The 121,896-nt window shown below is 43.1% G+C and overlaps 1 protein-coding gene across 2 annotated transcripts; it reads left to right on the forward strand.

The window, feature by feature from the left end:
• Nucleotides 1–25,682: 25,682 nt before the first annotated feature.
• On the forward strand, nucleotides 25,683–119,265 carry LATS2 (large tumor suppressor kinase 2). 2 transcript variants are annotated; one of them, XM_004467534.5, is made up of 8 exons: nucleotides 25,683–25,936; nucleotides 39,256–39,801; nucleotides 104,093–104,225; nucleotides 106,466–107,970; nucleotides 109,285–109,867; nucleotides 111,376–111,558; nucleotides 114,720–114,826; nucleotides 116,895–119,265. In XM_004467534.5, the coding sequence occupies exons 2-8, from the start codon at nucleotides 39,463–39,465 to the stop codon at nucleotides 117,387–117,389; spliced, it is 3,345 nt and encodes a 1,114-aa protein (XP_004467591.1). In that variant the 5' UTR covers nucleotides 25,683–25,936; nucleotides 39,256–39,462; the 3' UTR covers nucleotides 117,390–119,265. The 2 variants fall into 2 exon arrangements, with proteins under 2 accessions (XP_004467591.1, XP_071064287.1); XM_071208186.1 differs by lacking the exon at nucleotides 25,683–25,936 and adding an exon at nucleotides 26,493–26,887.
• The last annotated feature ends 2,631 nt before the right edge of the window (nucleotides 119,266–121,896 follow it).

The raw sequence follows: 121,896 nt of genomic DNA on the forward strand, positions 1-121,896 counted from the left end.
ATCTGCAAATCCTTTTTCCTCTCTGTGCCTGATAGTGTTAAAGAACAACTGAGATTATTCCTGAACCAGGACCCCACTTTTCAGAGATCCTGCTTAGCACATTGCTCTACTCTCACCAGCTGAAATCCTTGTTGGGCCTTAAATGGCTTAGAATTAATTTCACAGCTGTAGCTGGGATGTTCGACTTGTGGTATTCTTTCCTAAGGTTAGGGAAATTCCATTCAAAGTCCCCAAATTCTTTTCATTTTTTCAGCATGTATAAATAATTTTATAAAAAACAATTCAATTTCTACAAGATGTTGGTTGAAACTATGCCTAACTTTTTTAGATTTTCTGTTCACAATTTCTAAGAAGGTAGAGCAATGGGCTGTGATTGGCAGCATATGGTGCTATTACCTTCTGCAGAAATTCATTGTTCTCCCCAAACTTGACATTAATAAGTTGAATCATTAGCCTAAGAACTCAAGGAAAGATGATTGGCTTTATTGTCTCTCCTAGGATGTTCTTTTCACTCTGTTGATAATTGGTAAATTCCAGCTTTTGCAATGTTTTTCATGGATGAATTATTTGTTTGTTCAACAAACAGCTACCTCAGTGCCAGAGACCTCATATACATCATTTCATTTGATTCTCAGAACACTGTGAGGTAGCTGTGAATCCCTGCTTTACAAATGAGGAAACACTAGTGGGCTCTGAAAAGTTTTAAGAAAGTTGGTCAGGATAGCACAACTAGTCAGATATGTTGGCTCCAAAGCCAGGGGCTTTCCCAGATCCTGGGCTGCCTCTCAGACCACAGGCCAGAGGCCTGCAGGAAAGACTTTCTGGAGGAGGTGGCAGAGCAAGAATGATTTGGACAGATAGAGATGAAGAAAAAGGAAGGCGTTTTAAGATCAGAGCAAAGAACTACTTCAGGGGAGGAAAGGGACATGCGTGGGGAAAGGTATTAAAAACAAAAACTCTGGAAATCCACAGCACCCTGCCTCAGTGCCTGGTACTCAGTAGGTGCTCAGTAAATACTTCTTGCATGGATGAATGTTGAATGAAGTGTGAGATCAGTTCTCTCTCTCTCTCTCTCTCTCTCTCTCTCTCTCTCTCTCTCTCTCTCACACACACACACACACATTTCAGATGAGGACATGGTGCTTCCAAGAGGTCCATTCCACCAGTTGCCTGAGTCCTGTGGTGCTCAAGCAGTGGGGCAAAGTTTTTAATTCGGGTTTCCCATGGATCATGAATGCCTTTACCCCAACAGAGAAACCTGAGTCGACAAGCACACAGACACAGCTTTTCAGAGAGTGGAACATACACAAAGTGAGATGGAGTCCTTCATTCATTGAAGATGCCAACTATGGTTGAGCAGGTTGTGTACCACTGCACCAAGATGTCTGACTGAAAAAAAATACACACACACACATATGGAAAAGAAACAGACACATACCACATATAAGCATCCCTTGGCCCCTAAAATCATACAACTAGAAAGTTATATTGAATTGCTGTGTTCACATTTACCAAGCACCTACTATGTTCCTGTGCTGAGGATGGAACTAAGATTAAAATAACACTTGCCCTGGAGCAATTTACATTAGTGGGGTCAGACCTCTTCTCCCTTCCCATCTTCACTGATTAATCCGTCCACACTTTCTGTCTTAGATCTGCCAAAGCAATGTACAAGAAATGGGTTGACTTTTATAAAGGGCATTTAGTTGGAGTAAAAGCTTACAGCTTTGAGACGACCAAATCAAAGCACCATCAGAGATGCTTTCTCACCAAATCAAGGCACCATCAGAGATGCTTTCTCACCAAAGGACTCCTGGAGTCCTGCCACAGGGCGAGGCAAGATGGCAGGTCTCCTGGTCTCTCGCTCCTTTCTCCTGGAGCTCAGCTGTGGGCAATCAGGCAACTGTCCCTGGGCCTCATTTCCTTGAGCTTCTCAGGACTTCTCTTTGTGCAACTGTAGGCAAATCTGGAGTCTTTCTCACATGGCAGAGTCAAAATAGGAGAGTTATCTTTTTTTTTTTTTTTTTTAACATCTTTCTCTGTGTCTCTTCTTTGTGTTTTCAGTTTATGTAAGATCCAACCTGGGCCATGACTTACCGATGTAGTCCAATCAGAAGCCCTAGAGCAACCTAACTGAGCGATCTAATCAAAGGCCCCATCTGCACTGCACTTACAGTCACAGAAATGGGATAGCTTAAGAATATAATTTTCTGGGGTCCACAAAAGACAAACCAGGGTACTTTCCTTCTCCAGGAACCTCAGAAGAACCATCCACCAGGTGAGACCCTGAGACAAGCCTGCGTTCTTTCATACTTAAAATCTGATTGGCCTCCACCTAAAATCTTTATGAGTTGTGACTAGGGGTGATAAATGGGCAAGGTAGTCTGACTGTTTTTCAGATATCTTGTTTCACTATTATTATGGTTTTATTTTTTCACGTATTAAAAAAAAATGTATTGTAGTATCATATATAGAAAACATGAAAGCTGCCATTTTAAGAGTACAATTCAGTGGTATTAATTAATTTACATTGTTGTGCTTTCTTTACCACCTCCATTACCCAAAATTTTCCATCATCCAAAAGAAACACCTTATACCCATTAAGCAATAACTCCCCACCCTTGCACCCCCCAGTCCCTGGTAACCTCTGATCTACTTTCTGTCTCTATAAACTTGCCTATTCTAGGTAGCTCATATAAATGGAATCACACAATATTTGCTCTTTTGTGTCTGGCTTATTTCACTTAGCATAATGTCTTCAAGGTTCACCAATATTGCATCATGTATCAAACTTAATCCCTTTTATAGCTGAATAATATTCCATTGTATGGATAGACCACATTCTGTTTATTCATTCATCTGTCCATGAACACTGAGGTTGCTTCCACAGCATAATGTTCATAAAGAAATTGACTTTGCAAACTTTTAGGCAAGGCATGGGTCACTCCTCAGGCCCCGGCACTCTCTATTCCTGGGTCTAAATGCAGGTTCATGCTACTTGTCTGGTTTGGCCTTTTAGGCATTCACACACCCTGGCTAGATGGTAATGTTTGGGGGAGTTCCAGAAAAGCAGGCATCTTGGATATCTCCCTTTTTGTCACCCCATCCCAGTCTAGAGCTGAGTCGTGCTAATCTAGCCTCCTAAATTGATCTCCCATCCACCCAGTTTTCCATGCCAACTGCCATGGCGCCTGACCAGGGGCTGCAAACTTTCCCTGCAAAGGGCAGATAGCAAATACCTTTGGCTTGGCAGCCTGTAGAGTCATGTCCCAACTCCACAACTCTATTGTGGCCAGAAAGCAGCACAGTCAATAAACAAACGGGTGCGGCCGCGTTCCAATAAAACTTTATTTGCGGACAGTGAAGTTCATTTCTTTCACTAGTGACAAGGTATTCTTCCATTTCTTCCAGACTTTTAAAGTGTAACTATCCCTCTTAGCTAGGGTATAAGCATAAATACAGGCAGCGGGCTGATGTGGCCCATGGGCTGCCGTTCGCTGACCCTCCTCTGACCAAGCACTCCTCACCTTGCTTCTCTCCCTGCCCCAGCTCCTGACCTACCAGTCCCCCCCTTCCCCCCACAGCAGCCAGAGTGGTCTTTCTAAAATCATGTCACGCCCCAGCTGACAATTTTCAGTAGAATCCTTTGCTCTTCAATTGATAAAGATGCATACCCCAAACCCTGCCCGCAAGGCTGCACCATGCCGTCTGCAGCCTCACATCTTGCCCCACAGCCCAAGGTCGGGGGTCCTCCACTGGCCCCACCGGCCACGTGCCCATTGCAGGGCTTGGGTGGGCCCTTCCTCCACAACAATTGAAATGATGTTTTGTGTCCAACTTAATCCAGGATGGGTTCATCATTATATATTCATTATTGCCAGATTCACTTTTTTTCTTTCTGATTTTAAAAGAAAGTAAATCCATGCACTTACGCGGGTGACGGATGGTGGGCCCTGGTGGCTCTCTCTGCTCGGTGGGGAGGGCTGAGGGCGAGATGAGGAATTTGGTCTCCAGCGTCTCCTCCAGCCCTTCTGAGGAAACATAATCTCGGTTAAAACTTTGTTGACTGGGGAAGGGGGGGCAAGGGAAGGGTGCTGGGAGGTGAATAATGAGGGAACTCCGTACTCTATGCCTAATTTTTCTGAAAACCTACAGCTGCTCTAAAAGATAAAAATGTAAAAGGATGGAAAAAACAAAACAAAAACCACATAGTATGGGGACAGGCCTCCCCCTCCTCTTCTAACCCAACTGTGGCCCCTAAGTCACCTCATCACCATTCCCAAGAGTGGATGTGCTCGGTGAAACAAAATTGGGGGAGCCTCCAGCAGGAGTAGACTGGCTGAAAGGCGTTACATGGCATGGCCAAGGGGCCCAGGCTCCCCTGGATGGCAGCCTCCCCACACCTGCCTCCCTTCTTCCGTAGAAGTTCTGAATTCCCTGCCTGGAACGTGCCACCCCCGCCCCGTTCCAGATCCTTCCCTGGTTAACCTGCACTTATCCTTCCGCTCTTAAATGTCATTCCCTCAGCCGTCCTGGGCGGCAAGGTCAGGTTAGAAGAATTCGATTCCGAGGCACTTAATGTTGTGTCTAATTACACGTTGATTTTTACAGTTATTTGATTTCCATTTGTCTCCTTCTCTAAACAGTAAGTTCTAGGAGGACAGGGGCTGTGTCTGAGTTTGCTTACCGGTATAAATCTCATTGCCTAGCGCTGTGCCTAGAATTCAATAAATATTTAGGGAACGAATGAGTGAATACTTCTGGTGCCTGAAATTCCACCTAGAGATTTGGTCCTTTTTGCTCTGAAAGGTTTTACATCTCCTGGGGTGCCTTTAAAAATTTTTTTATTTACTTGTGGTAACACATATACTGCAGATCATTTCCCATTTTAACCACTTTCAAGCCTACAATTCAGGGGTATTAATTACATTCCTAATGTTGCGCTACCGTCCATGATGGGGGCACTGGTTATTGCTTGGCATGGGGCAGAGAGAGTGGAGGAAGGAGCGTGTCATATCAGGCTTTCTGATGACAGCCCCACGCTCAGGGCGACGTGGTAACAGAATGCTACCTTCCCAGAGACTTGTGCCCAGGACTGCGATGATTACTTTCAAGGTCCTTCCTGCCTTACTTTTGACCTTCTCTTAGAATGCACTAACAAAAAGGAACTGGGCTTCAAGCCTAAGTGGACCTATACTTCCTTTTTTTTTTTTAAAGATTATTATGGTAACATGCATACAAATAAAATTTCCCATTTTAACCATTTATAAGTGAACACTTCAATGGTTTTAATCACATTCCCAATATTATACCACCATCACTAGTCTCCATTACCCAGACTTCCATCACCCACGCAATCTCTGTACTGTTAGGCACTAACTCCCCCACCCACCTCCCCCACTCCACCCCTACCCCTAGTAACCTGTAATCCACTTTCTTTCTCTATGAATTTGCTTATTCTAGTTAGTGTATACAACCCACACTATTTTTAATTGTTCTCAAGTTATTAAAAAATTAACTTAGAGAAGGAAATTGGGAAACGTATTGCCAAGAACAATTCTGCCTTGACAGGGTGGGCACCACAACCCAACAGAGCTCCTCCGATACAGGCCTCCAATGTTCTTTAATTTTTTCCCCCACCCCCTTCCGCTGTGACGCGTCCCTCTTGTCCCTCACAGACTGTTCCGACTCCTGACGAGTTCTTTCTCTGAGCTTCTGCTCCGATCTCACTTCTTGGCTTCTCCTTTTGTTTTCCTGCCACTTCTTCCCTTCCTAGCCAGATTTTTAGCTAAAATTTCCCTGGCCTTCTATATCTAAATGGTATTCAATATTTGAATAGTTGCATGTTCATTAGAGAGATCCTTAATTTATAAGATTTTGAAAAAAAAAAAAATGCCTAACTGAAAGGCATCCTGAGAACGTAACATGGAAGGTAACTTCCACTAGGTGAGAGTCTAGTAAACAAAATCTGTCGTCTCATCTCTCAGTATAAAATTAGCTCATTAGTTTAACTCTGAGTTGTAACTTTCAGGGCACTATCAACTCTAAAAAATAGTTTCCTTTTGTCTTGACTTCTTACGTTTTTAATTCTGGTATCTATGAAATCATGCCTCCGTTGTTAAGAGCCCAATCATGCCTAAATGAACCTGGCTTTATGCTTTCATATTCATTATTTGGTCATCATAGCTTCTTATCTATGGATTTTTAGTACTGTATGATCGTACTGTCTATCTTAGTAGCAGCGTCATAGTATTTATTGGGTACATTTGGACATGAGCATAAAGAAGACAAACCCTTGAATTAGAAGGGTGTGATTTTAACTAATTTCTCTCTTTCTAAATCTAAAGGCAACTTATATTCACCATCATATTTTTAATCAGAATTTTGCCCTGGAAGAGAAATATTAGAATGTAGAGTTAGTCATTCAAAAGTAAGTCAAGAGAAGCGGACTTGGCCCAATGGATAGGGCATCAGCCTACCACATGGGAGGTCCATGGTTCAGACCCCGGGCCTCCTTGACCCGTGTGGAGCTGGCCCACATACAGTGCTGATGCGCGCAAGGAGTGCCATGCCAATGCAGGGGTGTCCCCCGTGTAGGGGAGCCCCACACACAAGGAGTGCGCCCGTGAGGAGAGCCACCCGGCACAAAAGAAAGTGCAGCCTGCCCAAGAATGGCGCCGCACACACGGAGAGCTGACACAAGATGACGCAACAAAAAGAAACACTGATTCCCAGTGCCTCTGATATGGATAGAAGTGGTCACAGAAGAACATAGTGAATGAACACAGAGAGCAGACAACTGGGGGGTAGGGGAAGGGGAGAGAAATAAATAAAAAATAAATCTTAAAAAAAAAAAGTAAGTTAAGTCCTCTTTGGTTTGAATGTAGTTTTTATTATAAGCAGTAGTCATAAAAATAATACCTGGGCCGTCAGCAGCCATTTACAGGTAAAACTGTCTGTTTACACATTGTTATTTCTTATTAATTCCCTAAAGTTCTAAGATAGTCTTCTGAGAAGAACATTTACAACTGCTTAAAATTAAAATGTGACACAAAAAAAATTCCTGTTAACAGTAAACATTCCTGGCCACAGACAATATTAAAGGCCTTAAATTTCAGTCAGTTAAGAGAATATCTAATCTGAGGATAAAGAGGAGGGAAAGGGTGTACTTACTACGGGTATTTGCTTCTGCCATCTTTATGGGGACTTCCATTTGTTCATTCATTATGTGAAAAAGGTATCTGTTGAGTGGCTTGTATTGTAGCAGGCAAGGAGAGAATACCCCGACAGCTTCCGCATCTGCCAACATCCTAACCCCCAAGGAGCCAAAAGTCTAACAGGAGAATTAGGACAAGTCTGCAGATAACCACCATGGCAGACAACGTTTCACCAGGCCAGAAGTCCCACAATACTGCTGGAAGTTCACACAAGGAAAGCGCCAGCTTCTGACTGAAGTGTTGAATTAGAATCGGCTCTCGAAAGATGGTGTGTTCGTTTTCTATTGCTGCCATAACAAATTACCACAAGATGGGAGGCTCAAAGCAACACAAGTTTACTGTATTCACAGTTGCCTAGGTCCAGTACAGATCACGCCAAACTGAATTCGGGATGTCGCAGGCTGTGTTCCTTTCTGGAGGCTCTAAGGGAGAATCCGTTTCCTAATCGTTCCTGTCACTGGTGGAATTCAGTTCTTTGCAATTATAGGACCGAGAGCCTCCTTTTCCTGCTGACAGTAAGGTGGGGGCCATATTCAGCTTCCTCAACCCTAGAGCTACACCACCTGATCTGCTCAACGTTTCTATTTACTTCAGGTCCCTCTTACTCTAGCATCCTCCCTACTTTCTCTGAAGTCCATTCTCTGCATGCCTTAAATACCAAGCTCTTCCTTGTGACTTTGTTTCTGCCCTTCTCTCCTACCAAATATCTTTACCTCAAACATCAGCACTTCCTCCCACCTCTTTCTTTCTGAAGCGGTCTTAGCTCTGGGGACGTTTTCTCAGTTCTAACTCCCAACCCAGAAACTCTACTCCGCCAGGATTTATCAGTTATCAAATACAATCTGCAGCGACTGCTTCCTGACTTTTGTAAATTTCCCTTTGCTCTCTGAAATTTGGCAGGCTTTTGTCACTGGCCTCCTACCTCTGCATGTGAAACCACCTTATCATAATCTCATCCCTTTTGTGATCAAAACCCATTTATGGCGCATCCGGGAGGTAACAGATAACTGGCTCCGGTTTTTCTCTTCTGATCTGGTTGATAAAGTAAAATACCTGGTCTTAAAAAGCAATTGTTAAATAATGACCAAAACAACATTTAGTAGTTAATTTTAAATTCAAAGCTAAAAAGAGAATGTTTCTTTTGCAACTACGCAATTAAATATTTATTGCCAGATTTCAATTAGTTCAGCTGTTTCTCCAGTGACTTTAAAATGTTATTTTGATATAGAATGTTTTTTGAGACAAGGGTTTGGCTTACACTTTTTGTTCTCCCTAAAACAAGTTTTGTCAACGCTTATTGCATGGGATTCAATTAAATTTCTGAATGGAACGTTTTGAAGAATATAGATAAAGTAAAACTTCACCTTTTCAGTGGGATTTTTCTTTCAGTCACAGACACAACAGTATTTTCTCATGTCTGCAAAGAAACAGAAGTTGCAGCTGACTATAAATGAAAGGAGAAATAAATAGCTGGTGCTGCTGTTGTACTTTGTTCAACATAGAAAGTGAGATAACTGAACTAACTGGGGAGGTGGAAAGAAAAGAAAATTTGTTCCAGCAATTCTTCTCTTAGTAACGTAAAGTGTCAACATAAGAATTCTTTAAATGCAGAATGTGATTTCTATCTTGACAGTGTTTCTTTGAGCTGTTCTGGGAATGAAACTTCTCAAATTATTGAGCAATTCTAACTTACGCAATCACATTCTTGATTACTCATTTGAGAAGCAGAGTGACTATTCAGAGAATGAAGTTGTGCTCAGTGTCACTGGAGGCAGCTGGAAAGGCAAGTTTTAGAGAATGGCAAGGTAGCTGCTGTATAAAACTTTCTGGACCCTTGGACTTCCCCTATACCTCAGTAGGGGTTTTCATCACATTTTCCCAGAGTTTCTGATTTCCAAAATAGCTAAAAGTTAAGCAGTTAGAAATAAATTAAAACCAGAGAAAAGTGTATTCTATCATAATTTTAATATTGGGAAACACATATAAGAATTGAAATTTAACACTGGGTTCCGCCACCCCCCAGGTTCCCCTTCCCACCCTCAACTGGTGTTCAAATCATTTTTATTATGTAAAAAAAAAAAGAGTTCGTCATTGAAAAGAAGCCCCCAACAAATAGGGATATATTGTTAACTCTCTAAGTTCCCACAGGTAGGCAGAACCCAAAACTCCAAAGAACATATAGGAGCAGGATGTCTCCCTGGCTTTCCCAGAGTGGTTGTTGGTTCAGTGAAAATGGTGGCATTTTAAACTTTGCTGTTTGAGATATTAAACCATCCTTTTAAAATGTATTCAATACATTGAATTTAGCTGTTAAGAGTTTCTTTATATACAGCTTGAACGGGAGAATTTATAATCTAGGTAAGGAGACAAAATACATGGGTATAAAATCACCTTCAAACAAATTGGCACATTTTCTTCCTGGCTTTCTAGCAAATCTTTCATAATCTGACACTACTCTACTTTTTCACTATTCCCCATAGAAAATATTTTTTTCTGAAGTTCGGCAGATTTGCTACGTTTTCTTCACACTGGTTATAAACAAGGAGGATTTTCTTTTCTTTTTTTTTAAAGATATATTTTTTATTTATTTCTCTCCCCTTCCCCCTGCCCCAGTTGTCTGCTCTCTGTATCCATTTGCTGTGTTCTTCTGTGACTGCTTCAATCTTTATCAGTGGCACCAGGAATCTGTGTTTCTTTTTGTTGTGTCATCTTGTTGTGTCAGCTTCTCCGTGTGTGTGGCACCATTCTTGGGCAGGCTGCACTGCCTTTTGCGCTGGGCGGCTCTCCTTACGGGGCGCACTCCTTGCGCGTGGGGCTCCCCTACGCGGGGGGCACCCCTGTGTGGCAGGGCACTCCTTGCACACATCAGCACTGCACATGGGCCAGATCCACACGGGTCAAGGAGGCCCGGGGTTTGAACCGCGGACCTCCCATGTGATAGGCTGATGTCCTATCCATTGGGCCAAATCTGCATCCATTATTTTATTTTCAGAGCCTGTTTTCTAGGCACTAAGGTATACAGAGGCTGGGCTGGTAATGGGGTTTCTTGCATTCAGAGCCAAGGGTAGTCTTAGAGGCCCCTGAAACAACTCCTAAACATTTCTGGGGCTTCAGGGGCCTTCCTTCTGAGGGCATTTCTTATATCTCTCTGTGATTGTTGATGTCGGAGACACACCTTGGAGCTCCATTTCTCCTCCCTCAGACAAGGTGTAAGGGAGTAAATTTGGTTTCAGTTTCCTTAGTTATAGGCATGTGGTAATCACGTCTTCTTGAGATTACCTTAAGAGTGCTCTTATAACGTAGGGATTCCCAGCTCTGGTGTTAAACTACCAAGTTGGAAGCCCAGCTCTTTGATCTCAGGCTCTCTGAGTTTCAGGGTCCTCTTCTATAATACAGGGTTAATAATCACATGGCTGTTTTGCAGATTAAATGAGGGAATGCACAGGTTTAGCTCAGGCAGTATACAGTAAGGATACATACATAGTCCATATTTATCCACGAGGCAGGTTAGTATAGGAAACAGAGAAGGCGGCTGAGGCCCAGGAGACAACATGGCCCCAGACCTCATGACCATGTGACATGGCCCAGAAGCCTCCTAAGGGGAAGGCTGCCAGAAAGATGCCGAGAGACCCTGGCCATGAGATCCCATTTGGAACTCTTTCTGAGGTCAAGGTGAAGTCCCGGATAACCCCAAACAGGTCTCTTCATTGGGCCCCTGGGCCAATCAGAACAGCAAACAGCTGGGGCCCCCCCATCATTATGAAGGGGGAGGAACAAAGGGTTTAAAAGGCCTAACCCGGGGCCCCCATGTGAGCGACTTAGCCTGCAGCCTACCTACAGTCCATGTCTGGGACTGAGTCATCTTTTCTTGTTTCTTAATAAACTCTTTACTCCCTTGCCTACTCTATGGCATGTGCTTAAATTATTTTATGTGGCATAAACCAAGAAACTAGAAGTCCAGGACCCAGAGCCTTCCACTAGCATATTTAGTGAGCCGAGTCAGGAGACAAAGAGGGCAAGTAATGCTGCCTTGACCCCCACTGAAGACTGGGTGAGGTTTTCCTTTCAAGATTTATTTACTTATGTCCCCCTTCCCCATTGTTTGCGCTCACTGCCTGCTCTCTGTTGTGTGCTCGTATTTTTAGGAGGCATTAGAAACTGAACCCGGGTCCTCCCGTCTGGTAGGTAGGCACCCAATAGTTTGAGCCACCTCCGCTGCCTGTTGTATCTCTCTTTGTGTTTCCTTGTTGTGTCTCTTCATTGTGTCATCTCGTTGCATCATCTTGTTGTGTCAGCCCATCGTGTCAGCTTGCTGTCTTGCTCATCTTCCTTAGGAGGCACTGGGAACTGAACCCGGGACCTCCCATTTGGTAGGTGGGCACCCACTGCTTGAACCACATTCTCTTCCTGATTGGGTAAGTTTTAATAAAAGCCTGTGTGTGCCCTCTTTGTTCCTTATCAGCCCCCAGAAGGCCCTGAAGTTCCTCTTAACCCATTACCACCAGGGCCATGGAGGCTGTTTGCTTGTAAACCGCAGTTCAGACTTTGGCTTGGGGGGGCGGGAAGGAGGGGAACAGGTGTGGGTGGGTGTGCTGAAGAATTCACAATTCACCCAGAATCTTCCTCCCCTTCATTAATCTAATCAATGACCCCAAATGACCCCTCCCTGTCCCAAATAAAATCTGCAGAGCAATTGAAAAAAGAAGTTTGGGTGAACCTCCGTTTTCTCATCAGCTCCTTTCCCCTTGAATTTTCTATACCCCACCCCCACCCCTACCCCTGCAATCTTGGCCCAGAACAATCTATGCAATCAGTGGCTTAATGACTTCCCAGCTGAAGTGAACTCTAGCTCTTCCTTCTCTCCGACCTTGGCCATTCACAGAACAGGTTTCCTTCCCCAGGCTCTCTACTGTCCATTCTGGTGACCACCATCTTGCCCCTGTGCTGAGATTAGCCTTTGTTGTTTTTTTTTTTTTAATTGAAGTATGTGGTTCTTACATGAACATACATAAACAATAAGTGTATAGTAAAAGTTATGAACTTACAAAATAAACTTGTATAACATCATACAGGGGTCCTATATTAGTCAGCCAAAGGGGTGCTGATGCAAAATACCAGAAACTGGTTGCTTTTTATGAAGAGTATTTATTTGGGGTAGGAGCTTACAGATACCAGGCCATAAAGCACAAGTTACTTCCCTCACCAAAGTCTATTTTCATGTGTTGGAGCAAGATGGCTGCTGACATCTGCGAGGATTCAGGCTTCCTGGGTTCCTCTTTTCCAGGATCTTGCTTTCTCTTTGGGTTCAGGATTCCTCTCTTCCAGGGCTTGCTCCTTCTTGGGCTCAGGATTCCTCTCTTCCTGGGGCTTGCTTCTGTTTCCTCTGTGAGTTTACTTCCCAGGACATAAGCTTAAGGCTTCAGCATCAAACCCCAACATCAAAAACCCTCAACTTTGTCCTTTGCCATGTCTTTTATCTGTGAGTCCCCACCCACCAAAGGGTGGAAACTCAAAGCCTTAACGACATGGCCCAATCAAAGCCCTAATCATAACTTAATCACACCTAGGTTCAGACCAGATTACAAACATAATCCAATATCTATTTTTGGAATTCATAACCATATCAAACTACTACAGGTCCCATACATCAACCCCCCACCAACACCTTGCGTTATTGTGAGACATTTGTTACAAATTATGAAAGAATATCATCAAAATCTTACTACTTAATTAAAATAAGGAAAACAAAACAAAACAAAAGTCTTACTATTAACCACAGTCCATATCTTACATTTGGTGTATTTCCCCCCCAACCCACCCTATTATTATTTTTTAAAATATATTTTTATTACAGAAGTTGTGGACTTAGAAAACAGTCATGTACATGTGTAGAATTCCCATACAACGCCCCTTCATGAACTACCACACCATGGTGGAACATTTCTTACACATTATGAGATAATATCATCAGACCATTACCACCAGTCATGGTCAACAGCACAAATTTGGTACACTTTTTCCATACTCCCCCATTATCAACACAGAACATCTTTGGTGTAGATACACAAATATTATAGTATTGATGTTAACCATGGTCCATAGGTCATACCAGTTGTATTTTTCCCATGCTTCACATTCCTACCACCCTGCAATAATGATGTACATCTGCTCTAGCACACAGAAGGACACTCTTGCATTTGTACCATGAAACACAGCTATCATCCCCCTCGGGATTCATTGTGTTATTCAGTCCCTAGATTGTTCTCTAGCTTTCTTTCAGCTGACATTTACACCCCTAGACTATCCTTTCCAGTCATATTTCCATTTATAAACCAGCTGCTACTCACTATAAAGTGTCACCATCAATTCTATACATTTCCACATTTTTACAGTCAAGTTAACTAAAACTTCTACATACATTAAGCATCAGTAGTCCTTCTCAGCCCTCCTCTTATTGCCGTTAATAATCCCAGCCTTTGGCTTTTGTTTTCTTTTTTCTTTTCCTTTTGGTTTTTTAACATGCCTCTTAATGTCTGGTTTAACTACAAACTCGGTTCCTGGCAGTGCATTTTCTCATGGCTAACCTTTCTAAGACATCTGCAATAGTAGGCTAAAAGAAAGATTTCAAGCCAGCCCTTTTTCTAGGAAGAGCTACACAATTTGTTACCTTTGGTCTGGAACCTGGGTCCAGACATCTCCTAAAACCTAGTTTGCCATGGGAATACCCAACAACACAACTCTGAATCATCAGGATGCTGAGAACAAGAGCAGCAGCTCAGAACATCTCACAATGTCTGAGCAACTTCAGCACTTTGGTTTGGATCCTAGCTCCAAACACCCCCTAAGACTTAAGTGGTTCAGGCACTTTGCTTTGGAGGCTGAAAGTTCAGTCAGGCTGGGATCTGGGAAACCAGATCAGGTTACAGACTGCCCCCCCCACCCCCCACCCCCTGCCCATTTCTCCCTAGAACAATGGGTGACTTTTCTAACATTCCAACAGACTTCCATTGGGGTGTCTTCTCAGGAATTGGGACAACTTACCTACTGATGGTCTAAAAAGGAAGAGGCTAATCTTTTCCTGCCACACCACTTGGCCACAGTATAGCAGAGAGTGGCCTCTGCATGGAATCCTGAATTCCAGTTAAACCTGTGTAAGAGAAAAAGAGAGGGCAGACAGATCTGAGGGTCAGCAACCATGTGATCATGTCTCCTTAAAGAAGGGGTTCTTAACCAGAGGTCCATGGACCGTAGGGGTTTATGGAACGGTTTCAGGGGGTCCATGAGGTTGAACTGAAAATTCAAAACAACGTTATTCTTGCGGGAATGTGTTGTTTTGGGTGTGATATATTTATTTAATACACAATATAGTGTGGACTTAATAAGTGGTCCACGGTTTTCTTCTGGCTGGCAAAGGGGCATGTGGAACAAAAAAGGTCAAGAACCCCTGCCTTAAAGGGATGATGAAATGTACTACCAAACTGGTTGTGGCAGTTTGAGATTATTTATGAACCCCCAAAAAGATAAGGATTGTTTGTAAATTGGTTTGTTCCTCTGGGCATGATACCCTTTGATTGTATTAAACTCAAAGGTTTTATGTTTACTTGATTAAATCAATATTAGGGATTTGATTCAACCATCATTAGGGCGACTCAGGGTTGAGTCCCCTCCCCCTTCGTGGGCTATATAAACACACACTCACACAGAAGAAGGAACATGGGAATAGAGAGAGCTCTATAGACACGGAGGAGGAGAGGACTTTGATCCTGGGCCCTCAACGAGAGCTGAGCCATTCGCCTGATAGTTTGCAGCTGAAGAGAACAGAGCAGCTGAGCCCTATGCCAGCCTGCAGCTGAGATCCGAAGAAACTGGGCACTCACAGCCTTAAGAGAAAAGAGGAAGACTGAGCCCTCGCAGATGTTGCCGCTATCTTTCTTCAACACATGGCAACAGACTTTGGTGAAGAAGTAACCTTGAATTGGACTCCTTAGGGCCTTGTAACTGTAAGCTTTTACTCCCAACTAAATGCCATTTATAAAAGTCAGCAGATATCTGCTACTTTGCATCAGCATGCCTTTGACTGACAAATACACTGGTCGATTAAAAGCTCAGGGAAATTTACTCAGAGGCAGGACAAAAACCCAGCCTTATTTCAAGGAAATCTGGCAGAGGCAATAAAAATACTCTCTTGTAGATCCTGACTCTAGAGAAGGACAAATCCTCCTAGGAACTCTGGTCTGCCTCAAATATCCATAGAAAGCTGCAGAAGCTTTCCTTGGGCCCTCAGACTTCAATTAACTCCCTTTTAAAACCAGTCTTCTCAGTTTTCAACAATCAAGACCATGCCAGGTGAAGAAGATAAGGAGGGGTGGGGGTAGGGACAGGCTCATCTTTTACATGTGAACCAATTACTTGGTCCTAGCCTGCACTCCTGAGCTCTGTTGCCTAAGTTGTGTCTAATAAGGGGAGTGAACGGGGAATCAAAATCTAGGCCAGTTACTAAACCTCTACCCTGTAAAATAAGGAACCTCCTCATAACCCATCAATTAAGATTAAAAAGTTCCTGGAAAATGGCTTCTTCTGTCAGGTCTAACCTCACCCTTGCTTTTGCTTGCTATTGTGATGAAAGTTCTAAACTGAGTTTGCCTTTGTTTCTGGTGATTTCAGGGCTGGCCTCACCTTCATAACAGTAACTACTACTCTTCCATTTGTTAAATAGCAGCTGCTGCCCCTATATAGCTCAAGAAAGGCAAATTTGAGATACCCTCTGTCTCCTGTCCTTCTACTGGTATTGACGGCCCTGCTTTCTCTCATGACTCCATGTGTGGACTCCAATTTACTTACTCTGGGCAAGAGCCTAGAGGTACTCCACAACCTTTGAAGAAATAGTTGCATAGTGGGAATACTTGGCCCTTGGATTGAACATCCATTCTGCCAGTACAGTGGCCTCTGGAGTCCTGTTATGTCCAAGGACTGGGGAATGGGAGGACCTCCCACCTGAGCATCAAGAATTCTGAAAGCAGGCGGCGGACTTGGCCCAGTGGTTAGGGCGTCCTTCTACCGCATGGGAGGTCCACGGTTCAAACTCCAGGCCTCCCTGACCCGTGTGGAGCTGGTCCATGCGCAGTGCTGATGCGCGCAAGGAGTGCCCTGCCACGCAGGGGTGTCCCCGCGTAGGGGAGCCCCACGTGCAAGGAGTGCGCCCCATAAGGAGAGGCGCCCAGCGTGAAAGAAAGTGCAGCCTGCTCAGGAATGGTGCCTCCCACACCGAGAGCTGACACAACAAGATGACGCAACAAAAAGAAACACAGATTCCTGTGCCGCTGACAACAACAGAAGCAGACAAAGAAGACGCAGCAAAGAGACACAGAGAACAGACAACTGGGGTGGGGGGGGGAGAAGGGGAGAGAAATAAATAAATAAACCTTTAAAAAAAATAAAAGAAGAATTCTGAAAGCAGCAAGTCATGAGAGAAATGAGTTTCCCTGAGACTTCAATGATCTCAGTTAGCATATACTGGAATCGGTGTTGTTCATCCAAGGTCTATCAAAGTCAAAATGGGAAAAAAGCAAAGCTCTAAAGTAAAGGAAAATATTGTAGACTGTATGTTAAAACATTGGAAAAAACTGGGTTATAAGCCAAGGACTAAAAAAAGAACAAAATTTCCTGTGCAAAACGCATGCTCACAGTGCAGATTAATTAGAAATAGCCTTCAAAGAGATATTTTGAATATAATGTTATTTTACAGTTATTTTGTGAGAGAAAGAAAATTATAAGTAACATTAGTGAGTTGTGTGTTTTTGTTAAAATCTCTGTGTCTGCCTATTTGCTTAGTGTATATGTTAATACATTGGGATGGTAATATGAGATTAACAAATGAAAGTCTTGGAAGAGCTCTATTCCAATTGTTAAAAATTAAATATGTGCTTATATATGTGAATGCATATTCCTGGAACCCAAATTAGGCTAAGCAGGATGGAATGGTTACATAGAAATATGAATATAGAAACTATCAGAAAAGAGAAAAAAGTTTTTCCTAAGGTCTTTGACCTTCCCAACCCTCAGGGCCTTCTCTTGGCAAGAGCTATGAGGGAGGGGCTAGGTGTGGCAGATAAAAACTCTATCTTCTAGGTGGGGAATTAAGAATCATATTTTGTCCTATATTCCCCCAATTCAGACCTTTTAACAGCCCTAAAATAAGGGTGGTTAATAATCCTATTGCCAAATTTCAGTAAATAAAGGAAAAGTCCTTGAAAGCTGTAGAAAGATCTTTTCTACATTATGATTAAATCAGATTAAGCAATTAAAATTATTCCAGAACCTAGCAGTCAGTATGCTTTTAAGGTTATGCTCAGTTTGAGAATTTTCTTAAAGAAAAAGGAGGTTTTAGTCTCCTGTGAAGGAAGGAAAAAGAATATTTCTGCCATAAAATATGATGGTTTCAATTATATTTAGTTTGTGTGTTATCTCCCTAGGTTTATAGACTACCAAGAAAAAGGTTAACATTATAGGTATGTGAGTAGAGTGACTCAGTTTTAGTCCCAGCCCCTTTGTGGGGTATATGAATGGACATGCAATCAAGGAGACACAGAGAAACAGATAAGAGAAAAAGAGAGAGCTCAATAGACATAGAAGAGGACTTTGATCCTGCGGCCTGGGGAGAGATAAGCCTTTCACCTGATAGTTTGCAGCTGCAGAGAGGAGAGCCCTGAGGAGCCTAGCAGTTCCAGAAAGAAACTAGCCCTCCAGCCTACAGCTGAGATCAGAAGAAGCTGAGCCCATGGAGCCTTAAGAGGAAACAGGAAGCTGAACCTCACAGATGTTGCCTGCCATCTTGCTTCAACACGTGGCAACAATCTTGGGTGAGGAACTAACCTTGAGTTGGATTCTTTAGGATCTTGAACTGTAAGCTTTTACCCCAAATTAACGTCCTTTATAAAAGCCAGCAGATTTCTGATACTTTGCATCAGGACCACTTTTGGCTAACTAATACAATGTATTAATTCTTTTTAATTTTTCTTTGTGTTAAATCTTTAAGATGAAAATTTTAAGTTCATGTTTAAAGAAATTAAATTACAGAAGGAAATGCAGGTCTGTCCTAAAGTGAAATTACTAGTTTTCACAAAACAGAATGAGGGGGAGGTGGATGTAGTTCAAGTGACTGAGCTCCTGCCTATCACATGGGAGGTCCTGGGTTTGGTTTCCAGTATCTCCTAAAGAAGATGAGCAAGAGAGCAGGCTAGTGTGATGGGCTGGTAAGGTGAGCTGACACAAGAGACATAAGAAGGAAAACATAATGAGAGACACAACAAAGCAGGGAGAAGAGGTGGCTCAAATGATTAGGTGCCTCCCTCCCACATGAGAGTCCTAGCTTTGGTTTGTGGTGTCTCCTAAAAAGGAAGATGAGCACACAACGAATTGACACAATGAGTGCAACCATGGGGTTGGGGGTGGGGAAATAAATCTTTAAAAAAAATGAGGTAAGACAAAACTTTTAAATGGATAAAGGTAAACTTCATTGGTTATAATGTGTAATTTAATAGGATTATTTAAATGTAAAGTAACTAGTTTATGTGATTATGGTTCATTATAAGAAATTTGTAAAATCATCTTCTAAACTGAAGCTCTTATATGGCTAATTGCATGAAGCTATTATTCAGTAGAAATGTAAATTGATATTGATAACAAAAATAACTTCATAACAGGGAAACTTGTCAGAGGCCACCTCAATCTGCATATTAAAGTGATGGTAAGAAAAGATAATCTTGATTCCATTGGGAATCTTAGGTTTTCATAAAACAATGGTGAAAGTTTTTACTGTTCTGCTAAAGTAAAATATCTGTTAATTAATGTAATCATAGTAAAAGTATAGAATTAAAAAGTAAAGCACTAAAATAGTTAGCTCATTTGACATGTTATGAACTTGCATTGGAAGTATTTTTAAAGTGTATAGAAAATTAAAAGGGACCAGTATGTCAAACACTCTTGTGCATTTAAACCAGGCCTCAGTACACTGCATGGTTCCTCTCCATCTGAGTTATTGGTCAGGTAATAAAGGTATCTACCATATCTCTGGTTATGCTTCTGAAGTGGATGCAGGGTACATTGCAGTTTCAGACTCCTGCAGCAGCCAGTGATGGCTCGATATGGTCAGATTTACAATGAATATTGCCTCCAGACTGACTCTGTTTCATAGTGCCACAGTGAAACATTGGAGCCTCTCTCTAAGAATGGTACTGTAACAAGCTGGCTGTATGAAGGGCATGCCAAGTAGAGCAATAATTACCAGAGTCGGGAAACGGACTTGGCCCAGTGGTTAGGGCGTCTGTCTACCACATGGGAGGTCCGCGGTTCAAACCCCGGGCCTCCTTGACCCGTGTGGAGCTGGCCCACGCGCAGTGCTGATGTGTGCAAGGAGTGCCCTGCCATACAGGGTTGTCTCCTGCGTAGGGGAGCCCCATGCGCAAGGAGCGTGCCCCATAAGGAGAGCCGCCCAGCGCGAAAGAAAGTGCAGCCTGCCTAAGAATGGCGCCGCCCACACGGAGAGCTGACACAACAAGATGATGCAACAAAAAGAAATACAAGAGTCCCGTGCCACTAACAACAACAGGAGCGGACAAAGAAACAAGATGTAGCAAAATAGACACAGAGAACAGACAACCGGAGTGTGGGGGAGAGGGGAGAGAAATAAATAAATAAATACATCTTTAAAAAATAATAATAATAATTACCAGAGTGATGCGAGTAGAACTTAAGGAAACACAACTGGCATTATAGTCTGCTCCCATGGAGAGAAATGTATGGTATTGCATACCTGGAACTTAGATCTATGAACTGCAACTCAAAGAGAAATTTGTGTGTTGATTTACACATTGATTAGCGTTAAGTACTGTACCTATATGCCTGATGAATATGATAATATGCAGAGGGATACTGAAGTGTTAAAAGCTGTGGTAAACTATTTTCTAAGAAGTTAATGGATGTGACTTTAAAAGAATAGCTCTCTTAAGTATAGTCTTTATTCTGCTTGCCATATGCTAGTCTTGTTGCTTATACTGTCTTGTGAGTTTATGTCTAGGGTAGTGTCTCTTCTCATACTTCTCCTAACTGTCCTGGGCATAATCACTGCAGTGGGAACTGGGGTTGTCAGTTTATATCAAACCCAGCAGGTCTACCCCAATTTCTTCCTGGAGTTAGCCAACTGCATAAAACAACTCAAGAAAGAATGCCTTTTCCCATCAGCTTTGGGAGTACGCAGCCTCTGCAGGCACCTGGCCTTTCTCACTCTCATGGTCCAGTATGTTATGGCTAGCCACCTTTTGGGCCTGCTTAGCCACCATCTTCTTTATTCATTTAGTAGGACCATGTGTCTTAAGTTCTAACTATGTTAATTTCTTCCAGAATCAATGCCTTCCAGAACAAGGTATTAGTCATGTGGGGATTTCATCCAGTTCCAACCACAGTGCTGGACAGTCTTTCCTCAACCTCTATAGAATAGCCAGAGGATTTTACACTCTGTCAGGCAGGGCCTACTGTCCCTAACCAGCAGGAAGCAGCTACGGAAGAATGACCATCACCCTTAACAATAAGGGCGTAAAGTCTCTGAGGGGGGGTTTGAGTCAGTTTAGTATAGGAAACGGAGGTGGCTGAGACCCTGCAGACCCCATCTGGAAAACTCCTGAGGGGAAAGTGCTGCCTGAAAGATCTGATGAGGTCCTGGCCACAAGGTCCCATTTGGAACTCTTCCCAGGGTCAAAGAGAAGCCTGGTGTAATCCCAAACACATCTCCTCTTTGGGCCCTAAGAGCTAACAGGTGGGATCATAAGGCAACTAATCAGAATACCAAACACCTGGGGACCCTCCCAAATTAGGAAGGTAGAGGAGTAAAGGTTTTTATTGCCCTCACCTGGGGCCCCCATGTGAGCGACTCATCCTGTAGCATACAGGCAGTCCATATCTAGGAATGTGTACTCTTTTCTTGTTTCTTAATAAATTTTTTACTCCCTTGCCTACCCTGTGGTATGTCCTTAAATTCTTTTATGCGACATAAGCCAAGAACCTAGAAGCCCAGGACCCAGAGCCTTTGCTAGCACATACACGTACACATACATATTGCCATTGTTTTTTTTTTTTAAAAGATTTATTTATTTATTTAATTTCCCCCCTCCCCCGGTTGTCTGTTCTCTGTGTCTATTTGCTGCGTCTTGTTTCTTTGTCCGCTTCTGTTGTAGTTAGCAGCTCGGGAAGTGTGGGTGGCGCCATTTCTGGGCAGGCTGTACTTTCTTTCACGCTGGGCGGTTCTCCTTACGGGGCACACTCCTTGCGCGTGGGGCTCCCCTACGCGGGGGACACCCCTGCGTGGCAGGGCACTCCTTGCGTGCATCAGCACTGCTCATGGGCCAGCTCCACACGGGTCAAGGAGGCCCGGGGTTTGAACCGCGGACCTCCCATGTGGTAGACAGATGCCCTAACCACTGGGCCAAGTCCATTTCCCCATATTGCCATTGTTGATCCAAATTTGCAACTACTGTAGGCTTTGGGCTCAGCTGGCCTTGTGGTTGTAGAATTAAATCATGAGATTTTCTCTCTCCTTTTCAGCTGGATAAATGACATGGATGTACTGATTCAGCTGATTATTTTTAAATATTTTTTCTTGTTAACTATCCCATTCTAGAAGGCTCAGAAATTATAAGACAAAAATCATCCAGAATCACTACAACTAAAGTATATCACTTTCAACATTTTGCTGTATACTTTTTAAAAATAAATAAAATACTTCTATTGTTTCACAAAATTAGAAACTATTGTGCCACTGGCTTTTTTCTTTTTTTTTTATTTTTTTATTGACTTTGTAATAATATTACATTAAAAATATATATGTGAGGTCCCATTCAACCCCACCCCCCCACCCCCCCTCTCCCCCCCCCAACAACACTCATTCCCATCATCATGACACATCCATTGGATTTGGTAAGTACATCTTTGGGCACCTCTGCACCTCATAGACAATGGTTCACATCATGGCCCATACCCTCCTCCATTCCATCCAGTGGGCCCTGTGAGGATTTACAATGTCCGGTGATTACCTCTGAAGCACCATCCAGGGCAGCTCCATGTCCCAAAGACGCCTCCACCTCTCATCTCTTCCTGCCTTTCCCCATACCCATCGTCCACCATGTCCACTTTTCCCAATCCAATGCCACCTCTTCTATGTGGACATTGGATTGGTTGTGTCCATTGCACCTCTATGTCAAGAGGAGGCTCAGATTCCACATGGATGCTGGATGCAATCCTCCCATTTTCGGTTGTAATCACTCTAGGCTCCATGGTGTGGTGGTTGTCCTTCTTCAACTCCATCTTAGCTGAGTGTGGTAAGTCCAATAGATCAGATTGTAGGTGCTGGAGTTTGGCTTTTTTCTTGAGCACATCTACCAGACTGTAAGGTCCATCAGGGGATAAGTCATGTCATTTTGCTCACCATGGTACCCCAGTGCTGATAGCAGAGAAAGAAAGAAAGAGAATGAGAGGGTGAGAGGGAGAGAGGGAGAGAGGGAGAGAGGAGGCGAGGGGGTGAGGGAGAGAGGGGGCGAGGAAGAGAGGGAGAAAGAAAGGAGAAAGAAACAAATGAATGACTCCATATTAATAAACACATATCCATAGTCATTAATCAGAATATTCTTCCATATGGATATTTACTTGTTTCTAATTTGTCTTATTTAAATGTAAAAAACCCACAAAGAATAATATAGCACACATTATTGAACCTACCACCCAGAATTTTAAGAGTTAAACTCTTAAAATTTTAAGAGTTTTGCAAGTTTTGATTCATTTTTTAATTTAATTTTTTTATTTATCCCTCTGTCCCATTGTCTGCTCTCTGTGCCCATTTGCTGTATGTTATGTGTCTGCTTGTTTTCTCTTTAGGCAGCACTGGAAACCTACCCTGGGACCTTCCAGAGTGGGAGAGAGGTGCTCAATCTCTTGTGCACCTCAGCATCCTGGTCTGCTGTCTCTCTTATTGTCTATCCCCTGTCTCTCTATATTTTTTTTGTTGCATCATCTTGTTGCACCAGCTATCTGTTCAGGCCAGCTTGCCATGTGGGCCAGCACTGCTGCATGGGCCAGCACTGCTGCACGGGCCAGCACTCCTGCGCAGGCCAGCATTCCATTCAGGCCAGCTTGCCATGCAGGCCATCTCTCAGCTTGGGCTAGCTTGCCTTCACTAGGAGCCCCCTAGGAATTGAACCCTGGACCTCCTATGTGGTAGCTGGGAGCCCAATTGCTTGAGCCACATCCAATTCCCATGAGTCATTTTTTAAATAAAAAAAACTGCAGATAAAATAGAAGTCCTTATTTTTCACTCCCCAGTGCCCTTTCTGTTTCCTTTTGCATAGGCAACAGTTGTCATGGATTTGGTGTGTCCATGCCTATACTTATATAAAGTATGTGTACTATATAGTTTCTGTGGGAATTTTTAATTAGAAATATGGTATCAAAGTGTATATATAGTTTTTCAACTTGCTTTCTTCCACTCAGCATTGGTTTTTTTTTTTAAAGATTTTTTATTTCTCTCCCCTTCCCTGCCCCCACCCCCCCAGTTGTCTGCTCTCTGTGTCCATTTGCTGCGTGTTCTTCTGTGTCCACTTGTATTCTTGGTAGTGGCACTGGGAATCTGTATCTACTTTTGTTGCATCATCTTGCTGCATCAGCTCTCCGTGTTTGCGGTGCCACTCCTGGGCAGGCTGCACTTTTTTCGCATGGGGCGGCTCTCCTTATGGGGTGCACTCCTTGAGCGTGGGCCTCCCCTATGCGGGGGACACCCCTGCGTGGCACAGCACTCCTTGCACGCATCAGCACTGCGCATGGACCAGCTCCACTCGGGTCAAGGAGGCCTGGGGTTTGAACTGCGGACCTCCCATGTGGTAGATGGACGCCCTAACCACTGGGTCAAGTATGCCGCCTTAAATTCAATTCTTGGTCACATTTCCTTTGAGAAACACAGAACTAATTCACTCATTTAGCTAGTGTATAAATTCCATTATTTGTTTGTCCACCTTTTTGTTTCCCTACTCCCCTATTGCTCTTGATTTCTCACTATTGCAAACCATTCTTTTATGGTCATTGCAAAATTTTATTAGGTATTTTACATAAAAATTTCTGTCTATTAAATTCCTTTCACTATACAATATTTCATTTGAAAAAAGCTTTTTCAAAAAATATTTTCCCACCTTTGAAGAGAGCAGGGAGGGGCAGGGCGTTTAAACACACACAGAGGAGGACTGATAGCTGGTCATGTACCTTGGGATAGGAGTGAAGAAAGCACGATCACTGTATATGAGGGAAAAGACACAAAAATAATATCGCAAGGGAATATGAGAGGAGCTAAATTATAGATTATCAGTGGGAGATTTATTTAGTTTCCAAACTGTGCAAGATGCCTGGCTAGAGCACAGTGTAAAGTTTTAAAAAATGAAATTGAATTTTAAATGGAAAGATGATGGCTTAACAAACCGTTCAGAGAAGAGAGAAATCAGGAAGCTGCTCTGAGATTTCCTGGATGTCCTAAGAAGGGGTAGGGCCTGAAGCCGGGGTGAGATTTAGTGAGAGGAAGTAGGGTAGGAAGGGTGGACCACACTTGAAGGCTGGCTAAGATGTTAAAATAGGAGGGTGGGGGGTATATGGGAACCTCTTACATTTTCTGAACGTAACATTTAAAAATAATAATAAAGAGATCATGGGGGGAAAAAGATGATAAAATAGCCCAGAGGTAACGGCCTTCATTACAGTTTCTTTTGAGATTAAAATTAAAAATGTTCACAAAGGTTTAATTAAATAAGAAATTGGATTGGCTTTTAAAACAGTTTATTAAATCCACCAGCATCCCTGCACAATCCCTGTATACGTCCTTGTACCAAATGGAAAGAGAGTTACCGGTTTGAAATACAAAAGCCACAATCTCATTTGTTGGTCTGCATTCCTGGAATGCTCTGTACAACATAAAACACTCTCATAAACAAAACATACACAGCAAGCAGGCTTGAGTAAATTAAATCTGATGAAATTTTGAAGGTACATTATTATTATTTAGCTGATTCTGCGACCCTAACAGCTGTCCTTTGCTGCCCGTATTTTTAGCCGCTGGCACCAATTGGTGAGTTGGTGGCTCCTTCCGGCCTGTTAACTGTACTTTCCTCAGCAAGACCAAGACCCGTGCGAGACACTTTAGAAAGTAGTGGCTCTAGTGACAGAATTCTAGCGACAGAGTTGCCTCTGTCACTTGTCACACCAGTGCAGTCGACGGAGAGCCGTTCTGGAGTTGAGAGCCTGAGGGCAGGCCGGGCAGGTGGCGGCCTGGAGGCAGAAAGCCCGGCGGGCGTGCCGGGCGGCCGAGCAGCCGCGCCGCGGAGCAGCAGGGCCTCGCGGCCGACGGGGGCCCCGCCCGGGCTGGTATGCGGCCGGGAGTGACGCGGGAGGCGGGGTCACGTGACGCCCGTGGAATGCCAACAATGTAGCGAATGTCCCACTTGGGTTTGCGCGTTGGAACCGCGGCGTGAGCGCCCGGGGAAGATGGAGCAGCCGCCACTCGCGCCACCGCCGTTGCCCGGGGCTTCCCCTTCCCTGCGGGGCCAGCGGCAGCTCCTGCCCCCGCTGAGGGCTCTCCCGGCGCGAGAGGCCACGGGGTCGCGCGCGAGGAGCCCCCCGAGCGTGTAGACGCCCCGGAGGTGAGGAGGCGCTGGGGACGCGGGGCGCGCGGGGCCGGGGTGGCGGCCGGGGGGGGACGGCCCAATTGTCGAAAGTTCGCGGCGGGCCGGCGGAGCCCGGTGCTTCCTGTCCCCCTGCTGTCGGCGGCCGCCGAGGCTCGGGGAGGGGCGCCCCGCACAGCCGGGCCGCTCCGGCCGGGGGGCGGAGAGGGCGCGGGGACCCTCTGGGCTGAGGGCTTGTGGGGGGGCACCTCCGCCCTGTCCGCACCGGCCCCCCCCCCCCGTCGGCGGGGGTGAGGGGCGCCGGGCTGGCGGGGAACCCCCCACCCCCCTCAGCCTACTCCACCCCGGCGGCGGGTCGTCGGGGCCTCCCGGAGCCGCGGAAGTTTGCGGCGGGGCGGGGGCCGGGCGGGGAGCGGATACGGGGGCTGCGCCGCTTTGTTGTACGCCCGCGGCCGCGTCCCTCCGGGGTCGAGCGGGGGGCCGCGGCGCGCGCGGTGTCCCCCCGAGAGGCGGTCCGCGCCGGGGCGCGCCGCTCGCCCTCGCTGTCCCGCGGGGAGCCGGGCGCTCGCACCCCGGGGCGCGCAGGCCCGACGGGCGGCGCGCACAGCCGCGCCGGTCCCCCGCGCTCCCAGCCCCGCGCCGCTGGCCGGCCGCCCGGGGTGGGGGCGACGGGGAAGCCCGGCTCGCCCTCGGGTGCTCGGGCCAGCTCTGGGCTCCCGGCCTCTCGGCGTTGGCCTCGCGTCTTCGCAGGACCCAGTCCGAGTTGCAGGCGCGCTTTTGCGGCCGCGAGAGTGGTGGCAGTTGCATAACACGCCTTTCCTGCGCCCTACTTTAGCTGGACTTTTCTCGGACTCGTCTTGCTTTTCTGAGGCAGCTTCCTAGGCGGTTAGTTCTCCAGCCAGGCTCCGGAGATGCGGCTTCCGAGACCGTCAGGATTTTTGCAAATCCCTGTTCGTCGCGCCTGACTTTGTGAGCTTCTGGAACCGCATCTCCCCGGGGGTGGGCGGGAGGGCCGAAGTGGAGCAGATCGCCGAGTGTTGACCGCAGGTCCCCAGGGTGCTCGGGGGTGGGGGGTGGGGGTGAGGGCCGGGCGGAGACCCCGGAAGAGGCAGAACACACCTTAGCGGCCCCGGGGCGCGGGCAGCGGCTGCTGGACCCAGGGGAGTGGGGCTGGGAGCGCCTCAGTCCCCCAAAAATCACGGCCAGGAGAAAGTAAGGCTGCTACGGCGTTTTGAGGCCCTTTTGCAATCAGAGGCAAAAGTACACTCAATTTGGAGATTTCGTTGTATGTTAAAAAAAAATTTTTTTTAACCGGAACTTTTCTATTTTCACATTTATATAGGATACGTGAGAGTGTTCTTTGTATAGCAGTAGGCTAGGCGTTTTAAGTTATGTACCCTTACCCATTAAACCGGAGAGGATACATTTGGCAGGTAAAAATTCAGGCTAATAGCCGAGCAGCTGCTCACTTCACAAGGTATTGAACAAATAGGTACATACTTTAGGAAAGTTTGTACACATTTTACCAAGAAATTTGAATATACTAAAATTTGAATGGAAAGTCACGAAATACATGGGATCCTAGTACAGATGTTTGGGTTAAAATTTTAACTTAGTATCATGTGAGGGGCCTTCCCTTAGTAACGGAGAAGGTGACTTGTGGCTTATTAGGAAGTTTGTACTAATTAGATCTTGCTCTATACTTTCAGTTTAATCTCAGTTTAAATCCCTGCGTGATGGATCACCATTTTTTGAGAGCTAAATCAGGAGGCGATCTGCTTTGGATCTTTTAAAATTTTTATTTTGGCGACTGTTGTAATAAGGTAGTAGCAGACAAATCCTCCAAAATAAGAATGCTGAGGTGGTTAATAAAGCCTATTTAAAATTAACTATAGTTAACAAGGCACCAAGGTATTCAGCCTCTCAATAACATTTTCTCAGGTATTCAGTGTTTAATGAACACACCGGCATTCCATTGAAATTAAAATGCTGAACATTGAATAAATCTCACAATGCTAAACAATTTAGAAATGGTTTCTGAGTGGCAGTGGTCATGCGAAATGAAAGGTGAATTAATTACTAGATCTGTAGAGTTTTAGAACTGGAAAGGATGTTTTAGTTTTTCCATTTAGTTTGAGGTAGTTTTGGCTTAAGTGTAAATTGGAGCTGTACATATTTCTCAGCAAATCACAAAGTTGGTGGGAGGGACTTTCCTTTGGTGGAAGAGGAATGGTTTTACAAGAAGATGCCTTGGTATTTTAAATGCTGTGTTGTAAATACCCAGCCCCGGGCTCCTAAATCTCATCCAGGGGGAAGAAAACTGATAAATTCACCATAAATACACCGGAAGTTGAAAAGGATTTTGGGACACTTTGGTGAGGCAGTGGGTGTTCTCTACTGTATTAGGAAAACCGTCCCAACTCAGTTTTTGAAAAACTGCTCTTATATTTTATTTCACCGTTATACTAGTGTCAAATTTCTGAACATTCCTAAACGACTTCTTTTTTTTAAATAGTGTGCTTGAACAGTTTGGAAAATAAATTTTAGAGCATTTATTTTGTCTTGACTGAAGAAAGGGGCTTGGTAATTCCTGAAGTGACTGACTTCCAGCTTGAAAAATTCTCTGGATCTCCTTCCTTTTTAAAAAGCCTATTGTTTTATTTTAAATGTCTGGATGAAACTGGGCCTCCAAATTGCACACCTCCAGGGGGCACCATTCCCATTCATGTACTTTTAAATGTGTTCTCTGTAATGGCCTCATTTACATAGAGTACTCGGTGAATGGTATCTGGGAGGTTGTGGAGGTAGGCTACTAGTTCCATTAAGTGGCAGTTGTTCTTTCATTGTTTTTTAGGTTAGTTATTTGATTTATAGTTTCATTTTGAAAATATTAACTTAAAAAGATAATGTTGAAAATAAAGATGCTGGTTATGATGATACAATTAGGATGGAAATCTGACATTGCCTCATGTTTGCTATTCACGGTATGAAGGCTGTATATTGGTTATCATCTAGAACATGCCAATTAAATCGTGACAGATGTTTATATTTTTATTGAACGAATACTGTCTACTTTTTGTTTATATGCCAATATTTGACATATGTAAGGAATTTTTCTGGAGGAAAAATGCAAAATCTCGTATTTTGTATAAGTGGTTTGTTTTTATTCACACTAATTGTTATATTGTGGCATAATGCACAATCCTTAGCCCCTAAATAAGGTAGGATGTAAGGATTTTCTTTAGAATATAATTTGGATTTTAAAATTTATTTATTATTTTTACAGCAGTTTTAGGTTTATAGAAAACTTGTGCAAAAATTATAGAGTTCCCATATACTAGCCCCATCCGGTTTCTACCCCATTGATAATATCTTGCATTAATGTGGTGCAGTGTTACAATTGATGAACCAATATTAATACATTATTATTAAGTAATGTCCGTCATTTCCATTAGGGATCACTCTTTGTTGTACAGTCCTATGGGTTTTGACAGGTATGTAATGTCCTGTGTCCACTTTGAGAATACTTGCACTGCCCTAAAAATGCCCTGTACTCCGCCATTCATCCCTCTGCAACACTCCCTACGTCCCTGGCAACTACTTGATCATTTTTACTGTCTTTGTAGTTTTGCTTTCTCCAGTTGTCCTATAGTTGGAGTCAGACAGGATGCAGCTTTTTCGAACTGACTCCTTTAAGTTTGTAAATTGAATGGCTTGGGCCTCTGTTTGGAAGATTGGGCCTCACTGCCTCCAGGCAGTTATCTTGAGCTGGAATGCTAAGGACTGGCACTTGCATTACTAATTAACTTTATCCTACCTCATCAGTCTCATTCTGGTTTTTTCAGGATATTTATCCAGACTGCACCTGCCCCCTCCCCAACACTGCCCGCCTGGTCTTCTCTCTCTCCTAAGTTTAAGCCTTTTCACAGGAAGTCCCAAACTCCAAGAATAGCTTCACACTTCCTCTGTCAAATCATAGCCCTTCAGCCTTTCCAATTTTGGTGAAATTTTCCTTTCTCTAGTTGGCTTTTTCCAAACATTCCGGACACCTCCCTGAAGAATTACGCTCCTCCATAGAGGCAGACACGTGCATTGGGGTTCTTGACAGAATCGTAGTGTTTCTTCTGTTTCTAATAGTGAATCTCACTTGGGCTGGGGGCTTCATACAAGAGAGCTAACTGCATCTTGGAACAGGAGGGGGTCCAGAGGAGGCAGGGCTTTCTTAAGCTTGATAACTCCTGCTGGGATGTAGGATTGAATATAAGGAGATCCATCCTGTCCAATTGTCAGCAGTTTTTTGTTTGTTTTTTTAACTAGACAAGCTGGAGGAATTGAGAATAAATCGATCTACAAACTTCTATGAGTCTTTTTTTTTTTACCCCAGTATTCATAATTGCATACTGTATAGCAAACCAATTTCATATACAGAGCTAACTAATAGAGAATGTGTTGTTTTGCTTTCCATTAGACTGTACACTTAGACCCTCTTCTACCTGGGCAAAATCTCATGTCCCACACCATATTGGGCAGACATGGGACACTTCTAGGCACGCTGAAATCTTGTGATGACACCATTTATTAGAGAGTGAGGTTTCTTATAAATGTGCTTTCCTGGGACTCTAGAGGAATGTAATACTTGATTTCTTTAAAACCCCTCATGATGAAGAGGTAGCCCTGGCCTGTACGGTACTAGAATGTTACATTAGTGTGGCCGTTTGCTTCTGACATTCAGCATCTGGCTGGAGGCCTGGCCCACCTGCCTAATTTTGTTTCAACTTACTAGTTAATTACAGTAGAGAATATGTTTTAAATAATAACTGGAATTTTTGGTCATGAAATACTGGTTTAAAAAAATGCCGACCGTGTGTCCTTAGACACCAGTTTGGTTGGTTCCTTGCTCGGTGGTTTGATGTGTGTTTGGCAGCCAGCATGGGTTTGTGAGGGCACTTGGAGAAATTAGAATAAAAATTCTTGAACATCTGATGACATTTTCCGGGATTGAAGTGAGGATTGGAATTGGGTTTGTTAGGACCAAATTAAAGGGATGCTTTTAAAATAATGCTCTCACGTTCATTTTTTACATGAGCATGGGAAGTAGTGGTAGCCTCAGTTCCAGATTTGAAAGTGCGATGTTTTTGTTTTGTGAATTGTGTATAGTTTTAGAATTCTAGTGTCTTGTAGTTTCCTTTAAAGTACATTTAAACTGATTGGTGATGCCAGTGAAATTTCCAGAAATATTTACATTGCTCGATATCCACGTATTTTAAAAGACCATACCTATAAGGCCTTTGGGCCATATTTATAAAATTGATGAAAGAAAATTTCCCTATGTTCAGTGTTATTCAAATGATATAGTAGTATGTCAAAGTAGCTTATTTCTAGCTGTAATCTGAATTTATATAATGAGTATCCCATGATAAATTCTTTCAGAAGTTCATAAATTGGCCATGAAATCAACAGTCTTCAAAGTAAAGTTTAAAATACAAGGTTTAAATCTGAGAAGATACTTACATTCTTTGATGAAACTGTAAGGATCATCCCTTCCAAATTATTTAGTTAAGAACACAGTTTACCCATAGGTGCTGTTTTAAATATTTCCGTAAAGAGACGCAGATAATACCTGGGGATTCCTAGGACCAGTGCTTCCCACAAAACCATGGTGAAAGGAGGAAAGAAAGTCTGAACAGTGTGTGCTATTCTGTTCCTGCCACACTGAAGGAAACTTTCATAAGTAAGCCAGGTGGGAGTTTTTGGAGTGTTGCTGAAAAATTATTTTAACTTTATGATATATTTAAAATTTATGTCATAAAACATTAAGGAAAAAACCCCAACGAATCCAGGAATTCTGATCCAAAATCTGTTTATGGGCACACCCACTTGGCATTTCTTAGCTCCTGCATCAATACTGCCAACACAAAAATGTGTGGTCTCTCCAGGCGCTGGGTGACTTTATCTTCAGAATATCTGTGGGACAACACTGGTGCTTAAACATTCTGTTACGAAACCCCACATAGTTCCAGGAACACGTTTCTGTGGACATTGCCGCATTGTGCCCTTCTCTTGCCGTGGAGGTTGTCCGTGGGGCTGGCGGGTGTGTTGAGAAGTCTCTTTTTGATGTGGGGACTTTGCCCCTCTGTCACAACCCACAGATCTTCTGTCCAGGCTTTTCATTTGTGCAGCTACGTTTAGAAGAAGAACCATGGTCCAGACACTGGTTAGCTTGATGTGCATACTTCCGTGACTTTTTTTTTTTTAAAGATTTATTTATTTATTTAATTCCCCCCCTCCCCCGGTTGTCTGTTCTCTGTGTCTATTTGCTGCGTCTTGTTTCTTTGTCCGCTTCTGTTGTCGGTCGGCAGCACGGGAAGTGTGGGCAGCGCCATTCCTGGGCAGGCTGCGCTTTCTTTCGCGCTGGGCGGCTCTCCTTATGGGGCGCACTCCTTGCGCGTGGGGCCCCCCTACACGGGGGACACCCCTGCAGTGGCAGGGCACTCCTTGCGCACGTCAGCACTGCGCATGGGCCAGGGCCAGCTCCACACGGGTCAAGGAGGCCCGGGGTTTGAACCGTGGACCTCCCATGTGGTAGACGGACGCCCTAACCACTGGGCCAAGTCCGTTTTCCCACTTCTGTGACTTTTTAAAACAGTTACGTGTGAGCTTCACTTGGAAGGTTTTTGTTACGGATTGAATTGTGTCTTCTGGAAAGACGTGTTCAAGTCCTAACCCCTCTCCCCCCCTCCCCCCAAGTCCCATGAGTATAGCCCTTTTGGGGAGTAGGATGGGATTAGTTAACAAGAGGTGGGAACTGGAATAGGGTGGGCCCTAATCCAATAAGACGGGTGTCTATAAGAAGAGGAGCGGGTGTCTATAAGAAGGGGAGCGATGACGGAGACTCTGGCAGCCCAGGTCTGGCCACTGGCCAGCAAACCACCAGAAGCCAGGAAGAGGTGTTCTCCCGTTGCACTTGACCGAGTGGGCTGCATTAGAGCGTCTACGAGTGGACATCCGGGCAGCTTCGTGGGGCTTTACTTGTTGCTGTGAGACAGTAATGGGTGGTACACAGATAGTTCAGGCAGTAAGTCTCAGAATGCCTCAAGCAAGCTTTTTTCTGTCTGTGTTTTTTTTCCTTTCAAGTACAAAAAAAAGATACATTAATTTTGGAAACATTGTTCACAGCACTGATTGAAAGAAGAGTCACTTGGAGTGAGCTTTTCAAGATGACAATACCTACCTTTTTGTTCTGAGTTGGGTAGCTTTTCCACTAAGCCCATCTGAACTTTTCCTGGTATCTCCTCCTGACTAAAACTCCACTGTCCCGCTTATTTCGAGTCCTTAACTAATAATTATAACAGTTGACTGGAGTGCTGTCCTACGCAGCCTGGCCCTCCATCCTCAGAACAGCCCTGCCGTCGCTCGTCACGGAGGAGACTGGACCTGAAGTGGAGTAGCAGGCCCAGGTCGCGCTGAGCTTCCTGCCTGGCTAGAGGTGGACTCGGCCTTTCCACCTCCAGCTCTTCTTCCTTAGCCCTGAAACACTCCCCACCCCCACCCGAGTCCTCTCCTCCAGTGCGCGCCCTCAGCTGGCCGGGGTTTTTGGGCTCCGAGAACGCACCACCATGGACTGGTTTCCCAGCCTGACAACGTGGAAAGCCTTTCTCTACGAGCATCCCCAAATCCTGTGGGTTCTGCCCCTCCAGTCCTCTTGCGTCCACCAGTTTCTCTCTGTCCTCCAACTTTTCACCCTTCAGACCTCCATCGTTGCGGGTCTGAACCACACGTCTGCCTGCCCGCCGGGTCCCGCTTGGTCCTGGGGCCTGAAGTCCCCCAGTCCCCACCTGCCCAACACACTGCAGCCTGCCATCCTCCTGAAATTCGTCTTGCTGGCTTGAGACCCCAGCCCTCCCCAGTGCCCTGCAGCTGGCATCCCGTGGCTTCCTGACTTCCTGGCCTGTGCCACCTGGATTGTGCCTCCTCCCGCCTCTTCTCCTGACACCACCAGGAATTTTCTCCTGGAGCCTCCCTGACCTCCTCCCGCCCCACCTGCCACATCCCCTGGTCCCATCACCACCGCATCGGGTGTGCAGCGGCTGTACTGTTTGCCTGTATCCCGCCCAGATAGAATGTTCTAGCTCCTTCACTGTGGCATACGCCATGTTCAGCGTATAGCTGGTTGAAGTATATATTTGTGAGTGTAGGAATGTGAACCCTGGCAGGTCCCCATTGCCTTCGGGATCTGTTCTTGGGTGCATAAGGCCTTTCTTGTGCAGGTTTGCTCCTCGGTGTGCGGCAAGCACACGGCTCTGGGGCTCACGCTGCCCAGCCCCTCACTGGTAGCTCAGGCACCCTCTGTGCCTGAGCTTTTCATCTGAAGGTGGAGAACGTAAGTGCGTCTCCTGCAGAGTTGTTATAAAAATCAGATGAGATAACTAAAAGGCTCAGAACAGGGCATGTAGCACAGCCGCTGGGACGATAGCCTCCTCCAGGTTCTTTACTCACCGCTCTTGAGCCAACCAGACAGACCTTCCTGTCATTTTCCAGGGTGCTGTCCTCCCTCCTACCCCCGGTTCCGTGGCCTTTGCCATTTCCTTTGCCTGAAATTCCCTACCTCCTTTTCCCTTGGATGTTTCTGACTCATCCCTCTAATTGCTTTCCCTTCCCTAGCTTACCTAGGCTGGGTTCTTTTTAGGGGACTGTATTCCCATAATTCTCTCTTTTTTAAAAGATTTATTTATTTATTTAATTTAATTAATGTATTTATTTGTCTGTGGTCTCTGCTCTCTGTCTCCATTTGCTGTGTCCTTTCTGTGTCTGCTTGTCTTCTCTTTAGGAGGCATCAGGAACCGAACCTGGGACCTCACATGTGGAAGAGAGATACTGAATCACCTGAGCTACCTCAGCTCCCTGGTTTGTTATGTCTCTCATGGTCTTTCCTCTTTGTGTCTCTTTTGTTGTGTCATATTGTTGCGTCAGCTTGGCATGCCTGTCCACTGCACCAGCTTGCCTTTTCCAGGAGGCACCAGGAACCAAACCCACAAACCCATATCCTCCCATGTGGTAGGCGGAAGCCCAGTCACTTGAGCCACATCCATGTCTCCCCATAATTCTTTACACATTATAATTTATTGAAAGCTTGGATTTTCTTGTCTGCCTCTCTATCCTGAACTGGGAGCTGCTTGAAGTCAGAGGCTGGTCATTCTTCTTGGCATTCCCAGGACCTAGTCACAGAGCTGCCCTTGTATGGGTATTCAGGTTGTGTACTGCTCAAGGACCCTCTGACATGCCTCAACTCATGCATAGGCTCACTTGTATGAGGGCACACCCAGCCTTCTTGGAGACTCTGAGCCACTCAGAAGACCTGAGCAGCAGTGGACATAATCCCTCCTGGTTAAGCCATTTGGTTTCATGTGGTCAAGCAAATATTTTGGAGAACTCATGTGACTGCACTGCACTGAGGCTGTTCCCATCTCCCCTGTGCCTCAGGGGTCCATTTCCCACCCTCCACTTGATTCCAGACCTGTGTGTGTGTGTGTGTTAATGGATGTGGCGTGCTCTGGCGTCAGGGTGTTCTTTGAGTGGGTTAGGGTGCTGCCCTTGGGGCTCTGGACAACTCCCCCTGGATAAGAGTTGTTTGTGTTGTCCAGTGACATAGCAAAATTTACTTGAGGAAGGTGTGCTTTTTATAATTCTCACAAAGACACACAGGAGCCCCTGTGACCATATAGGCCCTGTCTGCGGTTTGTGGAAGCCGGGTCTTGGGGGAGACCCTCCTCAATTCTTACCTGTTCTGGGATTGGAGGTCACCTGAGCATCCCAAGTCATCTTGGCACCACCACTGGTGCCAAGCCCCAAGCTGGGACCAACCCAAATGCCCACTGGAAACCTTCATCTGGTGGGATACTGCACAGCAGTAAAAAAAGCAACCCCTTGCTACACACCCCAAGATGGACAGACAGCCAAGCCATACTGAACAAATAAAGTAAACACAAAGGCACAGACAGTAATTCCATGCATATAAAGTTCAAAAACGAGTCATACTAATCCTTGGTGTTGGAAGTCCTGTGGGTGGTTCCTTGGAGGCATTGGCCCAAGGGGAGGAGGGAGCGGGAGGGGTGGGGTTGTTTCTGGGTATGGTAATGCTGTGCTCCTTGGTCAGGAAGCTGGCTGCAAGCTGTGTTCTCTCCGCAAATATTTATCCATCTCTTATAATTTGTGCATTTAAAAGAACGTATGTTAAGCTTAAGTAAAACCATTACCCACCCCTATCCCCCACAAAAAAACTTTACTGCTCCTTCCAGCTTTCCGCTAACCCAGCCCTCCTGGTGTCTCCTGGAGGAGTCCTCTAGCCTCTAGCTGTGTCAACGTCCCTTACACCCCCTCCGCGGCTCCGCTGTGCGTAAGCCCCGGCTTCTGGCCAAGGTGTGGCTGGCTGAGACCCCATTCCCTCCCTCTTGGGGTTGCTGCTGCTCATCTAGTCTGTCATCCTTTCTGTCGGGAGTGCTGCAGTTGTCCCTTCCAACCCATCTTCCAGGTGACCTACAGCCCCTACTTTCTAAAAGACAGTTCTGGCCACGGGACTCCTTGGCTTCAAGTTGGACAGCAGTTCCCCGTCTTCTGCCTTGAATCTGGACTCTTAACATGGCCTCGAAGGCCCTTCCAGATGGAGCCTCTGTCCGCTTCCCCTCATTTTAAACATGGTGGGTGGGACCTGCAGGGTCTCACATTCTTTATTCCCTTGCAGATACTGTTCCCTTTGACTCAATGGCATTCTTCCTAATACTCAGATTTAGCAGTTATGGCCTTTGAAGCTTTTCCCAACTTTTTCTTTTATCCTCCCAACTCTTACACAATTTATTTTCCTCTGCTCTTGGGCATCTCTCTTTCTTTGCCTGTCTTACCCTCACCTCCCCCTTGACTATAAACTTGCCGGAGGCAGGATCTTATTTTTATCCTGGTAGCAAATTTAGTGGGCCTTTGATCAGTGTTTGCAGGTAGACAGGTAGATAGACAGCTGGGGTGGGGAGTCCCTGGGTGGATGATGGGTAGTGGTTGGGGGGATGTGTGCGTGGGTGAATGGGTGGCAGATGAGGGATGAGTGCATTTTGACCTATCTGCAGGCTTCACCCTGCATGGATTTGTTGTAATAGTAGCATGCCTATTTTACAGTTTTCAAGGAGAGGGGAGAAAACCAAAGATTGGAAGCTAAGTGATTTGTGTGAATTCCGATGGGAAAAGAAATACCTTCTCTGCCTGTTCCCAGACACACCGAGTTGCTTCTAGGATTGTCCATACGTGCTTGGCAGCTTCTTGAGAATCTCCATTTTTGTTGGAATGTGAACTTCTGGTTTTACAAAGTTAGGTATTTCAAAACAGATGCTTAGACCACGATGTCACTGAAAACGAGTGTGGCTGCAATATGCTCCATTTTACACCAATTAAACAGAGCCCCTGGGCTTCTGGTCCACTGCCAAGACTGGCCGACGGAATCTCAGCTGTCCCTGGATTTAATAGTTACATTATCTGCATAGTCTTAAAAAACTAGCATTTCACTGACTTTAATATAATGAGATATGTGTGTTAAAGTATGAATTTCATGTTGAAAAGTTAAATCTGGTTCTCCTTAGTAGGATTTTTTCTCTTAGTTGCCTTGAGAAAAGGGATAATGAAAACTCCGTAAGACCTCCTCCCAACCTCACTAAGAAAGGAATGGTAATTTTAATGTCATATCTTAGTGTTTACTATTTTCTGTCGTTATATAATACACTATGAGTTAATTCATGTAAAAGGTTTAGAACCATGCCTGGTACATAGTAAGTACTCAATAAATATTAACTATACCATTCTCCCCGCCCCCCACATGTAAAAGGGCTATGAAGCAGAGTTCCAATTTACAATTTTAAAACACCTTTTTTAAGTCTGAAATGGCAGATCCCCTTTTAAAAGATGCTCTGTTTTGGGTCACTTTTTCTTTGTTCTTTAAATCTCAGAGTTATCTTTAAAAAGATGCTTGTTGAGGTCAGTGGAGTAAAGAAAACAGGTGAGGAGGGGGAAAGGGAAAGGAACAGCTAGAGTTTTAGGTCAGGAGCTCAGAGCAAGCTTGGAACTTTGTCTTAACCAGCATTGAGTATCAATGCTTAGGCTATGACAACTAATTATATAAGTAATTATTATAAGAGTATTACAAAAGTAATAAGAGCAAGCACAATTTGCTGAGGATCTACCTGTGTCCCAAGGAGTGCTCAGCCCTGTACATGTGTGGTCTTACTCAGTGGTCACCACCACCTATTACCAAATGTCATCTCCATTTTACAGACACATGCTGGGGTGAGGGAGGTTATGTTACTTCTCTGAGGTTACACAATCAGTGACTTTAACTGGACGTGGCCACCAGTAAAATGGTTGCTAACAGAAGTATCAGAGCTTGGGTTCGATTTTGTTTTTTTGAATGAACGAACAACAGAGTATTCAGTGGATTAGGGAGTGGGGTAGGTATGCTCCACTATTGAAAAATGCCTTTGTGACATCTGGTTCTATATAATGAGGTCATTTCCTCATTACAGTAGTAGGTGGTCTACGCTAATAACATTTATTGTTGGAGCCATTTGCTGTTAGTGTGGTCTGAGAAAGAAATCACCGACATGCTTTATCAGTCTCCTTCCCGATAGGTATCATTTTCTACAAGAAGTTTTAGCAGTAGGGTGGAAATGCCGACGAGACATTTGCCACCTTGTAAGAAAGTCAAGGAAGTTGTTACAGAGCCTCATAATGCATTTTTTGGAACTGGATGCCTTTAATATAAGTTTTTATGGTATCTTTCAGGAAAATTGGGAGGGCTTTAGAAACAGAAATGTCCAAAGCTATGGAATGACTCTATCGGCTTCCAGTGAGTGAAGAGATTAGCAAAACCCCGGGGATAAGGGACAGTGGTGTGGATTGGGAGCTGAGATTGGTTAGGAGGAACAAGGCAGAAATCCAAGACCCTACATAGAAAATTAAACCCTAAATATCACGTAATGAATGGAATTAATTATAATCAAGCATTGTTAAAGAGCTATCAATTGTTAGTACTGCTCTTCCTGCCTGGAGTTATAAACTGATATCAGTTTGTGGAGATTTACTTTATTGCAAATTACATAAAACAAGAAACATCTCAGAAGCTCCTTTGTCATTTACTCTCAGCAGACTTGAACAGTGTTTTTGTAGTTTCTGAGAGTTGATGTGTATTTTCTAAAATCTTTCCATGTGGAATAGTGTCAAGATCACTGTCCATTTCTGAAAAATGTTGTTAATATTGCATGAAAACAGATGAACATTTTTCTCCCATTTATTTTCTTTCTCAGATGGTGTGATGATCTTCAAAATGAAGACTCTGGAAAATTCTCCCTAGGAACTATGGAAATTGAAAGAAAGAAGATTTCCAAAAGGAAATTGTTTTGAAAGTATGTTTACAACTAACTGATGCTGTTGACAGTTTTTTTTTTTTTTAAAGTTATTACTAAAACACTTTAAGAAGATTATATTTATGGTAAAAGGAAACTGTACTAACAATGAGGCCAAAGACTTTTCCTGCCACAACGTATTCTGGAAATAGCAGGCAGCGATTGCAGGAAATTCGCGAAGGGTTAAAGCAGCCATCCAAGTCTTCAGCCCAGGGGTTACCTGTGGGACCAAACAACGATGCTTCTCTGGACACCAAGGTCTTGGGGGGCAAGGATGCCACCAGGCAGCAGCAGCTGAGAGCTACCCCAAAGTTTGGACCTTATCAGAAAGCTTTGAGAGAGATCAGATATTCTCTGCTGCCTTTTGCTAATGAGTCAGGCACTTCCGCAGCTGCAGAAGTAAACCGGCAGATGCTGCAGGAACTGGTGAATGCAGGATGTGACCAGGTGGGTATAAACCGCTCTCTAGGCTGCCTGTGGGGCTGCTTCTGGAGTACAGTTGAGGCAGCCAAAGGATGCTTTGGCAGCCACTTAAAGGTTTTGAATTGGTTGCCACTCATAGAAGTGTTTCTAGGTTAAAAACCCAAAGCCCTTTTAGTGTTCTGTTAAACAGTTTTCTACCTTCTCTATAGAAGGGCCTTTTTAGCTATTTAGCTACTTCTCCTCTCCAGGCAAGATGCAGGAGTTTCTGAACTCTCCTGAAATGGTACCACATGTGTTTTCTGACTTACTCTTGTGACGAGAAGAAGGGTTTTCGGGTTTATTCTGAGCTGTCATGGGTAAGAGAATGGCTTTCCCATCTTGTTTTTGGTTTATGCTTTTTTTTTCCCCTTCATCAAGGGAAAGTTGATTAGCATGGATAGACTATTCTTGGACTTTGTTTTTCTCCTATTAAAAAAAAAGTAGATGTGCTATTACTGGAGATGTAACTATTAGGGGAATAAGAAGGACTAGAAAAGAAAAAGCTTGAGGAGAAATCATCTTCCATCTCGTGGAGTGTAAGTCTTAACTTCTCAGTGGCTTCAGAAGGAAGGCCACATTAACTGGTTAATGGAATGGGCCTCATTTATACATAAATACAAAACTTACAGCTATACATGTTGTTGATCCCTTAGCAGTACACATACCTGAATAAAATCCAAATTGAGGGGAAGGCCTATATGAAATGGACTAGTGGCCAGCCAGGTAAAAAATGTAATTAGTAAAATTTGTAAGCAGTAAAAATGTAATTGCCTTATAAAATGACTTCTGAAAGCCAGTGTTTTACCACCTGTCATCTTAAAAATCACAGTTGCATGAAAATGGAAATGAGCTAGGTTTTTTTGCTGCCTCTGAAAATTAGTAAGATTTCCTTCTCCCAGCACATCAGGATGACTTGAGCACTTTTCATTTCTTAGAAATAATCTTATTACTTACTCCTAGTGTCACAGTCCTGGTCCAAAGGTTGACAAAAGCAGTCTCAGTCCTTTTGTTGTATTTTCTTTCCATAGAACTCAGCTAAAGCATTTACATCTCTCAGATGATATGTTTGTGAAACTAATCCTGCTATTTTGTAGAGGGCTTCCTTGACACTTTGGGATATACTGGGATTAACTTGTGTATGGCAAGCATTGTTGTGTCGAGAGTTGGTTTTACAAAGCATGGGGATCATGAGTAACGTGGTGCAGAGTGTTTTAGCCTTGGAAGCTGACAGCTAAGGCATGACCTTGCTCATTGTGAAAATATGAAGCTAAACGTGCTGCCAAGAGCTATCCCCTGACAAACAGAACTTGATGGTTTTTGAAGTCGGTAGGGAGCGGTTGTGGGGAAATACTGAAGTGAGATTGAGGAGAGTTGTGCAGCCCAACACAAAAAAGCTTCAAATCTTTGCCTGTAAATCACTTGCAAACAAAAGAGGTAATCAGAACCCAGGCATTCTTTGCAGTTGTTTTAGCAGTGATAAAAAGAAACAACTCAAGCAAGTAATCCAAAATACAGGTGGAATCTCATTATGGTGAAATCCATTAGTGGTAATTACAGTGCAAGAAATAATGAAGCTAGTGCTGTTTCTAATATGGTAAAATACAAATAGAGTAAAATTAAGCATCATGACACCAGTAAAGTTCCCATCAACATTTAATTTATGGTAATTGCCAGCAGAAAGGGCTTCACTTACCATATTTAATGCCCCTGAAGGAATTCATTTTGTTGTATAGTATTACCTTGTAATCTGAAACAGCTGCACCTCCGCCCTTACCGTCCACCATGTCTTGGTCTGGATGGAGAGTATACATATTTATGTTGAGAGTATTCTGATAGGAAAGTCATTACGTGAAACTTTTACCTCTAGGTTGGATAAAGCAGATTATTAGAATTCCAGTAGAATTAAAGAGAATTCCTATTGTTGCAGTTTTTGTTTTTGTCTCCCACATGATGTCTTTTAATTTAGATTCAGTTTGGTTCTCTTGTATTTTAAGTGACATGTTTAACCCCCATACTTATCAGAATGGCAATAAATCGCACGTTTTCCCAAAGTATAAGTACTTGGTGATGGTATTTTATTTATAGCTTGCGCATACAAATGTCCATTTTATTTGAACTAAGACTTAGGGAAAATATTTGTGTGTTTGTAAATGGGTGTTTTCTTTTAAACCCTTTTATTAAAGCATAATTTACATGCAGAAAAGTGCACAATTAGTAAGTGGACACTTCCGTGAATTTTCACATATTAAACATGTCCAGGTAATCAGCACATAATAGTATATTTTTAAAGAAAACTTTAAGAAATGTTTTTTAGAAATAGTTAGACTTATATATATAAAAATACTGAAGGCTTAGGAAAATTTTGTAGGGAAGAAAATCTAGTTCAAAAGATTCTTATTCCTTAAGATAGGCACTGTTTTTTAAATACAAATTTAAGGAATTGGGAAGAAAAGTTTTTTGGTTTTTTGGTTATGACTGTCATTTTATAGCATCAGATACTTGTTTCTGACATAAGTAATAATTTAAAGTTAGCTTTTTATCTTCCTTGTAAATTTTAGTTTCATTATTTCTTTAAATCTTTATGATTTTCAGATTACCATAAAACACAGATTTTTTTTTTTCTGGCTGTTAAAAAAATTACTGTAGTAACATATATACAACATAAAACTTCCCATTTTAACCATTTTCTACTATACAAGCAGTGGTAATACTTAAATATTCACAATGTTTTACTACTGTCAGTACCATCTATTACCAAACTCTTCATCACCCCAAATAGAAACTCTGTACCCATTATACATTAACTCCTCAATTCCCAACCCCTGGTAACCTCTCATCTACTTTCTGTCTCTATGATTTTGCTTATTCTAGATAGTTCATTTAAGTGGAATCTTACAATAGTTTACCCTTCGTGTCTGACTTATTTCACTCAGAATGATGTTTTAAGGCTCACCCATATTTTAACATGTTGGAACCTTGTTCCTTTTAACAGCTAAATAGTATTCCATTGCGTGCTTATGCCACATTTTCTATATTCATTCATCTGTTGATGGACATGGATTGTTTCTGCCTTGTGGCTATTGTGAATAATCTGTGTGCAAATATCTGAGTCCCTGCTTTGAATTCTTTGGGGGTATTTTCCTAGAAGTGGAATTCCTGGGTCATATGGTAATTCTATGTTTAACTTTTTGAGGAACCGTCAGACCGTTTTCCATTTTGAGGAACTGCCAAACTGTTTTCCACAGTGGCTGTACCATTTTACATTCCCATGGACAATGTATGAGAGTTCCTATTTTTTCTGCTTCCTCCACCTGGCAGATTTTTAGCCACCAAATTGCAGCAGTTTAATGTGAGTAACCCTTATCCGTTTCTCAGCACCATGTGACAGTGTTCTCGCACTTCATTGCCAGCACTTCATTGCCATCAGCATCTGCGGGCTCACTGGGGGTGCCGGGAGCGGGTGTGGGCTCACTGCTGGTGTGTGCATCTCACAGTTTACTGCCGTCAGTAGGTGACCCCTGAAGTTCTTTTAAAAATGCAAATTCTGACTGGGTCACCTCAGGTGCTGCCCAAGGCTCCTGAATCCCTTGGAGCTGCAAAGCCCTTTATCACTTTTTGCGTCCTCTAGAGGAAGACTGATGTGAGAAATCTCTTTCAGATGGAAGTTCAAGAAGTGTTCCTGCTTGGCTGGAGAAGTTGGTATATGCACTTTCTCCCTGGACAACCTGCATGTTGTGCCTCCTCTTTGATCTACTCTCTGGGGCTCGGCTTACCAAACTTCTGGGGACTGGCCTAGCCAGTCTGTACTTCCTTGGTCCTGAATTTCTGTATCAGCTGTAATTTTCTCAATCCTGAGTTAACTCAATTTTTCCCATTTTATTGTGTGTTTACGTGCTTTAAATCTTTAATGGAATGATGATGAAGAGAAATGTAGACAGACAAACTGATTTTATTACACCAAATGCAGTGTAAGAAAAAGAGCTGATGGTCAGGATGTGCCTTCAGAGCCAGGCTTCCTGAGCATAAGGTTCACAGCCCCAAATACCTCAGAGCTGGGCGAGGGTGGGAGGAGACATCTATCTGGTTAATAAGAAAAGGGAGTGAATGCTCTGCATTCTCAAGCCCAAAATGTGGGAAGAAAAAAAAAAAAGCTCCCAGATCACCCAGCCTCTTTGCAAATAAGATAACATTGTCCAGGGGAAGGGAAGGTGAATTCCAGGTAATAACAATGAGTGCTTAGGCAGAACTAGGTGCAAGCACTTTTCTAAGCCCTGGACATAGGGAATCTTCTTTTCCACTCTAGTGTAAAATTCAGTGGCATTAATTACATTCACAGTGTTGTTTTACCATCACCACCATCCATGAACAAAACTTTTTCATCAGGCGATAAAGAAACTCCACACCCATTCAGCAGTAACCCCCCTTTTCTCTTCTGCCAGCCCCTGGTAACCTGTCATCTACTTTGTCTCTATGAATTTGCTGTCTCTAGATAATTCATGTTAGTGGAATCATACAGTATTTGTCCTTTTGTGTCTGATTTTTTCACTCAAGGCAATGACTGAGGATCATTCATGCTATAGCAGAGATCAGAACTTCATGCCTTTTGGCAACTGAGTGATAGTCCATTGGATGAATAGATGGCATTTTGCTTACCCATTTTGCTGTCCATGGGCCCTTGGACCTTTTGAGGATTGTGAATAGTGCTGTGCAAGGATCTGCTCAAGTCTCTGTTTTCAGTTCTTTTGGGGATATAAGCAAATTCTTTTTTACCACAGGGTCTTCCCAATTCTTCCTCTTGGGAAGACTCCACCTGCTCAAACTTCCATAGCAATTTATTTTCAGCACTAAGAGGGTCTTGACGCATTAGGTCTAGGGTTGGCAGGTTCGGGGGCTCATGCCTTTTCTACAGACTGTTCACTGTTCCTCTTGAGGCCTGGGTCCTTTGGGTTGGCCTCTGTGGGCCCAAAAGCCTCGCCTGCTGCTTATCTATGGTGTGTGCGCATATCTGTTTGCTGATCCTCTGAGCTATGTGCAGCACAGACTTTGTGCAGGCGACTTCTTCTAACCCTGGCAGAATACCCTAAATGGTTGGACATGGAATAGACCGCAGAACAGAAACACTATTCTTCCTTGCACATGTCTCTTTTTTTCAGCTCTAACAATATGCATCATCAGGAGAACAATAGAGAAAAACCTAGAGAAAAACCTAGAGAAATGTGAAGGCCAAATGGCTGTTCCTTTGTCTTGACAAGATCTTGTCTCAGAATTATTTCACCATAATGAAAGGAATTTAGATAACAGGGACATTTCCTCTTTCTTCCTGCCGTGAACTTTTAATAAGAGAAGAAAAAAAGTAACACTTAAGTTTAGGAATGTCAGTAATGTAACAGGAAATGGTATTACAATGGCTTTTGGGTGTAGCAGTTCCTTGCCTTTTTCCCCTCTTTTTTTTTTTTAAATTTTTTATGGCTTTCAAATTAAATTTGGTCCCAATTGTAAACTGCGTCCTTTTTAAAGCAGGATATAAAATTACAAGAAACAGGCAGATCATTACCTTTCTATGTTAAATACCTCCTCAGGTTTCCCCCTTAATTATTAGTGATATTTGTTTTTGTGTAAGTTTGGAAAATACAGAAAAATATAAAGAAGAAAATGAAGACTACTCGTAACTCTATCAGCCCAGATAGAGCCATTGTTAATAATTTTGGTATAAAACTGGCCAGTGTTTTTTTCAAAATTTTTAATTGTGTGTACCGTATGTGTGTGTGTGTGTAATAAATTTTTGGAACAAATTTGGGATCATATTTTATATATTGGCCTGTGGCCACCTTTTCCCCATGTGTCACCCTTGGCACACCCCTCCCTCTTAACTTTCATATCTCCCCAGTCAGCAAGCCCACCAAGTTCTCTTCCGCAATACCTCCTATATATGTCCATTTCTCTTTTACCTTGAAACCTTTCCATTCGCTCTTGGGAGGAGGCTCTTGACCTGGGAGACTGTGTCCAGCCTTGAGACTCCCATCTGCCCCTGCACCCTCAATCCACACTCCTCGCCCTGCAGTTCTGGCTCTGGCCCAGTCAACTTTCTTGCTGTTTCTCAGACTTTGCAACACCAGCCCTCTCCTTGTCTGGGTGATGCCCACTCGTCCTGGAAAGCTTCTCTTAATGTCATTTATTCAGAAAAGCCTTTTCTGATCCCCAAGTCTAAATTAGGTCCCTTTCTTCCCTCTAATGACATCATAATTATCCTTCATAGTGAAGCGGGGGAAGTGTTGGATTCCTCTAGGTTCTTGGCTGTGTTGCATAAAAAGAGTTTAAGAACATGCCAGTTTAGTTAGACCAGTAAAAAGAATTTATTGGGAAATGGGAGAAAAGAACAGACCTTGCTGAGAAATGGGAGTGAAGGACAGAAATATGCACTGAGATTTGATGTGGGCTCCTTTAGGCAGAGAACGATTTGGCTATGAATTACTTTTTTCCTTGCCATTGCTAAGGGGAGGAGCCCCAGCTGTTATGGCTTGCCCTGACAATGGTGGTAGCCAATGGTAAGGCCTTTTGTGTGGGGTTTTCCAGAACCAGTGGCGAGGCCTGCTTGGAATTAGGCCTACTTGGAATTATCCGGGGCCTCCCCTTGGCGCCAAAAAGAGCCCCAACTGGGACCTCAAGGTCAGGGTCTTGGCGGGGTCTCACAGGTCATGTTGTCTGTTGGCCATTTTGTGGCTCATCTTCTCCTCATTTCCCTGTACTAAACTACCCCAGTTCCCCCCTCAGAGAGTTTATGCCCTTATTCTTAAGGGGGTGCTGAGGGGCAATGATGGTTCTTCTGTGGTTACTTCCCGCTGGTTAGGACACTAGTCCCTGCGTGACAGGGTACAACCTCTCAGGCTGTTCTGTTGGGGTTGAGGAAAAACAGGTCTACACCGTGGTTAGAACTGGATGGACTCCCCACATAACTAATAAGGTGTTGGTTTTGTAAGAAATAAACTTAATTAGAATTTTGAAAATACATGGTCCCACTAAAAGGATAAAGAGGATGATGATAAGCAGGCCCAAAAAAGGGGCCTCTAAGGCACACTGGACCATGAGAGTGAGAAAGGCCTGGTGCCTTCAGCAGCTGCATCCTCCCAAAGTTGATGGGAAACAGCATTCTTCCTTGAGTTCTTTTATGCTGTTGGTTAACTCTGGCGAGAGAATGTGGTAGACCTGCTGGGCTTGGGTATAAACTGCCAACTGCAGTTCTCACACCAGTGGTTATGCTTAGGACAGTTAGGAGAGGTATGAAGAGAAGCACTGCCCTAGACATAAACTCACAGAGACAATATAGGTAACCACACGGCAAGCATTTGGCAAGCAAAATAAAGACTGTACTTGAGAGACATTCCTTTGACTTGTAGGCACATTCATTAACTACTTAGAAAGTGAATTAAATTTAGCAGGACTTTTAACATCCATATCCCTCTGCATATGATCTCGAATAGAAGTCATCAGAATTATCAGGCATAGAGGAACAATACTTAATAATAATCAATGCACAAGTTTCTCTTTGAACTGCAGTTAATAGATCTAAGCTCCAGGTTTGCAATACCATACATGTTATCCCTCCATGGGAACAGGCCATAATGCCAATTGTGTTTGTTTAAGTTCTACTCATAGTACTCTGGTAATTGTTGCTCCACTTGAATGCCCTTCACACAGCCACATGTTGCAGCACTGTTGACCCTAGAGAGAGACTAGGAAGGTCTCTATAGTCTTTCACTGGGCTGGTGCATAGCACCCTGCAGCACTATGAAACGGAGCAATGTCTGCTGTAAATCTGGCCATATCAAGCAATTGCCAGCTGCTGCAGGAGTCTGAAACTGCAGTGTATTCTCCATCTACTTCAGGAGCATGTTCAGAGATGTAGTAAATACCTTTATTGTTTTAGGGGTCAGTGAAAAACCTAGTGAATGACTCAAATGGAGAGGCAACATGCAGTATACTGAAAGCCTGGTTTGAATGTTTAAGAGGGTCTGACAGTATTGAAATCTATCTCTTGATTTCTGTATACTTTCCAATGCGGTGTATAACATATCAAATGAACGTAACCATTTTAGTACTTTACTTTTTACTTCTATACTTTTACCATAATTACATTAATTAACAGGTATTTTACTTTAGCAGTATAGGAAGAACTTTTTCCATTATTTTATGAAAATCTAAGATTCCCTGTGGAATTAATATTATCTTTCCTTACCACCACTTTAATATGCAGATTGAGGTGACCTCTGACAGGTTTCCCTGTTATGATGTTCCTTTTTTTTAAAAATTAATATCAATTTAGGCTTCTAATTAATAACGGCTTCCTGGAATTAGCCATTTAAATGCTTCAGTTTAGAAGATGCTTTTACAAATTCCTTATAATTAACCATAACCACATAGGCTGGTTACTTTACCTTAAAATAAGCTTATTGAATTACAGTTAGCAACCAGTGAAATTTACCTTTATCTGTTTTTGGTATTGTTGTGTCATCGTGCTGGGTCAGCTCTCCATGTGTGTGGCCCCTCTCCTGGGCAGGCTGCACTTTTTTTCACGTGAGGCAGTTCTCCTTGCGGGGCGCACTCCTTGCACTTGGGGCACCCCCACGTGGTGGTGTCCCTGTGTGGCATGGCACTTGCCTGCGGCAGCTCTGCACATGGACCCACTCACCACACGGGTTGGATGCCCTGGGTATCAAACCCTAGACCCTCCCAAATGGTAGGCAGATGCTCTATCAATTGAGCCACATCTGCTTCCTGACCTTTATCTTAATTTCATTAAACATGAACATTTCATCATCCTAAAGATTTAATACATATAATGTTAATTCATTTAATTGGCATTAGTAAATCTGGGGAGATAACATCCACGCTAAATAAAATTGAAATAATTATAGTTTATGGAAGGAATGTTCTTTTTCCTTTCTTTACAGGATGCTAAAACCTCTTCTCTTTAATAAAATTCTAAAAATGGAATAATCTTTGTAGCAGTTTGATGTAGTTATGAATTCCAAAAATAGATATTGGATTATGTTTGTAATCCTAAGCATGATTAAGTTATGATTAGGGCTTTGATTGGGCCATGTCCTTAGGGTGTTGAGACTCCACCCCTTGGTAGGTGAGGACTCACAGATAAAAGTCATGACAAAGGACAGAGTTGAAGCTTTTTTTTTTTTTTTAATTAAAAATTTTTTTTCTCTCCCATTCCCCGCCCCTGCCCCCCAATTGCCTGCTCTCTGTGTCCATTCGCTGTGTGTTGTTCTGTGTCCGCTTGTATTCTTGTCAGCGGCACCCAGAATCTGTGTCTTCTTTTGTTGTGTCTCTTGCTGCATCAGCTCTCCATGTGTGTGGCACCACTCCTGGGCAGGCTGCACTTTTTTCGTGCTGGGTGGCTCTCCTTATGGGGTGCACTCCTTGCGTGTGGGGCTCCCCTATGCGGGGAACACCCCTGTGTTGCACGGCACTCCTTGCGTGCATCAGCACTGTGAGTGGGCCAGCTCATCACACAGGTCAGGAGGCCCTGGGTTTGAACCTTGGACCTCTGTGTAGTAGGTGGATACCCTATCTGTTGGGCCAAATCCGCTTCCCAGAAGATAGACTTTTAATCTGCCACACCTAGCCCCTTCCTCATGGCTCTTGCAAAGAGAACATCCTGAGGGCTGGGTAGGCCAAAGAGCTTTAGGAATAGAGTTTTTCCTTTTACAGTAATTTCTATATTCAGATTTCTATATGACTTTTCCATCCTGCTTAGTCTAATTTGGGTTCCAGGAATATATTCATATATAAAACTGCATATTTTTTATGTTAGAATAAAGCTGTTTTAAGAATTTTCATTTGTTAATTTGATATTACCATCCTGATGTATGAAGATGTACACTGAACAAATAGGCAGACAGAAATACAGAGTTAGACACAAAACACACAACTCATTAATGTTACTTAAATTTTCATTCTCTTACAAAATAAGTTTAACTGTAAAAGAACATTGGAGGCTATTTGTAATTACTCTAACTTGCACTGTGACCATGCAGTTTTGCACTAGAATTTCATTCTTTAATTACTGGCTTATAACCAAATTGTTCCCAGTGCTTTAAAATACAGTTTATATTTTCCTTTACTTTAGAGCTTTGCTTATTTCCCATTTTGACTGTGACAGCCCATGGATGAGCAAGACTAATTCCAGTGTAGTCACTGAGGTCATTGAAGTCTCAGGGAAACTGGTTTTTCTCAGGAACTGCTGCTTTTAGGAACATCAGCACTCGAGGTGAGAGCCCCTCTCTCCCAGTCCTTGGCTGCAGGACTTGAGGAGTGCACGTCCAACTCTGAGGATCAAGAATCCCACCAGACAGCAATCTAGTCCACACCTGGAGTCACAAGAGAAAGCAGGGTCACTAATACCAGTGGAAAGACAGGAGACAGCAGGGGTCTTAAACTTGCCTTCCCTGAGCAGTGGGGGGCAGAATTTGTTATGACATAACCAGAAGCAAAGACAAGGTGTGAGGCTAGACCTGAAGTAACTATAAAAAAGGCAAACTCAGTTTATAGTTATCACAATAGCTGAAGTCTACTCGGTGAGCTGAAGCTGGTACGCTAAAGCAAGGGTGTGGCTAGACCTGAAGTAACTGTAAACAAAGATAAACTCAGTTTATAATTACCATTACTCTAGCAGGTCTGGGCCAAACCTACCTAGTTATAGCAATTTTAGATATTATCCTTCCCCTGTTTTATAATATAAAGCCTTTTTTATAGTGATCTTAACTCCTAGTTACAATTTCTAGTTAAGTTTTCACTCTACAACAAATTGGGCACTTTTATTTCTGAACTAAGCAACTAAAACAATTTTATAGGTAACAACTTCGCTTAATTTTTCTGCTTTCCCAGCAGTTGAACTAATTCCACTTGTGAATTACACATCAATCCAATTGCAAGACAGTATTGACATTTAAAGACTCATTTTTAGGTTTCATCATTATCCAGTTTGTAGCAGGCAAATCCCAAATCTGATTTATGAGTTCCTAGGCATGAGCAGACTAACAAAGTTAAAGCAAGCACAGATTAGAACAGAAGAGAGAATTTTATACTTAGCTTATCTTAGGGAAAGACCTGCCTTTAGAATCATCTAGACACAAAGTTCCCAGAGTCTGTCCATGGAAGAAACCTTGTGTGGGACCCTCCAACTTCATTTCTCCAGGAAAATCCCTGGGCAGCTGCTAAATGTGGAGCTTAGGGGTCCAGAGAAGCCCTGCCCCTGACGAGACTGGAATTGGGCCTGCTCTGGAGGCTGTAGTCCATTAGTTACCTCCCAGCAAGGGATAAAGCCCTGTGAAAGCTTTTTTTTTTTTTCCCTGAAAGGATTGGAGTGTTACAAGGGAATCGGTAGGGAGCTTAGAGATAGCTAGGAACCTTTAATCTTAATGATGGCACATGAGAAGATTCCTTATTCTACAGAGGAGAGGAGAGGTTTAGTAACTGGCCTAGATCATGACTCCTCATTCACTCCCCAAGGTTAGGGGAGGACCAGAGTGCAGGCTAGGACTGAGTAATTGGCTCCCATGTTAATGAAATTAACAAAACAATCTTACCTCCCACATCAGGGGTCACCAGAGGCTTCCTGTTGATGGTTCACATGGGCTTCAGGCCTCTTCTCTTCTCCCCTGGGGCAAAGCCCCAGTGGTCAGTGTGGTGAGGCAGCCTGGGGCCAGGTTTCTCCTGATGTGGAGCCTGGATTAGGATAACCCTGAGGTGACTGGTGCCTTTTAAGAGCAGCATTTAAAAAGTGAGCCTGACCCAGACCCTGTGCCCACCCTCCATACCTTCCTCACCTTGGCAGCTTGGTGTCTCGATTGGAACTTGAGAAGGCTGTTTCTAAAAGGGAGATAATGAAAGTTTGGGGGCCCAGGGAAAGTTTCTGCAGCTTTTTACTGATATCCGATGCGGACTGGAGTTCCTGGAAGGATCTGTCCTCCTCTAGAGTTAAGATCTACCAAGAGGGTATTTTTATTGCCTCTCCCAATTTTCTTTGAAATAAGGCTGGGTTTTTAGGTTCTGCTTCTGAGTAATATCCCTGAGTTTTTTTTAAAAAACTCAGGTTTGGTAGTATATTTCTTCATCCTTTTAAGAAGACATGGCCATATGATCTATGACCCTCAGATTTGTCTGTCCTCTCCTCATTTACATAGGTTTAACTGGAATTCAAAGTCCCATACAGAACCCACTCTCAGCCATACTGTGGCCATGTGGTGTGGAGAAAAAGATTAGCCTATTTGTTTTTAGTAGGCAGGTTGTCCCAGTTAGAAGCTGCCCATTATCCTAGGGGAGGATAGATGCATTTATCAGTCTGCGTGGCATCCCATTGCTAGATCTGACTGAACAGATTGCTCACTGATCCAGTGTCCCAAAGTTGGGAGCCCTGCTCACTGTCTCTGTGTTCCAGGGATCGGAAGCCTCAGGGCTCTGGGTGACCCCAGAGATTTAGACGTCTTGGGGGCATCTGAGTCAGCTCCCAGACCAAACACCCAAGCTGGGCTGACCCTAGGAAAGGGGCTGGTTAAGGACCTTTCCTTTGCTTGCTTTGCAGATAGCTATGAGCGAGCTTGCCTCATGGCGACTCTCAGGGTCCAAGTTCTGTGTTAAACCTGACACATTGAAAATCTAGAAACTAATTGTCCTGTAACTTGCCAGGAAACCACCACAGGGTTCCACCTGGGACAATCTCAGGGCCTTCCCAGGTTGAGAAGGAGCAAAGCCCCAGGATACTACTGACAGTGGGACTCATGCCTCGCTAGCAAATGCATTTTTAGTTTCTAAGGCATTCTAAAATATCTCACAGAACCAAAATGAGGACAGCAGTAGTTGGAGGATCAAAGGCACTTCTAATTAAAAGGAGTTAACTAGTGGCCTAAGGAAATGATACAGTGGGTGATTCTGAGCTCAAAGAATAAGCCTGGTAAACTCCCAGCAGACTCCTACTCATCTTAGGCCACATGCCCAGTCTGGTCTCAAGGACAGTTTCACACACCATCCAGCATTTCCTTGGATCTACACAGGATGGGGCTTGCCTCTACCACCTTCAAAGAGGGAGCCAGAAGTCTGGACAGACCAGGTTTATGTCCTTTGGGAGCCTATCCAGGAAGCCCTTTAAAATGGCAGAACCAGGCGGCGGACTTGGCCCAGTGGTTAGGGCATCCGCCTACCACATGGGAGGTCCGCTGTTCAAACTCCGGACCTCCTTGACCTATGTGGAGCTGGCCCTTGCGCAGTACTGATGCGGGCAAGGAGTGCCCTTGCAGGGGTGTTCCCGCGTAGGGGAGCCCCACGCGTAAGGAGAGCCGCCCAGTGCGAAAGAAAGTGCAGCCTGCCCAGGAATGGTGCAGCTCACACAGAGAGCTGACACAAGGTGACGCAACAAAAAGAAACACAGATTCCCGTGCCGCTGACAACAACAGAAGCGGACAAAGAAGAACAAAACATGCAGCGAATAGACACAGAGAACAGACAACTAGTCTGGTGGGGAAGGGGAGAGGAATAAATAAATAAATAAATCTTAAGGAAAAAAAAAGGCAGAACCAAAAGAGAACACAGACAGGCTATAATTAAAAATTTAGACTCACCACTCCTTGTCGGGTGTTGAGGAGGGTTACCTGTTGAATTCCTCTAGGTTCTTGGCTATGTCACATAAAAGAATTTAAGGACATGCCAGTTTAGTTAGGCTAGTAAAAATTTATTGGGAAATAGCGGAAAAGAACAGAGCTTGCTTAGAAATGGGTGAGAAGGACAGAAATATGCACTGAGATTTGATGTGTGCTCCTTTAGGCAGAGAGAGTGATTTTAGCTTGTGCGATTACATTTTTAAGCTATGAATTACTCCTCCCCTTGCTAATGCTAAAAGGAGGGACCCAGCTGTTACTGATTACCCCACTAATAGTGGGGACCAATGGTGAGGCCTGTTTGGAATATCCAGGGCCTCCACTTGGCCCCAGAAAGAGTCCCAACTGGGACCTCAAGGTCAAGGTCTCAGCGGGATCTCACGCCCATGTTGTCTGTTGGCCATGTTGTAGTTCATCTTCTCATTTCCCTGTACTAACCTGCCTCAATAGCATTTATCAGAATTTGTCATTAAATATTTAACTGTGTACTTATGTTTATTATCCCTCTCCCCTTCAGTTTGTAAGCCCTTGAAAGCAGTGGCTTTGCCCTATTCACCTCTCTTAAGGATCTGAATTTTGTGAGCTCTCAAGAACATTTGATGAGAATGTGAAGGAGCAAACAGTTCATCATAAGCATTTTCATTCCATTATATATTCTTGTAAAACATGATTTTTAATGTCTGCATTGTATTCTATTGTTCAAATTGATGTTTCATAATTTATTATAAATACCTGGTAATAAGCATCCACATAAATCTTTATGGATATTTCCTCAGAATAAATTTCCTCAGAGTAAATTTTGGAAACAGAATTACTAGGGCGGATGAGAAAGACATTTTTTTTAGGAGGTACTGGGGAATGAACCAAGACCTTGTGCATGGGAAACAGGCGCTCAACCACTTGAAGTACATCTGCCCCCAAGAAGGACATTTTTACAGTTTTGACTCATGTTGCCAAATTGCTTTCTAAAAATTATTTAATTGCACTTATACTTCCAATTCTGCCAACAATGGATATTACTGTGACTGCTGTTACTGCTATTATTGACTACAAAACAAAAAACTTTGTCAATTTACTAATTTTCTTGGTATTCTTAATTGTGGGAACAGGTGTGTGTGTATGATCATAAAAAGAAAGTTGTAATGGTTCTCCAGGTTTAAGTAGCAGAAGACTATGCCATATCATGAGAGGGGCTTTCACTAAGTGTCAGACTGGACCCACTTACCTCTTAAAATAGACTGACTTAGTGTGTACAAAAAGCCCAAAATACATCTTCTGAGGAGCGCGTCTCTCCTCTCTGAATAACTTATCTTGGTAAACTGTGCGCATCCTGGCTGGGCATAGATCTCTGCAGTCCTGCTAGATGAGCAGAGGGAGATGGTAAGAAGCAACAAGTGTGCAAGTTCTGCTCTTGGGAAGAAGGAAGGACACAAGAACCCCAGGAGCAGCACTGTCTGGGGGTGCAGCTTGGTTTGTGTTACCAAAGCATTTTGTGCTCAGAGTCAGTGCTTTCCAGCCATTGTTAGGTATGACAGGTGACGGACCAGCTGAGCTTTTAGCCCACTCAGCCCCGGTGGTTGGTCCCTGGCCTCTGGCTGTGGCAGCCTTCTCTCTTTACTCCAGTGTGCCGTACAGATGTTAACATTTCCTACTTGGGCCATAATGTGAAAACCATTGGGCATCCCAAATAAAATTAACATAATGTCTGTTATGGCACAATGAGCACTTCATTCCAAGAATTATTTACTGTCTGTGGCTGAGGGCCATTTGCAGGCTGGTGCATCTGAGTAGGTGATGGATGACTGTTTTGATATAGCCTGTTACAGAGAATGTGCTTTGCCCCTTACTATGTGCTTGCTGTGCAGGCAGCTTTTATAATGGTGCCGTAGAGTGATTTGCTCCTCCTTCTCCCCTCACCCAGTGGTTTTCCAATCCTAACTGCACTTTAGGATTACCTGGGGAGCTTTCTAAACATACTGTTGCTCAAACCCCACCCCTAGCAATTGGATTCAATTGGTGAAGAGTGGGGCCTGGGCATGAGTACTTTTAAAACATGTCCCAGGTTATAGCTAATGTGCCCCTCAGGATTGCGACTCATTCTATTGCGAACTTCAGCCCCGTCCTGGGCTCGATTGTATGTTGGTTCCTGGGAGGGGGCTCTGAAATGCCCACATGGGCTACAAAGACTTATTAGTCTTCTGCTTGCATGCAGTCTATTTGGGGATGCTTTTTTTTTTTTTTTTTAAGATTTATTTTCTTTATTTCTCTCCCCTTCCCTCCCCGTTATCTGTTCTCTGTGTCCATTTGCTGTGTGTTCTTATGTGTCCACTTGCATTATCTGGTGGCACTGGGAAACTGCGTCTCTCTTTTTTTTGTTGCATCATCTTGCTGCATCAGCTCTCCGTGTGTGCGGCACCACTCCTGGGCAGGCTGCACTTTTTTCATGCAGGGCGGCTCTCCTCATGGGGCGCACTCCTTGCATGGGGGCACCCCTGCGTGGCATGGCACTCCTTGCACATGGCAGCACTGCACGTGGGCCAGCTCACCACACAGGTCAGGAGGCCCTGGGGATGCTTTTAAAAATGGTTTTTGTCATTGCCAACCCATTTGTGGATGTAAAAGAGAGGGGAAAACCCAAGATGAAAATTAAAAAAAAAAAACTTATGTAATAGTAATCTCTTTTAGAAGTTTTTTTTTAAAAAAAGATTTATTTATTTATTTCTCTTCCCTCCCCCCACCCCAGTTGTCTGTTCTCTGTATCTCTTTGCTGCGTCTTCTTCTTTGTCCGCTTCTGTTGTTGTCAGTGGCACAGGAATCTGTGTCTCTCTTTGTTGCATCATCTTGCTGTGTCATCTCTCCGTGTGGGCAGCGCCATTCTTAGGCAGGCTGCACTTTCTGTTGCGCTGGGCGGCTCTCCTTATGGGGCACACTCCTTGCGCGTGGGGCTCCCCTACGTCAGGGACACCCCTGCGTGGCACGGCACTCCTTGCGCGCATCAGCATTGTGCATGGGCCAGCCCCCCATGGGTCAAGAAGGCCTGAGGTTTGAACCACAGACCTCCCATGTGGTAGACGGATGCCCTAACCACTGGGCCAAGTCCGCTTCCCTAGAAGTGTTTTTAATAGGGTTATTATGAGTTTCAGACTTAACAAAAGAAGAAAAAAGCCACATTCATTATTATAGTAACTAGCCAGCTTCTCTTTATTTTAGTATTAAAATTCAGTTACTGGAAGTTCATATTTCCTGATTAAAGCAAAATATATTTTTGTGCAGTTTTTAAATGTTTTCTACATTTCCTTATTTTCTTAAGTTGTGTATTTAGAAGATTTTTTCCTAATTATATTTTTCAAATTTGTAATTTCATGTAATTGACTTTTTAAAAAACGGGGCAATTTGTGTATTTATAAGTGTCCTTTGATGTCTTTCCTCTAGTTATGGGGGATTATAATTTCTGATCCTTTTGTACCATTTCCTCCCACTTTGCCATTACCCCCAGCCGCTCTGTATGCTCTATAAACAGCGAGTGTGCTACAGGTATTTCCAGGTGTTAGAGTCCAGCAGGCCTGTGTGTCTGTATTTAAAGTCTGAACAGATCCCCAGCTACAGAGGCTGAAGACACATAGGCTTATTCCCTGAGAAAAAGGCAGACTGGAGGTCGGCCTGGTCTGCTGGTGCGGTGCTTCTGTGGTGCCCTCAGGGACCCGGGCTCCTCCTCCTTCTGCCTCACTGCCCCTAACGAGTGGTTTCCTCCTTCAAGTTTGCCAGATGGCACCGCTCTAGCTAGCATTCTAGGCAGCCCTGCCTCTTCTCAAGGAGCTTTCCACCACTTCTCATGGCCAGAAGCTTAGCAGGGCACATTCCGGCCCAAACTGAAGTGGGTTTCTGTAAATTAGTAAGAAGGAAAGGAAGAATGGAGCTTACTAGAGCTGCTGTTAACAAAGTACCCCAAACTGGGTCCAGGCTTGAAAACAACAGAAGGCTAGAAGTCTGAAATCGAGGTGTCGGTGGAGTCATGCTTCCCCTGAAGTCTGTAGACAAGAATCTGTCCCAGCCTCTCTCTCGGCTTCCCACAGTGGCCCATGGTCCTTGGCTTCCTTGTCTGCTCAGTCCTCCTGGGAGGAGGGGGGGTCTCTTCTCTTTCCTTCTCATAAGGGCTCCAGGCAGATTGGATTGATGGCCCACCCTAACCTACTTGACTTCATCTTAACGAGCCACATCTTCAAAGACCCTACTTCTGAGGCCACATTCCCAGGGCCCAAAGTTAGGACTTGGACGTGTCTTTTTGGGGGACACAGTTCAACCTATAACCCTTGGTTAGAAAACCAGCCATTGCCATATTGGCTGTGTGACCACAGGCAAGTCTCTTCCTTACTGAGCCTTGAGCTCCCCTCTGTAAATGTGGGAAAGTAATTACCACCACCTCATCAGTTTCCCGCAGACGGGAAAGAACGTTTGTAAGTGCCTGGCTCACGGTAGGCTGACCCATGGTGATGCACAGCCCCAGTGCTGCACAACCACAGCGCCTGAATATTTGGGGAGTAGCTGGAGGGCTGGGCCTCAGGGCCCTTGTATTTTACTTGTTGTCGCTGCCTAACTAGCCTTGGTACTGCCGGTCTGCTCTCCCCCCAGTTATTACACGAAGAGTTGCTCTGACTTGGTGGTATATGTGTCCTCGTGGTTTTGATATATATTTGGCTGGTTATGACATTAGAGGCATTGTTAATCATGTGACAGAAATAAAGGTTGTTTTGTACCCAAGTCAATCATGAACCGCGACAAGATTTCCCCAGCCAGCAAGTAAACATTCAGTGTAAATTGAGAGCAACTTCATTGGATGTATAAAGGCTTTTATTCAGCAGAAAGCTATTGTGAGGCTGGCGGCATTTGGCATCCGGGAGACCCAGGAATGTGGCGGAGTGTCCGGGAACAAGTCAGACTCTGTGGCACTCACCAACCAGGGGAACTCAGAGGATGCCTCAGGAATAATAAGCGCGTTGGTGTCTACTTCCCTCCTGTGCCTCCACACCCAGTGGCTTCATTCGCCTCTGCTGTTCGGGTGTTCCCACTATTTTCCTGGTGTTTCAGGCAGCAGATGATAGAGCAGGAGGCTCCAGCCAGTAGCGGGGGATGGATCTGGATGCATTTCCATTCTCCCACGGTTACAGAGATTCCTAGGAGAAAGGGGAACCGGTCAGCAGAGACCTTTCAAAGGCTGGGTGGTGTAATTCCTAGGAAAATGTTTGAGTCCTCTATCTTAGATTTGTCTTTGACTCGAATCTCTACTTCAATAATTAATTATTACTTTTGTTATGCAAATTTTATATTTTTCAGTACTTTCCTCAATACCTGCTATTTCATTTCTTGAAGGAACATTCAAATCTCTTTTCACTGCTAACACCCTGCTCTACACCTGGATTCTGGTCTCTGCTTACTCAGCGTCTGATGATTTCATCAGCACCGTAGCCCTCCGGCTCCAGCTGGGTCTGCTTCTCTCCACACCATCTGCCCCCAGGCTGCCCTGGCGTCGTCTGCTGCTCTCCCCACCTGGAACCTCCCCACCCCCCAGCTGTAGTCCACCCACTCAAGTCCCGCTTGCGTGATTCATCGTTGTGACCTTCTCCAGCAAGTCATTCCAGTGCAGGCTGAGTTCTCCCTTTTCTGAATTCCCTTTTGTGTCAGTGCTGTCCAGGATCTGAGAGATATCCAGCCCTCCCACTCTCCTCACAGTTGAATTCACTGAGGCCCAGAGAGGAGATGTGGTCAGTTCAAGACTGCACAGCAAGCGGGGGGCAGAGCTGAAGCCAGAAGCCTCTCAGTTCGCCTGTGGGACTTTAAAGAGAGGGAAAGAAAGAACTATAACTGCCACCTCCCATTTGTTAAAATAAGAAATTTTCATATGGTAAAACCACCCACCAATCCCCTCTCCAGAGGTGTTACATGTATTTCTTTTTAAATTTTAATTAGAGAAGTTGTAGGTTACAGAAAAATCATGCAAAAAGTACAAGGCTCCCACTTGTGTCTCCCACCCCCACACTTCCACCCCAGTTTTCCCTATTATTTATTAATACTTGGTGCTCTTTTTTGTTTCGAGTAACTTTTTAAAAACTTTTTTCTAAAATTGAAGTTTATAATTCATACATGAACATAAAAGTGTATAGTGTAAGTTGTGAACTTACAAAACAGACATGCATATCATCATACAGGGCTCCGTACATTTCCCACCACCACCACCTTGCAGCACAGTTGTTATAAACTATGAACAACATTGTTGAAACTTAACCAATATCTTACATTTGATATATTTCCCCCCCCAGCCCACCCAGTTCCGTTAACTTTTTACTTTGGAAAATTTCCAAAAGTAGAGAGAAGAGCATAGTGTAAGCCCAGGTATTCCATCGACCAGCTTCAGACAATGATTGATAGTCTTCCTTTCTTGTTTCATGTAAAATATTTTTTTAAATGGGATATAATATCTAGTGTATTTTAAAAACAAACCCAATCATCATATCATTTCACCTGTAAATGCTTTTTTTTTTTTTTTAGGAGACACCGGGGATTGAACCCGGGACCTCATACATGGAAAGCAGGCATTCAACCACTGAGCTACACCTGCTCCCCAAATTCTTAAATATATATCTACAAAAGATAAAACAGAAAAGATTTTAAAAATACAAAAGATAAATTTTAAAATAATTATAATACCCTTATCACATTCAATAAAATAGATTGCTTTATATTTTGTTTTAATATAAATTTGGTTAACTTGTCGTGTAAGTGAAATTAATATTTTTTGAGCAGATACTATGCAGATATCACTTAATCCTCCCAGCAAGCCCATGAGAAAGGACCTTTACATTCACAGTTTTACAGATGAAAATTCTTGATCTTAGATTAACTTGCACAGGGTAAATAATGTAGCTACTAAGTGGTGGTGCTAAGAATCAAATCTAGGTGTGCTTTTTCTCATTTTTGTACCCCGAATTCTTTTCCCTCAATATTTATTTACTGAACCTTTTTTCCATATCATTAAAAATGTCATTCTAAACTGATTTATATAATATCTTAGTAGTTTATCATCTGCCAGAATTTAACAATTTCCCTAATTTTGGACAATGAGATTGTGTCTAGTTTTTTCCTATTATAAATAATGCTACTGTAAACACATTTGTTCATAAATTTTGGAAGATATCTCTTGCTTTCCTTGGGCTAGATTTTTAGAAGTGAAATTACTCCAGGAATCTTGTTTTATAACTCTTTCCTGTAAGTTATTTTGCTTAGAGGCTAAATAATGTGCTTAAGGTCACAGACTAGCAAAAGGCAGAATCAGAATTAGGACTCAAGTCATGTCTTCAGTCATTCTTTCAGCACATGTTTTTTGGTCACTTATTAGGTGTCATGACTGTGCTAAACATTGAGGATTCAGAGATGTCTAACTGCTGATATCCCTCCTCTCAATCCTGTTAGGTTTTGGGCTTTTTCTTATTTCTTATTTAAACTCTATGGGAAATAGTTCCACTAATGGTGGAGGTGAAAAGTGGTGGCAGGAGCCCTCATGCTATAACAATTATAAAGACAGAATTCTAAAAATCAAGTATTTAAAGCACTGGTAAATGTCCAAAAGCAGATAGACGCCTTAGAGGAGGTTTAATCTCAGGAACCTAATGGGATAGGGTAAAAATTGGAAACTTGTGACTTTCTAGCCCAAAGGTCTTGTTCCAACTGCAGAACAGGTGATGAGGAGGAAGAAAAACCTCAACCTTACTGACTAACAAAGCCAGAGGGCAGAGTTCAGAACAGAAAGGCAGCTGGAATTGTAAAGGGGAAATCCAGAAGGTAAGAGAATTGCAAGAGTGAGGTTCAAATTCTGAGTGTAAACCCTCCCAAATCCCTGGCTGACAGCTAAACTAGGTATGTGTGGTAGAAATCCCAGTGAGCCCAAGGAAGAGATGGGCAAAGACGAGAGAGAAATATGCCCTTGAAAGATAGAGCTATGTGGGGACAGACTTCTGAGTTTGCTGCTTTTCTAAACCAAGTGTTTTTCTCAACCATGTGCACCTCAGAAAGCTGAGCCCTTATGGGTTTGATGATTCAGAGTGTAGAACCTGAAACCTGCAAAGCAACTGGAAATCAGAGGGTGTGGGGTGGAAGCAAGGAAGTCACAGCAAGGGTGAAGTCCAGCTCTCCTCATATCCCAGGCTGACCACCAAATTACATAGGCACGGGAGACCCCCACCGGGGTGCCAGGTTAAAAAATGGGAAGCCAAGAACAGAGCAGAATTAATAACTCCTGCTTGTTACAGTTTGAATCCAGTCAAGTTAGTGCCTACTACAACAAGAAAAATCAATAATCTCAGAACCCACAGAATCCACTATTACCACCATATTACCCACAATGTCCAGTTTTTAAGCAGAAATTACTACACATATAAAGAAAAAGGAAAGTGTGATTCTCAGGGGAAAAAGGCAGACAATTTAGAAAATGAATCAGATATTGGCTATAGCAGATGAAGAACGAAAAGAGCTTTTAGAAATATGTTCAGGGAATGAAAGAAAAATATGTTAGAAGAATGAAAAGAAAATATGGTATTAATCAGTGCACAGATAGGAACTTTTTTTTGAGGTACCGGGGCTGGGTATTGAACCTGGGACCTTGTGTGTGGGAAGCCAGTGCTCAACCATGGAGCCGTACAAATTCCTGTAGTTGGATTTTTGTTTGTTTGTTTGCCTGTTATTTGTTTTTAGGAGGCACCAGGGACTAAACCCACATCTGCTCCCCAGATAGGAAATTTTTTTCTTTAAATATTTTTTATTTATCCCCTCCTCGTTGTTTGCACTCACTGTCTGGCTTTCTGTGTCCATTTGCTGTGTGCTTTCTGTGTCTGCTTGTCTTCTCTTTAGGAGGCACCAAGAACCAAACTTGGGACCTCCCATGTGGGGGAGAGGCACTCATTAGCTTGAGCCACCTCAGCTCCCTGCTTTTTGTTGTGTCTCTCATTGTCTTTCCTCTTTATGTCTGCTTTGTTGCATCATTTTGTTGTGTCGGCTTGCCATGCCTGTCCATGGTGCCAGCTCACTGTCTTGCTCATCTTTTCCAGGAGGCACTGGTAACCGAACCGGGGACCTCCCATATGGTAGGCAGTAGTTCAATTGCTTGAGTCGCATCTACTTCCCCCAGATAGGAAATTTATAGGAAATTTGAGCAGAGAAATGGAAACTACAAAAATGGAAAATTTAAGCTGAACAGTACAATAACTGAAATAAAAAAGATTGACTAGATTGACGTAAGTATGATTAAGTTATGGCAATAAAAAGAATCAGTATATTTAAACATAGATCAATAGAAATTACCCAATCCGAAAAGCAGAGAGAAAAAATTGAAGAGAAATAAACAATCTCAGAGGTTGGTGGCACACTATCAAGTTTTCTAGTATATCTGAAGAATAGAGAAATAGAAAAACGTTTGAAACAATAATGACCAAAAGCTTCCCAATTTTTGTGAAAAACAATGTACAGATACAAGATTCTCAGTGAACATAAAGGAGGATGAACACAGAGAAATGAACTTCTAGACCTATCATATTTAAACTGATGAAAGCCAAAGATAAAGACAAAATGTTGAAAGCAGCCAGAGAAAAATAATGTGTTACTTCAGAGGAACATACACAAGATTAGTGGCTGACTGCTCATCAGAAAATGTAAAGTCTTAACATTTAGGAATGACATTCAAAATGGTGAAAGACAAAAAAAAACCTTGCCACCAAAATTCAATATGCAGCAAAACTATCCTTCAAAAATGAAAGTGAAGTAAAGACATTTCCAGAGAAATGAAAATCTGAGGAAATTTGTCACTGTGGGACTTGCACTAAAAGAAATGCAATAAGAGTTTTATATCAGGTCAGAACTCAAATATACAGGAAGGAATGAAGAGATCTAGAAATGATAAATATAGGTAAACACTAAAGCTGTTTTCCTTTTCTTAATTTCTTTAAAGGACAAGTCATTATTTAAAGAAACAAAAATAACACTGTATTGATGGATTTATCATGCATATAGATATAATGTACAATACTATGGTGGGGGCAGTAAATAGAAATATATTATTGCAAGTTTCCTATATTTTGTCCAACAGTTAAAAATTTGAACTTTTGCATAGCTTGTGATGAGATAAAGATGTATATTGCAATCTTTCATGCCACCACTAAAATGTAATTCAAAGAGTTAGAGCTAGAGGGCCAATAGAGGAATTAAAATGGAATATTAACAAAAGTTCGATTAACATGAAAGGAGGCAGGAAAGGAGAAACAAGGAAACAAAAATCAGATAAGACGTAGAAATGGCAGATCTAAATTAAGCCATATCTAGAATTATCTTCACTGTAAAGGGATTAAGATCTCCATTCAGAAGACAGATTGTTAGACTGAATAAAAAAGCAAGACCAACTATCTGCTGTCTGCAAGAGACACTTTAAATACAATGACACAAATAGGCTGAAAGTAATTGGCTGGAAAAAGAAATTGGCTGGAAAAAGATATCCCATTGAAATAGTAAACGTAAAATGGATGTAGTGGCAATATTAATATCAGACAATACCCTCCAAGGTGAGGAGTATAACTCAAGAGAGTTGTATAAGTAAAGGGAAAACACATCAAGTAGATTTAATAAGGAATATATGCTTGATAACAAAGTTTTACAATATATAAAGCAAGAACTAAAATAAAAAATAGGCAAATCCACAAACTTTGGAGATTTTGACTCTCAATAATTGGTAGAATAAGTAGGCAAACTGTCAATAAAGATATAGGAGACTTGATTATCATTAGCAACCACTTTAACTTAATTGACACCCATGAAACTCCATACTCAATAAGAGCAGAGTACACATTCTTTTCAAGTACACTTAGAATATTCACTAAGACAGTGCATCTGTTAAAATACGGAACAAGTCTCAATAGATTTTAAAGATCGAAATCTTACAGAATATGTTCTTTTACCACAATCAAATTAAATTAATAACAATAATAAAAATCTTTAAAAGCCCCAAATATCTGGATATTAACTCACTTCTAAGTAACTCCTGGGTCAAAGAAGAAATCACAAATAAAATTACAAAATATTTTGATCCAAGTAAAAAAACCACAGCATGTCAAAATTTATGAGATTCTGCTAACGCTGTGCTTAGAGGGAAATTTATAACTTTGAGTGTTTATTTTAGGAAAGAAGAAAAGTCTAAAACAATGATCTGGAACAAGAAGGCCAACTCAGGGAAGCCGAGGGGATTCGGTGGTTAAGCGCTGGCTCCCCACATGTGAGGCCCCTGTTCAACCCCTGGCCCTGGTACCTCAAAAAAAAAAAAAAGGTCTTTAAGAGTCTAATCTTTGATCCCTTATGAAACCTCTAAACAAAAATTCTCTGGCTTTAGGAGTTGCTCAACATATGGCTTTGGATTTGCTGACCATATCAAAAGAAAACATTTTTACGAGTTAATTAATATTTCTTGCTATGCTCAAGTAATTGAATCAGGGAAAAATACAGTGAGACCAGCCTCTTTTTGTTGTTGTTGTTGTTTGTTATCAAGAATCATCTTTGGAAATAAAAATTAGAAAAGAAATAGGGAATAAAATCAGTTATCTAAGGGCCCTTTTTGGGAAGCTAGAATAAAGAGTAAGTTAAACCTAAGATTAACTCAAAGGAAGGAAATAATAAATAGAAAAGAAACTAATAAAGAGTAATAGAGAATATTGATGAAACCAAAAGCTGTTCTTTGAAAAGATCAATGAGTGATAAACCACTAGCTAAATTTATAGGGAGGGAAAAAAGACCCATCAGATGAAACTAATCACCATTTTTAGCAATAAGGGATCACTGTTATGGATCCTACGGACATTAAAACAATTGTAAGGGAATGTATGAACAATAAATTTGTTATCCAATGGATTTTACAACCTAGATGAAATAGGCAAAAACTGCTAACACTGGCACGAGAAGAAATAGAAAAATCTAAATAGCTGAATATTTATTTAAGAAATAGAATTCATAATTGAAATCCTGCCGACAAAGAAAACTGTAGGCCCAGACAGCTTCCCTGGTGAATTCTATCAATTAAGGAATAAATAATAGTAATTCTAGCCAAACTCTTTCAGAAAATAAAGGAAGGAATAGTTCCCAAATAATTTAATTCAGTTTTATTTTTTAAAGATTTATTTATTATTTCTCTCCCCTACCCCCCACCCCGGTTGTCTGTCCTGTGTCTATTTGCTGTGTCTTCTTTGTCTGCTTCTGTTGTTGTCAGCGGCACAGGAATCTGTGTTTCTTTTTGCTGCATCATCTTGTTGTGTCATTTCTCCATATGGGCGGTGCCATTCTTAGGCAGGCTGCACTTTCTTTGGCACTGGGCGGCTCTCCTTACGGGGCGCATTCCTTGTGCGTGGGGCTCACCTACGCAGGGGACACCCCTGCGTGGCACGGCACTCCTTGCACACATCAGCACTGCGCATGGGCCAGCTCTACACAAGTCAAGGAGGCCCGGGGTTTGAACTATGGACCTCCCATGCGGTAGACGGACGCCCTAACCACTGGGCCAAGTCCGCCGCCCCAAATAATTTTATGAGACCAGTATTATTACTCTGTTTAAGTATATCTGATACTACTCCGATATCTGATCTACACTGACAAAGCCACTATAAGAAATACAGACCAATATGTCTGTATCTTTTATAAATGCAAGCATTGTTATCAAAATATTAGCAAATGGTATTCAGTAAAAAGATAATAAATCAGGACCAAGTGGTATTTGTCCCAGACATGCAAGGTTGTCTTAACATTAGAAAATCAATGTAATTTACCATATGAACAAGATAACAAACCAGATGATCATCTCAATAGATGCAGAAAAGTATTTGACAAAACCCAACCACCACTCATAGCAAAAACTCCCAGGGACTTAGGAATAAAAGAGAACATCTTCATCTTACTAAAGAGTAGCTGGGTAAAATTCTCCTTTAACACCACATTAATGATGAAAAGCAATACCTTGCCTTTAAGATCAGTAATAACGTAAGGTCCTAGATGGTGCAATAAAGCACAAAAAAGAAATAAAGGAACATAAGTTGGAAAATAAGTAAAACTGTCTTTGTTTGCAATTGACATCCTTTTTGTAGAAAATACTAAGAATTTATTAGAATTCTACTAGAACTAATAGTTTCCTATAATAATTTAGCATAGTCACAAACTACAAGGCTAATGTGCAAAACAGTTTAGTAGTTTTTCTGTATTTTAGCAATTAAACCATTTGCAGTCAGCGTTCCTCTGTGGAGGGTGAACCATCTGTGGACCCAGCTCACCAGCAATGGTTAATACCAGTCTAGATGATGATGTGAACAGTGTCAATTGAAGACTTGAACTCTGTCTTGGTCAAATAATTTTGACCCAGAGCTTATAAAAAGCAGACAGGTTCAGGGTATGTTACTTCACCTGACATGGATAGAGATATACACTTAAATAATCTTTTCTGGAGGAAGAACAAAAGGTAGAGGTTTTGAATAAGATGGTTCCACCTATCTTGGTACCTTTCCTCCCAAGAAACCCTCCAAAGGTCTTCCTGTGAATGGTGTCCATGCCCAGTCCCCCACAGATGCCAACCAGAAACTCCTTCACCAGTGTAAATATCTCATGAAAGTTGTTTAAAAACTCATTGGGAGTAATAGTGAACTAGACTCAAAAAGTAACAATGATTATGTTATAGCCTGTTGAATAAATTAAAACCCATGAGTCTAAAAACAAAAGGTCTGAAGTCCCTGTTCTGCTAGACTGCGCATAAGTGTGAGTGGATTTGGACATAGCTTATACTGTCTAGTTCCGCGTGGTTCGTTATGGGAGTCTTGAGGTACATGTGGCTGCTGAACATTTGAAATATGGCTCATTCAATTTAAGATATGCTGTGAGCATAAAATCAACACCAGCTTTTGAAGATAGTATGAAAATATATCTCAATATTTTGAAATATTGTTTACATATTGGAATAGTAATATTTGGGGATATTGGGTTCAATAATATAAAAGTTATTTTCACTTGCTTCTTTTTAAATACTGCTTTGGGAATATCTAAAATTACCAATTGACTCAGGTTATATTTCTAATGGACAGTAGAGGTGAAGATGTCTTCAACCCCTCCACTTGCTGATGGAAACACTCCCTGAAGTGGTGGTTCTTAAAATTTATACACGCCCTGCCTAGAACTGCTTGCACTAAAATTGTCTTCCCTAAAGTTTCAACCAATATAGGAAAGGTAATTTTTACCATTTTGTTGTAATTTATTAGCATTTGTTATTGTTACTGTTAAAATGGAAATATATGTCCATTGCACAATGTTTTAGGAACTCTAGATGAATAAAATAAAAGCAATGAGAATCTTACCACTCAAAGACAACCACTGCTAATGTTGTTTCTTTTTTTATTAACATTTTTAAAATTTATTTTTTATCAGAGCAGTTGTAGGTTTACAGAAACATCATTCAGGAACATTAACATCTTGACATGTGTTTCATTGCTCTTTTTTTTTTATGAGTATACGTTAATTTTTTGAAAACCCTAAAATCATATTGCTTTGTGAGGTGAACGTGATAACCACTACACTACGGTAACGCCCTAACACATTGCTTTGTAATCTCATCAGCATTTTGATTTGTACTAAAGACCTTAGGTTTATCATTCTTGATGAATTGTTTCCTCTTTCCATATTCCAATTCTATTTCTTCTTGTATATAAACCCATTCTTGTCATTTTTCAGAATGGTGTTTTGTTTTTCACGGTTTCACTGGCTTTTCTCTGCAGAGTTCTGTAAATTCCCTGTGGGGACCCTCCCTCACAGGATGCCAGGATGCCTGTTGTATTGTTTTACCAAGTCTCCTATTTTTCTTTTCTTAGCCAATAGCACAAAAGGTGCCATTAATTGGGCCCCTCCCTCCCCCCATCCTTTTAGAATTCTAAAATCTCAGTTCATTGTGAGAAGACTCTACTCAGGAACTAAATGTTCCCATGAAGAATGTCAGTTCACCACCTAATGTGCATTGACTATGCTGAGCAGATGGTTTTTGAATGAATACAAGTTCAGACGACAGGAAATCCAGGGCCTGTGGAGGGCCATTGGCTTCTTGGGCTGCCTGTCTCCCTCAGGTTCTGCCTGGGTAAAGCAGGGGTTCCACACTGAAACCTGAGGGTGTGTCTCTTTTGCACTTGTGTTTTATTCAACCCATGTAGCACCTTAAATATTTTAAATTTGTTTCCCCTTTTTTTTTAAACCTCCCCCCGCCTTGCGGCTTGTTGCTAGCTGTCTGCTCTGTGTCCATTTGCTGTGTGTTCTTCTATGTCTATATTTTATTTCCCCCCTTGTGGCTTGCTTATTGCCTGCTCTGTGTCCATTTGCTGCAGGTTCTTCTGTGTTGTTTTGTTTTGTTTTGTTTTGTTTTTTGCTTTTCTCCCTTTTTTGTTGCATCGCCTTGCTGAGTCGGCTCTCTGTGGCGCTTGCAGGCCAGCGGCTCTCTCACAAGGAGGCCCCTGGATACGAACCCAGGGCCTCCCATATGGTAGACGGGAGCCCAACTGATTGAGCCACAGCCTCTTCCCTTGTTTCCCATTTTTAAAGATCGGGAACTTTCACATGGAAACTTAGATATTTCATTTCCCTTAACAAATAGCAGTTGTGGCTTGCCCCTTTCGTGTGGAAACTGTTCTATGGCTCTGTGGGTCCCATTTGACCAACACTGTGTTATAGTGTTGGCTTAGGTTGACTCAGTGGGAAAAATGGGTGGATGGAATTGAAATACCATGTCTTTGAGTCACAGGACAGCCTGGCTCAACGTGGCCAAGATGGAATGGCCTTGCCCGCTTGGGCAAGTCCTGCTTAGGAATAGTGTCAATTGCAGTTCCAGGCTTGAGAAACACTGGGGACTTTTCTTCCCTTCTAGAAACTCCCCACTCCTTTCTGTAAGCACCACTGCCTCCTACCTTTGCTAGTGACAGATGCGATCCAATGCCCAGGTGGGGGATATAAGACACCAGCCGTTGGGAAAGCATCCGGCTCAGGAGTGCAAATGGGGAATTTTTATTCCTTTTTCGTTTATATATGATCAAGATAGTAGATGTGTTCCAGAAGAAGTGATTATTTCTTTTAAAGCAGGGCATTGTACTTTTTTTCCCCCAAAGACTTTCTGGAAAATCCCTCTGTGAACATAAGGAGGATCTTTTATTCTCTCTCAGGGTGTGAATAGCTCTGTTTATATCCACTTTAGTGTCTCAAAAACACGTAAATGAAACCCTCCACTTTCTTATCTAAATTGAGTTTGCGTATTGGTTTCCACATTTCCTCCTTCCTTATTTCCCCAAGTTGCTTAAATATTCATTCAGTTTCTCTGACTCTGGTAGGAAACAGGATTCCTGGCTGACAGAGAAGTAAAAAGCTCCCCTCTGACTTTGGCGTAGCTCACTTCATCCCTTCAGATATTTGGAAAGAGGAACAAAATTTGTTTTGCATGGTCAGAACTAGGTTCACTTTGTGCAGGACCACATGGACAGATTTTGGCATGATACAAGGAAGAACTTTTTAACGGAGCCCTCTGAAGATGCAGTGTTATGGATTTGGGGCTTCCAGGGGCAGTGGGAGAGAAAAGGTAAGGGGTTGTGTTCTGGGACGCTGAGAACGTAAAGGTCAAGGTGTGGGCTGGTGCAGTGGCTCTCAAGGCTTTGGACGCACACAACAGGGAGCTTTGAAACTGTACACACACACATGCACACAGTGGGCTGATTTGAAACCAAACGTGCACACCCATGCACACACAATGGAGAGCTTTGAAAATACGCCTGCTTGTGCGCACACATGGCTGGAGCTTCTGATGTCATTGGTCTGGGGTGGGTTCTGGGCAGTAGTGTTGTTTTAAAGCTCCCTGTCAAATTTGAGAAGCGCCTGGATTCTTCCACCTTCTTCCCTCATTGCTTTGGCCCACTACCCTCTACCCCTGTCAGTTTAGTGTTTCAGATGAGACAGCTAAAGGTAGTCCAAGTACAGGTTTTTATCTCTTTCCTGTCAGAATAGAAGGGAAAAGTCTGAGGACTTTCTGATCCCTTTTGCTACCTTGTAACAAAACTGGCTTCTTTGGTCTTGTGGAGGACTCCCTGGAGCTTTGTGGAGGACTCCTTGGAGCTTTGTGGAGGAGGATGAGCTGGTGGAACGTTTTGAAGTGTGTGTGTGGTGAGAAGAGGGGAGCTGCCGAGAGTGCAGATTCCGGAGCAGATGAGTCTTGGGCAGCTCTACCGATGGCAGTAAGAAGACTGGACATATGAACAATGTTAAATTTAAGCATATTGGAGTAAGAACTTTAGAAAAGAGTTTTGTTTTCTCTGGAAGCTTAAATGTGCCCATTAAAAATGCCTTAAAAAAAACTTTTAATTATGGAAAATTTAAACGCATTCCAAAGTAGACAGGGAAGTGGATGTGGCTCAAGCAATTGGGCTTCCGTCCGCCATATGGTAGAATCTAGGTTCTATCCTCCGGGCTTCCTGGTGAAGGTGCACCCACGCGGTGAGCCAGGCCCACGTGGCGAGCGATGCAGCAAGATGATGATGCAACAAAAGAGAGATGAATGGGGATAGAGGCGAGACGCAACAGAAACCAGGAACTGAGGTGGCACAAGTGACAGGGAACCTCTCTCCCACATCAGAAGTCCCTGGGATCAAATCCTGGTGAAGCCTAGAGAAGTGAGTAGAGAAGGCAAAAAGAGACACAGAAGATCACACAGTAAAAATATAAACAGGCAAACAAAAAACCCAAAAACAGCAGGGTCAGGGGAAAGGGGAGGAAAAGAAAATGTAGACAGGATAAATTAATGAATTGTCATATGCTTGGTACCCACCTTCCACAATTATCAACTCATCCATGCTCATTCCCATTTCCCTGCCTCCCAGACTACTTTAAAATAAATCCCAGGCATCATACCAAAAAATGCCTTCTAGTTTTTGAAGATCAAGGACACCTTTCCCATCAGGGAAGTATGCCCTAAAGATCACAAGATGCAGTTAACATGAACAAAGGCTGAGCAGACTCTCAGGCTGTGGATGCTCTAAGGAGGGCTTTCTTTTCCAGCGTGTTATGATTCAGGGTGATATAGTTGTGGTATATATATTGATCACACGAAAAGAGGGAATGGCTAGATCTTTGTGAGGGTTACATCTGTGAAAGGATTTGCCTGTTCCGTATGGGGAGGTGCTGGTTTCTGTTCCAATAGCATCCTGGAAATACTGTTTTGTTTTTGAAGATTTATTTATTTATTTCTCCCTGCTCCCTCCATTGTCTGCTTTCTCTGTCCATTCACTGTGTGTTCTTCTGTGTCTGCTTGTATTCTCCTTAGGAGGCTCTGGGAACCTATCCTGTGACTTTCAGAGTGGGAGAGGCGATCATTCTCTACTATCTTTCCTTTGTGTCTCTTTTTGTTGTGTCACCTTGCTGTGCCAGCTTTCAGCATGGGGCAGCACTCCTGCATGGGGCAGCACTCCACGTGGGACAACACTCCACATGGGCCAGCTCACCCACACAGGCCAGCTTGCCCTCACCAGGAGGCCTTGGGCATCGAACCCCAGACCTCCTATATGGTAGACGGGAGCTCAATTTCTTGAGCCACGTCTGCTTCCCTGGAAATACTGTTTTATAGAAACACTCTTCCTGAGAGAGAAGAGCCATTATCATTCCAGTAACAATCCCATGCTGGGTCCTCCAAGTTGGAGGGATGTACAGAGCACAGTCATCCTTCTGGGGGTGTTAACCAGTGGTAAATCCAGGTGTACCTTTTTTTAAGCAGGACAGTATCTGTGACCATCTAGCTGTATTTGAAAGAAATTAACGGTGCCTTTGTTTTTCCTCAGCATTGTATAGTAATGTTTCACAAGGTCTTGTGAATGAAAAATATGTTCTTATTACATAGCACCCTCTTTTTTTCTCAGCTGAGTATACAACCAATTAAGATGTAGATGCAGGAGCCAGACAGGAGGAGATCAAAATGTCACCTTACATTGGAATCCTGGATTGGCACCTGGATCAGGAAATGATTAGTGGGAAAACTGATGAAATCCAAATAAGCTCTGTGGATTAGCTCATTGTATGGTATCGTATCATTGTACTCTGGCTATGTAAAACATTAACATCAGGGAAAGGTGTGTGAAGGCTATACAGGAATTCTCTGTCCCATTTTTGCAATTTTCTTAGAAGGCTAAAATTATTCCAAAATTGGAGATGTTTTTAAAAATACTACCTTAAAGAAGATAGTATTGATTGACAGAGGTTGGTTTTTTTCACAGTGTCTCTGTGGTAGTTATTGCACAAATTGACGTGTAATAGATTGACCACTTCAGTGTTTCTGCTTGTAGAACTTTTTCAGTGGCAACTCTGAAATGAGGCTGCCACCTTCAGATTTTTATTAGACAGATTATTTGGGGGAACTGGAATTGCTTACATGACATCCCCATTTCTTTGGTGGAGAATATTATTACCCACTGTAATACGGTGGGTACTTGTATTGTGTTTCCAGGTATATTTTGTGTGAATTGATCGCCTTTCAGGTCATTTTCAACTCTGGTCAAGTGATTGCGATCAACAGCTGCACCCATGAGCTCCTGTGAGCAGCAGGAACTACCGGCCCTTTCCTGGAGGAAAGGAAAGAATGCACCTCCCCTCCTACCATTTGTAGAGTGGTTACCATTGACAAGAAAATCCATGTTCTCCGTTCTCTAGGAAAATGTGCTAGTGGAAAGCAAATAAATTTAATTTTTTGTTTACTTTTTGAGAGGTTGAAGACTTTTAATTAAAAAAAAAATTGAGAGAAAAATACAGAATGATTTAGTATGCACAATTCAGTAAAAAAATCTTTTAGGTATATATGTTGTGACTATAATAGGGAACATTTATGGGGTACCTGCTATATAGCAGTCACTGTCTTACAAGCTTTGGTACCTTACTAAACCTATACCACAGATGGGGAAACTGAGGCACAGAGTGATTAAGGAATCTCCCTTAGATCACACAGTTACAAGGAGGTTGATGCAGGATTCAAACTCAGGAAGTCTTAACCCCTGGGCTACTTATAGGGCAGGGTGGATAAGAGGGTGCCTGAAGAAGACTAAAATGGAAAAATATTCACAAAGATGGGCTCAGTGGGCTCTACACGTGTTGATGTGGAACACCATGCCACTGCTGGGTCACTTGGGTAATGAAAGTCAAAATAACATTTATTCTTTGCTCTGGTCAGAAGGTACTTTCAATTCTGCCCTGTGGCCTTAGTTTCATTTTCAAAGTCTATGCCTTATCTTGCCAACTGACAGTGTCCTTTGTATTTGATTCCTTCAGTATCATTTATAGACCTGACCCAACACCTCACATTTAACAAATGCTGTTTATGGGAGAGTCAGTTCCAAATTGGGGAAATTTGTGCCTTCATTCATTTCCATTAAGAGTATTTTTTAAAACTAAATGCTTACTTTTCAAATAATTCTAAGTATTTTATATATGCCTGAGGGAATATCTTAGGATTTAAAGACCTCTTTGACCTGTCAATATACATATCTATTAACCAAAAAAGTTTGTGACAGTTTGAAGTTCTTTTATGAATCCCGAAAAGAAAAAGATTATGCTTTAAACTAACCTGTTCCTGTGGGTGTGAGACCCTTTTGATTTTATGTTGGTGAGGTGTGAGTCAGGTTGCGTCTCCACCTTCTCGCTGGGTCTTATATGAATGGAGACACAGAGAGAGACACAGCAAAGGGAAGCTCTGCCATTTTTGATCCTGTCATGTGAGAGAGGACTCAATGATCACTAGCAGCCAAAGCTTATGCACAAAGCCCCCAAGGGGCTGGGCCCACAGAGCATCTCAAGGCTGAAGAGACAAGCCTGGTTACCCACAGCTGACCTCTCAGGAGATGGTAGATTCTGGAGAGTAAGACAGGGACCTTGGAGAAATCAGTGGCTATCTTGCTTTGCCATGTGGCAGGACCCTGAGAAAGCATCTCTGCTGATGCCTAAAATTGAATACTTAATGGCCTCAGAGCTGTAAGCTTTTACCCTAAATCAAATCCCCATTGTAAAATCCGGCCCATTTCTGGTACTTTGCATTGGCAGCCCTTTGGCAAACTAAGACAAAAATTGATACCGGGAGTGGGATTGTGCTGCCTGCAATTATCAAAAATGTTGGAACAGCGTATAAATGGCTGAGGGGTATTTTTTGGAGGAATCGTGAGATGGTTGATAGAAAAGGTCTAGATTGCTTTGAGGAGACTGTTGGTAAAAAAAATTCAGATGCTAAACATATTTATGACAAGGCCCTTAGATGGAAATAATGAGTGTGTTATTGGAAACTGGAGGAAAGGTGATCTTTGTTTTAAAGTGGTAGAGAACTTGGAAAAATTGACTCCTGATGTTAGATGGAAAGCAGAATTTGAAAATGATGAGCTTGGACATTTAGCTGAGGAGATTTCCAAATCAAATGTGGAAAATGCAGCCTGGCTTTTCCTTGCAGCTTATAGCAAAATGTGAGAGGAAAGAAACCTGAAGTTGATGATTTGGGAAATTCCAAGCTTCCCCAAAACAAGCCCCCAGAGTATAGTGCCCCAATGTGAGGATTTAACTAAACTTGGAAACAGGTAGCCATCTTCTTGCGAGTCAGGATTGGAAATACAGGCATCCAGGAAGGACTTGTAGAAGGTCTTACTGTTTGACTGCTTAGACTCCTGTTAACTGCATGCCAAACCGACTAGCCTTTTGCAAGCTCTGTATAAACGAAACCACTCTCAGCCTGGACTAAAAAGGACAGGGAGGGGGCAGATTGAAGAGAAAGGACTTCAAGAGAAAAACTGTAGAAACTGAAATCTGGACTTGGGACATCTTTTGTGGCCAGGAGAAGGACCCCACCCGTCTGTGCTGCATTTAAAGAAGGTGGATCTGTTGGTCACCCCAGGCTACAGAGAGGAGGTGGAGCAGATTCCAGCAGATTCCAGTTAGGTCCCACGCCACTGTTCTAACAGGTTGGACCTGTGAACCACAGATTAGGGAGAATGTTGCTGCTGCTCCACTATACTGAGGGAGTTGAGACTGTACCCCAGAGATTGGAGAAAGTGTGGCCGGCACCCCAGTGTTCTTTTTTTTGTTGGTTGTTAGTGCAGTTTAATTTTTTATTTTTTACATCTTTTTATATATATGAAACAACAGTATTTTCCACATAGATTTATGGTTTAAGTATTTATTATGTTTTTAAATATAATTGTTAATGTCTGTAAAATATGCCAATTTATAGAATAACCATAATTTACTGATATATTATCATAATATTAACATTTAGTATAAAGGTTTAATTTATGAAGTAATGACCAATTATCATGTGTAAAGAATGTCAACATGAAACATAAAACATTTTGTCATTTACACTTACTGTCACATTATAACCCTAGTGTTCTTGAAGGGCGAGGTGTAGACCTCCGTCACACCCAGGCGCTTGGTGAGGGTGAACCAAGAGGAAGAAAACATCGTGGAAATGACTCTCAGACTTTGAAATCTAACGGAGTGTGCCCTGCAGGTTTGGGGTGTTTGGGCTGACTGTTTGCCTCCCAGTTTCTCCTTATGGTAATGCAAGTGTTTATCCTATGTCTGTCTCTCCTTTGTATATTGGAAACAGATTACTTGTTTCCTAAGTTTCAAAGTCCACAGCTGGAGGGGAATGTTGCCAAGACAAACTTCATGCCTATAACTGATTTTTATGAGATTTTGTACTTAGCATTGCTACTACTATTTAAGGGTTTTTGAAATATCATGATGTAATTAATGTCTTTTTGCATATGGAAATAACATGGACTTTGGGGATTCAGGGGGTGGGGAGCGACGTAAGCTAGGACCTTAGCAGAGATCAGCAGCCTTCTTCCTTCGCCATGTGGCAGGACCCTGAGAAAGCATCTGTGCTGATGCTTTGATTTAGACATTCCATGGCCTTGGAACTGTAAGCTTTTACCCTAAATAAAATATCCATTATTAAAGCCAACCCATTTCTGGTAGTTTGCATCGGCAGCCCTTTGACAAAGTGAGACAAAGTTATAACCTCACATAGCCCTATGTGTCGTTGATGGCGTTAGCCCTGCGTGTTCCATTATTCCTAAGGGACTCTTGAGAGCTGTGGCTGTCAAGTAAAATCCAGTCAGGAGAATGCAATAAGTCAACTTAAAATTTCCCCCTCTTCTACATGGTAGCTTTCAATTTCGAGGACATAAAGATGATCATGGTACCTGATTGAAGGGGTAGCATTTTCAAAAGCCTTGTATTGTTAGTTTGAAGAAATGGGTTACCTTTCTAGGGGAAGGAAGGTTCTTGACAGCTTACAAGCATCCTTCAGTAGAGGGGTTTTCAAACTGCAGAGAGAGGTCCATGAGCGGATCAAATAATCCAATCTCTGGGCTGCCTATAACCAAGAAAAAAATTGCATCCCATGTAAACAAGGGTAAATGTTGATTTTATGAATTGTGGGTTATAGCAAAAAAATAAAAAGAAAACTAATAAAACACAGCTCTGGGTAGACGTGATTTTTTTCTGCAAGTGAAATAATAGCTTCATAATAGCTGCCATTCAAGGGCCAGGCACTTGACTGAGGGCTTTCCCAGCAGATTCTTTGCCACCTCCTGTAACCACTATGAAACTTCACATTCCTTAAAAATTTCGGAGAAGCACTTATAATGAAGATGAATCTGTGTCCAGTTTTTTGCCGTATTATTTTCCTTCATGGAAAACGTTAGGCATGTTTTTTTCTCATAAGTAATTTGGTACATAATTAATCTTGCATCTGAGAACAGATGCAGATCTAGGGCATATTCAAGTTGTTCTCCTTTGTCCTGATTTTCCTCATCTTTAGGATACTGGAAGGCAATAAGGGCTCTTGTGGTAAAGGGAAGTACTTCAAATGTTATGTGGAGTTTGTGAATGAGAGGTTTTCCACCTAATTTCTCACTTGGTGTTGGTAAGAAGCACTTGGTTTTCATTCTGTCTCTTTTTTTCCCCCAAGATTTATTTATTTTTTATTTATTTCTCTCCCCTTCCCCCCCACCCCCTGGCCGGCCCTCTGTGTCCATTCGCTGTGTGTTCTTCTGTGACTGCTTCTGTCCTTATCAGTGGCACCGGGAATCTGTGTTTCTTTTTGTTGCATCATCTTACTGCGTCAGCCCTCTGTGTGGGCGGCACCATTCCTGGGCAGGCTGCACTTTCTTTCGTGCTGGGCGGCTCTCCTTACGGGGCGCACTCCTTGCGCGTGGGGCTCCCCTACGCGGGGGACACCCCTGCGTGACAGGGCACTCCTTGGCGCGCATCAGCACTGCGCATGGGCCAGCTCCACACGGGTCAAGGAGGCCCAGGGTTTGAACCGCGGGCCTCCCATGTGGTAGACGGACGCCCTATCCATTGGGCCAAGTCCACTTCCTGCATTCTCTGTCTCTTAAGAGACCTCTGTCCACACTCTTGTATTTGCAACACGTTACTGATATTTTTTGGTAGTAGTATGGAAATAAGGTAGGAAAAAAAGATAACTTTTATCCCTGGCCATTTTTAAGGAATAAGCTGATATAAAAAGGGAAATGGAGCAGTATTTACAAACTGCTGGTTATAGGAAATGAAAATAATGATTGACAACCCCCAGAATTCTATTTATAACACCTACCTAGGAAAAAATTAAGTTGGACATTAGTGAAACCAGAGATATTTTGATTGTCTCCCTGTGACAGAACTTGAATAAGTACATGAATACTTTTTACTTGGGTTTCAGGTGAGTTCATGTGTGTAGTGTGGGTTTGGGCTAGCTGTTCTGAATTATATATGGATGTTTGCTATGATAAATACCATACAGTGGGTTGGCACAAACAACAGGAATGTGTTGGCTCACAGTTGGGAGCGAAACGTCCAACCTCAAGGTCTCGACAGGCCAGTCTTTTCCCCTGAGTCTGGAGCGTTCCGTGGCTTGCAGACGCATTTCTGCTCGTGTCATGTGGTGGTCTTGCTCTCCTCCTTCGGCGTCTCCTAAATGACTGCCTCCAGATTTTCTCTGTTTCTGAGGACTTCAGCCATATTGGAGTAAGGCCCACCCCAATTCAATTTGGCCTCATCTAAGTAGGATCTTCAAAGATCCTATTTACAAGTGAATTCACCCCCACACCATCAGGGTTAGGACTTGAACATGTCTTTGAGAGGGACATGATTCAATCTATCCCAATATGTCTCAGAAATTGTGCCACAAGAAAATAAGGTTTCGTGTCCTTGCGAGTGAGTCCTGCTCCTTCCTGTGCCCGAGAAACTAGTAAGAGATGAGTGTCCAAAATGCAGAGTTTCCCCCAGGGTGGGACCCTGACAGGAACTACAAACACTGCAGAACACAGAGGAACACACACTGAGGCCCTCAGCCTGCCTCATTACGCCCGCTAGCTGGCTGCTCCATTATCAGTACGACGATCTGGGCTTGTGCTCCCAGCAATGATGTCTGAATCCCTCAGAAGTGAATTTGATGATGGGGGAAGAGCAAGAAAATGTGGTATTAAACCAGTTTTAGAAAAGTGCAGTATAGCTCATTTCAGTAATAATCTAAATATCACTGAGAGTTACACAGCTTTACCTAAGAACACTGTGCATTTGATGCTCAATAGGAATTCTTAATCAATGTTCATCGTTGTAATCAGTGATCCAGCATGTATTACAGAGTGCCTGCTGCCTGGCAGGCTCTGTATTAGGCCCTTAGGGATATGGTGATGCATGTAATAGTAGTAGTAGTAGTAATAATAGTAGTAGTAGTAGTAGTAGTTATAGACATGGTCTGACTTCTTGGAGTTTACTCAAGAGTTATCAATCAGTCAACAAATGCATTTTGAGTTCCTTTGCTCAAAACTATCTGAATTGTCATGAAATGGACAAGATCTTAGAATAGTTCGGATTATCCCAGCTGGAAAAACAATGCTATGTTTTATTTGTGAATTTCTGGGGAAGGATTTTTCATTTGATTGAATCTATAAATTTAAACCACTGAAAAAGTCTTTTTTTTTTTTTCCCAAAGTATCATATTCCTTCTATCCTTGGCCCTGTAATGGTTATTTTTGTTGCTCAAATTGGACTTTAAGGCTAGTGGCAGCAGTGCTGGCTGCAGACACAGATTCTTCCAGTTCTGTGAAATCAGCAGAACTTGTTTTGGTTTTGGGGTGGTGGTCAGGGTCGTTCTGATAACGTGACTGAGGTCTGAGTGGCCAGGGGTGCCATGGAGTAAGTTGCCTTAGCATTTTCACAGTACTTCACAGAGTTGAGTAAAACATACTGGTCTGTAATTTTCTAATAAATAGCTTTTACTTTCCTTTGTAGTCATCCCTTACAAGATTGTGCTTTATTCAGACTTTAGTATTTAACCAAGTCAAATCATCATGGCATGAATATTAGCTTTTTTATTTCAAAAAATTTTATTGTGGTGACATCTGTATAACATTTTACCATTTTAACCAGTTTTATGTGTACACTTCAGTGGCATTAATTGCATTGACAATATTGTGCTACCACTTCATCACCCATTACCCAAACTTTTTCATGACCCCAGAACAGAAACTGTACCCATTAAGCAATAACTCCCCACCTATCCCCCAACACTCCTTTCCCCAGCCCCTGGTAACCACTAACATACTTTCTGTCTCTGAATTCACATATTCTAGAAATTTCATCGAGGGGAATCATACAGTGTGTGTCCTTTTGCGTATGCCTTACTTCACTTAGCATATTGTCTTTAGGGTTAAGATGAGCCTTTTCTGTTTGTTTGATCTAACTGCATTATTAATTTCTTTTGGCTAGTGTGTTTTCAGATTGGAATTTGGTTTGAATAGATCATATGACCCAAGAGTACAGTGGGTGGAGTTGCAAATTGTCCTCTCTGGCTCCCTGTGGTCTGTGAGAGAACAAGTCAGAAGGAAGGCTCAGGGATTCCTCAGTGCCAGATCTCATTTGAGGAATGGTGACTAAGGCAGCAACCTGTGCATCTTCTCCCAAATCACAGAGATCATATCATCCTGTTCTTGTTCTTTGTGAGAGTTTTAACTATTTTTCTTTTAGTTGTTTAACATTTTAATCCCATTCCTATTTAATTTTTAAATGATCCACACAAGAGATCAGGAGATAAGAGAACAAGAAAAATTGGACATTTCAGAGAGAGCATAAAGAGAACATTCCAACATAAGTGTCAGAATGTGAAAGGGACATCAGTGAAATGGAACTCTCTTAGGTGCTTAAGAACAAACAAATGACAAAACGTAACAGTTCTTCCAGGGCTTGGACTTCTGTATACCTTATAGCCTACTTGAATGCACCGTTCCAAACAACCCTACCATAACCTTTTCAGCCTTCTTTGGATCTTTATACAAGAAATTGGACTCTTGCAATGGATTTTAGAATTAACAGATAGTAATTTTCAGCTTTGATAAAGTATAATAATAAATATCCCCTCAAACACATTGCTTGCAGTATAAGAAATAAGAATGTTATTCAGCATCAAGCCAGGACACCTGTTCAGGTCCAATTGGGACTAAAACATGGTTCTATATTTCTAGTGAGTAGTTATTGGTTGCTCCTTCAACATAGGTGATTGTTTCAATAATTTGTTCAGTAACTGTTTTTGAATGAGTGAAATATTTTGGCCAAGACTCTCAATGAGTCTTGACTTGGAAGTCGACTGACTTAAGATCATCTCTGTAACTAGTTGCTTTGTAATAGAAGCAAGTACTTTGAGCTTCTCCTCTTCTTGCCTTCTGCTCCCATCCCTGTTATCCATGTAATGCTGGATAAATTGCTACTCTCTTTTAGTCTCATTTCACCTTTGAAATGTGCCTTCAGATACTCATGAAATGAGGTGATTGGGTAAAGAACCTTACACAGTGTCTGGCTCTTCCTCAGCTCTATTCTTTGAGTTTTCTGCTTATCCCACCCTTTTCATTTAAACAGCTACCATTAGTCTGCTAATTATATTATATTCATTGACCATCCAAGAGGACCATGAATAGTATTGTCTAAGAAAATTATCTTCATCTTAAAGTAGGTAGAAAACATGACTAGAAAATTTCCTACTTGAGGAATTGAAGCATCTGGAAATTATTAATCAGTGAAACATCCCATTGTTTTTGGAATTCTGTTAACTCTACAACAGCCGGTTGGCATTTTGCTGCCAGACTTTCCAAGGTCAGGAGAGAAGCACAATAGATTTTTGACATTCCTGGGCCAAGGCAAAATTTCTTAGCAGTGGCGTATAATGAGAACACTGTTTTGGTCATCCATCACAGCGAGTCACTCAACCATGTAATATAGCTGTTCTCTCAGAGAAAATATTCGTGTACTTGGGAAGTGTGAAGTAGACTTTCTGATTTTTAGTTTACTGGCTCTGCCGCTTGAAATACAGTGACCAGCTTGAAAAACACAGAGGCTTGTATATACTCAAAAGAGTGGAAGCAGGGACTCAGATACTTGCAATTGCGTGCTCATGGCAGCATTATTCACAGGAGCAAAAAGGTGGAAACAACGTGAGTGGTCCATCAGCACATGAAGACAGAAACAGAATGTAGTATATACGCAATATGGAATACTCTTCAGACTAAAAAGGAATGAAGTTCTGATACATGCTATAACTTGGCTAGACCTTGAAAACATTATGTTCAGTGAAATAAGCCATATGCAAAAGGACAAATATTGTATGATTCCACTTATATGAAATATCTAGAATAAGCAAATACACAGGGACAAAGTAGATTAGAGGTTACCAGGGGCTGGGGGGAAGGGCACTGGGAGTTAATGCCTAATGGAGGCAGAGTTGCTGTTTGGGGTGATAAGAAGGTTTTGCTAGTGGATGGTAGTGATGGTGGCCCAACACTGTGAATATAATTAATACCACTGACTGGTACACTTAAAAATGGTTAAAATGGCAAGTTTTATGCTATATATACATTCCACAATGTAGCAGTTTGATATGGTTATGAATTCCAAAAATAGAATATTGGATTAAATTCGTAATCTGGTCTATACCTGGGCATGATTAAGTTATGACTAGAGCTTTGATTGGGCCACGTCATTAGGGCACTGAGTCCCCACCCACAGATAAAAGGCATGGCAAAGGACAGAGTGGAGGGTTCTTAATATTGGAGTCTTATTGTTGGAGTTTGATGCTGAAGCCTTAAGCTGGATCCCCTTTTCGCTCTTAAGCAACACCCAGGTGAATATCCGTTTAATCATTTCAGTTTGTCCCTAGGATAAGGATGAATTCCTAGACATGGCTTGCTGTGTCAATGTGGTTTTAAAAAGATTTATTTATTTATTTATTTCTCTCCCCTCCCCCCCCACCCCAGTTGTCTGTTCTCTGTGTCTATTTGCTGCGTCTTCTTTGTCCGTTTCTGTTGTTGTCAGTGGCATTTATAAAAGCAGAATAATATAAGATTTTGCCACATTTGTTTCACGTGCTTTTAAAAGAAATAATATAAAGTAGATACAACCCCAGGTATTGGTTCTTGTGAGGGCTACAGAGACCCACAGGTTCTGTGGTCATGGCAGATGGAGTTCAGTGCCATGTCAGTTGGCCCCACTTTGGAGTTTGTGTTCCTGAGTGTGATGGAGCTAGACTCAGATGTGATCTTTGTTCACAAGCCTCTCCTGTCACTTTTACCAGACCTGTGGTTGGCGCTGGGGTTTAGTGTATACTCAGGGGACCTGAATCTCTGGACTGTCCATGTGATAGCCAGGCCCTGAGCCTCAACAGACTTGCAACTCCTATCCTCTGGGGAGACAGTTACTGGACATTGTGTGTCCTCCCATGGCCCCCTGGGTGGACTGGAGGAGAGTGTAAACTTGAATGTGGACCATTGACCATGTGGTACAGCAGTGCTCAGAGATGTATTCACTGAGTGCAGTGAGTGTCCCATGAGGTTGGAGGAGGTGGTTGTGGGAGGAATGGGGTGAGGGGGGTGGGGGGGTTTATGGGGACCTCATTTTTTTAATGTAGCATTAAAAATAAATAAAGACAAAAAAAAAACTTAAAAAAAAAATAAAAGAAATAACATACTGGACATGTAGTTGAAACCCCATACTCTCCCACAATCTCCTTCTCTCTCTCTCTCCTGTCCTGGAGGCAACTACTGCCCTGAATTTAGTCTCCTCATTCCCATTCATGTGTTTGTACTTTTAATACAGATGTATGCAATAACCAATATAATTGTATTGTTTTGCAGTGTCATTTTCCAACTTTGCTCTTTTATCCAATGGTCTGTTTTTGAGACTTACCCAGCTTAATAAAGGAAGCTCTAATTCATTTTAATTGCTGAATTGTATTGATTGTACAAATATGTCATGATTTATATATCTATTATCCTGTTGATGGACACCTAAGTTTTTTCCAGTTTTTCACTACTGCATTAAGTATTCTTCTGATGTCTCGTAATATATATCTGTGAAATAACTCTGGAGTGTAGACCTAGAAGTGGAATTTCTAGGTCATTAGATTTGAGCATCTTTAATTTACTAGATGTTGTCAAAGTATTCTCCTTTGTGGTTGTACCAATTTCCATTACTTTACTCTGTTATGAGTGTAGGTCTCTATCCTTGCTAACACTTGGTAGTATCAGACACTTTAATATTTGTCAGTCTAATGGGTGTGAAGTAATCCTTTTTTTAAAAGCATTTTAAAATTACTAATTAGGTTGGTCTTCTTTTGCCTATTTGGACTTTTAATTCTGAGCTGGGCAAATGAATGAATCATTCTGAACCTGGGTTTTTTGATTTTGATAAAACATGAATTACCTCCCTTTGATAGTTATTATGAGAATTATACTCATAATACACAACATGCACAGTACCTGGCTCTAATTCCATTTTAGTCCTGAGTCATTCTACCAATAACTTGCCAGACGACTGCCCTTCCTGCCATGAGAAGCCCCTCCCCCCAAAAAGGCTAAGGTATGACTATGACAGCAGAAGCCAGTAAAAGAGTTCCTGTTGGAGCTGGGAGGAACCTCCTCAAAACATCAGCATGTGTCCTGAGAGAGCCCCGCAGAGGGCATTTACGGTCAGTCAGTGGTAGCTAGAGACGCAGTGATTCCCATCGCCTCACACCTGCATTTCTGCAGTAGCTTGTTCACTGTTCTGCCTACTCCTAGCCTTGTACCTTTAGAGTCTCCTCCACAACGCAGCCAGAGGGATGCTTTTAAAACTGAAGTCAGGTCTCTCCATCCCAAACCCTCTACTAGCTCCCCATCTCACTCAGGATAAAAGCCGGAGTTCTTGTTATAGCCTACAAGACTATTGTTCAATTTACCATTGATCATCTGAAGTCACCTGAGTCCTGAAATAAATTTAAGGATCATGACCAGCATTTAAGACCATGAAATAGAGTAGGATAGAAAAGTACAATACATAACATAGTTATTATTTGCTACTTTGGAATCAGTTATGTGTTTTGTGCTGAGTTCGTATGTAAAATGTACTTCTTCCTGGAGTCATAATCAAAATTGCTTCAAAGTCTACATGGCTCGATGTGGTCTGACTCCCATTGCCTCTGTGTCCTGCTAATCTGTTGGCCTGCCCTGTTCCAGCCACACCATGCTCCTTGTTCTTCCTTGAACATACTTGAACCTACCTCAGGACCTTCGTACTTGCTGTTCGCAACTTCCTCAGAAAACTGTAAGACTGACTCACTTCCTTCAGGTCACTAAAATGTATGCTTCTGTACTTTTCCCCAGGGCCTAGAGGGGTTCCTGACACTCAGTGGGACTTAAGTAGATGTATTTGTTGAATGAATAAATGAATGAGTGAGTGAGTGAGTGAATGAATGACAATTAATAGTAGGCTCTCAGTAGAAGTTATTAAAGTCTAGTACAGCAGACAATGTGTAAACCAACAGGTGAAATAAAATGACACCAGTTTGATGATAGTATGTACAAAGAATTCTCAGCCGGAAAAGACGGAACAGTTGTTGGGGATGGGAAGGGGGAGCGTTGAGAAGGCTTCATGGAAAGGGTGAGCCAAATCTATTAGATGTGTCAGCATTGACTCAGGGGTAATCAGTCACCCTTTCCCTGTTTCTTTCTCCTGGACATTCTAAGAAATGTCATTAATGCTTAATTTTCTTCATCCTAAGAAAAAATGGAGGGAGAAAGAGGTATGTTTAACATTTGTACATGGTTAAAGCTTCTCTTGCCCTATTGGGGATGGCAAAAATTTAAATGCAGTATTCTATTTAAAATACGTTAAAATAAGATATACATGCAGATCCCACCCCCACCCCCTGGATGGCTCGCTTGTCTGTTTGCTTGTTGTTTTTGCTCATTGTTTGTTTCTCTTCTTTAGGAGGCACCAGGAACCTGGGACCTCCCGTGTGGGAGGCAGGTGCTCAACTGCTTGAGCCACTGCTTCCTGCTTATTTGTTTTTGTTCATTGCTTGTTTGTCTTCTTTAGGAGGCACTGGAAACTGAACCTGGGACCTTCTGTTTGGGAGGCAGGTGCTCAGCTGCTTGAGGCACATCTACTACCCCAGATTTTTTTTTAACGTGAGGAAATTTATACCACAGTATAATGTGTGCCCGGGATTCCACTGTCAGCAATAGAATTATATATATACATATAAAATATATATTTAATATTTAACTCTAACAGCAGTGTTAAGGATAGAATTAGAAGGAATTTGAAACTTGAAGCAAGAATAGAATCTGACAGCCATGTTGTGGCTAAAATATGGTGGAGGAATATATATATATAACTAGTAGAGTCACAGCCAAGTTTTAAACAAAACTACTGGACTTTTAAACATTGTTGGAAAATGGAAACTGTTACAGAGATTCTAAACTTTTGAAGAGTGATCCATTTCAAAGTTAAAATGTAAATATTTTGGAAAATATATAAAAACCTAACCACAGCATCAGAGGATATTGTTTCTCACTAACATATCTCAAAAAAATATTTGTACATTTTACCAGATTACATTGTGTTGTGACTCTTTCAAGGATACTGTGTCCTTGAAAGTGTCAGATTACTGTCTTTATTAGGCAAGGCTACAACTTCCACATCTTCCAACTGACTTAACAACATTTAAGAAAAATAACCACAGAGAAGCAAGCTCTGCGCAGCCTGCTTCCATGTGCTCCCTTCCTTTGAGGTTTATGACCTCTACCCTCACCAAGGTCAAACACAGGTGGCCCAGGGGATGACAGTGCCAACAGGAGAACAAAACAGCTACTCATTTAAAATGGAAAGGGCAATGTTCATAGCAGCATTGCTTATAATAGCAAAAAGGTGAACACTAGAGTGTCGATCAACAGGTGAATGCATGAAAAAAACGTGGTATATCCATACAGTGGAATACTATTTGGTCAGGAAAAGGAATGAAGTTTGGTACTTGCTACAACACGGGTTAACCTCGAAAACGATATGCTAAGTGAAAGACACCAGGCACAAAAGGACAAATGTCATGTGAATTCGCTTACATGAACTATCTAGAATAGGAAAATTCATAGACATACAAAGAAGATTAGAAGTTACCAGGATTTGGGGTAGGTGAGAGATAAGGGAGGAATGGAGAGTTATTGTTTAATGGGTAAAATTTCTGTTTGTGATGAAAATGTTTTGGTAATGGATGGTGGTGATGGTACAACAATTCTATGAATGCAATTAATACCACTAAATATGGTTAAAATGGGAAATTTTGCGTTATATATTTCCACAATTTAAATAAAATGTTTGGAGATTTGTGACAAAGGTATCTTAGGGTGAGGTAGGCTGCCTACCATTTTTGAGTAAGCAGATTTTATAAATGTAATCAATGGCAGGATTTTACAGGCAGCCCTCCTGCCCACACGTTTCGCTGACTTAATTTCAGGAGCCAGGATTGGCCTCTAGCCCGAGAATGAGAAGTCAGTTCTTTCCGAATCACATTTAAGCTGTTCCTGCTTCTGCTCCGATGACTGTGGTTTGTTTTTTGGCTGTCTTAGCGCTCAGTTCTAACACATGCCAGTCCTGTACAAATTCAGTCTAATCACAACGATCACAACGTGTCATTTATATGGCAAAACCGTCCTTCCGGAGAGTCGAGCTTGTTACCACTTACCCTTTTGGAGGGGTTCTGGAGCCTGGTTCTGTGGTGGCTGTTTTGAGAACATCTTGGCCACTAATTAGGGTTCTCCCTGCTTGTCACAGCCCATGGGCTTTTCACCTTCTTCCCTGGGACCTCTCTCCCTCAAGCGTCGTAAAGAAGTATCCATGCAGCCGTTTGTCTCATCCTCAGTTCTTCTCTCTTCCTGTCAGGGACAGCAGTGGACGCTCAGACTTCTGGCTCCACAAGCCCTTCGTTCTTGATCTGGTCCTGACTTCTGAACTGATCTCTAGAGAGAGAGCCACATGGACCCACATGTGAACGGGGGCAGTGCAGACCAGCCCGGGAAGCCGAGAAGACGGGCTCTGAGCCTCTTAGCATCTGTCCAATTGGGGCCCCTCCCTTTTAAAGCCAAGTTATTTTCTTTAGAGGATTCCTCAGTATTGTCTTTCCCTGTACGTCAGTTTGCTGAGCAGTCTTCTAAATTCTACCCTGTCCTGCAGCCCAGCCCCACCTTTGGGATCCTTCGTATCATTCTTTTGAAGTGTGCGTTTTCTCTGACTTAGTGTTAGATTTTCCTCTGTGTTGGGAAAACTTTTATAGCCCTCTACCCTCCTCGCCATGCCCAAACCTCTGGCTGATGGTTCTCAGAGCTTTTCCTAGAATTCTGTCTTCTGTGGGACAAATGTCATTCCTTTCCATGGATTGCACCATTCCTGTGTTCCCTGCCAAAAGCTTCCTTCTCTTTCCCAAAATGTTCACAAGTGGGGCTTGTCCCTCAAAATGATGCCCACGTCCTGGCCTGATCTGGAGTTCCTTCATTGTTTCCTGGAAAATATATATTGTTTGAGAATTTTTGTGTATGTGCAAGTAAGGCATGTGATCGCTGCCCCCTGGTTTTGTTTGTTTAACTTGTTTCTTTTTGGTGAGTTGCTCAAGCCAAATTACAGAGAACCTGTTGTCCTCCTCCAACACAGTAATAGCTAGGGCCGAGGTTGGGAAGATATAGAGAAAAAAAACCCTGCCCCATTAAGTTCTTGTGCAATCTGGCTCTGGGCTTTGGATAACGTGCACTGCTGGATGGTCTCTGGTGCTGTTAGGGCAGGAGGTGTCACGGCCAAGGCAGAGGGATGCCTGCCAGCCTGGAGGCGGGGGCGAGGCAGCCTGCTGCAGTTCTGGTTTGCTCAGCTCAGCAAAGCAGGCCAAGTGTGTGCACATGCAAGTTTGTGTTTACACATACACACACTGGTCTGTGCCCAGTAATTCTTCTTTATAGAAAACTGAAACCAAGAAGGGATATGCATTGTTAGAGATGAATTCTCCCATCCTTTCTGGAAGCAGTTTTCTTAAAGTGTTTTTTTTTTTTTAATACAATAAAAAATCATTTTCATTATTTTTAAAATTTAGGAGTCTGTTTCTCTTCAAAAAGACATCAGTTTGGAAAACTGTGTATAAGGGGGCTGGTATATGGGAACTCTGTAGTTTCTGTATGATTTTTTTCTATGAACCAACAACTGCCCTAGTTTAAAAAAAGGGGAGAGGGGTCAGAAGATTGGATTTAAGTAATCATAATAGCCATACCTCAGAATTTAGGATACCATTAAGAACAAAAGTGTTTAAAGATATAATAAAAATTTTGTTATCAAATATAAACCCAATCAAATATTTATTTGAGGGCCTTCAAAGATGTAAGACCTGGTAAAAATTCAGAGTTACAGCTGAATCTTCAGCTGAATTATGAAAAATAAATGCAAACTAGTTTTTTTGTTTGTTTTTTTTTTTTTACAATGGGTGCATAGCAGAAAACTGGAATAATCTAAGGGAACTGGTACATAAAAAACAAAAACAAGGGAAGCGGACTTGGCCCGATGGACAGGGTGTCCGCCTACCACATGGGAGGTCCGCGGTTCAAGCCCTGGGCCTCCTTGACCTGTGTGGAGCTGGCCCATGCGCAGTGCTGATGCGTGCAAGGAGTACCCTGCCACGCAGGGGTGTCCCCCGTGTAGGGGAGCCCCACGCGCAAGGAGTGTGCCCCATAAGGAGAACCGCCCAGTGCAAAAGAAAGTGCAGCCTGCCCAAGAATGGCGCCGCATACACAGAGAGCTGACACAGCAAGATGACGCAACAAAAAGAAATACAGATTCCCAGTGCCGTTGCTAAGGATAGAAGCAGTCACAGAGGAGCACACAGCGAATGGACACAGAGAGCAGACAACTTGGGGGGGGGGGGTGCGGAGGGGAGATAAATAAAAAATAAATCTTTTTAAAACAAAAAAAGCCTGCTTATTTAGGCTCTCAAACTTCAGTAAGCATACCAGCAGTCAATGTTAGGATAATAGTCTCATTTTTTGGTGAAATATTGTTTCCTAGTGTTTTGTTAAATTTCTGTGTTAATAATAACAGTAATCATCTTACATGCTTATAAATTGAACTTTGCAGAAACCTCTCTGGTCTCAGAAGCAATTGAGTTTATGTGGGTAAAGCTTAGTAGACCAAACAATTCAAAATTCAATATAAAATGAATGGGTGGACATATTTTCCAGATTATACACAGCAGAAAAAGTAGAATGAGTCACTATTATTTATTGTTGTATAGTAACACACCACCCCAAAACTTTTAGTGGTTTAAAAACAACAGTGAGTGTGGCCTGGCTGGGCTCGGCTGGAAGCTCTTCTGCTCCGTGTGGCATCCACTGGAAGGCCGGAGCTGCTTTTCGCTGGGAACTCAGCTAGGCTGCAACATATGATGGTTTCAGAATCCCAGCAGGAATGGGTGGAACTGCTGGAGGGTGGCTGGGTCTCTCTGTCCCACAGCTCAGGGATCCTCAGGAGTGAAAATGGAAGCGGCCAGGCCAGAACTGACACAGCATCACTTCATGCCATTGGTTGAAGCAAAACATAGGCTCAGCCTAGATTCAAGGAGAGGGGAAAGGGACTTCACTTCTTGGGAATTGCACATAGAGGAGTTGTTGATGGTCAGTTCTGGACATTGGCACAGTCAGGGACACATAAATATAAATATAGGACACAGGCATCCTGAAGTATCAATTAATAGGCAATTTTGGTGTAGGAAGTTTCCATGGAATGTACCTTTCTTGACAGGGGCAAAAGTAAAATCTAATTTGAGCAAGGGGGGAAAGGGGGGGATGTTGGGTACATGGAAGTCCCCTATATTCTGTATGTGACATTACTGTGACCTAAAACTTCTCTAATGACAAAATGAAAAAAAGGAAGTCACTGGGGAAGAAATGGAAGAAAATGCCACTGCACATACAGGACAACAGTTTTTACAGTGACAAAAGGCAAAACATCAAAACTATTTTTTAAAATATTTTTCATTTTTTAATACCCCCCAAATTTTTTTACTTTATTTTCATTTTAGTTTTTCTAAATTATTATATGTTTTATTTCTTATGTTTAAACCTATCATTATTATCTCATTTTCCTATTAATTGAATTTGGCAATATTCTTGGCTTCATTTTTTAAGAAGTTTTGGATCACAGAAGGATTACAACTATGGCTGGGAAGGACCATTGGTGTGGGGTGTCAGTGATGGGGGATACATGGGAGGAAGTTCACCTCGGCATGCAAATAAGGTATATAAATATGCTCAGATATTCATGGGGCATTGCCACAGTGGGTAGAGATTCACACAACAACTGAAAGAATACTGAATTCCCATTCTGGGGAGCTCTGCTACATTTTCTGTTGGAACAGCAACAATCTCCCAAGTACAGGGGCAATGGCTAGTGAAGAAGGATGGTCCATTGATGGGCCCTAGATATTGACAACTATGCTTATAAGCCTTTTGCTTTTGAAATTGCAACTTAACCCTAGTGTTGTAGGGTGCCAAAAGTTACCTCCTGAGAGCCTCCATGTTGCTCAAATGTGGCCAGTTTCTAAGCCAAACTCAACATGTAAATGCATTACCTTCCCCCCAGTGTGGGACATGACTCCCAGGGATGAGCCTCCCTGACATCGAGGGATTACTACCAAGCATTGGCTGGTGATGCAACTGGAAAAAACCTTGAATAAAAGGGGGGGGGGGAGTAAAGACAAATGAGTTTATATGGCTAAGAGACTTCAAAGTGAGTTGGGGGGTCGTCAGAGAGGTAATGCTTATATGTGTCTCAGTAGGATCTCGTAGACAGCCAAAGTAGATATTACCCCACATAGTGGGCCTCCTGAGGGCTCCTGAGACACCCAGGTCCTTACAGTCATGGCAGATAGCGCTAGAGTTTAGTGCCTTGCCAGTGGGCCCTACTTTGGAATTTGTGCTCCTGAGTGTGACAGGGTTGGACTCAAAGGTGTCTTCTGTACACATGCCTCATCTGTCCCTTTTATTTGAACCTATAGTTGGTGCTGGAATTGGTAGGTGTATGTCCAAGAGACTTGAAACTCTGGGCTATCCATGTGCCAGCTGGGTCCTGAGCCTCAGTGGAGCTGCAACACCTACTCTCCAGTTCATTGGACTCACCCAGGACAACTAACAAGGCGATGAGGATGGACAACCACTACACCAAGGAACTGAGAGAGTCTATAACTGCAGGCAAGATAGTCCCATCCATCAGCCATATGGGATCAGAGCCCCCACCCCCACCCCCACCCCCCAGCCCTGTCAATTAGAGGTGGAGTGGGCATGACCATTCCAGAATTCTCAGGTTTGGGGAATACGGTATGGACTAGAGTAGACTTTCTGGTATTCTACTGTAAACCTATTGTGATTCTAGCAATGGAAGAAATTTTATCATCGATGTGGAGACAGTAGCCACTGGAGGTGCTGAAGTCAGGGAGAGTGATAAAGAGGTATAATATGGGGGCATTTTCAGGACTTGGAATTGTCCTGAATGACATTGCAAAGACAGATAGAGGCCATTATATATACTGCCATAACCTACAGAATAGGGTGGGAGGGAGAGAGTGTCAACTATAATGTAAACTATAATCCATGCTGTGTGGCAGTGGTCCAAAACGTGTTCTTCAATTGCCATGAATGTACCACCCTAATGAAAGAAGTGCGGAGTGGAGCATATGGGAATCCCTTACATTTTATGTAACATTTTATGTAATCTAAGTATATTTTACAAATAAAAATATATTTAAAATAAAACAAAAACACCTTATTTGAGCTAACTTTCCCTGAAATCCTAGAATTGTAGAGTTGTAAGGAACTTTGGGATTACCTTGTAAAATCTTTTCCTGTCACTGGATTCAAATTGTGATCAGGAAAATTTTTGTGATCTGTCCCCAGTTATGAAGCTAGTTAATATAGGCAATTTTATTAAAGTGGAATTTATTTGACAAAAGAATTCTTATTGCCTTATCCTCTTTTAAAAAACGTTTTTTGCATATATCAACATAAAATGAAATTAAGCCCACTTTTATTTTTCTCATATTCTAATCAAGTTGTAGACATAGTTAATTTGTACATGGCTATAATCCTAACTCACAAAATTTTGTATAGTAAGCATTTTTCATGTTGTTTATACAATTGAGAGTTGCATGTTCAGTTCACCACTAAGGCATTCAGTACCTAGAACAGTAAATACTTGTCAAAAGAATTGTTGTGATAGAAAGTATTTTTATAGCAGCATTAAGTGTATTCTAGGGGATATATTAATTACAATTTACTGAATCATTCTTCTATTATTGGATGTTTAGGCTCTTTCCTACTCCTGTCCAACCCTCTTCTATTTGAGGGTGTGGTATGCTAACTCTGACAGATATCTTTATGCAAATAGATTTTTAAAAATAGAATTCTTTTAAATTAGCCTGAGAATAAATTTCAAGAAGTAAAATGATTAAATCAAGATAGAAAAATTTTAATGACTTTGGTACTTACTAACAAATATTCACCTCAGTAAAGCTTTATGGTTTATACTGCCACCAAAAATACATGACTGAAGAATTTCACTGAGATCATTTATCTTTATAACAGTTCATTTCATTTTGGTACTAACAATAGGTGCTAGATGTTACTTTATTTAAAGTGTTTCTATGACCATTGGCAGGGTCCACAATCTCCCTGTTTACTTTTTGGCCAAATTGCTTCTTCATTCCTTACCTCTAAGTTCCTCCAAAAGTGCCAAGCAGTTATCTGACCCATGACACTTGCTGGGTAAAAATTTTGAGGTTTGGGTGCTGTGCGCACCCATCAGGGATTTAAGAGGTTACCGTCGGGTTGAAGTTTCTGTTAGCTGTGCTCGTGTGCATGTACGCACATGTAAAATTCAAACGTTACTTCTAATTTTTTCTCACCTTATTTTTCCAGCCATAGTTTGATCTCTCACACACATACACAAAGACCATGTCGAACTATTTTAATTCTCTTTGAGAAATATATAGAATGCAAAGAATGGTGAGCCAAGTCTGCCGGGCTTTGCATCCATTCTGCCAAAGGCTTGTGTTTCTTATTAAGGCCGACAACTGGCAGCAGAATGCACTAAAACACTGTGTTCCACTTAGCTTCGAAAAGAACCCTGGAGACACTTAATTCAGGGAGTGAAATGTAACAGCAGTGCCTCTCGAATCCCAAGAGCATTAGAGGGATAGAGCCCTCAGGTGCCCCTGGAGGGGGTTTCAGTTTGATTCTTCACCCAGGCCTCTTCCCTTCAGGGACAGTAAGGAGGAGGTAGCACGCTCGAGAAAAGAGCGTGCTTCTAGCTTCTGTATTTTCCTTTTCTACTCTCCAACAAATCTAGTCTTTTGGGGGTCAGAGGTTTTACTTTTTTAATAATAATAATACCACTAGATTTAAAAGCTGGTTGCGTTCTTTCTTTTTCCTTGGTGAGTGGAGGAGGTGCCGGCTTGTTTAGTGGAGCTGGGGGAGGAGATGAGTCTGAGCCTCTCAGAAGCTTTTGGAATCCTCCAATCCCCAGGATGGACTTTACCCACCAGGGTCTCAATCTCGTCAGCTAGGGGTGGCTGGGAACTCTTTTCTTCTACTTTAACTTGGAACTTAACTAATAGCGTATATGAGAAAGACTGGGAGACAGAGAGACACACAGATAAGAGTTCCCATACAGACCCAAGAAAGCCAGGCTTCTACATTTTCAGTTCTTCAGCCAAAACTCATCATTGGAATGTTAAAATGTTGGGATATAGATTTACTAACATTTCAAAAATGTTTCCTTACCAGGAAGCAGGGGCAGGGGGGAGAGGGAGAGGGGAAGTCACCATAGGACATTCCTTCTTTCCTCCGTAATAATTTTTCATTGAATTTAAATTACTCTCAATCCTGTATAGCTGCCAGCAAAATAGTTTGGCTGTATAGAAAATGCGAACCCAACTGCTGCCTTCCTGTGAATCTTGAGTCACAAGTTTCTGGAGCACATTCAAGGTTGCTACAGCTATTTCCCAAGCAGGGCTTGTGAGTAATGGGGAAAATGCAGCCGTCTGGGGCCAGGGCATCGGAGCAGTGCAGTGGGCGGCAGGGGGGATGCCTAGCCCACCTGCAGGCCCGGCCTCTTACCCCCAGGCCCCAGAATGAAGTGAGCACAGAGCAGAGGTGCCTGCTCAGGGAACTCAGCTGTGCCTCTGTGTGCTTTGGGATTTAGTGAGCGTGGACAGCCTTCCTTACGTCTTGTGGCAGTGGCCAAATGCCTTAGCGGGCCTGGGATATTTTATGGATGGCTTTGCTGCCACATTTCCAAGGAGACAGCCAAGCCAGGGTTGGGGCAGGAGGCCCACTGAGGGCAAGGGAGGCAGGCTGGACGGAGGGAGAAGTCCCGTGGGGATGTACTCACTTTGGTAGTCCCACAGAGTGCCAGGGCTGGGACAGGGGTGCCCCCAAGCGAGGGTGCTCCGGGGTGGCCAGAGGGCAGTTTTGCAGAAAGCCCCTGCCCTGCTGACTACCAGGTCTAGGTGTGGGCTAAATGTCCCCGCGCCTCACCTGGCCGTGGTGTTCCAGTGCCTCATAGCTGTCCTTTAACTATCAGACACTTCCAGTTTCCTGCACTGCCCAAGCAAATGCCATGAAGCGGGTTGGGTTAAAACAATGGGAATTTATTAGCTGATGGTTTTGAGACTAAAAGAAATTCCAAATCAAGGCATCCTCACGACGATGCTTTCTTCCTGAAGACTGGCGTTCTGGGGCTGCCTGCCAGCGCCCCTTGGTCCTTAGCTTGTCGCATGGCCTTGACCTGGAGGCCTCGCCTGGCCTCACCCTCTCTTCTGGGGTCTGTTGCTGGTTGCCTTCTGGATGCTCGCTCTGTGGTTTTCTCTCTGTCTGAATTTTTCCCTTCCGCTAATAAGGACTCCAGTAATGGGAACAAAGCCCCATCCTGGTGGAGGTGGGCCACACCTGAACTGCAGTGACCTCATCACAAGGCCCTGCTGGCAAGGGGTTCACACCCACAGGAATGGATTAAGTTTAAGAACATGTTTTTCTGGGTCCGTACAACTCCAAACCACTATAGACGCTATGTAGATAAATTCCACATCTTCCAAAATTTATGGTGACCAGAGCCAGTTTTAAGTTGTCATCCATTTGTTGATTTTTAAAAAGTAAGAGGAAATCAAACAAATACAAGTACATTGATGTTCACCGCACAGCATTATTCACAGTAGCCATAAGGGGGAAACAACCAAGTGTCCATCAACGGATGAATAGAGAAACAAAATGTGGCATGAACGTACAATGGGGTATTACTCAGCCGGCACAAGGAATGAAGTACTGAGACCTGCTACAACAGGGATGAACCTTGAAAACATGCTGAGTAAAGTAAGTCAGGCACCAGAGGACAGCTGTTGTATGAGTCCACTTATATGAAATATATAGAGTAAGCAAATTCATAGAGGCAAAAAGTAGACTGGAGGTTACAGGGGCTGGGAGGAGGTGGGGGAAGGGAAGTAACTGCTTCATGTGTACAGTTTCTGTTTAGCGTGATAAAAAGTTTGAGTAATAGATGGTGGTGATGGTAGCACAACATTGTTAATGTAATTAATGCCATGAATTGTACTTAAAATGGTTAAAATGGGAAATTTTATGTTATATATATGTTACCAAAATAAATATTTTTAAGGAAAAAAAAGTAACAGGGAAGGGGACTTGGCCCAGTGGTTAGGGCGTCCGCCTACCACATGGGAGGTCCGCGGTTCAAACCCCGGGCCTTCTTGACCGGTGTGCATCTGGCCCATGTGCGGTGCTGATGCACGCAAGGAGTGCCCTGCCACGCAGGGGCACCCCACACGCAAGGAGTGAGCCCCGTTAGGAGGGCCACCCAGCACGAAAAAAGTGCAGCCTGCCCAGGAATGACGCCACGCACATGGAGAGCTGACACAACAAGATGACACACCAAAAAGAAACACAGATTCCCTGTGCCTCTGATAAAGATAGAAGCAGTCACAGAAGAACACACAGACAGCAGACAACTGGGGGGGGGGGGGAAGGGGAGAGAAATAAATAAAAAATCTTTAAAGAAAAAATACAGTAGAAGTTTCTTGGAAGATATATCTACAGCTTTTGAGGTAGAATTCACGTATCTAACATGGACTTCACAAGGTCTTTCAATAGCAGCAAGAAACCAGTGAAGCTTGAGACCTCAATTTACCATACTCTTCTCAGCACTCAAGCCGTTTTTTTTTTAAATCCAATCAGATTTTTTTTTTAAAGCAACTTTATGTTACATAAATGATACATCGAAAATATAGGGGGGTTCCCATATATCCCATCACCCAAATCCCTTGAGGAGCTCTGCTTTAGAAGGATTGGGGAATAATTTCTTTCTCTTTTGTCCAGAGGTTTCTCCCTCAGCTGAGAGTAGCCTACTGGTGTCCATGAGGCTGCTCACAAGAAGAGATAAGGGTACCAGTCCTTTCAGTTAGCTCTTGTGCAACAGCAGTTTAGCCCTAAGAGGTCCTATTCTGGTGGGGAGTCTGGCAGAGAATGTTTCGTTCAGTGTATATGAATCTGCAAGAACAGTCCACAGGGTGGTAGATAATGGCTCCTACTAAGACTGGAATGACTTTTCCTTGGTAACTATAGTTGTTCTCAAATTGTAAATCTTGGCGATTGTGACATGTTAAGTTTAACCAGATTGGATATGGTGTGTGAGGGAAATGATCAGTTCTACCATTAAAGCACCGTGGATCTAGATTGAGCTAGGTCGAATCTAAATAGAGCTGACAAAAAAATGCTGCTGGATTGTATGTGGGATGTGAAGGAAATGCCAAAGTCAGGCTGATGCCAAGGCTGGGAGATTGGCGTTGTCGTCCATGAGATGGGATAACTGGAAGAAGTGGGTGGGAGAAGCCAGGAGGTTGGGATCACATGTGTTGGGTCATATTAGTAGCTGGTGGAAGCACCAGAGGCGTTTTGTACCAGATTGGGCATGCTGTGAATGATGCCTTCAGCCTGAGCACTGATGAGCTGTCTGGAAGATAAGGCTGGCCCTCTGGAGGTACGAGTGAGGAGCTGCTGCTGAATGGGTGTGGTTTCTATTTGGAATGATGAAAAGGTTTTGGTAATAGATGGTGCTGATGGTAACACAACACTGTGCCTTGTAATTAATGCCACTGAACTGTATACTTAAAAATAATTAAAATAACCAATTTTGTATAATATATATAAAACCACAATTATCAAAAAATGTTATCTCTGATGATACCGAGGGAAGCAGAAGTGGTGGGTAGTGGGTGGTGCCCACTCTCTTCTCACCATCTCTCCCTCCTCTGAGCAGCGCTTTGAAGGCACTTCCCACAGTGACCCTTGGAACTACTGGACTTGAATCTGAGGAGGATTCGGTCATTAATTAGAACATTGTACAGGGAAACCCTGCAGGAGGTAGGAAGTCATGCCCTTGGTGAGTTTAGGTGTGCTGATAGCCCACGAGCACTTGCTGAGATTTGATGAGACCATTGGGTGGCATATTTCTGATAGATTTAGAAATGGATTCTGGATTTCCTTCAGCTTTTAAATCATAGCTAAAATTACATATACGGTAACAGCTTTGGAGGGTTAATATGTAGAAACTAAATATTTGCCAAATAAAGGGTAATGGGCAGGCAGCTGGGGCAAAGCTCCACAGACGTGGATTACTTTAAAGGGTTTATTTGCGAAATATGTTGGCTCCTTAGTGCTGCTTGGCCTTATCAGTTGACTTACCCCTGGAACATAATAAGTCTTTACTTGTGTTATCCCCATGCTGACTTTTCTTGGCCAATTTTTTCAGTTTGAACCACAAAGTACAAATCTTCAAGAAGTTAATTGTTCCATAAACAGGGAAAGAGTTTGAATACATACAAATTTTGACATCATCTGTCCCAGAGTAGTCATTATCGACATGGGGCAGATAAGAAAGGGATGATTAAGCTCCGGTGATTGGCCCTCAGGGAGACAAAGCCACCGAACAGCTAGTGGTGACGACAGCACTTGTGCTCAGGTCAGCCCTTGGCGGGTGCCCAGAGTCCCAAACAATGCTGAGGGTGCGGGTGTTCTGAGTTGAGAGCCCTTGGCACGGCTGTGAAGTTGGGGGTCCAAAGTGTCGTTCCCAGGTCACGCGTGAGGCATCCAGGGCTTCGCTTTGGAGCCCCTGCAGCCTTCTCTCTGCTCGTCCAGACCATAAACCACCTGCCCACCTGTCGGTCCCAGAGCCGCTTTTAAAACTCACCTGTGTTCTGATGACTGGTTCCCAGCATCCCCCGCTGCACCCCGAGACCCGCCTGAGCTGGACACCTCCCCGCAGCAGGACCATCCGTCTCTCATTGCCCCTTCCCCTACCTGCCCCATTGATCTGAGAATGTGGGCCCAGGTCATAGCCACACATAGCCACTGTCTTGGGTCCAAGTGCAAGTTCTGGTGGGTTTTTCTTCCTGGAGAGGCTTCTTCCTGAAGCCTGCTTGGTTCTTTTCCTGCCACTCACTGTATATCACCAGGAACGCGACACATGGTTTTTGTTTTGTTTTCTTTTTGCGGTAACACATATAACATTAAATTTGCTGTATCAACCTTAATTTTTTTTTTTCATTAGAGAAGTTGTAACAGAGGAGTCCCATACACCACCCTTCCACCAATACCTTGCATTGGTGTGGGACATTTGTTACAACTGATGGTGGCACTTTTTTGTAATTGTGCTAATTTTCTTTAAACATTAAATACCTGTGTTACAATTGATCAAAAATTATTAAAATAGCACTATTACCTATCGTCCATAGTTTACATTAGATGTATTTTTAACCACCCTGTTGTTATCACCTTGTATTAGTGTTGGATATTTGTTATAATTCATGAATGAACATTCTTACACTATTAAGTATAATCCATCATCTACGGTAGGGTTCACTGTGTTATACAGTCTTATGCTTTATCTTCTAATTTTTATTCTAATATATGACAAGTTTCCCTTTTTAACCACATTCACCAATGTAATTCTGTGCTGTTAATTGCACTCACAATAATGTGTTACCTTCACCACCATCCATTGCTAAACCTTTTCAATCACCCTAAATAGAAATTCTGTACAAATTAAGCATTGACTCCCCATTCTCTAACCCCAGGCTGTCCCCTGTTAATAATCTATATTTTAGATTCTAAATCTATGAGTTTACTTATCGTAATTTGTTTTAATTTTAAGTATAATTAGTCACTTTTGCAATGTTGTGCTACCTTCACCAATTCGTTACCAAATTTTTTCATCACTCCCAACAGGAACTTTGTACCTGTTAAGCACTAACTCCCCACTCCCTTTCCTTTCAGCTCCTGGTAATCGCTAATCTACTTTCTGTCTCTATGAATTATATTTTAGGTATTTCATGTAAGTGAAATCATATAACATTTGTCCTTTTGTGTGTGGCTTATTTCACTCAACTTGATGTCTTCAAGGTTCATCCACATTGTAGAATGCATCAGAACTTCACTCCTTTCTGTGGCTGAATTATATTCCATTGTATGTGTACACCATGTTTTGTTTATCCATTTATCTGTTGATGGCCACCTGGTTTTTGGTTTGTTTCCAACTTTGGGCTTTTGTAAATAACACTGCTATGAATATTGGTGTACAAGTATGTGTGTCCCTGTTTGAAACACTATGGTTTTTTGTTTGTTTCTATTTAAATATTTTTTATTGAAGTACATCATTCATACATGAACATACATAAACAAGTGTATAGTAAAAGTTGTGAACTTAGAAATAAAACATGCATAACATCTTACAAGGGTCCCATACATCGGCCCTCCACCAACACCTTGCATTGTTGTGATACATTTGTTACAAATTATGCAAGAGCATTGTCAAAATATTATCACTAACTATAGTCCTTATTTTACATTTGGTGTATTTTTTCTCCAGCTCACCTATTTTTTAAAATATGTTTTTATTACAGAGGTTATAAACTTAAAAAACAATCATGCACATATGTAGAATTCCCAAACAACACCCCTTCACCAACACATCACACCATGGTGGAACATTTGTTTCAGATAATAAGATATCATCATCAGACTATTATCACCAACCATGGTCCATTGCGTACATTTGGCACACTTTTTCCGTACTCTTACCCCGTTATCAACATAGTACATCTTTAGCATTGCTCCAAGAATATAGTATTCCTGTTAACCACAGTCCATAGGTCATACCAATTGTGTTTTTCCTACCACCCTGCAACAGTGATGTACATCTGCTCTAGCTCACAGAGGACATTCTTGGATCTATACCATCAACCACAATTCTCCTCCACCTCTGGGTTCAGTGTTATTCATTCTCTAGATTATTCTCTAGCTCTTTTTCAATTGGCATTTACTTCCCCAGACTACCCTTTTCAGTCACAATTTTATAAACCAGCTGCTACTCACTATAATGTGTTGACATCAACTCAATCCATTTTCACACTTTTACAGTAGAGTTAATTAAAACTTCTACCTACATTAAGCATCAGTAGTTCTTGTCAACCCTCCTCTTATCTCCTATTAACCTATACTCTAGGTTTTAATGCCATGCATTTATTTTTCATTTTTAGTTCATATTAATGAGACCATGTAATACTTGTCCTTTTGTGTCTGGCTTACCTTACTTAACACAATTTCTTCAAGATTCATCCATGTTATCGTATGTATCCCAATTTCATTTCTTCTTACTGCAGCATAGTATTCCACTGTATGCATATACCACATTTTGTTTATCCTTTCATTGGTTAATGGACACTTGGGTTGTTCCATCTTTTGGAAATTGTGAATAACACCACTGTTAATATCAGTGCAGATATCTGTTTGTGTCATAGTTTTTAGTTCTTCTGGATATATTCCTAGTAGAGGAATTGCTGAATCATATGGTAGTTCTATATTTTGCTTCCTGAGAAACCGCCAAACTGTCTTCCATAGAGGTTGCACCATTTTACAGCCCCACCAACAGTGAAGGAATATTCTTATTTCTTCACATCCTCCAGCACTTACTGTTTTCTGGTTTTTAAAAATGGCCATTCTATGCGGTGGTAAATGATTTGCATTTCCCTAATAGCTAGTGATATGGAATATTTTTTCATGTGCTTTTTGGAACACTACTTTTTAATAAGATTATCTAATGAGATGTACATTAAACTCTTAACTGGTTCCTGGCATGAGTAATGTGGGGTTTCAGGCTCTCCCGGGTACTCCCCATCCTCAAGGAGAATACCGACAAACAGATGAGTGTGATGGAGGGTCACTAGCCCCACTACAGACTGTCCAGCTGACAGAACATAGAGTAGAGTGTCATCAGTTCTGACCTCTCATCCTTGAAAACTCGTAATTAGGAAGACAGGAAGAATGGGCTTCTCCTCAACCTCCACCTTCTTCATAGTCCAGGGCTCTTGGAATTAGAAACCCAACTGTGTCTTTCTCGTGATGAGCCACAGCCACCGTTGGTTTCTCAGTGGCAGGGCAGCCCCAAGCATCCTTTGTCACCATCCTGGGGCTTTCTGCCTCTTCATCCATTCCTTCCTCTTCTCTCCTGTCTGTGCTTCCTTTCCAGAGCTCACCCACCCCTTGGGCCCACAAGATACCATCTTACCTCCTCTGTGGTCATCCTCTCTCTTCTGCACTTTATGTTTCCCTCTCCATGGTAGGACACCCTGTCTTCAAAATAGTGTTCCCCTATCCTGTGAAACCCCCCTTGCTGCTGCTTCATCCCCGGCTCGGTGGCTGGCCCCTATGGTGGTCTTTTCCCTCTTTTGTTCTCCTTGCTTGTCTAAGACTTGACCAGCTGCTCCTGCAAGCCACCAGGCTCTTGGCCCTCATGGCCTGTCTCCCTGCCCTGTGTCTGACCCTGCTGAACCTCCTGCTGGAGCTGCTATGGCCTTTGGCATCCTAGCCTTTGCTCTCTGGGTCCTGCGGCAGCCTCCCTCCCATCTGCCCCATGTGCTTCCCACGGCCCTTCCCCAGGTCAAGCCCTGGTCCACCCTCCTGAGAGCACCTCAGGCTTTGCTCTCCATCTCTCTGCTCCAGGGCATCTTCCATCTGCAATCTTCTGATTGCCTCAGGTCCTCTGTTGGTGAGCATCCATGGCCATCTTTGAGTGGGGCAAAACCCTGGGACTTGATGTCCCATCCATGGGTCCTTCTGCTTTGTCTCCCACCCACTTTGCAGGCCTTCTGCCTTTGGCCCCTTCTCCACCCCTGTCCAGGGCATTCATCCCCCTGTGCTCTGATGGTTCACCTGCCAAGAAACTCTTCCACTACCTGGACTCCCCATATATCCCAATTTTTCCTATCCTAAAAGAGCTGCTACAGGGCCATTGTGTCCATGAAAAGCCCAGGTACCTCTCCTCCTAAGGGGAAAAGTCTCACCTCACCATGCCTTTCCGATGGTTGTAACCAGGTTCGGTCTTGTATTCATTCATTCAGTGGGCCATTTTAAAGGGCCTGTGGTGAACTGGGCCTTGCTCCCCAGCTCCCTCTGTGTCTGTCTCTTCTTTCTCCCACTAGGCCAAATCCTCAGGGCAGTCTTCTTTTGTTGTAGCCCAGCCTAGGACATTTTAAACAGTTGGCATTCTGTAGGAGTTCCATAGACGACCCTTTGGTCACAGCATGCTCCCCTTGAGGGCAGGTCACATGGTCCCTATTTCACTGTTGCAAATTCTCTACAGGGGGCAAACCTCTCCTTAAACTAGCCTGTGGGTATGTCAGGACTCACCAGATTATCCCCTTCCAGCCATTTTTCTTCTTTTTACATTTTTCTAGTTTGAGGATTATATAACTGTGACCTGAATTGATCAGTCCAGTCACAAAGGTTTCTAAGGAGAAGCAGAACTTAAGATTATGACCTTCGCTAACCGTGAAACGTTCTGGGCTCCATGGACATTTCTCATAAGGTCCCTTGCCTTGTGCGCAGCCAGCTGTGCTTTAGTTTGGAGAGTTCTTTGTAGCAGGCTGCAGGTGGATCCAAACGACGGGGCCCGGCAGTACTGGAGAGGCACAGGTGGACGTGGAAGCCACAGGCAGCCTTTTGGCCTAAGGCAGCCTAGACCCATACCTCCCCTTGACCTCTGCCTATGCTTCCCTCCAGGAGATGGCTGTCCGAGCCCTCAAGCAGACGGGCAGCAGGAGCATCGAGGCTGCTCTGGAGTACATCAGCAAGATGGGCTACCTGGACCCGAGGAACGAGCAGATCGTGCGGGTCATCAAGCAGACCTCCCCAGGTGAGGCCCACGCACCTGAGAAAACAAAAACAGTTTTATGGGAAGGAAGGTCACACCTGGTCATGGCAAAGAGGCAGTCTCTTGGCATGTTTCCACAGTAAACATTGACTTTTCCAAGTAATGGGTGAACAGAGGCAGTTCAGCCAGGGAAGGCAGGAAGAACAAATGGCAGGTTGTGAGACTTCTCTGAATGTCATTGTCCCCGCTTCTCCCGTTCTGAAATGACCTGTGGGTCTTATCACTGGTGGAGGGTTTTGTCTGCCTGTTCCTTTTCCTTTTATGATCATGGTCAAAGAATTCACTGTATATTAAAATTTGGCAACCTAGCAAAGTGAGGGAGCTAAAAAATTACTTTTTTTTTCTTGGGCCTGTGGAGGTGTCTTTGAAAAGGGTGACTGACTTCATTGGTTCTAAGAACAGCTCTTTCACATTTTGGTCTCTCTGAAAGTGGGTCTTAGGGTCACTACTGGGCTAGTGGCAGTGGTGGGTGTGGGTGTGAGAAAGCCTTCTATCAGTATCCCAGCATTGGGAAGCACACTTGGCCCACTAGTTAGGGCGTCCATCTACTACATGGGAGGTCCATGGTTCAAACCTCAGGCCTCCTTGACCCGTGTGGAGCTGGCCCATGCACAGTGCTGATGTGCGCAGGGAGTGCCATGCCACACAGGGGTGTCCCCCGCATAGGGGAGCCCCACGCGCAAGGAGTGGGCCCTGTAAGGAAAGCTGCCCAGTGCGAAAGAAAGTACAGCCTGCCCAGGAACAGCGCCGCACACACGGAGAGCTGACACAACAAGATGACGCAACAACAAAAAAAAGAGACACAGATTCCCATGCCGCTGACAACAACAGAAGCGGACAGAGAAGAACACGCAGCAAATAGACACAGAGAATAGACAACTGAGGAGGGGGAAAGGGAGAGAAACAAATTTTTTAAAAAAAGTATCCCCAGCATCAGATGCTCTGATTCACTGGTTATTGGTCAATGTTCCTCTTGGAGGATGGAGCATATAGGACGATATTTTGGTATCTGCAGTCCCTTGGGTGTGATAAAGGATTCATGCCAATTATGCCCAAGGAGTTTCCCCCCTTTTGTGGGAGACCTTGGCTAAAACCCACTTTATCTGGTGAGTGTGAACATTGCACACACTCTAAAGGGTGTGTCTTCATTGCTAAGAGGACACATATTTCTGTTTTCTTCTTGATAGAAGGGATGTCTTTAGTTCCCAGAGGGCCCTCCACGGCTTGGTTCTTAGGGTTTTGGAGTTGTCTTAGAGCACTGCTCCTAAGATTACAGGCCCACGTTCAGTACGGATCTCCTCTCCATCTGCCTGACGGTGTGGTGGATTCACTTAGGCACTGCCTTACCCCGGTTGTCTGCCTGTGTGTGATTCCTGCCCATGGGATGGCCGTCTGGGGCCTTAGCTCTGCCAAGGCTGCCTCACGTGGGCAGGGTAGAAGCTGATTGACTCTGTGGTGTGCTCTGCCAAGTAAAGCAGAGGGCTGCATGAAAAGGAACTTGAAAGAGCCTTATGTCTTTCCTTCATGCATCTATTTCTGACGAGAAGAGCTTTTCAAAATGGAAAAGGTCTGGATGAAGGAAGCAGCAGCCAAATCAATCTGGGTATTAGTCAAGGGGCTTTGTGTGGTTGTGGCTGTGCATGTGTTGTTTTATTTTAATAAAGGAAAAAAAATAAACCAGAAAATCTTCAGTTTGGAAAATAGGTAGAAGAAAAGTGGCCACTTGGACAATGGGTATAATTTTGCCCCGTGTTAGGAAAAAGCACGCTTTGGGAAATTAGTGACAGTCAACTCAGCAGGCTCAAACAGTTTGGGCATATTATGCCAAAAAACACAGCTTGTCCCAAAGATTACCAAGTGTGACAGGATGGTGATCCCAGGCGGGGTACATTCAAGGTAACTCTGTGTCCTCAGGGTGAAGGACATGCCCCGCAGGTGGAGGTGCTCTCCCCTGCTGTCTCTAGCTGCCCTTGACCATCCCTCCAGCCCCTCCTCAGGCCCCCTCAGCAGTGACTCACCCCTCTGGCAGGCCAGAGGGGGCCTGGAGCTGCCCCCACAGTCTTAGCTTCTCTACTGGATAGATTTCAGCCTGTCTCCTCCTTGGTTAGGGAAGAGCCTACGTAAAGCTCAAGGACACTGTCACCAGAGGGTCCTGTCCAGAAGGCATGAGAACCCACGAGCAGATCTCCACTAACACGGCCTTCCCGTTCTTTCCCCTGCAGGAAAGGGCATCGTGCCAGCCAGCGTGACTCGGAGGCCAAGCTTTGAAGGGACTGGCGATTCCTTCCCCTCCTATCATCAGCTGAGCGGGGCAGCCTACGAGGGACCCAGCTTCGGCGTAGAGGGCACAGCCGTACTGGAGGAGGTGCCCCGCCAGTACATGGACTACCTGTTCTCTGGGCACCAGCCCCCTGCTCTGGCCCCGGCTGGACAGCGGCCTCCTGGGGTTGGCCCTCACACCCTGCCCAGCAGCCACCAGCACCAGCCCAAAGGGTATGCTGCAGGCATGGAGGCCGCTGTGATGGGCTACCCTGTGGCCAGCCACGGGAGCCAAGCCCTCCAGCTCCAGGGCCCCCACTGCTCCAATGGCCCCCACTATGGCCGGCCACATCTGCTCGTGCCTGGGGAGCCGATGGGCTATGGTGTCCAGCGCAGCCCCTCCTTCCAGAGCAAGCTGCAGCCTGAGGCGGGTGGGTATGCTGACCTCCCAGCCAAGAGCCTGGCCGGCCAGCCGAGCACCAGCCACGCATTCCAGCCCGCGGGCGCTGCGGGGGGCCTGTATGTGCCGCACCCCCACCACAAACAGGCCAGCCCCGCCTCCCACCAGATGCATGGGATGGGCTCTCGGGGGCAGGCCTTCGTCAGCGACAGCCCCCCGCAGAGCCTCCTCACCCCGTCCAGAAACAGCCTGAACCTGGACTTGTACGAGGTGGGCGGCTCCCCCGTCCAGCCCTGGCAGTCCTCCACGCTCTCCCGCCGCGACTCCCTTCAAAAGCCAGGGCTGGACGCGCCCCACCGCCAGCCCGTGTCCTTCCGGCCCGATGGGCCCGTCCCCAGCAGGACCAACTCCTTCAACAGCCACCAGCAGCCACCGGCTGTGCCCATGAGGCCAGGAGCCCCCAGCAAAACGGAGCCCTCCATGCCCTCCCCCAACACCATCACGGCCGTCACCTCGGCGCACATCCTGCACCCCGTCAAGAGCGTGCGGGTGATGCGCCCAGAGCCCCAGACGGCCGTGGGGCCCTCCCACCCGGCCTGGATGCCAGCCCCCACCCCAGCGGCAGAGGGGCTGGACGCGAAGGAGGAGCACCCTCTGCCGCTGGGGGGCTCGAGCACGTACCCACTGGACGCGGACATGAGGTGCCCGCCCCCGCCCTACCCCAAGCATTTGCTGCTGCAGAGTAAGTCGGAGCAGTATGACATCGCCAGGCTGTGCGTGGGCGTGGAGCAGGGTCTGCGAGGGGGCCCCGCTGAGCCCGCCGAGCGCAGCGACAAGAGCCACAAGGCCGCCAAAGGGGAGAAAGCCGGGAAGGATAAAAAGCAAATCCAGACCTCCCCTGTCCCAGTGCGCAAGAGCAGCAGAGACGAGGAGAAGAGAGAATCGCGCATCAAGAGCTACTCGCCTTTCGCATTCAAGTTCTTCATGGAGCAGCACGTGGAAAACGTCATCAAAACCTACCAGCAGAAGGTCAACCGGAGGCTGCAACTGGAGCAAGAGATGGCCAAAGTAATCCTCATTTTCTTCTTACCCTTTGGCCCATGCCCTGGTGAATCGCAGCCACCCATTTTGGTTTCCACCTTACCCGCCTTTATTCTAATCCGAGCTTGCAGGGGGATAAGACTATATGTATGATGTGAACAACTCGGAAAAGTTAACAAATAATCCTGTTACTAACTTAAGCCGACTCTGTTTCCCCTTTCACCCTGCCTCTTCTGAGAGGTTGGGAAAAGCTATGCATTAAGTAGTTCTGTTTTGTTTTGCTGACAGGTGAATCAACAATTGATACTCACGATGTGTCCTTATTCTTTAACAAAAATTCATTAAAAAAATATAACCTTTTGAAAGAGCAGAAACAAAGTATGAGGTTTTATACATTGAAAATGTGGCATTTATAAAGAAGAAAATAGCTGATAGTGTTCTGCCTTTAAATCTGTAATTAGTAAATAATGTTTTAAACATGCCTTAGCTCTAAAGTGCTAGAGAGTAAATGGAATTGTTTAAATTAAAATGTAACCATCAATTTAAATCAGACAGTAATTTCAAACTCTAAAAATCAAATTTGTGCTCTTACTTCCTGCTGTCCATTTTCCTTTCCTGTTTTCCCATTTTCCCTGAGCTGTTAACATATTACATTGCTCTTGGAGTTGCAAGAATTTTTGTGGTCCCCTTTCCCACAGATTTCTTTAAAAAATATTTATCGTAGCAACATATACAAGGCAACATAATTTTTCTCATTGTAACCACTTTCCAGTGTATAATTTAGTAGTGTTAATTGCATTCACAATATTGTGCTAAAATCCCTACCATCCAATACCAAATATTTCCAACACCCCAAACAGAAACTTCTGTACCCATTAAGCATTAACTCCCCACTCCCTGCCCCCACCCCTATCCTTGGTGCCCTGTACTCTCACTTTTTGACTATGAATTAGCATATTCCAGTTGTTCATATCACAGAGATTATGTAATATTTGTCCTTTGTGCCTGGCTTATTTCACTCAAAGTGATATCTTCAAGGTTCATTCATCCCATCCGATTTTTTTTACTAGAGGTTTCCTTAGTGTTTAGAGCCTAAAGTCACCTAGAAAATGAACTTACTTGGTTTTGCCTTTGGGATTCCAGGTGTATGTCTACATATGGATATAAAAGACTGGACTAATTAGTGTCTTGCTCATAGTGTATTGGATCCATTCTTCTGCGTTCTCATTTCTGCAAGCTAAGTTTGGATCCCCTTCATGCCAGCGTATCTCCCACCCCCACTCACGTCCTCTCATGGCTTCCTCTAATGCCACTCTTCCTTCTTGTCTTTCTTCTACAAAGGCTGGACTCTGTGAAGCTGAACAGGAACAGATGAGGAAGATCCTCTATCAGAAGGAGTCCAATTACAACAGGCTGAAGAGGGCCAAAATGGATAAGTCTATGTTTGTGAAGATCAAGACGTTGGGCATCGGTGCCTTTGGAGAAGTCTGCCTGGCCTGCAAGGTTGACACCCATGCTCTGTATGCCATGAAGACCCTGAGGAAGAAGGACGTGCTAAATAGGAACCAGGTGGCCCACGTCAAGGCTGAGAGGGATATCTTGGCCGAGGCAGACAACGAGTGGGTGGTTAAACTGTACTACTCCTTCCAAGACAAAGACAGCTTGTACTTCGTGATGGACTACATCCCGGGGGGCGACATGATGAGCCTGCTCATCCGCATGGAGCTCTTCCCCGAGCACCTGGCCCGCTTCTACATCGCGGAGCTGACGCTGGCCATCGAGAGCGTCCACAAGATGGGCTTCATCCACCGGGACATCAAGCCAGACAACATTTTGATAGATCTTGATGGTCATATCAAGCTGACCGATTTTGGCCTCTGCACTGGATTCAGGTGGACTCACAATTCCAAGTACTACCAGAAAGGTATTCTCGTGCATGTCATTGTCTCCCCATCCACCTTTCTCTATCCAGGTGGAGCCAAACCATCTGAGACAAATATTTCCCCATCCCGGTGGCTCCTAATCTCTTGAAATCATCTGTTGCCTCATTGCTTTCTAGTTTGGTGCGACACCTTTCTCTCCCTAAAGCAATGGTGTGATATGAGTGAGATTTTTTGGTATCTTCGTGAATTTAAGTTTTATTATGTTTTAGGACAGTAGGCTTTGGGGTGTCACCAGATGACATGGGAAGCCATCACTCTGTCCTGTTAAAAAGAGCCTTCAAAAATAGAAAAGGTCCACCGCCTCCCATTGGACCTTGTTTTCTTCTTTACTATCTTGCCCTGTCAAGAAGTCCTCTCATTTATCTAGCCTTAATCTATCTCTTTGTGTAATTTAACTTCATTTCCCATAGTTCTGCCATTTGGAAAAGTCCAAAGCAGTTGACCATTATCTTCTTTATTGCTCAGATTCTTGAGAAAGAGCTATTTCAATACCATAGTTCAGACTTCCGCGGGTTTGTTGTTGTTGAATAATTTAACTAACACTTTTAAATATCTTCAGGGAAGGGTAATCCCAAGCATTTTGTGTTCTTTAAGAAACTGGTATATATAAATGAACTGTTATGTGTTCCATTAGATCTTGAAGAAACGTAGAAGTTTTTTTTCCCCTAAAAGTACATTGCAGTTATGCGTGACAATCCCTGTGCATAGAGTGAAAAGGAAAGAACGGTAAAGACAGATTCAATCTCCTGTAAGTTTTCAGTTGTAAGCTATTCTAAACTGAAAAAAAAAATAAAAAATATGACACTGACAGTCATTTAAAGGGAAAAAGAACCAATCCAAAAAAAAAAAAATGTTAAGGAACAGGAATATCTCCTCTTAAAATGTTAAGAACCACAGATGTGAAAAGCACTCATTTTTCTTTGTCTTCAGATACAAACCAAAAAAAAAATGGAAGGGGGAGTCAAAACCATTTAGAATTGAGGCAGATCTACACAAAAAATGGGATAGAGTACAGTGAGTTCACCTCATGAAGAAAGTGACTGAAATGAAATCTCACAAGTCTTCATCAGACTTCTGTTTTTTAACTCAAAACTAATCCTTCGCCATTTAACCCTTCTTCGCTGGTTGCTAAGCAGGTATTAGCACTGTGATATTGGCCTGAGTCGTGCTGAGCATGATGTCCCTTGGTTCCTTTAGGCTTTTCTTCACACGGTCATGTTGCCAGTCAGCCACAGCATAGTTTCCTGTGATTGCCTCAGCCACGGTTGCTGCCTTGGTGCTTGTTTTCACCTCATGGCTTGTGTGCTAGGGCCCAGGAATGGCAGGCTGCCCCTCAGAGCTGCTGGGGAGGATTGTTTCTCTTACTGTGCCAGGAGCTGATTTAAATTACTTTTCTGTTTCAAGATATAGGTTTGTTGCGTTGTCAAATAGTGACGGCTCTTTTATTTTCCATTCTCTCCTCTCACCATCTCTGACCCCCGGGTGAAAGGGAACCACATCAGAGAGGACAGCATGGAGCCCAGCGACCTCTGGGATGACGCATCCAATTGTCGGTGTGGGGACAGGCTGAAGACCCTGGAGCAGAGAGCAAGAAAGCAGCATCAGAGGTGTCTGGCACATTCCCTGGTTGGGACTCCAAATTACATCGCTCCTGAAGTGCTCCTTCGCAAAGGTGCGTACTGCAGACGTCTTGCCTTGAGTCTCCGTGGCCCGACTGCCCACCTTGAGGCAGTCTTTAACTTCAAACCTGTAGAGCCAGATGACCTCTGTCATCGATGGCCAGGTCTGCTCTAACAAGGCACCACAAACCAGGTGGCTTAGGACAACACAGCTTTATTTATTGTCTCACATCCTGGAGGCTAGAGGTCCAGAATCAAGGTGCCAGGAGGCCCGCACGCCCTCTGTCGTCCGTAGGGACTTCCCCTGGCGAGCCTTGGTGTTCCACGGCTTGTGGCAGCGTAGCTCCATCTCTGCCTGTCTTCACGTGGTTGTCTTCCTTCTCTGTGTCCCCTTTCCTGTTCTTACAAGGATACCAGTCAGGTTGTAGTAAGACCCACCTTACTTCATTTTGGCCGCTTCTCACCTAGTAACATTTTCAAGATTCTGTTTCCAAACAGGGTCATATTCGTGGGACTGGGGGTTAGGGCCTGGACATGTCTTTTTGCAAAACAACTCAACCCATAGTAACCTCTAAGATCACCCGTGGCTCCAGCTTTCTAAGACTACAGATTCAAAGCATATTTTCTATTCATGGAATCCTCAGAACTAAATTGTTTCAACAAGTCTCCAGCATATTGCTCCTCTACTTTGGAATTGCCCCAGCTTTACGGGATGGTGGAAAACAAATCTCATTTTCTAAAGAAGTCACAGGTTGAGTGAAAGGTGAGGGCTTTCTATCTAGAGCCCAGGGGTATGACTCTTGAACTGGTATTTACTTTGGGAACTGGGACATATGTTAGAAACAACTCTGAGGCTCACAGGACCACTACCCAGCCTGTTTCAACTCTATGTTTCCAGGCTTCAACCTTAACTCCAACTTGCCTGTGCTGATAGCTAGGTTGTGCCATCTCACACTGGTTATTGAGGATGACAGAATACAAACAGTGCTAGATTGGAATCACTTTGAGGGTAAGATGTATGGACAATAGTGTCGCATAAAATTACTAGTGCTTAGTAAAGTTAGTCTCCCAAATGAATATTCTCTTCTATCCTATATGACATCTGGTTCCATTTGAGAGGACTCTTTCAGTGATAAGGGTCATGGCGCAGAATAGCAGTAGTTTGTTGATTGACTGTGTAGTAAATCCAGAGTAGGCCACCTCTCTTTTCATATGCTTTGTTTCAAATCTGTCTTTGGAATCAGCAAGACCTGGCTTCAAGTCTATTTTTTCTTTGTTAACTGATAATCCAAGGCAAGTTACTAAACCACTCAGAACCACATATGTAATAGCAAATGCCTGGAGAGGTTCCTGCAAATACTGACTTTGGTGCCCAGTAAATGTTTTGTTCTCCCCCTCCTCTGAAGGGGGAACGTTGGGAGGTGCCAGGCTGCAGGTCAGAACATCCCCTTTGTCTTCCTCCCACCTGCCTCGGTTCCCCTCCATGTGTAGCAGACCAGAAGAACCAGTGGTTTGGGAGCAACTAGAGTTTTTCTGCAGCCTCAGGTGCCAGCTGGGAAGGGAAGAGATGGTTGGAGGCAAGAGAGTGGCCAGTACCGCTGCGTTTGTAGGACCTAGTTCACACCTAACCAAGGATCAGCAGCATCAAGACTGGAATGTGGCTTGGATGGGACATAGGACTCTGATAGAAAAGTGGGAGAGTCAAAGGTAAATGAACCTGTGCTTCAGCTCCTGGAGCAGTGGTTTGACCAAGCTGTCAGAATGTCCTGCCCAGCTGCAGCCTGCGTGGAAGCTCTGCCAGGAAAGCACCTGGGTCTTCTGAGGGCCTTGCTCAAAGAGTGCCTTCTAGATTCAAGTGAGGTTGTCTAGTGGTTCTCCTTGCCACTGTGTCTTCCTTTCCTATTGTTCTCCATATTCTTCAACTTCTTCCAGAATCTGGCTTAGAAATCCTATCCAAGATGCCTTCTCTGATTGACCTTATCCAGTGATGCTCAAACCACAGCACTTGATATGCTACAGTTTCTTCTATTTTAATTCACATCCGTTTATATGTTCTTTAAGAACATAAAGGGAAACGGACTTTGGCCCAGTGGTTAGGGCGTCCGTCTACCATATGGGAGGTCCGCGGTTCAAACCCCGGGCCTCCTTGACCCGTGTGGAGCTGGCCATACGCAGCGCTGATGCGCGCAAGGAGTGCCGTGCCACGCAAGGGTGTCCCCCGCGTGGGGGAGCCCCACGCGCAAGGAGTGCGCCCGTGAGGAAAGCCGCCCAGCGTGAAAAGAAAGTGCAGCCTGCCCAGGAATGGCGCCGCCCACACTTCCCGTGCTGCTGACGACAACAGAAGCGGACAAAGAAACAAGACGCAGCAAATAGACACCAAGAACAGACAACCAAAGGAGGGGGGGGAATTAAATAAATAAATAAATCTTAAAAAAAAAAAAAAAAGAAAAGAACATAAAATTCTGCTTAGTAACTAGTTTTGGTACTAATAATAACAGTCATAGGGAGACGGACTTGGCCCAGTGGTTAGGGCATCCATCTACCACATGGGAGGTCCGCGGTTCAAACCCCGGGCCTCCTTGACCCGTGTGGAGCTGGCCCATGTGCAGTGCTGATGCGCGCAAGGAGTGCCCTGCCACGCAGGGGTGTCCCCCGCGTAGGGGAGCCCCACGCGCAGGGAGTACGCCCCGTAAGGAGAGCCGCCCAGTGTGAAAGAAAGTGCAGCCTACCCAGGAATGGCACCACCCACACTTCTCGTGCCGATGACGCCAACAGAAGCGGACAAAGAAACAAGACACAGCAAATAGATATAGAGAACAGACAACTGAGGGAGGGGGGGAATTAAATAAATAAATCTTAAAAAAAAAAAACAACAAACAGTCATGTTATAAATTAAAAAGCTTTTTTCCCCCTTATTACAAAAGCACCATGTATTTGCTACAGAATATTGATTTAAGAGAAGAGAATTGAAGGGGCCCAGAGTCCTACCTGCATGGAGACTGCTAACACCTTTGGCAGCAGGCTTCTTTACAGCCTTCCTTGTGAGCCCTGTGTCACATGAATCTACATTATAGAGATCTGTTTTCTTTTACATAATGTATGCTATTTTAATGTGCCTTCCACTTCATAGTAAATTTGTGTTTTCATTCATTCATAAAATTCACCTCAGAAGAATAAGGGTCTTGGTGGTGATTGAGTGTGATTTGTCTTTCAGGATACACTCAGCTGTGCGACTGGTGGAGTGTTGGAGTGATTCTCTTCGAGATGCTGGTAGGGCAGCCCCCCTTTTTGGCACCTACTCCCACAGAAACCCAACTGAAGGTAACTGAGAAGGAAACATGCCTCTGGCTACTAAAAAGACAGTGTTGGTTTTTTTGTTGTTGTTGTTTTTTTAAGAGAAACCCCTTCCTTAGTCAACATTTGATCTCTTGTTCTAAATAGGGTAGGAATGTCCATTATATTTAATGGCATTTAAATTGTTATCATCGTCACCTATTTTTTCAGAACTTGGAGTTAGACCTGAGTTTTGATATGTACATGTATCTGAAATTTTACTTAAACCATGGGTCATCTGCCATCTTGGGATTCCCAGGCGACATCTGTGAACACGAGAAGTGATGAAGGTGCAAATCTCTTCTCCACCACTACTCTCCCCTACCCTGCAAGACAGAAACTTATGACCTATGGTGAAAGAAAGAAATCTTTTTATTCAAACGTTCTGTCATTACAGTTTGTAAATTATCAGCTCTGTGGTCAGGCTAGTTGTGCATATTTCTAATATTCATTTTAAGTATTAAAGAATTCTGTGCTTGCTTTGTAATGGTAGGTTTCAACTAATCATTAATACTCAAGAATTCGTTTTAGAATGATGGCCATTTGCTTTCTGGAATAAATTATTGCAGTCCCTATAAAGGATTGAATTGAGAATCTGATGAAATCGTTGGAATTTTCTGTATAGTACACATACCTGTTGGGTTAAAAGAGCTATAATATGCAGTGAGATCAGCATATAGGAAATGTTCCAGAATGCTAGCCATTTTCTGCATCCTGCTCTTTCAGTGTAACAATATTTTATGATATTATTATATTTTTTATATTCTGCAGTATTTTGAAGGATTATATAGTAGTCCCTTATATAAATATACTGTAATTTAACTAGTCTGTTATAATAGGCCATTTAGATTACTCCAGGTTCTTTTTTAACCCTGAACATCCTCCTAGAGCTAAGTCTTCATAGTTATCCATGTTAATTACTCAGGATAGGTTCCTAGAGGCAAATCGCTAGGTCAAAGGGTATGTGCACATACTTGCGCCTTTTAATAAATATTGCCAAATTATAGGTAGGTGATTTAGTGATTAATCCCCTTAGGCCTTGACCCAGTTGAGTACCTGTTATTCTCACTAAGCCTCATTACATTTCTTTAAGAAACTCTTTGCCACACCTACCTCTCTTTCCCCCATAATCCCTCAGCTGCTGCCAAAAATTACATACCAAATTAAGCCACCTGGTTTAAATTCTGTTTAAATCCTCTACAACTTTTTCTTTAGATTTATCGACAATAAGGCAGTGTTGAAGCTAAACCCATTGCAGGACTAGGGTTTGCTTTTGAATCCTGTCCTTCTGAACTTACCCCAAAAGAGTCTACCTCCCGGTCTCTAGTCATTCATGGCCTAGTAAAGTGGAAGGTATCAACATTTCTTTTTCTTTCTTCATTGAAGTTGCAGAACATATATTGATATCCTTTTCAAAAACAGTGGAAACAATTTCAAACCAACCCTCCCACCCTCCGCACTCCACTCCCTGCCCCCTCGCTGCCCCTTCACTGTAGCCTGGAACAGTTGTACTGGCCTTATTAATCCTAATTGTGAGCATAAAGGAAAAAAGTCCCCATGACAAATGTACTTTTGAACATCATGAACGTGAGTCCAAGACCAAAGGGTTAGTCAGCTTTCTTCTCTGTAATGTTCCATTAATTTTTTTAAAAACAGTGACCATTTCTTGGTCACAGTAGCTATTGAATGAGAGTCATGATGGCTCAATACAAATTTATTTGCCCATAGCTAAAGAAATGACACATAGACGATCCGACCTTTGTTTTTGTGGGAAGCATAAAATCTTTTTCCTAAACAGTATTTCTGATAGAGGAAGGTCAATATCTTTTTGTCTGCCTTTGCTTTCTTCCTCCCATGCCACCTCCTAACAGCACAAGCACTTTGTGTGACTGCTCTAAACAGCAACTGCTGCTTCTATGTCTCTTCAAACTGTTCTCCCATTAAGAAACTAAAATTATTTAGAATTAACATGTTCTCACATAACTGTCCCAGAACTGCTCAAGGTTGGACTTGAGATATGAGGAGAAACCAAAAGTTGGTTCTCTTGTCTCTTCAGGTGATCAATTGGGAGAACACACTCCACATTCCAGCCCAGGCCAAGCTGAGCACCGAGGCCAGGGACCTCATCACCAAACTGTGTTGTGCTGCCGAAGCCCGGCTGGGGGGAAACGGGGCTGACGACCTCAAGGCGCACCCGTTCTTTGGCTCCGTTGACTTCTCCAGTGACATCCGGAAACAGCCAGCTCCCTATGTTCCCAAGATCAGCCATCCCATGGACACCTCAAATTTTGACCCGGTAGATGAAGAAAGCCCTTGGAACGATGCTAGTGAAGATAGCACTAAGGCTTGGGACACACTCACCTCCTCCAATAACAAACACCCTGAACATGCCTTTTACGAATTTACCTTCCGAAGGTTCTTTGATGACAACGGCTATCCCTTTAGGTGCCCAAAGCCGTCAGGAGCAGAGCTTTCACAGTCTGAGGACACAGACTTAGAAAACCCAGATCTGGGAGATCAGACCGAAGGCTGCCAACCAGTGTATGTGTAGGCAGCAATTCGAGAGTCCCCAGAAACTCTGCCTCTTTGGAGGTACAGGTGCCGGTAGCTGATCTTTAACAGCACGATGGGAACGCCGGCATCAGCTTTGTTGTAAATTGGCCCATTGATTACTAAACTTGAAATTCTGGTCTGCACCAAAAAAAAAAAAACAACTTGTTTTAAAAAAGATTCAAGTCTAGCAGGTCTTCATTTCTAGATTTTGGTGGGTGGGAGGAAGGGATTCAGCATTGCCTTTGAATTGGTTTTTGAGGCCCTTCATCACATTAAAACACTATTTTTAAAAATTTATTACCATTTAGAAAGAGCACTTATTTTGTTTATATCCATTTTTTCTTACTAAATTATAGGGATTAACTTTGACAAATCATGCTGCTGTTTTTTTCTACATTTGTTTTTTATCCATAGCACTTACTCACGTTTAGGAAATGACATAAAAACTGAAGAACATGTGATAAGAAATCTCTGTGCAATAATGTGTAAAAAAAAAAAAAAAAGCTAACACTCTGCTCTGATATTACTGATATTCACGCCATGGTTTTTGTTTTATATTTTCCCCCACATTTCATTTCAAAATTGTGATATAATGTTAAAAGCTGCTTTTTGTTTGCTTTTTGCATATTATAGTATAATAGGAAGTGTGAGCAAGATAATTATGTGGGTGTGATTTCAGATGTCTGGTGTGTGCAGAATGCTGCATGAGCAGCGTTTTTCTATTATGAAATTACCGTATCTTGCCATTCACAGCAGGCTCTGTGAATATGTTTTTAGCGAGTATCTTAAATGAGGTACTCTGGACGGTGTGTTGATAATTGTGTGGGTGATCTCCTTGCTACAGTTGTATCCCTTATTGTTTTGTTAAAGAAATGCAGATGTGTAACTGAAGTGATTTTTTGTGTGTGTGTTTTGGGTATGATTGGATTCTTTTGGATAATTTTAAACATTTGTCATATGCTAAACTTGTATACATCAAAAGGGATTAATTTAGCTATGCCAAAAATTTTTCAGTTAATCATGGACATTTCTCTACTTAGTATGATCTTTCCTTTGCCAGGTAGTAAACATGTGGAATTCAGTACCTATGACTCAATAATTAATTCACTGACATACGCCCACACCGAATGGTCTAAACAAAAGTAATCCCTCCTGTTGTCTAATACAGCTGAGGTGTTTTCATATGAAATTTAGTAATCCTAGGTTTCTTTTGCTTTTTTTTTTTTTTGGTGTACTTCCTTTGAATGTCAGATTTTAACTTGGTTTTAAAAAATTCATTTTTCTAATCTTTGTGAGACAAAAAAGCAAGGATTATTCAGTGACATTGGAATACATAAATAATTAAGCCATACATATTTTCTTAGAGGTATATGTATATATATAACTACATAGATACACACAAATATTCCTTATTTCAAATTAGTATGAGTCCTATTTAAAGTGATTTATATTTGAGTAAAAAGTTCAATTCCTTTTTGCTTTTTAAAAAATCTGATGCATCATATTTTTCATTATATTATTCCACATATTTTTCCTTGACATTTTTAGCATAATGTATCCATTATTTAGTATATATCTAGGCAACAACTCTTATAAAGTTATCAATGTCTAAACTAAAAAAAAAAAGATTCCTGTGTACTTGTTTACATTGTATGAATGGCATATTCTGAAGTCTGCTGGGCTTGTTTCGTGACTGTCAGTATTTTTCACTATTTTATAGTAACGCCATTTTGTTATTTACAGCGCTCTGACATACTTTCATGTGGTAGGTTCTTTCTCAGGAACTCAATTTAACTATTATTTATTGATATATCATTGCCTTTGAAAAGCTTCTACTGGCACAATTTATTATTAAAAATTTTGAATTCAAATAACATAGTGTCTTGTCTATTGGAATGTGTAAGCTTTAGTCTTTATCTGTGTGTTGTGATGCCCACAAGCTCTCCCCATGTTTCACATGCAGCAAGAGTTCCCAACAGCTAACGAATGGCCCCACTGCAGCAGAGGGGAGGGGAGAGGGGAGGAGAAGGGGGAGAGGGAGAGAGGAGCAAAAGAAGACAGGCCAGACGGGCTTCCCCAGGCAGGCTGCTGTCTTAGGAAGGCTTTCAAGTCAGACACGCAAATCAGGCTGTGCTTCTGTGACGAACTCTTCTCTTCTGGAAAGTGGGGACCTTATTAGGGTTATTAAATGGATCAAATGGGATACCAAACGTGTGTGTGTGTATGTGTGTGTGTTTTACTATAGGCTAACCTTTTCAAAAGATATATGGTTGGTTTGTTTTTTTAAAGATTTATTTTTCATTTATTTCTCCCCCTCCCACCCCCCCCATTGTCTGCTCTGTGTCCAGTCACTGTGTGTTCTTCTGTGTCTGCTTGTGTTCTCATCAGTGGCACCCAGAATCTGTGTCTCTTTTTGTTGCGTCATCTTACTGCATCAGCTCTCTGTGTGTGCAGCACCACTCTCAGGCAGGCTGCACTTTTGCGCGGAGTGGCTCTCCTTATGGAGCACTCTCCTTGTGCGTGGGGCATCCCTACACAACGTGGCACTCCTTGCACGCATCAGCACTGTGCATGGGCCAGCTCACCACATGGGTCAGGAGGCCCTGGGTTTGAACCCTGGGCCTCCCATGTGGTAGGCAGACGCTCTGTTGAGCCAAATCCACTTCCCCATGTGGTTTAAAGACATACACAAAAAGTCTCCTACTCCATTTCTCTGTCACTCAATTCACCTCCTCACAGACAACAAATGATATTGTGTATCCTTGCAGAAATTAGAGTTTATAAATACACAGTACAAGAATATAAGTGTATAATTTTTCCCTCTTGCAAACATGGGGGGATTTTATTCATATTTTTCTGTATCTGTTTTCTACATTAGGCAGTGTATCTTGTCATTCTTTTTTACTCCTGCTTAATATTCCATTGTGAGGGTGTGTCATAATCAAACGAGGCATGTACTGATGAACATTTAGGTTGTTCCTGATCTTTTGCCATTATAAACAATGTTGGAATAAATAACTTTGTGTATGTGCAAATAAAATGTAGCCTAGATTCCTAGATGTGGAATTGATAGGTCAAAAGTTAAGGGTGTTTGCAATTTTTATAGATAGTGCCAAATTGCCCTGCATAGCAGTTAGGAGATACTCCGCCATGGCTCACTCTTACTCAACTTGCTGGATATGCTAAGAATGCAACGCCCTGACTGCTCTTTACCTGGGCCATTTCTCAGGGTTGAATTTGCATGGAGCAGCCTTGAAGGATGAGGTGGTGTCTCCCTCCTGGACAGCTTGCTAAAAAAGAGGTCGATTCCCCCAAGCCCACTGTTCCTCAGCTGCAACAGAGACCCACTCTTAACTACAGAATCCAAAGTGCAAGTCCTACAGGACATGGAGGCAGGGGGAAATGATGCAGCATTCCAGTGCTCATGCTGCCTGGTGTGCTGGGAATAATAAATTCCTTTGTCTTTGGGAAGAGGACATGGCTCAACTGATGGAGCATCCGCCTACTGTATGGAGTGTCTGGGGTTCAATCCCCAGGGCCTCCTGACCCGTGTGATGAGCTGGCCCACGCGCAGTGCTGCCGCACACACCAAGGAATGCTGTGCCATTCAGGGGCGTCCCTGCATGGGGTGCACCCCACAAGGAGGGCCACGCTACGTAAAAAAAGCACAGCCTGCCCAGGAGTGGTACTGCACACATGGATTGCTGACGCAGCAAGATGACGCAACAAAAAGGAGACACAGTTTCCCACTGCCCCTGGATAATGCAAGTGGACACAGAAGAACACACAGCAAATGGACACAAAGAGCAGACAATGGAGGTGAAGGGGAGAGAAATAAGTAAAAAATAAATCTTAAAAAAAATTTTTTTTTTAAAGTAAAACTGACAATTATTTAAAAAAGAAAAATGTCCTTTGTCTCTGATCCAGGAGTCTTGTCTTCCAGCATCCATAAAAGACTAACAGCAAACATCCTAGCTTAAAAGTAGAGTAAAATCAAATCTTAGACCTGACAGTGGGTATTGTGCCAATATAGCCTACATATAGCAAAATATGGGAGTATTTACCTACAGTATCGCCAACTGCACAATATATTAACCTTTTGTTCTTTGCCATTGACTATCTGAAAAATTACATTTCAGTTTAGTTTTACTTCATATTCCTCTTATTTTGAAAGAAGGTGAACATTATCTTGTATGCTTAATATCCATTTGCATTTCCTTAAAAAGTAATAACCTGATTTGCAGTGAAGATTTGTGAATAGAGCACTCCACACCACGGAGGCCAGTGCCCATCCGCTTGTGACACAAGTTGCCTTGGTTGTTATTCCCTGGCTGGAGGTAGAAGCTATATTTCCCAAAAATGGAGGAGAAAAAGACAGGCATCGATTTCAGCTACTGACTAGTAAATTTGGCTGGCTGATGTCCAATCCTAAGAACAGTTGACGTTTGAACCTGTCCAATCTGGAAAGAGGCCAGTGACCTCTATTTTAACTCTGCCCTGGCATG

Source organism: Dasypus novemcinctus, chromosome 15, assembly GCF_030445035.2.
Source record: "Dasypus novemcinctus isolate mDasNov1 chromosome 15, mDasNov1.1.hap2, whole genome shotgun sequence".
In the NCBI taxonomy this organism is placed as follows: Eukaryota; Metazoa; Chordata; class Mammalia; order Cingulata; family Dasypodidae; genus Dasypus; species Dasypus novemcinctus.

Excerpts from the sequence above, each read along its gene's own strand:
- LATS2 (XM_004467534.5), top strand. The coding sequence starts at position 39,463 with ATGAGGCCAAAGACTTTTCCTGCCACAACGTATTCTGGAAATAGCAGG. Across the intron at positions 109,868-111,375 it reads TTCCAAGTACTACCAGAAAG|GGAACCACATCAGAGAGGAC; the intron begins GTATTCTCGTGC and ends CCCGGGTGAAAG. Across the intron at positions 114,827-116,894 it reads CCACAGAAACCCAACTGAAG|GTGATCAATTGGGAGAACAC; the intron begins GTAACTGAGAAG and ends TTGTCTCTTCAG.